The sequence below is a fragment of the Mustelus asterias genome, chromosome 20 (assembly GCF_964213995.1).
Source record: "Mustelus asterias chromosome 20, sMusAst1.hap1.1, whole genome shotgun sequence".
Classification (NCBI taxonomy): Eukaryota; Metazoa; Chordata; class Chondrichthyes; order Carcharhiniformes; family Triakidae; genus Mustelus; species Mustelus asterias.
In genome coordinates this window covers 73,445,443-73,579,874 of record NC_135820.1, presented here as the reverse complement: position 1 = coordinate 73,579,874, position 134,432 = coordinate 73,445,443, and the positions used below count along the sequence as shown (strand labels likewise).

The following is a 134,432-nucleotide window of genomic DNA, read 5'->3' as shown; positions in this document are numbered from 1 at the left end:
GTGGCCGAAGGCTCCCCCGTGTCAACCCCACAGTGCCCCTCAGTCCCGCGACTCCCCACATTAACCCTGCTGCTCCCCTACAACAGCTCAAGGGAGCAAACTTGAAGCAAAGCAAGCTTGAGAGAAGCTGTGAAGATCTGAAGAGGCAGATGAAGGTTGGTGAATCTTTACATAGAAACTAGAAGCAGGAATAGGCTATTCGGCCCTTCGAGCCTGCTCCACCATTCATTTTAATCATGGCTGATCATCAAATTCTATGTCCTGATCCCCCCTTCCCCCCATATCCCTTGATCCCTTTAGCCCCAAGAGCTATATCTAATTTCTTCTTGAAATCAGACAACATTTTGGACTCAACTACATTTTGTAGTAGTGAATTCCACACATTCACCGCCCTCCGGGTGAAGAAATTTCTCCTCACCTCAGTTCTAAAAGGTTTACCCCTTATCCTCAAACTATGACCCCCTAGTTCTGGACTCCATCATCATTGAGAACATTCTGAATCTACTCTCTCTAACCCTGTTAGAAGTTTATAAGTTTCTATGAGATCTCCTCCCACTCTTCTAAACTCCAGTGAATAAAATCCTAACCGACTTAGTCTCTCTTCATAGGACAGACCTGCCATCTCAGGAATCAGCCTGGTAAACCTTCACTGTACTCCCTTGATAGCAAGGACATCCTTCCTCAGATAAAGACACCAAAACTGCACACAATACTCCGAGTGTGGCCTCGACAATGCCCTATACAATTGCAGTAAAATATCCCTATCCCTGTACTCAAATCCTCTCACTATGAAGGCAAACCTACCATTTGTGCTGTACCTGCACACTTACTTTCAGCGACTGATGCACAAGGACACCAAGGTCTCGCTGAATATCCACCTCTCTCAATTTACACCCAGTCAAATAATAATCTGTCTTCCTATCATTGCTACCAAAGTGGATAACCTCACATTTATCTACATTATACTGTATCTGTCGTGCATATGCCCACACACTCCGCCTGTCCAAATCACACTGAAGCATCTCTGCATCCTTCTCACAGCTCACCCTCCTACCCAACTTTGTATCATCTGCAAATTTGGAGATAACACATTTTGTTCCCTCTTTCAAGTCATTAATATATAATGTGAACAGTTGGGGTCCTAGCACAAATCCCTGTGGAACCTCACTAGTCACTGACTGCCAATCAGAAAAAGACCCATTTATGCCAACTCTTTGCTTCCTATCTGTTAACCAGCTTTCTATCCATCTCAAGACATTACCTGCAATCCCATGTGCTTTAACTTTACATAGTAGACTGTTATGTGAGACCTTGTCAAAAGCCTTCTGAAAGTTTGAATAAACCACAACCACTGGTTCTCCTTGGTCTACTCTACCAGTTACATCCTCAAAGAATTCCAATAGATTTGTCAAGCATGATTCCCCTTTTGCAAATCCATGCTGACTTTGTCTGATTATACCACTGCCTTCCAAATGCTGAGTGATGAAATCCTTGATAATGGACTCCAGCAACTTCCCCAGTACCGACGTTAGGCTCACTGGTCTATAGTTCCCTGTTTTCTCTCTACCTCCCTTTTTGAATAGCGGGCTTACATTAACTATCCTCCAATCTGTAGGAACCAGTCCAGAGTCCAAAGAATTTTGGAAGATAACCACCAATGGATCTACTATTTCCAGGGCCATTCCACTGCGGGTCTTTGGAGGAGCGGTGTTCTGCTTGACATGGTCAAACATCATGTGCATGGAAGGTGAAGTTTGAGTGTACATGCAGATGAGGGGATTTAACAAATGGATGTCAAGGATGCTAAGGATAGGTGACTGTCATTGGTTGTGCCACTGTGGCTGGCATACACAAATGTAAATTGGCTACAATTGGGAAAAGCAAATGGCCCAGGAGCTTCAGGGGTTTTCGAACAATGCCTATTCACTATTATGCCAATAAGAGAGCCTGGGTAACCAGGGACATGTTTTCTGACTGGTTCACAACCACTCTGTACCAGAGGCCTGTGAACATTATCGGGTAGCTGGACTTGAAGAAAACTGTAAAATCATGTTGCTCCTGGATAATTGTTAAGCAGATACCCTGACGAACTCTTGGTGAAAACAATGGATGGAATTTTCCTTTTTCTTCTAAGTGCCGGCTCAGGTGAGGAAACTGGCGAGCAGCGCACTGGCTTTTCTCACAATATTGTCCAGCACTTAGGTTTTTCAGACCCTGTCCCATACCATCACACTGATGGAACAGGATCTGAAAAACCGGCAATGTCAGGTTTCCAGAGATCGGGCATTGTTTTTAAAGGGCACCCTGAGGCCCGGTTCAAATAAAAAAGGAACCTCACCACACATGGGGCTCTCATCTACGCACATGCGGAAGCCCCCCTCCCATAGACATAGGGATTCCACTCCCCTCACCACCTCCCCCAACATGGACATGGGGAACCCCCTCCACACATGGGGAATCCCCCTACATACACAGCCACCTTCCCACCCCCACCCAGGCCTGCCCCCTCAGTGCCATGGCGTCAGATGGCAGTATCAGGATGCCAGGGGATGTGCCATGGTGTCAGGTGGCAGTGCCGGGTGGAAGTGCTAGAGTACTGGGTAAGTGCCAGGATGCTGAGTGCAGTGCCCGGGAGAAGTATAAGGGTGGCCAGGGGCAGTGGCAGGATACCAGACGCAGTGCCAGGGTACTGCCTGGGCATGTTCCATACCCACAGGAAGCTGGACATACCTGTGCATCCCCTGGTGGGTTCCCTTTTCACGTTTTTAAAACCTTGTTGTAAATCTCACCGATGGGGAGGCCCCAATGTGAGGGAGACCACTAATGGGTTGAAAATGTATTTAAATGTTGTTCCCGGCCTTCCTAGGTAGAAAGCTCATCACGTCAATGGCAGAAGGCGGGGACAATCAGGCCACGAGATCTCACCACTGAGAATCTCACTTATGGCCTTTCGCTGGATTTTGCACCTACGGCGCCTTTGCCGCGCTCGCAAAATCCCGGCCAGTGTTTTTGCTGTGTGCTCCACTCTCGCAAACCGCCCGCCCACTCTTCCCCCACCCCAATGTAACGTTGTTAATTCAGCCAATTGGCCAAGAGTAAAGAAACCCAACATCTGGATAGTGGATTAAGTGACCCCCACCAGTCATCGGACACAAGTAATCATGCCATCATGGGAAGGAGCTGAGACAGGTGGCAAGGTTTCTGTGCCCTGCGAAAGGCCAGGCATGCCAATCTGAATCGCTGATCCAGTGAGAACCTGGTACTGTAACCTCCCCATAGTTCGAGAAGGAAGTAAAAGGGGCAGCTTATCCACAACACCCACTGAGATGGGACTCAGATGAAAAAGACTGAGGCAATTTGAATATTAAAGGGATATATGATTTAAATACTAAAATAAAAACAAAGTACTGCGGATGCTGGAATCTGAAACAAAAACAGAAAATGCTGGAAAATCTCAGCAGGTCTGTCTGTGGGGAGAGAATGGAGCCAATGTTTCGAGTCTAGATGACCCTTCATCAGAACTATGATTTCAATACTGGGTTGTGGAGATATTTATGCAATGTCACGCAACTTGGCCTTGAGGGCCAATATTGTTAAGAACTATGTAAACATATAATAGATAAGACTTGATTGTCGAGATATTACATGTTACCAGCTTAATACCTGTGGATATCAAAAACCAACCCAATGTCCAAACATGTTAGAGCCTCCCCCAGATGGGCTAGTTAGGATTGGGAAAGCTAAACCTTTACTACATGATGTAACAATGGTATCTCTCAGGGTAATCAACAAAGTTTTGGATTTATTAACAATGTTAGATTCAACATGCCACAGTCATCCTAATACCATTAAATGGGCAGAAGTCCAACTGCAGAGAATCATTGATGATTATACTTACAGAATTACTCCTGAATCACGGATACAAGATAAAAATAGTATATTGGGCAATATCGGTGGATCGTTTGGGAGTGCAAACTCAGTAGTTAATCCAGTACAGCTGTCTGAACTGGCTTTTCTTCCTGGGATGGCACGGAAACTGGAAAGGGACTACACTATGGAACCTATAGAACCGAGTATGCAGACACTGCCTTTGACTCCTAAAAACCTTTAATCACGTAACCGAAGGGATAATTAAGACCACTGAGGCCCAAGTCAAAGGACAGGTGTGTGATAATCTCGCCAGAGATCTGATATATGAGGTTTGGTCTGTCAATGAAAATTTGAGATTTGGAACCACTCTTCGACATTTGTCTCACTGTACAAATTAAACTTTCTTAACATTCACCAAGGAACACATGAATTAGTGGTACCTCAACCAGGAGGTTATCCAGTGAAGAGGGCTGGGTTCACTGAGCCAGGTCGAAAGGATATATGACCCATAAGGAGGGCCAGGCATAAGTGGGACAGAATACTGTTCAGAATCAGAGCACTAAATAGTGTGCGTTTGTCGGACCCTTGGGCCTCTAGGGAACACTAGCAAGACAATCGTTGTTATCTTACCATTGAAGGAGGCATTTTAAGTGGTGCAGGTGGGCCCCACAAAGTGGTGCAGACTCACCCCCGAGCCAAAGATAATCTCTGGAGGTTTACTTTGTAAAAGTAATCTCGGTTTTGTCTGCAAGTGACAGACTCATTGACTATTCCACTCACCTGGAAAAACATCGGGATACTTGTTTGGTGCCTGGTGGGATGACTCATTGTACACTGACGAGACACCAGGGAATGTGGTCCAACAGGCCATGTGAGAAGTAATGAAAATCACTCATGAAATGTCAGACACTCCAAAGAACAGACCCATAAGGGACGTGAACAGGTGAACCTAGCCACCAGACTGCCACTAAATTGAAATGATCAGGAACGCCCCATTGGTGTCATGTATTTGTGGGAACAGCAGGGAACCACCTAACCAATTGGTGGGAAACAACAAGGATGGGGATGACCATAGTGACAGGGATAATGTTCCCATGGCTCCCTGTATAAAAGGGAAAAGTTAGAAGCTGAAAGTTATAACAGAACAGTTTAGGATACCGCTCAACATCTGGACGACTGGCCACCTGAAGGATTCGGAGAGGTATTCTCAACATTGCATTGGCCTATTTGGGTGGTCACCCAATGGCCAAAGGAGGAATTGAAAGGGTTAATAATCACACAGATTTTAAAATCACACAAGCTGCTATGAGAACAAAAAGGTCTTTATAAAAGTCTTCACAGATAAGCAGCATGACCTTCAGCCTGACAGAAATCATTAAATCAAACATCTGGAACTGTAAGAAGGGAGTGATATCCACAGACACGAACTGGGACATCAGTGATAACTTGTAACAATGATGAATTAGATCAGCTAACATAATTAGATCTTCATGCTGATTGGATATTATAATTAAGCAAGTGTGAGGTGATTGTGATTGGTTTAGTATCTGTACCTTATGAATGATGTAACCTTAATAACCGTGAGTGGATAGAGATAACTCTGATATCTTGATTAATATATGTTAATTACTTGTAATCAAATTTGAAACTATAACTGCTTGTATATTCCTGAATTCTGGGCTCTGGCTAGTTACCGGCACTGACCTATGACTTTCCAGGGATCTCACTATAGCTTGCATTAAACAGCTCTTTAAGAGAACTCCGTGACTTGGTCTGGTTACTTGAAGGGTAAAGTTGTGATCAATTAGAAGGCTGACAATAAAGCCCGCAACAGGGGGCATGAAAGGACATGGGTGGAATTGCAAAGCTTGGCAAAGGGGACAGAGGACACATAGGAAGTGAGCAGAAGGTTAGAGCTTGGCATAGGTGGCATGAGAAGACATGGGGTGGGTGGAATTGCAGAGCTTGACATAGGGAATGGTATAGGAAGGAGGGATTCAGATTCCTGGGGCATTGAGTCACCACACTATAAGAAGGATGTGATTACACTGGAGGGTGGATTCACCAGGAGGTTGCCTGGGCTGAAACATTTGAGCTATGGAGAGAGGCTGGATAGGCTTGGATTGTTTCCTTTAGAGCAGAGAAGGCTGATGGGGCACCTGATTGAAGTTTGAAAGATTATGAGGGGTATGGAGAAGGTGGATAGGATGGAGCTGTTGTGCTTATTTGAAGGGTCAATAATGAAGGAGCATGATTTTAAGGTAAGAGGCAGGTGATTTAGAGTGGATTTGAGGAAACATTTTTTCACCCATAGGGTGGTGGGAGTCTAGAATACGCTGCCTGGGAAGATAGTAGAGTTGGGAAACCTCACAACCATTTAGAAAGTACGTGAATGAGTACTTGAAATGTCTTAACATTCAAGGCTATGGGCCAAGTGCTGCAAAGTGGGATTAGTGTAGATTCAGCGTGGTTTTGTCAGTGCACACTTGATCGGCCAAAATACCTCTTCTGTACTGTATGACTCTTTGATTTGGGCCATATCTTAAATACTATATGCACTTTTAGCCATGTCAACACAGGATGTAATTGCACTCAAGAGGGTATAGAGCGAATAAAGGAGGATGCTACCAGGACTCCAAAATTACAGACTGGATAGACTGGGCTTGTTTTCCTTGGAAAGAGGAGGCTGAGGGCAGGTTTGATTGAGATGTACAAAATAGTGAGTGGCCAGGATCGGATGAGAAGAGCCTATTTACTTTAGCAGAGATATTAGTAACTGGGGGCATAGATTTAAAAAGTGATTGATAGAGGAATTGGAGGGGTGATGAGGAAAACATTTTTCACCCAGATACCTGCAGGGCTTTGGACAGGGATTAGGCTTGGTGGCTTGTTTTTTCAGCCGGCATAGACACAATGGGTCAAGTGCGGTAAACTTCTTATGATTTGAGGGAGCATAAGAGGACATAGGGGATGAGTGGAAGGATAGAGCTGGACATGAGGGGACAAAGTGGATGGGGAGAATGAGGTGGCATAGATGGTGCAGGGGAAGCATTTGGATGGTGATTATTTCAGATTTCCAGCATCTGCAGTATTTTGCTTTCGAATTTTTTAAAAAGCTGGTCATTATCGCATTGCTGCCTGATCTGTGTAAATCAGCTGTTACATTTCCTATAAAGGTAACTAACTTCCAAAAAGTACTTAAATTGAACTAAAGTAATGTATATGCTGAAATCTAGAATAAAAGCTAGAAAATACCAGAAACACTCAGCAGGCAACAGGACAACGACCTGAAACGATAACTGTGTTTCTCTCTCTGGAGACACTACCCAACCTACTGAACATTTCCAGCACTTTCTCTTTTTATTTCCGAAAGTGTTTCACTGGCTGTTGTATAGCCATGAAAGATCCACTGAACGTAAATGTGTCAGGGTTCGAAGGGATAAATTTGGGTAGATGTCCGCAGAGTATATAAGCTTAGGCCGATGGGGCAAGTGACCTCTATCTGTGCTGTGGATTTTTATGTAAAACTTGTACGTGGAGCGGTGGCAAGGGTGTGTTTCTGAAACCTCTAAATCGTGTAAGGACTGGCTAAAGTGCCCATTAACAGGTCTGGTCAGAGTATAGTCAGTGGAGGTTTTGGCTCCAATAGGCTGCCTCTCTTTGGTTATGTTTTTCTGGGGAGGGAATATGTGATGTCCACAAATACGCTTGAGGCCTTCTGTAACCAGTATGCACCAGAGGAACTGGAGTTCACAGTGTTAAGACCCAGAAACTCCAAGGTGTTTTATGAAGGTAGCCTAGACCCCAAGTTTTACATCTGATTTTGGCATGGGTGAGTATAAGGCGTTTCACTCCAGGTATGATTCAAGTGACCCACTTTTATCACACAAAGTTTATTTAAGAACACAGTTAAAATGTAACAAAAATAATTAGCATAACTTTTACCAATTACAAGACTTAAGCGTGACACAGTATAACTCTTAACAGCTAGCCATCCCTGTTGTTCCAAGTTAAACACCATCCCACAGACATACACCCTTCTTCAGACTTAGCACAAAAAGCAAGTAGCTTTGAAGCTCACGTGCTGTTGGATCTTCAGCTTTGTAACACCTATGGACAGAAATACAAGCCAGCTGTTTGCAGAGAAGGATATCTTCAAAACAGCCAAACTTCTGAGCGGTAAATGTAATCTCGGACAGTTTCCAAAAACAGCCACACAGACAACAGAAACTCCAACTCCCAAGACAGGGCAAAAGCACACTTGCTTCTCTCCACTTCAAGCTACTACTGAAAAGTGAAACTAAAAACTGGACTTTTCTGTGAAGCACAGCTGTCCCTAATCACATAGCAACACATGTCAATCACCCCAATTAAGCTCCACTCAATCCTAAGGGACCATTAAAACTATGGAACACTGCATTAGCCCAGATTAAAATCAACATGATATCAATTATACTGCCTCAGCAACAATAAAGGACACCGGCTACAAACAACACTGTGCAGACAAATTGCCAAGAACTGTGGAAAAATCCTGCAGATAAACATAATTAAAATACATTTCTTAAAGGCACAGTACCGTCACAATAGAAGTTAAAAAGAATAAAACTATGATCATAAATATGGATTACTAGATTCAGACCAGAATTGAGAGTTTAGGACAATCAAAAAATTTGAACAGAATGGGGTTCTTTTCTCTGGAAAAGATTAGACTGAGGAGTGACTTACTAAAGGTTAATATTATGAAAGGGCTTGGTAGGGTAGAGGTAGAGGACATATTTCCATATGCAGATGAGATCAGAGCTAGTTACCATTACATCCAACACAGATTTCGGGAGAAACTTCTTCATCCGGAGAGTAGCTAGAATGTGGAACTATCGGGAGGAGTTGAGGTGAATAGCATTGATGCATTTAACGAGAAACAGATGAAGGAGAATAAAATGATGTATTGATGGTTTTAGGTGAAGACAGGTGGGGGGATTAGGGTTGCCAACTCTGTTGACATGTTCCTGCAGGCATCATTAAATGACTCCCCACTTCCACCCACCCTGCACATTGTCCCACAATTGGTCGCCTGGCTCGTCTTTATTCACAGTGCACTATAGCCAATCCGAACTCAAACAGACCCTTCATTATTCCACTCTGATGAAGAAATATTAGCTCTGTTCTCCATCCACAGATGCTGTCAGACCTGCTGGGATTTTCAGCATTTTCTGCTTTCCCTTCGTTATACAATTGAATGGTTTTAGATGACCCATCAAAAAACCTTTCTCCCCTATCCCATATTTTTCTATCTAATAAATAGAAAAAAAAGTTTGAAGAATTTTTGTTTGTTTTTAAATTCTTAAAGCTGCTTATGATTTTTCTTTGAATGCGTTGTTAGGCTGCATCAGTGTCATGAGGGTTAGCTTTTAATTCCCGGGAGGCTCCAGGGTAATCCTGCAGGGTTGGCGACACGAGCGAGGCTCAAGTGGAGCACAAACATGGGCATGTTTCTGTTAGGCCAAATGAGCAGATGCACGAGAATGCAGGGGAGACCAAAACCAGTGGTGTAGCTCTGCACATCACAGATACATTTGAGCATATACATAAGCACGAGTGAAAAAGGAATAGAAGCCAATTCTGAGGAAGCGTCATACTCGACTTGAAACAGTAACTTGGTCTGTCTCTCCACAGAGGACCTGCTGAATATTTTCAGCACTTTCTGTTTTTATTTCAGGTTTCCAGCAGCTGCAGTATTTTGCTTTTATACTTATTAAGGTGCTGATGGTGTTAGAGGGTGAGGGTGGGAGGAGGCCTTTGTGGGGCATAAGCACCCGCATGGACCACAAATACAAAAGAAAAATTCTGTTATTTACACTATCATGGACCAGTTGGGTTGAATTATCCGTTTCTGTGCTGTAAATACTTTGAAATTACTTCATTTAGTACATTAGAATGTATTATCATATTAATTGCTGAAAAATTTAGACGAGGTGCGAAGCTTTATCTTGAACTCACCAGGACCGGCTGCAAGACTACCAAAAGCAGAGGGAACAATAATTTACATTGCGTGAGAAGAGAGTGCGGATTGGTAAAGTATTGACCGTACCCAGCCAGCCCGTGCCTGCAAACCACAAAATATGGCATTCAACATTAGGTGTGAATCAGCGATTGAACAGCACTTGCTGAGCAATCCTGATTGTGCTTGTGCTAAGAATTATATTGAAAACCATTTTAACATTGTCAGTCCGGCTCACAGTATAGCTTACTTAATCTCACAAGAAGCCACATGTAGTGGATGAGGTGGAGGGCTGCTGTAGGCTGCAAAGAGACATAGATAGGATGCAAAGCTGGGCTGAAAAATGGCAAATGGAGTTTAACCCTGATAAATGTGAGGTGATTCATTTTGGTAGGACTAACTTAAATGTGGATTACAGGGTCAAAGGTAGGGTCCTGAAGACTGCGGAGGAAGAGAGAGATCTTGGGGTCCATATCCACAGATCTCTAAAGGTCGCCACTCAAGTGGATAGAGCTGTGAAGAAGGCCTATAGTGTGTTAGCTTTTATTAACAGGGGGTTGGAGTTTAAGAGCCGTGGGGTTATGCTGCAACTGTACAGGACCTTGGTGAGACCACATTTGGAATATTGTGCGCAGTTCTGGTCACCTCACTATAAGAAGGATGTGGAAGCGCTGGAAAGAGTGCAGAGGAGATTTACCAGGATGCTGCCTAGTTTGGAGGGCAGGTCTTATGAGGAAAGGTTGAGGGAGCTAGGGCTGTTCTCTCTGGAGCGGAGGAGGCTGAGGGGAGACTTAATAGAGGTTTATAAAATGATGAAGGGGATAGATAGAGTGAACGTTCAAAGACTATTTCCTCGGGTGGATGGAGCTATTACAAGGGGGAATAACTATAGGGTTTGTGGTGGGAGATATAGGAAGGATATCAGAGGTAGGTTCTTTACACAGAGAGTGGTTGGGGTGTAGAATGGACTGCCTGCAGTGATAGTGGAGTCAGACACTTTAGGAACATTTAAGCGGTTATTGGATAGGCACATGGAGCGCACCAGGATGATAGGGAGTGGGATAGCTTGATCTTGGTTTCAGATAAAGCTCGGCACAACATCGTGGGCCGAAGGGCCTGTTCTGTGCTGTACTGTTCTATATTCGCACAGAGGGCCCCGTCCTTTGTCGACAGAAGGGGCATGTCTGCTTATTTTGCCTTTTACAACTAAAAAGAACCTTGTGGCGGAGGGGGGGGCGGTGTTGAGGGTAGAGACTACCATTCCCTGTTTCATTCCCCATGGCAATGCCCTGACCAATTGGAGTGAACCTGCCTGGTTTGAATTTTTTAAAAAGCTTGGCAGTTAACCGTTCCTTGCTGCATCCTCTATGGCAATGCCTCAACAGGTCACCTTGCCAACCAATCAGCCCTCTTTTCATGGAATGACTACAGTGCAGAGCGGAGCTATTTGGCCTACCGAGTCTGCACCAACACTCTCTCCCTGACAAGACTACCTTATCAATGTCCTTTCCCCACCCCATCTCAGATTGTTGTCCCAGTGAGTGCAAAAGGAAAAGCTGCAACATCTTCTTTCAGGCTCTGCCTACCAAACCACTTTCAATAGTTATATCGAAACATTATCAATTATGCAGTTTATAAAAATGGAACAATTACGGTTCTAGCTCTGGCGGAGGGTCATCCTGATTCGAAACATTGGCTCTGTTCTCTCTCCACAGATGATGTCAGACCTGCTGAGATTTTCTGTCTTTTTTTAAAACTCCATCCCTAAAGTTGCAAAGTTAATGCTCAGAATGGACCAGGCAAACCCAAATCCATTCCTTGCTTGCTCCGAAAAACCAAATTCAAAGATCCAACTGAATCCAATTCAAGGTCCCCTGGGGAGAGACAAACAAGATCCAAGCCGACAAGATGAGGCATTGCAACCCATCTTTGGGGCTGGGGGACTTGAGGTTGTTTTCATTAGAGAGAAGGTTAAGAGGTGACTTAATAGAGGCATACAAGATGATCAGAGGATTAGATAGGGTGGATAGTGAGAGCCTTTTTCCTCGGATGGTGATGGCTAACACGAGGGGACATAGCTTTAAATTGAGGGGTGAGAGATATAGGACAGATGTTAGAGGTAGGTTCTTTACTCAGAGAGTAGTAAGGGCGTGGAATGCCCTGCCTGCAGCTGTAGTGGACTCGTCAACATTAAGAGCATTCAAATGTTTATTGGATAAACATATGGATGATATTGGAATAGTGTAGATTTAGATGGGTTTCACTGGTCGGCGCAACATCGAGGGCCGAAGGGCCTGTACTGCGCTGTAATGTTCTATGTTCTATGGTCTTTAACCAAAAGGCTGAAAAGTGGTGGTGTCTTGGTTCTAGTCCACCTGTCAAAGAGTGAATGGATTGGAGGGGACAGGAGGTTGGTGGTGAGGTTTGGACTGAGAGGACGTTTGAGGTGAGGGGAGGTTTGAGGTGAAGATAGGTTGGAGGTAAGGGTAAGTTGGAGGGGAGGTTTGGACCGAGGGGAAGGTTGGTGGTGAGGGTAGATTGGTGGTGAGGGAAGGTTGGTCGTGAGGGGAGGTTTGAGGTGAAGATAGGTTGGGGGGGGGGTTGGTGGTGAGGGGAGGTGTGAGGTGAGGAGAGGTTGGTGGTGAGAGGTGAGGGGGGTGGTTTCAGGTGAATGGAGATTGGTGGTGAGGGGAGGTTGGTGGTGAGGGAAGATTGATAGTGAGGGGATGTTTCAGGTGAGGGAAGGTTGGTAGTGAGGGGAGGTTGGAGGTGAAGATAGGTTGGAGGGGAGGGTTGGTGGTGAGGGGAGGGTTGGTGGTGAGGAGAGATTGGTGGTGAGAGAAGGTTAGCAGTGAAGGGAGGTTTCAGGTGAGTGGAGATTGGTAGTGAGGGGAGGTGTCAGGTGAGTAGAGGAGGTTGGTAGTGAGGGAAGGTTGGTGGTGAGGGGAGGTTTCAGGTGAGGGAAGGTTGGTAGTGAGGGGAGGTTTCAGGCAAGTAGAGGAGGTTGGTAGTGAGGGGAGGTTTCAGGTGAGTAGAAGAGGTTGGTAGTGAAGGGAGGTTTCAGGTGAGTAGAGGAGATTGGTAGTGAAGGGAGGTTTCAGGTGAGTAGAGGAGATTGGAAGTGAGGGGAGGTTTCAGGTGAGGGGAGGTTTCAGGTGGGAGGAGGTTGGTAGTGAGGGGAGGTTTCAGGTGGGAGGAGGTTGGTAGTGAGGGGAGGTTTCAGGTGAGTAGAGGAGGTTGGTAGTGAGGGGAGGTTTGTGGTGAGGGGAGGTTTCAGGTGGGAGGAGGTTGTTAGTGAGGGGAGGTTTCAGGTGAGGGAAGGTTGGTAGTGAGGGGAGGTTTCAGGTGGGAGGAGGTTGGTAGTGAGGGGAGGTTTCAGGCGGGAGGAGGTTGGTAGTGAGGGGAGGTTTCAGGTGGGAGGAGGTTGGTAGTGAGGGGAGGTTTCAGGTGGGAGGAGGTTGGTAGTGAGGGGGGGTTGGTACTGAGGACACAGCCGCCCTCACCTGTTTGAAGGCGCAGTCTCGAACGGCTATCCGTGGCGACGTCATCGCCTCCGCTCTGATTGACGCGCGCACCAGCCAATGGGCGGCGCCCCAGCCCTGATTGACGTACGAGACAGCAAATCGGTCGCGTCCGCACTCTGATTGACGTGCGGGTCAGCCAATGGGTAGTGTGCCCACCCCCTGCCTCGCGGGACAGTCGGTTTCCATGACGTCGGGCGGCCAATCGGGCGGCTCCGGGCCTCGGGTCACGTGAGCGGACGCTGCAAGATGGCGGCGGAGGCGGCAGTGGCGGAGGGGAGTTTGCGGCTGTCCTTGTGAGGCGGGCCTGCGGTGCTCTACTCAGCCCAGCCAGCCGGCGGCGGCGGCAGGAGGAGAAGGAGGGGCCCCTGAGCTTTTACTCCCTCAGTAAGGATTTTCTTATCTCCTTTGTAAGGCCATCTATTAAAATATTTATTTATATATGTGTGTAGGTTTGAGGAGGGGGGTGGCTTAGGCGGCGGCGGGGGGATGGTCTGCTCCCCGGGGCTTTGTCACCGAATGGCGGGGCTGGGGTGAGGGGGAAGGGAGGCAGTCTCCCCGTCCAGCTGCCCTGTGTGCCATCGTGCCTTACCTCCAGAGTTTAAATCGCCCAATAACTTGTGACAGGGCTGATCTTTTATTATTTGAAACTAATTAAAATGAGATTGTGGATGGTCACAAATAAAAGTTTCAGGCTCGGAGAACTTTGCGGAGTCGTGTCCCTCCCCCCCTCCTCTTTTGGAAGGATGGACTCTTTACTCTCTCTGGTGTCAGTGCTGGGTTTGTAAGGACTTGATCCATATCGCATTCCCCCAGGCGCGCCCCCGGGGTATTTTTTATTGTGACAGTTTTACGCAGATAGTTGCTTCAGCTCCTCCCCCAGTTTGTTGGCGAGGTTGGCTTCCAAAGCTCATTTGCTTTGGGGGCTTTGGACCATCGTTTGTACTGTTCAGTAGGACTGATCTTTTGAAATTTGTGGGAGCATACTTTTATCTTGGATGGCGGTACTAATCCAAGTGCTTTGTGACATGCAATAAATAGGAGCAGGATTTGGCCCATTGTGCCTGTTCTGCCATTTGGTAAGATCATGGCTGTGCCCTTAACTCCACTGCCACTTCCATGTAAACCTTAGCTTTGATGTTGATTAAAAAACTGTCACCCTCAGCCGTGAATAATTCAATGACCCACCCTTGACTATTCTCTGGGTAAGAGTATTTCAATGATTAGCGAACGTCAAGAGAAGAAAAATCATCTTCTCTCTTTTTTAAATGGAAGACCACTTTTTTTAAACTGCACCTTCCCCTGTTCTAGATTCCTCCATGAAAGGCAACATCCCCCAGCATCCATCACAGCAAACTCCCTCAAAATCTTATATGTTTCAATACGATTGCTGTTGGTTCTTCTAAATTCCAATGAGTACAGGCCCACATGTGCAACTTTCATAAGACAACTACTTCAGCCTAGGAATCAACCTAGTAAACCTGATCCATATCGCTTCCAGTGCAAGTATAATTCCTCAAGTACGGCCAAAACTGTACATCATACTGTAGGTGCTATGTCACAGCTGTTGCAAGACATCCCTACCTTTATACTCCCAACTCCCTTGCAATGAAGTTGAAAGTTAATTAATGTCCTTTTTATCTCATTGTTCCTGTGAGATGCTGTGAAATTTTATAATTTTAAAAGCATGTTGCAGTGACGAACTGATGGTATCATACAGGTTTATTAACTTTTTAATGTATATTTACACTTTACTGGATCCAAAATTGCCATAGTTGCTGACCTTGCACAGCATGAATTCACATTGTACAAGGTTATTATTTCTGCTTCAGGCGAGCAGCTCGAGGTCAACATGTGTTTATATATTAGCCTTACTTGTGCAATTTAGTATAGTAGGAAAGAGAAAACACATTTTCATAGCATCCCTCATGTCCTCAGGATAACGCAAAATGCTTGATAGCCAAAGAGTGCCTTTTGAAATTTAACCACTGGTTTGCAGATAAATGTGGCAATGTGCAAGGTCCCCTGAATAGCAAATGAGGTAAATAAGGTGGTTTGTTTTGGTGGTGTCATTTTGAGGGATCACTGCTGACTAAGTCGCTGGGAGAGTTCACGAACTGTTTTCAAAAAGTGCCTTGGCATCTTTTATATGCAACTGATCATGTAAACAGGGCTATCAATTCATCCAAAAGACTGAGCGTTTAATTTTATTGATACTGTTTTCCCAAACTGACTGTACTAATTTATCCTTTTTATTCTGGTTCCATTAGTTCTTGAATCATTACTTGCTAATGTAAGATTGTATTTTTTAATTCAGTTGTTGGGGTTGTTGAATCATGTGATGTTTAGCCCATCATCTCTGGGTAGAAACCTGGAATTCTCAACTTTTATTGGATTGTTGTGGAACGTATTTGTTAATAATGCATCCAGGTAGACATAATGCCATATTTAGAAAATACCCTTTACATTAATGTGTAGCGGGATAAATTGTGTTCCTTTAAAGCGGCAATGAATACATGTAACTTTGTTGATGTCCATTGGCCATAATGTTTTGCCTGTTAACAAAACGTAATCAGAGTCTGTGTGAAAATCAGGAAGTGTGTGTGAATGTAAAAAAAGTGCCCAAAAAGTTCTTGTGAATTTATGACTATAGAACTTTTTTTTAAAAAAGAACAAAAACATTGTAGCCATAATAGTTTAGTTTGATCTTTGTGATAGGAGGTGACACATTTCTTCTCCTGTTATCTGTCGAGAACAAGATATTTGATTCTGATTAGAATTTTACCTTATTTGCATCTAGCAGATTGTGGTTCCCCCCAGTTGATGTTTATATTTGCAGCACTGTTACAGACTTGTTTTGCCTCTGGAATTCATTAGTACACTTTTACATAGGTTATTGACTTGACACGGTAGCGTGCTAGGAGTACCAGAGGCTGCCTTACAATTGGCTTCTACCTTTCACCCTGTCTGGCTTTGGTGGGCCTCGACTGTGTTGTGCTCCTGCTAACAAAGTTGTCGGGTCATAGCGCACAAATCTTCGCACCATGTTAAAAGGCAGGCCCAAAGGAAGAAATTGGATGAGAAAAACTTTGGTTTTGTTTGGGCTATGCAACATTGTGAGCAATATAAGGTGATTAGTCAGTTCTTTAAAACGCATTGGACTCTAAAATATATCGGCTTAACTTTTAACAACAAAGCTGACCTTTTGAGACATTCAGATTGCCACACACTCTGAACAAAGCTCAAATGATTCTACGTTATCTGAATGGTGAGATAATGTAGCTACCTTGAGAATAATATCTGTTTTTATATCTGTTCTAATGGCTATAGTATCCGTGGAACAAGTTTGAATTTCAATAATATCACAAAATACAAATGTAAAACCTGAAAGAGTTATGAACATTTTCTAATTACAACATGTATTAAATCCTTAGAATACAGTTTGCTGTGTGTTATGCTTGTGTTATCTGAAGATGCAAATCTCTGGGGCATTCTGTTCTGTTTTGCCCTGGTGGCCAGCGAGGAAAGTCAGCCTCTTAGCTCATATATGTTTTCGTTATAGTTCTGTTGTGGATGTATGTGAAACCAGAATGCCATTAGGCAGCTTTTATTTGATAGCATTTTGCTGTATTATAATTAAAATATAACTCTGTCATTGTTCTGGTGAATCCCCCATTACACACTCATTGATTTTAATATACTTTCTATTATGGGGTTTCCAAAACTGCACGTTGTGGCATAACTGCTCTACATAAATTTATCGTGATTTATTTTATGTTGTGCAGCACTTAGCGAACTAGTTTTATTTATGGCTCTAAGTTCATTTGCACTTTTAGTGAATTATGTATTTGAACTCCAAGGTTGTTGTTGATGATCTTTAATGACTCTTGTTCCTTTACTTTGTAGTTCAATTTTTTTTGTTGCAATCTTCACCTCTTGAAACAGTTTGAGATTGCCGCTAAATTTTGTTCTGGCTCCCCATCCTGTGAGTAGCTATGCCATGCAAAAGAGGAAAGTCATTGGTGTCAGTCTGTGCAGAATGACGGTCAATGTTACCCTCTGCAGTGCCTCAAACATTGGTGTTTGGAGTTCTGTGTGCAAGAGCCTGTGTGGATGTTTGCGAAGGACAACCTTGTTGTGACGCTCCCCACTGATTGTAGAGGCCCACACATGAATAACATTACTAGAAGTAGTGCACCTGTGGGACCATACACAAGCTGAAAGTGAACCCTTTTTAGAAGGGTTGATGAGTGAAAGCATTTTAAAAAATTTACGGAACTGAGAACTGATTGAGCCTTAAGCTCAATTTCAAATTGCAAATCACTCATGCTCAACTGCAGGCTGCGGCCTTATGACAGAATCAGGGCAGAGCCCTCACCCCACCACACAAACACGACTGTACATAACCACACTGACCTCTGTGCGTGGTGTGAATTGTCGTATAGTATAGTTTTATAAGCAAAATGTTTGTGACTGGTGCAATATGCGACTGCAAGATCAAATTTTCAACACTTGAGGCTGAAAGAAAAGAGGAGGATCTGGCTAAATTGAAGTCCAACGTGGGACTGAAGCTCTCCAGTTTGGAACATCATCTCATTGGTGTCTCATCAAAAGCCATGCTGTTCTTCCCATTGTTTCTGAGCTTTTGTATGATGGGTGACAAGGCCTTTGACAAGGTACCGCATGGTAGGTTGTTGCATAAGGTTAAATCTCATGGGATCCAGGGTGAGGTAGCCAATTGGATAAAATATTGGTTTGATGACAGAAGACAGAGGATTGTTTTTCAAACTGGAGGTTTGTGACCAGCGACAGGTGAACCTCAGGGATTGGTGCTGGGTCCACTGTTATTTGTTATTTATTTATATTAATAATTTGGATGAGAATTTAAGAGGCATGGTTAGTTTGCAGATGACACCAAGATTGGTGGCTTAGTGGACGGTGAAGAAATTTATCTAGGACTGCAACGGGATCTTGATTAATTGGACCAATCGACTAATGCATGGCAGAAGGAGTTTTATTTAAATGCAAGGTGATACATTTTGGTAGATTGAACTTAGTCAGTTAATAGGGCATTGGGGAGAGTTATAGAACAAAGAGATCTAGGAGTGCAGTTTCAGAGCTCCTTGAAATGGAGTCGCAGGTGGACAGGGTGGTGAAGACGGCATTCGGCATGTTTGGTTTCATTGGTCAGAACATAGAATACAGGAGTTGGGACGTCTTGTTGAAGTTGGACAAGACATTGATAAGGCCACATTGGAATACTGTGTACAGTTCTGGTCACCCTATTATAGAAAGATATTATTACACTAGAAAGAGTGCAGAAAAGATTTACTAAGGTGCAACCAGGACTTTGGTTTGAGTTATAAGGAGAGGCTGGATATACTGGGACTTTTTTCCCTGGTGAGTAGGAGGCTTTGGGGTGATCTTATAGAGGTCTATAAAATAATGAGGGACATAGATAAGGTAGATAGTCAACATCTTTTCCCAAAGGTCGGGGAGTCTAATACTGGAGGCATAGGTTTAAGGGGAGAGATAGAAAAGGGTCCAGAAGGGAAATTTTTTCTCTCTGTGGTGAGGATCTGGAACGATCTGCTAGAGGTAGTAGTAGAGGCGGGTACAATTTTGTCTTTTAAAAAGCATTTGGACAATTACATGGGTAAGATGGGTATAGAGGGATATGGGCCAAACGCAGGCAATTGGGACTAGCTTAGTAGTTAAAAACTGGGCAGTATGGACAAGTTGGGCCGAAGGGCCTGTTCCCATGCTGTAAACTCCTGACTATAAAGTTGGGGTAGGACCAATTGGTTGTCTTGGTATTTGTGCCCTAAGTGTCGTGTGGACAAAAATGTTTGCGTGCTACTACCTCAAGGAGCCATGAACATAGTTAATTTGTGGACTGTATCAAAATGATCATTTACATGTCATTTATATATTGAATGCAAGTTGTCATCAGTTGACACCTAGCGTTGTTGGAACTTTGTAGCTATGGATTCGGAGCCAAACCACACCGCTTGTTCCCAGACTTATCCTTTAATCTATTGGAAACATCAGTTCTGACTGGAGTTAACAAGCAAATGGAGAATGCTGCAAAATCTCATCAGATCTGACAGCATCGGTAGGGAGAGAGAACTGAGTTAATGTTTTGAGTCCTTTTGTCCCCAAAGCATGGGTTTTTTTGACAGCAAAATGCTCTAAATTTTAGTGTTTAAAAATTAGAAACCATTTGTCATAACAGCAAGATGAGGCCTTTGAGCCTGTTCTGTCAGTTAGTAAGATCATGGCTGACCTGTGACCTAAATCCATTTACCTAGCTTTTCTCCACAGGCTCCAAATTAGAGAGAGAGCTCTGGAGAGCAGACTTTTACGTGAATAGGGGGGCTCAGGAGAACCCCTGGTAGTCAAAGAGCTGGAGAAACCCTGAAGATCTGAGAAGGCAGCTGAAGGTTGACCACTCTGTACTACAAGCCTGTGAACCACTAGTGTTCTGCTTGGCAAGGCCAAAGAGCTGAAATTGTGTTCGTGTATTGGTGTTTGAGTGTACTCTGGAATCCAGGGAACATGAATCTTGGAAGACAAGATTGAAAGCCTGCAAGGTGGGCCATTGATGAAGCCATCCAATTGGAGCAACCTTTGGAGAGAATTCCAAAATGAGATCATCTAAGGTGAAGACAGGAAACCCTTGTAAGGGACGGAGTTTTAGTGAGATTGGTTGACTCTCTGGCGGGGTGGTTGTTGAGAAATCCATGGAATCCATTTTGATCACGTTCATTTATTGTGTGGTGTGTTTGATCACAGATCTTTTTAATTGATGTACTTCATATTTACCCTGAAAGTATAAAATAAATATTGTAAATTATTTTATATTTCTGACCTTGTGTAGTAAAGTTTATTATTTGTTCAAAACTCCTGGAGTCTTATGACTTTCTTCAGTAAGCAAGTATCTTGAATCTCAAACTTTTGTCTACTTTAAACAAGAATCTATGCTGTACTCCCTCCAATATTGATGTGATGTGATTCCCAGAACTAGTCACAGTACTCTGGCTAAAGTCCAACCAGGGCGTTGTATATCTGTCCCATGATTTCTACCATTTATATTGTAGTCCTCGTTCGCTTCTCGGCCTTTTGGCTAAGATCAAGTGTAGTATGGATTGGATGCTGCACTTGGTTGAGGTCATTGGGTTACATTGAAGCTTCATATGTTTCATAGGAAGCAATTTTTAAAAGTGGTATCTCGGCCTTTTGGCTAAGATGCAAATGAGATCAAGTCTTGGAGGAGGGATTGCTTTCCCTCCTCCAATCAGCTTGGCTCATGTAGATCAGGCCCAGGACAGGGTAAATGGTCGCTTGCCCTGTCTTGCCAGCCTGGATCGGAAATGTCTCAACTTGTTGAGACTCTGAATTGGACTTGATTTGATTGAATTGGAAAAGTATATTTTTAATTATATTGTAGTCCTGTAGATATAAAGGCCATAATTCAATTAGCCTTTTTGATTCCTTTCTGTACCTGTTCATGACATTCTAATGATCTGTGTACCTGGACTCCACTTCATTGAATTGGACTGTCCTCCCATCTGAAGACTCGCAACAGATAAGTAGTGACTGTGGATCATTAGCAACACTATAAAGCCAATGCGAGACACCTGGACCCTAAGTCTCCTTGAACTATCACTATGTCTAGCTTTACCCCATTTCAAACGTACCCTGTTCTATCCTTTTCAGGACCAAAGTGGATGACCTCACATTTGCTTTATTGAAATCATTTGCCTCAATTTTGTCCTTTCATTTAATCTATCAATTTAGTCTCTCTATAATTCACTTCCATCTGCAACACTTACAATACCATCTATCTTGATGTCATCAGCATTTAGATATGTGGATTTATATCCCATCATCTAAGCTATTAATAAATACAGTGAATAGTTGAGGCCCTAACAGGGATGCTTGTGGGACACCACTTGTCACTTCCAACCTGTTCGAGAATCTGCCCATTGGCCCTACCCTCCGTCTTTTTCTGTTCAGCCAATTTCCTAACCAGGTCAATAACTTGCCTACAACTTAAATTAACAGTCTTTTATGAGGGACTTCATCAATTGTCTTGTGGAAGTTCATACAAATAATATCCAAAAACACTGTCCTGTCCACTACGTCAAGTACGACTACAAAAAATTTCAAGCTGGTAAGTTTTGTATCATGCACCCTTTAAAATATGTTGTCTCTTGTCTAATCAGCTGAAAATTTTCAAGGTGTTTAGTCACCCTACCTTCATTATGGACTTTAGTAATTTCCTGGCAACAGATATGAAGCTAACTGGCCTCTAATTCCTTAGTTTCCCTGTGTTAACATTCTTAAATAATGGAGTGGCCTGCACAATTTTCCAATACAAGGGAATGATTCGTACATCAAGAGAACTTTGGAGATTTATAGTTTGAGCATCTGCACTGTTTGCGAGTTAAAATGCTGGAAATCATCTGTTTTTGGGGATTAGGCACTTTTTAGTGCGATTATTGTCTTTGCTGTTATTTTGCTTGTATTAATTTTGATGAATCATTTCATTTTATCAAATTAAAAATGGGTTAATTTTGAAAGATTGTTAGGACCTGCATATTTCCATCTTTAATACATAGGGAATGAAAATAAGTATCTGCTTGTGGTCCACATTATTCAACTTATATTCCTGTGACACCACAAATACAGCATCTCGCATGACTGGAATGAGATAGAAACTTCCGGAAGCGTAGTGGGGAACATGCCCGTGTCTACATCAACAGGAACGAAGTGGAAATGGTCGAGAGCTTCAAGTTTTCAGGCGTCCAGAACACCAGCAACCTGTCCTGGTTACTCTACGCTGATGCTATTGTTAAAAGAAGCCCACCAACGCCTTTACTTTCTCAGGAGGCTTAGGAAATTTGGCCTGTCTGCTACAATTCACCAACCTCTACAGATGCACCATAGAAAGCTTGGTTTGGCTTCTGCTCTGTCCACGACCACAAGAAACTACAAAGTGTTGTGAACCAGTCCATCACGCAAGCCAGTCTCCCATCCATCGACTCCATCTACACATCCGCTGCCTCGGAAAGGCAGCCAGCATAATTAAGGTCCCTATGCATCCTGGACATACTCTCTTCCACTTTCTTCCGTCAGAAAAAAGATACAAAAGTCTTAGATCATGTACCAATCGACTCATGACCAGCTTCTTCCCTGCTGCCATCAGACTTTTGAATGGACCTACCTTGCATTAAGCTGATCTTTCCCTACACCCTAGTTATGACTGTAACACTACATTCTGCACTCTCTCCTTCTCTATGTAGGATATGCTTTGTATAGCGCGTAAGAAACAATACTTTTCACTGTATACTAGTACATGTGTCAAATCAAAGTTGTTTAGGTTTGTTTTGTATCTTTAATGTAAATTATTTAGAGTTGATTGTGGACTTTCGGTGTTGAGTTGCGTAAATAGCTGTGCTCCAAATTAATTTCACTTTGAGTCAGCTGTTTTTACCATTGCATTGTACCCTTTTCCAGAATTAATACAAGCAAAATAATAGCACTAAAAAGTGTCTAATCCCCAAAAGCAGATGATTTCCAGCATTTTAACAAACAGTGCAGATGCTCAAACTATAAACATAGAACAGTACAGTACAGCACAGAACGGCCCTTCGGCCCACGATGTTGTGCCGAGCTTTATCTGAAACCAAGATCAAGCTATCCCACTCCCTATCATCCTGGTGTGCTCCATGTGCCCATCCAATAATCGCTTAAATGTTCCTAAAGTGTCTGACTCCACTATCACTGCAGGTAGTCCATTCCACACCCCAACCACTCTCTGCGTAAAGAACCTACCTTGGACATCCTTCCTATATCTCCCACCATGAACCCTATAGTTATGTCCCCTTGTAATAGCTCCATCCACCCGAGGAAATAGTCTTTGAACGTTCACTCTATCTATCCCTTCATCATTTTATAAACCTCTATTAAGTCTCCCCTCAACCTCCTCTGCTCCAGAGAGAACAGCGCTAGCTCCCTCAACCTTTCCTCATAAGACCTACCCTCCAAACCAGGCAGCATCCTGGTAAATCTCCTCTGCACTCTTTCCAGCGCTTCCACATCCTTCTTATAGTGAGGTGACCAGAACTGCACACAATATTCCAAATGTGGTCTCAGCAAGGTCCTGTACAGTTGCAGCATAACCCCACGGCTCTTAAACTCCAACCCCCTGTTAATAAAAGCTAACACACTATAGGCCTTCTTCACAGCTCTATCCACTTGAGTGGCAACCTTCAGAGATCTGTGGATTTTTGTTTTCTGTTGTGCTGCTGTTTCCTTTTCCAGAATATTGCTTGTCACTTCACCTGTATGTATTTAAAATGTTGATCCTGTAAACTTTGTATTAAATATTTATGCATTTTTCCAAGTCCATTATCTCTCATCTGCAGCCAACAGGATTTTGACCTCTCTCTCACTGAGAGAGTGGGGCAGATTGAGCCATAGTAGCTCGCCTCAGGAAGCACTCAAACCGTTGATGTGACTTTGTTCCTCTGATTTTTTTTGTTTTCCTTGCAGGAAAACGTTGTAGATGCTTGTACCATTGCATTGTACCCTTAAAATATTATACCTTTGACAAATGTGGACCCTTGATATGTTTCAGGTTCTACAATGTTACAAAATAAAAATGCTGTTTTAAAGGTATGTTGCCATCGTTCTTGTATGATGCAAATGTGAAACCACTGAATATTTCAGAAAACAGTCACATTGGCAAAATTGCTACTTGTACTTTTGTTGCAAAGGTGATATTGGCACATAGGTTGCGTTTGACTTTTGCATGTACTTAGCACACGGAGGAATGTTACCTCTGTTGTAAGTTATTTCGTTGCCATGGCAATGTTTTTGGAATACACAAGATTTCTCTACAGTTGAGTTATTGCAGTGGTTCCGCCACACTGGTGCGGCGAGAGAGGATGGCAAGTGTGGCGGGAAGATTCAAGGACAGTCAAAGAAACATTTAAACATGGTTTAAACAAGCATTGCTTTATACTTTCTGGATGTCCCATGATATTATAAAGTAGTTGCGTTCTATGTTATGAATCAAGCACTGCTAGGGGTTGTTTTTTTTGTTTTTGAATGTATTTCTTATCGATAAAAAATTTGGTGTGGCGCGAGCCAATTTCTATTCCGAAAGTGCGGCCCAGTGAAAAAAGTTTGGGAACCACTGAGTTATTGAAAGTATCTGCAGAAAATTTGTTGCTGGTTAGGTGGATTGGCCATGTTAAATTTGCCCTCAGTGTACCCGAACAGGTGTCTGAGTGTGGCAACTAGCGGATTTTCACAACTTAATTGCAATGTTAATGTAAGCCTACTTCTGACTTTAAAAGTTAAAGTTTATTTATTACTTTTTTTTTAACATTGTGAACTTCATCTCCATATTTGAAGAAAATCCTTTTACCCAGAATATTTTGTCTCATTACTGTTGTGTGGGCTATAGAATGTGGCTGAAGTATATGAATTACTGTTGGTCTAAGGACAAGTCACCATTCTGAAACCTGTAGCTATTGACTGTCTTGGAAAGATTACCAGATAAAACATGGCGGCTTTTAAGAGTCATTCTGGAAAGCAAAAACTTGAAAACTAATACTTCATAATATGTCCTGGTCAATATTTATTCCTGAACTAACATTACTAAAATGGATTACCTACTCATTATGCTGCTATTTATAGAATATCACTGTGTGCAAATTGGCTGCTAAGTTTCATACATTGCAACAGAGATTATGTGACAAAGTATTTCTTTGGCTCTAAAGTACTTTGAGGAATCTTGAGGTTGTTAAAAAGCACAATATAAATATTCATTTTAAAATTATCTTCTAAAATCAGATGTTGTTTACTTATTTCAAAAACTTGTTTTCTGCCTCAGTTTTCTTACTCCCAAAGGGCATGAGGCATGACTCCTTGTTGTTTTTACTTTTATGTGTGGCGTTAAGGGAGCTCTTTAAAAAAAATGCTATTAAATGTATTCGGCTGCCAAGGCTCTTGACTCCGGAATTCTCTCCCTAAACGTCACCAACTCTTTTTCTTACCCCCTTTCATGAAAGCTCCTTTAAAAACTACTACTTTGACCAATTATTTCTATACGACTTTGTGCCCAGTTTTGCTTTCTAACACTCCAGTAAAGCATCTTGAGATGTTTTATTAAATGAAAGGCGCTATATGAATGCAAGTTATTGCTGATATGACAGTGGTATTTTTGTAATAGCTCTTAGTTTATGACTCACTTATTAAGAATCTGGGTTACAAGAAAAGTTGCTGACGTCAGAACTTTATAACCTTCCATTGACAGATAGCATGGAGCTTGGTTGCCTGCAGTGTGGCATTTATAGGAAATCAAAACTGCTTTGACTCAAACCCAGAGTGAGGGTTTATTGTTTGAATTCACATGATGCAGTCCTTCCCCTATGCCAAGAAAAATCATGATACAAGGTGACAATTGTTAGATACGATTTGTTTGTTACAAGCTCTGTTTATGCTGAAGTTTTTAGAAGTTTCAGGAAGGTGTCAAGTTGAATGAATAGTGATCCTGGAATTTTTTTTACAACAATTTGCATTCGTGTAATGTTGCTCTTGCAAGAGAATGGTCGCCAAGAGAAACAGAGAACCCAAGAGACATATAGAGATCTATAGGGGGTGGAGGCTAATTGAAAAGAAGTGTTAAAGTTGCCGAAGGAAGCAAAGTAGTCTTGGAATCGATGCAAGAGTAAAGACATTGTTGCTTTTTTTTAAAAAAGCCTCTGGATCAGAGAAGGTGGAGGCAAGCTGTAGGATGGAATCAATGGAAACAAGGATATAGATCTGCCAAAGGTTGCTGGTCCAAGTTGGATCAAGACTGCAAACCTTAAAATTGATCACTTGGCTGTGAAATACAGCAAGGGTATAGGTGCCAGTCAGTGCATGACGTTCGTTGTGGGAGAGAACCTGGCCTGAATGATTCTGATTTAACTGGTGTTTGTGTGGATTGGAGAAGAGGTTGATCAGAATATTCAAGACGTTGCTTCTTAGCCTTGGATGCCTGGCTTAAAATCTTTGGCAACAAGAGAACGATGGGAAGGGATGCCTGTTTCAACCTGAACAGGCAGTCAACGAGACTAATGTTTGTAGGTGTTACTCTGAATCGAAGAATTCTTCCATTGTGTCAAAAGAACATTTAGCAATTCCTTGATTTAATGTTGAGACTAAGTCTTAAAATGTAATAACAGCTGTAGAATTAATTGGTAATGGTTGGTTTTCTGGATGGTGCCACTGGGCGATAGTATATAGATGATGAGGGGTCCATGGATGAATACATCAGATTTCACAGATGCCTCTGGCCTATTATATATTACATTGAGACAAATAGGAATTGTTGTGCAGATAGACCATGGTGTGAAACGGTGCAGGAGTATGGAGTAGTTGATGCCTATAGAGAGGTCAAGATGGAGCAAAATGCTGCAAGGACGGACACAAACCATCACAGCAGATTTTGATCAGGACAATCTTGTTACTATATCTGGGTGGTAAGCTGATTTGAGGAAACCACAAAGCGTTGGGTGTGGCAAGCGTGAATTTGATTATTCATTTGCTGAGTGAAAGAGCAAGGTGACAACTTGACAAGCACAGCTCACGTGGGCTTTTGTAAGAGGTTGGGGAGGTTGCTGAAAGGATGTCGATAAATTGATGTAAGCTAACATAAGGCGAGGAATAGGGGCACAGAGTTAAAATATCAGATAGCACAGTTGGACAGCACAGTGGTTAGCACTGCTGCCTCGTAGCACCAGGGACCCGAGTTTGATTCCAGCCTTGGGTGACTGTCTGTGGAGTTCGTACATTCTCCCTGTGTGTGCGTGAGCTTTTTCCGGGTCCTCCCACAGTCGCAAAATATGTAGGTTAGGGGGATTACCCAAGGTGGGTAAACTTGGGGGATAAATGTGGGGTTATGAGGATAGGGCAAGGGTTGGTTAGAGTTGGTACAGACTCTGGGCCAAATGGCCTCCTGCACTGTAGGGGTTCTATGATTCTACGCAGGGAAAATTAGAAATTAAAGGTGAAATGGGGACTTGTTTTTAGCAAACAGTAGCAGACGTGGGTTTTGGGCTGGCTATAATAATCAAGGAGGGGAGGATTTGGGTTTGGCACAGATTGTAGAAGTAAATTGATGCAAGGCTGTGGACAGTGTTGAAAATAAAGATCTTGAGATTGTGACCATTCATATCCACGGTGCGGGTGGAGTTGGGGGAAGAAGATCCAAAGTGGAAGTTGGTTGTAGAGAAGAGGAAATTAGGATTGGTCTTGCCTTTCAGGATGATGCTGAAGAATGTGACTACAGAGATGGATCAGCTGCTTAATGTGCAAAGTTGTTACATATGGTAATTGCATTTCCCCACAATAGGCAGCTGTTTTGGATAAACCGGGACAGTGGAAGTGATGGGGACCGCACTGCTCTGTTTGCATCTCATTAGAGATACACTGCAAGTTCCTGACATTGGATAAAAGCAAATTACTGTGGATGCTGGAATCTCAAACCAAAAGAAGAAATGCTGGAAAATCTCAGCAGGTCTGGCAGCATCTGTAAGGAGAGAAAAGAGCTGACGTTTCGAGTCCAGATGACCCTTTGTCAAAGCTCAAACCCTGCTTTGACAAAGGATCATCTGGATTCGAAACATCAGCTCTTTTCTGTCCTTACAGATGCTGTGGAGATGTACAGATGCTGCCAGACCTGCTAAGATTTTCCAGCATTTCCTCTTTAATTTTCTGACATTGTTGTCTCTTCTCAAAAGCCTTGGTGCACTGAAATAGGCAGATTTAAATGATAAACAAATTCCTGGAGACTTGGAACATAGTGATAGATTGACCAAGACCAGTATTTGTGGAGGTGATCATGGCAATTAAGACTATTTTAATAGCCTTGTGAGTGCTTATGAGTTGGGTATACCGTTGTACTGGACTCTTACAGATAGTCTCGTCTTTTACAAATTGCTGCTGACAAACCTTTATGTATAACTTGTTTTTTTTTTGTTGTGATGCTAGTGTTTAATCCCTCTTATACAACTGATGCATGTGCTGTTTGGGAGTGTGGTTATTTTGAGTTCACTCTTGGGCATTATTCTCTAATTGGAAGCCTGTTTCAAAATTACTTTACCTGATGCTGAAAGGTTGAAGAGAACTGCATGGAGTAACTTGCTGTATAATGTTTTGCTTTGCTAAAGGATGATTTCTGATCTCCACTTAGTTTGCCTCATTGGCACGATCACGATTGGAAGCTCAGCAGAGGTGAGGATTTGAACCCTGTATCCTGTTGCTCTGATTTGGACTCTTACAGATAGGCACATGGGAGCACCCAAGTACTTATTACGGTATAGCTGTACCCTCAGAACTAGGGATTTAATCAGACCTTGATCTTGCTGTGCAGTAATTCTGCTAAGTAATTTTAGAAAACCATTGCGACTCCTGTTTGGCAAATAACTAACTGCCCCACCAGCTTCTCTCCCTGAGCAGAGATTCCTCGAGAAAAGATGTTCCATTCATTTTCAGATTCATGATTTAACACAGTTAGAAAGATGTAGCATTGAGAACGCAGCTGAAAATTTGCTGCTTATTTTAATTGATTCTTCCAGATCTCTCTGGAAGTTACCCAGCACTTAAGTTTGATATTTGTGCAGGAATTCTGTTTGTAATTTGAGCTGTTAGATTGCGTAATTGGGATTCCTGATAAACGATGATGGGTGTAAACACTGTTTTGTTACTTAGTTGCAAGGTCATGATGCCCACAACACAGTCAGAATAACTATTTGCAATTAATAAAAACCTTGGGTTCCTGTGACTCTTCCTCGTTTCATTATCCTGAAAGCATTTGTAAAAATTGATTTGGATGTGGGCTTCACTGGCTAGACCAGCATTTATTGCCCATCCCTCGTTACCCTTGAGAAGGTGGTGATGAGCTATTGCCTTGAACCGCTGCAGTCTGAGGTGTAGGTACGCCCACAGTGCAGTTAGGGAGGGGGTTCCAGCACTTTGACAGCAAAAGAACTGCAATATATTTCCAAGTCAGGATGGTGAGTGGCTTGGAGGGGAACTTTGCAGGTGGTGGTGCCCCCGGGATATCTACTGCTCTTATCCCTCTAGGCGCTGGTGATCGTGGGTTTGAAAGATGCTGCTGAAGGAACCTTGGTGAGTTTTCTGCACCACATCTTGTAGGTGGTAAACGTGACTGCAGTTGTTAATTTGTGGTGGTGTGATTGAATGTTTGTGGAAGGGGTAGCAGTCAAGCAGACTGCTTTTACCCACGTGGTGTCAAACAGTTTTATTGCATTTTTTAATTCCAACATCTGCCGTGGTGGGATTCAAACCTGGGTCCTCAGAGTATTACCCTGGGTCTCTGGATCACTAGTCAAGTGACTGTTATTTAACTGGAAAAACAGGTATTTCATGGATTACCCAAATGTCTACCTTTTTAATCTAACGTCTGTCTGCACAGTAGCTATTGGCAGGCTTATTTGACTGCCTGATCACCCAGAGGTGGTTGAAAGTTGGAACCTCCGCCAGTTATTTTTTTGCTCAGGCTTGGGGGCATGGAAACTCTTTGTACCAGTTCTGTCGCTGTGGAAACTGAAGTTAGCTAACTCAACACAGACGTTTGATCAAAATGATGACCCTGCTGGTCTATAACTAACTCCTGAATTTGCCCATTGAGACTAATTTTTTATTTTGAATTGCAAATTAATGGTTGCATTTTAGTTTTGTAATAAATTGCAGAAGACCCTCTTTTTGGGAGGAATGATAAAGCAGAGTGACTGAGGAGGATTGTGATTATAATGCAGAACCACGTCTATTAGTTCCTAAATGGTCAGTTTTCCCTTCTTAGCGTACTTATTTTTGGCACAGCTGTGCACATAAATTCTGGAACATGTACAATGAAAAAAAATACATTTTGTTCTCCAACTCTTCCATATATAAACAGGCAATGGAAGAGCTTAAGTCCTGGTACTTTGTAGGAGACGGGCTTTTTTTCTTGTATGAGGAGCAGAAGTAATGCCCAACAGTAGGCATTTTACAGGATGCCATTGATTCTGCTGAATAACGCAGCAGAACTTTGTCAGATGATCAGAGTGAGGTTATAAATGGAGCAAAACTCCAGGATGAGTCCAACATGACAATTACTGCTCCTTTCTTATATATTTACATAACCATATGTTTCCTCTGACCCGTCATCAGAGCAGGCCCTCTGATGCAGGGTCATCCAGACTCTCAACATTGGCAAACGTGAGAAACCGTATATTAAATTGCAAGAGTAGGACAAGGAGACAAGTAATAGGTAAATTTAAAACTGAAATTGGGAATTATATAGAATACTGAGTTGACATGTGGTTTGGGCTTCATAATAGAGCGCTACAAGTGAAAGCCTTGGAATCATTTAAATAATTAGTTGGCGTAACTTTGTTATTTCTAGGTGAATGAACTAAGATGGGGCAAATGACCACCCTTCTCTATGGTGTAATGTTGTACTTGTGAATATCCAACTTTAATGCAAGACAGTGCTGTGCCACATGGAATGAAGAATGAACAATTTAAAGAGCATGTAAATTCATCACTTTTTAGAGCCTTTAGAATCCCTAACTGCAGAAGGAGGCAATACAGCCCATCGAACCCGCACCGACAAGAATCTCATCCAGGCCCTATCCCTGTACCCCACATATTTACCCTGCTAATGCCCCTGACACTAAGGGGCAATTTAGCATGGCCAATCAACCTAGCTTGCACATCTTGGTGTGGGAGGAAACCGAAGAACCTGGAGGAAATCCACATAGACACGGGGAGAACATGCAAACTTCTCGCAGACAGTGACCTGGGTTCCTGGTGCTCAACAATCACCAGGCAGGAGTGTTCCCTTCCTGACGGGGGACACTTCAGCAGCCAAGGGCATTCAGCCTCCGATCTTCGGGTAAGCGTTCTCCAAAGACAGAATTGCTGAGCAGAAACTGATAGCCAAGTTCCACATACGTGAGGGCACCTCAACCGGGATTTCAGGTTCATGTCACACTACCTGTAACCATTTGGCCTGAGCTTGCGAAATCTTACTAACTGTCCTGGCTTGAGACAACTCGCATCTCTTCAACCTGTGCTTAACCCTCTCTCCACTCACATTGTCTGCACCTGTAAAGTTTTGATTACCTGTTAAGACTCCCATTCCAACCATTATCTTGCAACCGAGTCTTTGTCTATATATGCCTGTTTGTGAACCCAACTCTCCACTCGCCTGATGAAAGTGCAGCGCTCCGAAAGCTCGTAATACCAAATAAACCTGTTGGACTTTAACCTGGTGTTCAGACTTCTTGCGGTGAGGCAGCAGTGCTAACCATTGTTCCACCATGCCGCCCCTGAAGAATGTTAGAACCTTCATTGCCAGCATCTATTAAGAACATGCAAATGGATATGCAAGTACAGAATGTGTTTACAAATCATAAAAATCGTACGTGGTATTTTTCCAGCAACCGTGATTCAACTTCGAAATGAAAATTCTATTTTTATTCTGGACCCTGAGGGCAAACACCATGCTGGTATTTACTAAGGCTTTACTGAAATGATCCCTTTAATATAGGTCATTCATTTTAGCCATTCATTTATGGAATCCACTGCGCTCTGCTATTTACATTTAAAGCAAAGCCTATTCTCCAGACAGAAAATCTTCAGTATTGCGCATTAGGTTAATCTAAGACTGGAAAGAAAATTGTACTGTATCAGGCAGTACGTTACAGTGATGAATCTGAGACTAGGAAGCTATCAATTAAAGTGGAATGTAGTTTATTTGCATTTTCTGATCGTTATCCTGGCTCACTTTCTCTGGTGGATAACTACTGTAGATCCTGATGTATAAGCCAACTCCATTTTTCTTAGGCACCAGATCTGTCGTGTTTCAGCCTACATTCGGCATGCAAGTTGAATACTTGCATCAGGAGTGGCCTCATGTTTTATTTGCCTTACAAGTCGGCGTGGGATCATACAGACAATGCCAGCCATGTTGCAAAGATCACGAATAGGAGTTAAAGACATGCCCATATAGCAGACTACATTGGCAAATGATGAAAAGAGGGCCCTCTGGCAAAAAGAATTGGGTCTCTTTACAAACCAAAAATTATCACGTTTGCTAACTCGTCAATTCACTCAATGTTGCAGCAAGAGAATTTGGTGTTGGGGAGAAACTGATATGAGATTGGGAGAACGAGGCATCTGCCAAGAAGATGCCCAAGACCAAGTGTCATGAAAACAGGGATGAGCTTACTGGCCTGATCTTGAGAAGCATGTATTGGAATGGATCCTCAAAATCGTCAGAATGGTTACATCATCAATAGAAATGCTTTGTGTATATGCAAATTTAATTGGGCCAAATCAAACCCAGGGCCCAGCAAAGATTTCAGAGCCACGGCACGTTGATGTAGCCATTTTATGGAATGAAAATGTCTAATGTGGCATGTTGGAGGACTTCAAAATACTCTGGGATTTAAAACACACATAATATTAGAACAGAGTGGATTAACTTGGGATAAGAATAACAGACTGCCTTGTATATATTTTGCAGAGGTACTGTCTGCATAGAGACACATAACCACAGAGAATTTAAACATGTATTTTTGAAAGTGCGTTATTAAACAGGCATACATCTTGGCTAATCACAGGGCATCATCTAGTTTGGCGGGGGGGACGACCCAAAGCAGTAGGGATGCAGAAGAGAAGGTTGAGGACAGCACGGAAGTTAGAGAGCACATTAAATAGCAGTGTCAGTAATTCTAGTACTAGACAAGTCGGGCAAAAGCAAAGTAAGTAGTCTCACAACACCAGTTAAAGTCCAACAGGTTTATTTGGTAGCCCGAGCTTTTGGAGCATTGCCCCTTCATCGGGTGAAGGGGCAATGCTCCGAAAGCTCATGCTACCAAATAAACCTGTTGGACTTTAACTGGTGTTGTGAGACGACTAACTGTGCCTACCCCAGTCCAACGCCGGCAACTCCACATCAAGGCAAAAGCAGGGCAGAGAGCAAGGGAAGTCCAGATTAAACTGCATTTATTTCAATGTGAGAGGCCTGATGGGCAAGGCAGATGAACTCGGCATGGATGGATACATGGGTCTGGGATAGTATAGCTATTACTGAAACATGGCTAAGGGATGGACAACACTGGCAGCTCAATGTTCCATGGTACAGATGCTATAGGAAAGATAGAACAGGAGGTAAGAGAGGAGGGGGAGTTGCGTTTTTGATTAGGGAAAATATCACAGCAGTACTGAGGGGGGATATTTCTGAGGGTTTGCCCACTGAGCCTATATGGGTAGAACTGAGAAGGGGGAGATCACTGATAGGATTATATTATGGGCCCCCAAATAGTCAGTGGGAAATTGAGCAAATATGTAAGGAGATTACAGATAGCTCCAAAAAAAATAGGGTGGCAATAGTAGGGGACTTTAACTTTCCCAACCTTGACTGGGACAGCCATAGTATTAGGGGGCTTGGATGGAGAAAGATTTGTTGTGTATTCAGGAGGAATTTCTCATTCAATATGTGGATGGTCCAACTAGAAGAGGGGACCAAAACTTGATTTCCTGTTGGAAAATAAGGAAGGGCAGGTGGCAGAAGTGAGGGATCACTTTGGGACCAGTGACCATAATTCCATTTGTTTTCAGATAGCTATGGAAAACGATAAGTGTGGCCCAAAAGTTAAAATTCTAAACTGAGGAAAGGCCAATTTTGATGGTATTACATAGGAACTTTCAATAGTTGATTGGGAGACTCTGGCAGGCAATGGGACAGCTGGTAAGTGGGAGACTTTCAAAAGTGTGTTAACCAGGATTCAGGGTAAGCACGTTCCTCTTGGAGTGAAGGGCAAGGCTGGTACAAGTAGGGAACCCTGGATGGCTTGGGATATTGAGGTCCTGGTCAAGAAGAAGGAGGAGGCACATGACATGCATAGGTAGCTGGGATCAAGTGGATCCCTTGAATATAGAGGATGTAGGAGTAGAGTTGAGAGAAATTGGGGGGGGGGGGGGGAAAGGGGACACGAGATTGTTTTGGCAGATAAGGTAAAGGAGAATCCAAAGAGCTTCTACAAATACATAAAGGGCAAAAGAGTAAGGAGAGAGTCGGGCCTCTTAAGGATCAACAGGGTCATCTTTGTGCGAATCCACAAGAGATGGGTGAGATCCTTAATGAATATTTCTCATCAGTATTTACTGTTGAGAAAGGCATGGATGTTAGGGAACCTGGAGAAGGAAATAGTGATGTCTTGAGTGTACATATTACAGAGGAGGTGGTGCTGGAAGAATTAAAATGCATCAAAGTAGATAAATCCCTGGGACCTGATGAAATGTATCCCTGGATGCTGTGGGAGGCTAGGGAGAAAATTGTGGGTCCCCAAGCAGAGATATTTGTATCATCATCAGTCACAGGTGAGGTGCCCGAAGATTGGAAGGTGGCAAATGCTGTGCCTTTGTTTAAGAAGGGCTGCAGGGAAAAGCCTGGGAACTACAGGCTGGTGAGCCTAACGTCTGTAGTGCGTAAATTGTGAAAAGGTATTCTGAGAGACCGGATCTTTGGGCATTTCGAGAGGCAAAAGCTAATTTGGGACAGTCAGCGTGGCTTTGTGAGTGGAAAATCATGCCTCACGAATTTGTTTGAGTTTTTTTTTTGAAGGGGTAACCAAGAAGGTAGATGAGGGCAGTGCAGTCAACGTTGTCTACATGGACTTTAGCAAGGCCTTTGACAAGGTCCCACATGGTAGTTTGTTGCATAAGGTTAAATCTCACGGGATCCAGGGTGAGGTAGCCATTTGGATACAAAATTGGCTTGACAAAAGTCAGAGGGTGATTGTAGAGGGTTGTTTTTCAAACTGGAGGCCTGTGACCAGCGGTGTACTTCAGGAATCGGTGCCGGGTCCACTGTTGTTTGTCATTTATATTAGTGATTTGGATGAGAATTTAGGCAGCATGGTTAGTTTACAGATGACACCAAGATTGGTGGCATAGTGGACAGTGAAGAAGGTTATCTAGGATTGCAATGGGATCTTGATTAATTGGGCCATTGGGCTGATGGAGTTTAATTGAGATAAATGCGAGGTGATACATTTTGGTAGATTGAACCAGGGCAGGATTTATTCAGTTAATGGTAGGGCGTTGGGGAGAGTTATAGAACAAAGAGATCTAGGGCTGCAGGTTCATAGCTCCTTGAAAGTGGAGTCACATGTGGACAGGGTGGTGAAGAAGGCACTCGGCATGCTTAGTTTCATTGGTCAGAATATTGAATGCAGGAGCTGAGACGTCTTGTTGTACAAGACATTTGTAATGCCACACTTGGAATACTGTGTACAGTTCTGGTCACCCTATTATGGAAAGGATATTATTAAACTAGAAAGAGTGCAGAAAAGATTTACAAGGATGCTACTGGGACTTGATGGATTGAGTTATAAGGAGAGGTGGCAGATGGAGTTCAATCCAGATAAATGCGAAGTGATGCATTTTGGTAGAACTAACGTAGGGGGGAGCTATACGATAAATGGCAGAACCATAAAGGGTGTAGATACACAGAGGGACCTGGGTGTGTAAGTCCACAGATCCTTGAAGGTGACGTCACAGGTGGAGAAGGTAGTGAAGGAGGCATATGGTATGCTTGCCTTTATAGGATGGGGCATAGAGTATAAAAGTTGGGGTCTGATGTTGCAGTTGTATAGAACGTTGGTTCGGCCGCATTTGGAATACTGCGCCCAGTTCTGGTCGTCACACTACCAGAAGGACGTGGAGGCTTTAGAGAGAGTGCAGAGGAGGTTTACCAGGATGTTGCCTGGTATGGAAGGGCTTAGTTATGAGGAGAGATTGGGTAAACTGGGGTTGTTCTCCCTGGAAAGACAGAGGACGAGGGGTGACCTAATAGAGGTGTATAAAATTATGAAAGGCATAGATAGGGTGAACGGTGGGAAGCTTTTCCCCAGGTCGGTGGTGATGTTCACGAGGGGTCATAGGTTCAAGATGAGGGGGGGGAGGTTTAACATGGATATCAGAAGGATGTATTTTACGCAGAGGGTGGTGGGGGCCTGGAATGCGCTGCCGGGCAAGGTGGTGGAGGCGGACACACTGGAAACGTTTAAGACTTATCTAGATAGCCACATGAACGGAGTGGGAATGGAGGGATACAAAAGAATGGTCTAGTTTGGACAAGGGAGTGGCGCGGGCTTGGAGGGCCGAAGGGCCTGTTCCTGTGCTGTATTGTACTTTGTTCTTTGAGAGGCTGGATAGATTGGGACCTTCCTCCCTGGAGCATAAGAGGCTTAGGGGTGATCTTATAGAGGTCTATAAAATAATGAGGGGCATAGATACGATAGATAGTCAACATCTTTTCCCAAAGATAAGGGAGTGTAAAACTAGAGGGCATAGGTTTAAGGTGAGAGGGGAGAGATACAAAAGGACCCAGAGGGGCAATTTTTTTCAGAGGGTTGTGTGTCTGGAACGAGTTGCCGATATAGTAGTAGAGACGGGTACAATTTTGTCTTTTGAAAAGCATTTAGACAGTTACAGGCTGGTAAAGTGAACCACATTCCTTCTAACAATACACTTAGAGAAGCATAACTCTTATCAGCATGAGTACCAGACAAGTCAGTGAACAAGACATTAATTGACCAAGGACAAGCTAGTAAATCCAGATAGTATACTCTGCCTATTAACTATCAGATAAGTGTTAGGTCAGGTGGCCATGTGAAAGTAAGGCAGAAACTGCTAGAATTTATTGTTCCCATGCAGAGAATTTCTGTAATTGGCCAAGGTATATGACACTTATTAATAATGATTGACCTGTACTAATGATTTCAGACTGGGATGAGCCAGTGGGCATGTAAAATTAGTTTGGGAAATTGTATAATTATGTTGCCGTTGTGGTGTAACTTCAGCGAAGAGTTGGATTGCCCAGCTCTTCTCTTCCAGCGTGCGTTGGTCAATAAAGAAACATCTTTCACCAGGATGCTGTGGTCGTGAGTCTTTGTATTAGCTAAAGTTAAGCTCAATATTTAACCTCTGAAAAAAACCTCTACGTGGCAGAAGATCAAGAATGCTCAGCGACCACTAAAAGATTTCAATGCCAAAAATATCCATTTCCAGCAATTCGTCATCAGAAAGCAACAAAATCACGAGTACCCAGAAGTCACATCAACAGTGTGGATGAAATGCCCATGAATTTGATATACCCAGCAACTGAACTGAGTCATGAAAAGGTTTGAAATGGTTCTAGTGAAAACCACAGGAGATAAGACGACAAGATTCCTGGCGGTACAAGATTGCATGTCTTACAGAACAAAATAATAGTATATGGTGATTATCAAATATACAACCATGCTGAAAATCGAGTGCCTGCAGGATATTTGCATGTCCATGACCTTGATTGGATGAGGATGGAGTGAAATTGTGGACTCAGCCTACTTAAAAGAAGACATCTTTTTTAATGTGGGACATTTTTACATCAAGAGTTGGCTGCAATCAAATTGCAGTTATACTGGGGAGTCTAAAATTCATAGTTCAGTCTTTGAATTTCTTGATGAGGCACATATCCAATGATCATGTTTGTGGAGAGGGCAGCAGAGCAGTGAAGCTGATTGGCTGTTGGCATGAAAATCTGCATCTTTGCCCAAGTCACCTTTCCAGAAAGTGGACCTGAACAAGACACCCTCGGATTTTCAAAGCAACATCTACTGAGAAGTGGGAAGCACAAGATCTGGTGTCCAGGAACGATTAAGCCCGAAACACTACCCTCCCTCCCTCCCTCAAACCAAAAAAAGGGCACTGTGAGGAGGTAAAAGCAAGATGTTGTCTTGTCCTTCTGCAGTATTAGAGGGCACACGGGAAAGAGTTGATTGGTAAGTAGAAAAGTCGTTTAAGTATTTAATTTTATCACTTGTAGTCTGAGGTAATTCCTCTGATTTATAGTTTGTAAAGTTTATATTTGGTAGGAGCAAGAAAGAAGGGCCCTAGAGAATTGGATATAATCTGAAACAAAACATCTTTCAAAATTAAAAGGGGTAAGACATAAGAGCTCCAAGCTGTGGTGTGCTCTTCGTGCTCCATGTGGGAGGCCAGGAACGTTTCCAGTATGTGTGCAGGATATGTCTCCAGCTGCAGCTCCTGGAAGCCTCTGTTTCAGAGCTGGAGTGGCGGCTGGACATACTGCAGCATCCACGAGGCGGAGAGTATCATGGATAACACAGAGAGGTGGTCACATGGCAGGCTCAGACACACGCAGGGAGGGAATGGGTGACCACCAGGCAGAGCAAGAAAGCTAGGCAGGTAGTGCATGGAATCTTCTGTGGCTATTTCACTGCAAAACAGATATACTGTTTTGGATACTGTTGAGGGGAATGCCTTTTCAGGGAAAAACAGCAACAGCCAAGTCCATTGGTTCTGCTGCAGAGGGAAGGAGTAGAAAGTGTGGGAATGCAATAGTTATTCAATTGTAAGGGGAATAGATAGGTGTTTCTGTGGCCACAAACAAGACTCCAGGATGGTATGTTGCCTCTCGGGTGCTAGGGTCAAAGATGCCTCTGAGCGGCTGCAGGACATTCTGAAGGGGAAGGGCGAACCGTCTTTGGCCTTCAAGACATACGTAAACGCAGAATTGCCGAGCAGAAACTGATAGCCAAGTTCCCCACACATAAGGACGGCCTCAACTGGGATCTTGGGTTCATGTCACATCATGTGTAACCCCCATCTGGCCTGGGCTTGCAAAATCTTACTAACTGTCTGAGCTTGACCTCTTTAACCTGTGATTATCCCTCTCTTCACTCGCACTGTCTGTACCTGTAAAGATTTGATTACCTGTAAAGACTCACATTCCAATCATTATCTCGCAATTGTGCCTTTGCCTATATATGCCGTGTTTGTGAAACCTATCTCTCCATTCTCCTGATGAAGGAGCAGTGCTCCAAAAGCTCGTGATTTCGAATAAGCCTGTTGGACTTTAACCTGGTGTTGTGAGACTTCTTACAGGATTAGACAAGGTGGATTCGGAAAGAATGTTCCCAATGGTGGGGGAAGTCCAGAACTAGGGTTCATAGTTTGAGGATAAGGGGTAAAGCTTTTAGAACCGAGGTGAGGAGAAATTTTCTTCACCCAGAGGGTGGTGAATTGTGTGGAATTCACTACCACAAAGTAGTTGAGGCCAAAATGTCTGATTTCAAGCAAGAATTAGATATAGCTGTTGAGGCTAAAGGGATCAAGGGATATGGGAGGGGGGGGAAGAGAAGATCGGGATATTGAATTTGATGGTCCGCCATGATCAAAATGAATGACGAAACAGGCTCGAAGGGCCAAATGGCCTCCTCCTGCTTCTTATTTCTATGAATGGAATAGATAGAACGGTTGGAGGAAAAAAACCTTCACAAAGATGGAATGTGTGTGTTGCTCTTGGTTTTTTGCATCGAACTGTGGGATGCCATTAATGCACAAACTGTCATTAGATCGTCCAAAAATGCTGAATATTTAATTTGGTGAATGTGAAGGGCTAATTCTGAAACGGAAAGCACCAAATCTGATCCAGAGTGAGAGCCTTATGATGTTGCCATAGCCAAAGTGACTCAATGAATTTGGTGAACTCCTATCGGGTGTCAAAGGTGATGAATTAGACAGCTTTTAAAACATGGTGATTGTGGTTGAAGATATCTTTGTGGAATTAATTCATTCATACCTTGATGTAATTTGAATTACTGGTGTGATGCATTTTCACATTTAAAATTGCCGACCACCCACACCACCTAAGGTTCACATTTTATGCACTGTATCAGTGAACCCCTGTTTTGGAAAAAAATTTCGAGGTTTCAGTAAGTCCGCATTCTACAATATGAAGTATGAGTAGCTTCCTTGCGGCTAAAATGCCATGGGACCAGATGCATTCAGGACCTTGTTACTGTACAAGATCTGTTCAGATTCCCACCTATATGCACTTAATCTTTTGAAATATCTATCATTGTATCATAAATGTAAAGTTAACTATGGAAGAAATACATTGGCCTGTCCTGATAGAGTGAGACTAATATATTCAGTAATGGGCCAGTGGAATGTGTTTGTGAATGATGGAGACAACAATGATTGCATTAAAGAAAAGCATCGTGACACTGCTTTCATATTCAGGCAATTGTGTAATGGAGTTTTAGTCTACAACAGAGCACACAAAATTGGGGGGGTGGGGTGGGGGGGGGGGCGCACAGGAAAGGTGTTGTGCACTTAACAGATGAAGCTGCTAATTTTTTCTAAACTACTGAGGTTCTTTTTTTATACCAAGCTGTTGAAAATTGTAATCTACAGGGTTGTAAATTATCATGAGAGGAACCAAATGTATATCAGCAGATAGATCAGTGCTTTAAAGCAGGCTCGGCCTTAAGCTAATATTGCATAAATTGTCTTCTAGTGGTACGTCGATGCACTAGCTTCAGTGTTTACTAAAGGCGAGCCACTGATAAAGTTGACATTTAAATGGGGATGCTTGCCAGTGATCTGAGTATATGTTGCAGTCAAATTTGATGCAAAACCCCAGCAGCTGGGATTTAAAATCTTCACGTCAGCTTCAGAAGTGCACAATGGCCCATAACATCCGGCCCAATTCCCGACTTACGGAAAGTATGCGCTGCTAATGTACTGAAGCCTGGACGCACGTTATGCACATTGAAAGCGCGCCAAGGTTAAACGTCCAGTTCGCCTTTTAAAAGCTGTCATGATTGAAGTGCTGCGCTGAAGGCTCTCCCTAACTTCCTTTGCCCTGATAGGTGAAGTTTACACTTAGTTGCAGACATTTCCTTTCTGCTGTAGCTGCAGCGAGTAGAGGCAGCAGGTATTCTTTGGGTGGATTAACTTATTTTGCAAATGTGTTTAAAAGATGTTTAAAATATATAATGCACAGAAAAGGATTTTTTACAACATTGTCATGACATCCTGTTCCAGTAAAAGTGCATTTGGATATAACAAAGTGGATTTGAAATGCCTTCAGCTAAAGTTCATTTGGGTTTTGCTATGTATTTTAAACAGTATTGTTTATCCCAATTTTAAGAATCTCCCTGATGTAATGTTGATACTTAGCCTCTTAAGATACAGGGTGAAATGAGTTCTACATCTACAGTGGGAAGTATGCAACTTGGCTATTTCAAATGCTTTAGGAAAGTGTATTCCTTAAAATGCCACATGCAAGTCTTCTGCAAGCTGATGTGAGCTATCTCTCGGTATTGCAGAATCCAGTGCAGATTGAAAATCAGGAGTCATGTTCCACCACCACTGGTGCGTCACACTTTTAGCTTGGCTTCTTAAAATCACTGAAGTTCTTTTGAGGCTTTGATGTAGGTGCAGAGATCATGAGAGAAGAGTCAGGCTACATGTAAAATGCACATCTAATATGTCCAAACACTCCCCAATATAATATATAGTGTGTGTGTGTAATGTATGTGTGTATATATATATTTAAATAGTAGTTTCACATTTAAAACCAACAACAAAACCTGTTTCTTCAGAAGGAACTCTTCAAAATGCAGCTAATGAAAATACAACAAAACGTACTCCAACTTATAAATCAAAGAAAGGGTTTAATAAAGAAACATCATTACTCCAAACTTGGGGCCTCGCCCTGGGCCAATCCAAGCTCCCCACAATTCTACATAGTTCCTTTATTTATAGTGAGTCAGCTGACTATTACATCACTCTGTAATTGGTTCCATGGTTTACTGGGTCAGCTGACTCTTACATCTTGTTCCTATTGGTCACATTGCATCCAATACAAAGTTGTCACCGATTACATTCCAACAAAACCTTGTTCATTTATACATAATACTCATCTTCAATCTTTCTCGGCCTTTTGGCTAAGATCAAGTGTAGTATGGTCGGCAGCCCATGGTTGGCCGCACTTGGTTGAGGTCATTAGGTTACACTGAGGCTTCATATGTTTTTTATGAAGCAATTTTTAAAAGCGGCATTTCGGCCTTTTGGCTAAGATGCAAATGAGCTCAAGTCTTGGAGGAGGAACCTCCCCCTTCTCCAATCAGTTTGGCTCATGTAGATCAGGCCCAGGACAGGGTGGTTTGGTCGCTCGCCCTGTCTTGTCAGCCTGGATCTGAAATGTCTCAACTTGTTGAGACTCTGAATTGGATTTGATTTGATTGAATTGGAAAAGTAAAAAAAAATTAAAAATTTCACTTGGAGCCAATGACAATAGAATTAACTGCTTAAAAGAAAGCAGAAAATAAAAATCAATGTAGCTTTATAATGGCAGGGAATCGTTTTGATATGTCTTCACTTGAAAACTGCTGGACCTAAGTAGGTGTTCCCAGTCCGGCCGCGTCATAAAGGGGCATGGCTAGAACCCTGCGCGGCGCTGGGACCTGCGGAAATTGTATTGCTGAAGGCCGATGGCTGCTGCTTCCATCAGGAGTTGGATCACGATTTTTCAACTTCAGTAAGCGCACGAAAAATTCAACCATTTTTAGCGGCCAATGTTTTTCTGCAGCTAGTCGGAGGTTATGGGCCATATTTCTGAGGCATCCATAAAATGTTCAAAATGGCATTTATGTTAGAAGGCTTCAAACTATATGAAAGCAAGTATTAACGTGCAGCATGAAATCTTATTGTATTTTGACACTCCAAATCACAAGCATATCCTCAAGTGATGCATTCTGTTCACTTTGGGAAGTGTAAATTTAGCCTGGGTTCTCCACAGGTCTAGGTGCTTTTGTATCAAAGCGGGCCAATCCTCAAGTCCTCCAACCATAGTCCCAGTGTCCGTTTGTGAACCTGTTCTTCTAGTTTGAAGGCAGATTGGAAGGTGACTAAGTTGTGATTGACAAAATAAGCAGGAGTTAGTGTGCCTCAGTGAAGAGATATACTTTCCTATTCCATCATCAAAAGGCACTGAGGCAAGTTACTGGAATGCACCAGCAACCATCTCAGCAAGTGTCATTGCCTACTAATGGGAGTTGGAAGGGGTCGAGGAAAATGGAATCAAAAAGTTATTTATAAAAATCAAACTATTAAGCTGGATTTGTTATCTTTTCATAGCTGTGCCTTTTCGGTATAGGAGAAATTGCAAATTGTCTGGGGACTGTATTTTTAAAAATTAATTCATGAATGTGGATATTACTGAGGCCAATTCCCATTGACTTCACTTGATACCACACGCAGTCAACTCCTGCCTCTGTGAAGGGCAGTCACACAACTCCTCCAAAATTCAGCCCTTTTGTCCATTCTTGGACCAAGGCTATGATGAGATCTGGAACTAAGTGATCCCAGCAGAACCCAAACTGAGTGTAAGTGAGCAGAATTTGGAATGCATTGCCTGATAGGATGATGGATAAAGATTCATTTACAACCTTCAGAAAGAAATTGGTCAACGCTTAAAGAAAATGGCAGGTATATGTTGTAAGAATGGGGCAAACTGGATTGCTCTTCGAAAGAGTAGGGGCAGATTCATTGGACCAAAATTGTGTCCTCTTGTGCTGTACTGTTGCTTGGATTCTGTCCTATTTTCATTCCTGTAGTCATGTAGTAAATGAGTTGGTCTACTGTTGTTTATTTGGCTTTGTTATTCGGCAGTTCCACATTATCACCAGGAAGGAAAACTGAGTGCTTTGAAGTCTGAAATAAATTAGGATGTCACTTTTTCATGGCACTTAATTTGGGGAACCTCTCCATAAATTAACTGTGGAATAATTAACCACACCTATGAATTCCAGTATGAATCATCAACCTCATTCCACCTTGTATAACAGTGTTATCTTTGGATTTCAATAAAAACATATGCCAAAATGATTCATATCTTGTCCACTTCGTAAATTACTCAGAAATGTAATGATCTGGAGAAATGCCAGTTGGTTTAATCGCATGAAATGAGCCAATTGACAATGTATGCAAAGGACGTCAAATTCTTGAGGGATGAGTAGAAAGCTGCTTAAGCCCTATGTTCTTTACTTGGGACTTTTTTCTCTGGCGTGTAGGATGTTCAGGGGATGATCTTATAGAAGTCTATAAAATAATGAGGGACATAGATTGGCTAGATAGTCAATATCTTTTCCCAAAGGTAGGGGAATCTAAAACTCGAGGGCATAGGTTTAAGGTGAGAGGGGAGAGATACAAAAGGGTCCAGAGGGGCAATTTTTTCTCTGAGTGACTGTGTCTGGAACAAGCTGCCAGAGGTAGTAGTAGAGGCGGGTACATTTTTGTCTTTTAAAAAGCATTTGGACAGTTACATGGGTGAGATGGGTATAGAGGGATATGGGCCAAATGTGGGCAATTGGGACTAGCTTAGGAATTTAAAAGAAAAGGGCGGCATGGACAAGTTGGGTTGAAGGACCTGTTTCCATGCTGTAAACCTCTGACTCTGAGTATAACTTGGCTGCATATAACTTTTCTCCTGTATGTAGTGTCGATCACTTTGGTACAGTGGTATATTAATAAGCTCGTGATAAGCTCAACTTCGGCATTGCTTAACTTTTATAGGGTGAGAAAAGAAATCAGCACCTTGGAAGGTCCATCCCAAGAGAGAAATGTCCAGGAAAGACTGAGTCACTTGGCATCCCTTGGTAGATTGGTATGTATGATAGAACGACTTGGATCAAGTATCGGTAAATATTTCTACAGACAAAATATGTGAAATCTGTTTCCTCGTTCACCATATTTAAGGTGACCTTTTTGTTTGTAAATCCTTTATAAGGCATGCTGTCGATATGGCAGAAATACAAAAAGTTGTGATACAAAAACGTTCCGTATATTAACCTTTTAAATTATTTAGCATTGAGGTGTGTGCATCACTGGCAAGGCTGGTATTGTCCATCCCCAGTTACCATTGAAAAGATGATGGGCCTTCATCATGAACTGCTGCCACCTGTACGGTGAAGGTACACCAAGACTGTTAGGTAGGGAGTTTAACCCAGCAGCAGTGAAGAATAGATAATCTACATCAGTTACTGTTTGATTTGAAGGGAAACTTGGGGATGATGATGTTGTTAGGAAAACAAGAGTTTTAATATTTCCTTTTGCACTGGGAGACCAGCTTGTGGGGGTATGACCGGTTTAATTGAATTGGAACTGGCCTTGGTTAAAATGGCACCTTTCACAACAATCTCTAACACAGAATGACCAACCAACAAGGTTACTGAATACTGCAAAGTAAGTTGCTTCAATAGCAATAACACTTGGGTATTTGTTCAAATAAGAACGTTGACAAATTTGTTCCAATCTGTTGTAGCTTTAAAGCCACAATAACCAGTTGTTGTTCTTAAACCTCAGAAATTGTTTATTCAACCAATTTTCTTCCCAGCCCAATCTACTTGAGAAAATTAATTCTTCGGTAGTTACCGTCGGGTTCAGTCTGGGCACCAGTGCTATTGACCTTGGCTCTTTGATACTGTGTTCTGCTCTGTAACTGATTGCAGTAACCATAAGGAAGAGATTAACTGGTCGTGGGAAAAGACGAGATTAGAGTTCCTTTTTATCAATGTGTTGGGGTTCAGCAGTAGCCTGTTGAAGTGTTGCAGTTCATGTGGATCATCTAGTTTAGGTCCATGTCACTGTCCTGAATGCCTAAACTGGGATTGTTCTCCTTGGAAAGGCGGAGGCTGAGGGGCGACCTGATAGAAGTTTATAAAATGATGAGAGGTATAGATAGTTGGAAGCTTTTTCCCAGGGCAGAAATGACAATTACAAGGGGGCACAAATTCAAGATAAGGGGGGAAAGGTTCAGTGGAGATGTGAGGGGGAAGTTTTTTACACAGAGGGTGGTGGAGGCCTGGAATGCACTGCCAAGTGAGGTGGGTTGAGGCAGTTACGTTAGCCACATTTAAGACTTATCTTGATAGGCATATGAACAAACGGGGAATAGAGGGATATAATCGTTTGGTTAAGATAGGTAAACGTGATCGACACAGGCTTGGAGGGGCAAAGGACCTGTCCTGCGCTGTACTGTTCTTTGTTCTGGCCTGATGGGGTTTGCGAACCTCAATTAATTTTAGCTGATGGAATTTTGTTAATTTTCTATGGCTATGACAAATCCTGACCTCTGGCAGAGTTCTCAGGTTTTGGGGCGAGCGTGGACGGCGAATCCCACTCCTGGTTTGTGATCAGCTATGTTGGATAATGGGAATTGACTGATTTTCCTCCTGCATAATACAAAAGACTTTTAAGTTGCGTGCACCTCCCATCGCCATCAAGAAAATGTTGTAATTTATGGGTAGAATTTCCTTTGCTTTCATTATGGGATATGCATCAGTTGTGGTTGAGAGACTGTGCACAGCAGGTATTTCTGGCCTCAATGGCTGTACTCTAACCGAATTGCTAAAGTGAGTGAAAAGATCATAAGCACGAAACTTTAGTTGATTTTCCCCACCCTTTGACATCCCAAAGCTGAGACTTGCAACTCAATGGGTGTTGATTATTTTTCTTTGTTTCGGCACTCGTGTGCTTTGTGTTGATGCTTCAGTGTATTGCAGTTTGTCCAGTAAAGCGATGGGCGGCCTGGGAGCTACATGCTGCCCATTCTGGTTCTGAATGTGGCCCACGAGACACTTTGTTGACTGTTGCCTACATTCCACTGATTTCCATCTATGTAGTTTCTTTTCTACCAGTCAGACTGAAGTGATACGCACGTAGAAGTGAAGTGAGGTGCATTCTGATTGCACGCAACATTGATTGTGAGAACCATGCACTCACTGCCTCCAAAGCATACATATTTATTTTATCATTTGAAGTTGATTGTTCTATTATTATGAATGGTTAGCATTTTCTACAACTCATTATGAAATATTCGGTGTGTATTAAATGTATTTAATCTCGTTCATCGGATCATGGTTAGTGAATAAGCCCAATTTCAGTCTTGAAGACCTCTGAGAAGAGGGTGGGGGGGAAGGGAGGATGGGGTGATGGTGGGGGGCAACCCGTATGGCCCACTCACTAGCCTAACTTGTCTATCATTGCTCTGACTTCCTCTGAATACATGCACGTAGAGTGGTCTCAGTAGACAGTGATACAAATTATACAGAGCAGACTTGTTCTCGGATAATACTATAATCATACACATGATCTTTTGAAATGCACTTTTAACCTAACACTTTTTTTTTAGGTTTTTCATGCAACCTGAACCATGGCCGCAAATGGTCCAAATCCTGGTTCAGCAAGCAACCACGCAACAAAATCACAACTTGGAATTAAAGGTGGGTTTTGAAGAGCATTTCTTTATTCATTGTGAAGGGGGGTATCATTGTCAAGATGTATACCTACCCCTGCTAGATTAAAGTTTCTGTTTGCATCGTACTATTCCCCTCAGAAATGTGGTCACAATTAACATCTCAACTTGTTGTCAGGAGTTGTAGGTTTGAACACTTAGTCCAGGCTTTGTGTTCATCGATTTTCCGACACTGTTACTTTTCCTCTATAAAACTTACCGGTGAATCGGAGCCTGTACCTTGCCCTCCTATTTGACTCCTACTCAGGACAACTGCTAATTGAAAGCAGATGAGGTGTTCTATTTATCCAGGAGCCAAAATATTCCCTTTATTAGCTATGCTGTTGGCTTACCATGTTGCATTGCATTCCAGAAGCCAATTTGGAACTTCCTGATAATGCTGACAGGGGATTATTATACAGCACAAATAAGAGTCTCTTCTAGCAATTTTCTGACTGGAGTCAACCTACAGAGTCTGTAAATACCCTGGGTCTGACTTATTGCTCTTTTTAATTATTGACATCAAACGGGCTCCTCTCCAGCCTACCCAAGAACTCCAATGAGCTACTAAATGAATGATAAGCACTCACTTGATTTCTTAAGATCCTGCCATCGTCCTGTCTGCTATCATCTATTCAAGCAGCTGATAATATGTTTTAAAATAATTACACTTAATTCGTTTGTCTTATATTATACATATTTCTTAAAGTATGAATGGCTCATCATGACAGCAGATCTCAGGGCAGGAGTAGCTACAAGCTACGGTCCCTCAATGTCAATGGGAATAATATCCTGATTTAATGAGAGCGAAAGATAGAATTAGAGGGTATGCTGGGCACAGCTTGCAAGAAGTCACCATGCTCCGGCGCCACCTTGTTTCAGTTGTTGAAGTTGTTAATGAAGATTTTTTTATTGTAGGTAGCTTTGAAACTGGGTTGGTGCTTCAGGGGCAGGAATTCCAAGCTCCCTCTGTTCGTTCTGTTCACATGGAAAATAAAACTGCTGCTTACATTAAAAATTTAAGGATAAAGAAAACATGCCTAGCCGCACTATAGGGCCATACTCTTTGAATGTGGGCTCCATGGTGGCACAATGGTTAGCACTGCTGCCTCACAGTGCCAGGGACCTGGGTTCAATTCTGGCCTCGGGTCATTGTCTGTGTGGAGTTTGCACATTCTCCCCGTGTCTGTGTGGGTTTCCTCCCACAGTCTAAAGATGTGTGGGTTAGGTTGATTGGCCATGCTAAATTGACCCAGTCGATTAGCAGGATAAATTAGGGTTATGGGAATAGAGTCTGGGTGGGATTGTGGTCAGCACATACTCGATGGGCTGAATGGCCTCCTCTGTACTGTAGGGATTCTATTTCAACCATCCGTGTGAAACACTGTGGTTATTTACAAACTCCTGCACGCTGGCATTACTGCCCTGTAATCCTTTCCATGGACTTGTTGTCTAATGTGGTTGTTTTGCTGGTACCAGCTGTCATGACATACGCTGGCCAGGGCACTTCATCCAATTGATGCATGATTCCGTTACGATTATTAATTTCTTCTACTTGGATGATTTCTTGTGGGATTATAGAGTGATGATTCGTAATTGTCAATTTATGTTTAAAAACAATTGTAAAATTGTCATTGTATTGTAATTCAATAAGAGCACTCTTTTTTTTAAAAAAAAGATTTGTTGTCTCTAAATATGTCTTTCTATATTTGTTGTTAGTAATTTGCGCAAAGCTAAAAGAAAATAAGAAGAACTGGTTTGGGCCCAGCCCCTATGTGGAAGTGGCAGTCGATGGCCAGTCGAAGAAAACAGAGAAGGTTACCAACACGCACAGCCCCAAGTGGAAACAGCATGTCACAGTGTATGTTGGGAAGTTTGTTACGTTGTCACTGTCAATTCAATCAAAGACATTTGTTTAAGGCAGCTAATGCCCCTACATCCAAAAGAGAAAATGCTGGAAAATCTCAGCAGGCCTGGCAGCATCTGCAAGGAGAGAAAAGAGCTGACGTTTCGAGTCCAAATGACCCTTCGTCAAAGCTTTCCCACTTTGACAAAGGGCCACCTGGACTTGAAACGTCGGCTCTTCTCTCTCCTTACAGATGCTGCCAGACCTGCTGAGATTTTCCAGCATTTTCTCTCTTGGTTTCAGATTCCAGCATCTGCAGTAATTTGCCTTTATCGAATGTCTCTACGTGCCTTGAGAACTGCAGAGCAGAAATAAAAATGTGATCACTTTTAATCACTATATATATATTTTTTTCAAACACTCGAAGATATTGACCTTGTATATGATCACACAGTGAGATACTGGGACCTGTTTACCTGAAACTTCTCAATCTCGCGGTGATATATTTTATTTAATACCTATCTATTGCCATTATTCTCTAGTGCTTTTCCCCACCTGGCAACAGTGATTTATTGGGATTTTTCTCACTACTGGCTGGTCTAGTGAACATTTAGGCAGATTGTTTGAAAGTGGGAAATATTGAACCTAGGCTTCCACTACCACTTCAATCATGACATTTAATCACTTTTGGAAAGGATACTGAAGGTTTTAGCATCTTTTTCTTGGGAGTATAGACAGTGCCGATGTTTATTACCTGTCTTCAGCTGCCCTAAATATAAATGATTTTGTTACTGACTTAAAAGGGCATATAGACATTGTGTGGGCTACAGTTCCGTGTGGGCCAGATAAGATGTGAATAGTGGATTTCTTTCCTGGAGGACATCAGTGAATAATTTTAATTTCTAGTACAGCCCAGCAGCTGTACATTTTTTTTTAGTGCTAGTCTACAAATGACCAGATTTAACTAACTTTCACAACTTGTCATGGTGGGACTTTAGCTCACCATCCAAAGATGTGTGGGTTAGGTGGATTGGCTGTGCTAAATTGCCCCTTACTGTCAGGGGGTCTAGCTAGGGTAAATGCATGGGATTATGGGGATAGGGCCTGGGTGGAATTGTGGTTGGTGCAGACTCGATGGGCCGAGTGGCCTTCTGCACTGTAGGATTCTATGATCTCAAGGTTGCTTCCAGTACCTTAACTGTACCCAAGACGGTGAGTGGCAATCTTTTGTTGAAAATTTCCCCTTCCTCGGCTTTGGCCCTGAGTCGAATGGTGTTTCTCTTACCACGCATAGCAATCAACTCAAAGTGAGCATTGTTCTAGTCAGCGTGGCGTAGTGTCACTGCTGATTGGGGTGCAAGGAAAAATGTCTTAAAAATAATAAATTAACTTATTTTCCCCCAATTTTCTCTGCTTTTCTCCCACACCATCTCTTCTAAAAGAATTCCTGCGCTGATTAGCAGCCTGTTGAACTGTGTTCTGAACACTCCTTCCGTGGCCAACAATTACTGCTGTTGCACTTGAACCTGGAACTTCTGGTTCAAAGGCAAGGGCACTACCACTGTGCCACAAGACCTCCTACCATTCTTTTTGTGTGGCGCTGATACTGAGTCATCTCTGCCTGTCACTCTATTTTGTGTAAATCTCTTAGTGCGGTTTGTCATCTTACAAATAATGGCTGAGTGCTATAAAGTGGAGAGATCCCAGCGCTGCATAGTTCATTCTTTGGTTACCAACTGTGGAAGGATTAGGCAAAGATTGTGCCATTTCCCAGTGGAACTGAGGGGAAAGTTGCAATATGTGGTTTCCCCCTTCAGTCCTTGAACACTGGCAGTGGGAGGAACCTGCAAATGAGTTATATTCCCACATTCAGTTGAACTGCCCAAAAGAATTGATGAAAGCAGAAAGCTTAATTTTTTTTTCAAATATCTTGTTTTGTTCATGCACAGGATTGTAACACCATTCAGCATGATCACTTTCAGAGTATGGAGCCATCAGACCCTGAAATCCGATGTCCTCCTCGGCTGTGCCACTCTGGATGTCTGCGAGACATTAAAGTCTAACAATATGAAATGTGAGTTCATTGTACTCTTCAGCGCAGTTATGTAAATGAGGCCGCTCTGCTATCACCAGATACACAGTGACTTAATTACTGCTCCAGCAACCATGCTACTCACTTGGCAGTGTGCTTTCCTAGCCAAGCAACTGGTATGTTGGGGTTCATTTAAATGTTTATGCAATGGGAGGGAATACTTGGAAAGCAAAGAGGCTCCTAGCCTTTCTTTCCTCTTCTAAAATTGCAATGATATTATTGTAATAAAGTAATAATAGCTGTCTGGGAAAGCAGTCATAATGTTTCCCCAGGCTGGCGAGCCGAGAATCTGGTCTCAGAGGAAGGAGCCATTTCGGACTGAGATGAAAAATTGATTCACTCAAAAGATTTATGCATCTTTGGAATTCTCTACCCCCAGCGGTTGAGAGTGCTCAGTCATTGTTTTGAAGTTTATTTATTAGTGTCACAAGTGGAGTTACATTAACATTGCAATGAAGTTACTGTGAAAATCCCCTAGTCGCCACACTCCAACACCTGTTCGGGTACACTGAGGGAGAAGTTAGCACAGCCAATGCACCTAACCAGCACACCTTTCGGATTGTTGGAGGAAACCGGAGCACCCGTAAGAAACCCACGCAGACATGGGGAGAATGTGCAGACCCCGCACAGACAGCGATACATTGAGTGTATTCAAGACAGAGATGGATAGATTTTGAGTGTGAAAGGAATATATAGGGGTGGCGTGGGTCGGTGGAGTTGAGGTCGATCAACCTTGTTGAATGGTGCAGCAAAATTTAATACTCCAGTTCTTTTTCTTGTGTTCTATTTCTAAATGTGAGTAAAGCTTGAGCTTTCTTTTCAAAGCTAACTGAAATTCGTTGCCTGAATACAGCCTTAAAGTTGTTTTTCGTTGTCACTTTTATTTTGTATACCTTTTTATCAGCAGTGGATCTCGGTGATCAGTAATGGTGTTTGTGCATGATAACATTGAAGCATTTTGATGCATTTCTGTTTTCCTGGTACTGAAGACCTGCATAACTTTCATTTGATACAGTTGGTTTTGTGCAGAGAATAAATAATGAATCATAGCACCGTGTCCCTGACACATTTTGCTTTTCCAATCTTCCCTTCCAGTCGATGATGTGGTTATAAAGTTGCCACTCACAAACGAGCGAGATATTGTGGACGGGGCAAGTGAACTTATTGTGTCCTTGGATGGATTAACTGTGGATCCAGAAGTCTTAACAAATGGTGACAGCACAGCTACCACAAGTATGTAAGAAAATTGAGACCAAATGTGCTGTGGATAATATGTTCGAATGAAAATATTGAGTATGCATCAAAGATTGACCCTTTCAAACTACCTTGCTGTGTATACTATTATATTTTGAGAGCTTTGATAAAGTGCTATATAAATGCAAGTATTAAATCATTGTCTCTTGATAGCAACTGGCCTATTAAAGCCATTCTAGGATTTGAATAATTAGTCCCTGCTGTAGTGGAATGGTAAAAAGATAACTTCGAGGTACCCTATCTGAAAAGATCAGCTATAAGTTAATAATTAAGATCAGGACATTTCATTGCATTAAATATTGTCTCCAAGGCCAACCTTATTGTTATTCCCATTATTTTATTTTGCATGTTGCTAGCAATGTGACGCACCAACAAAATGAAAATTGTTCCTGAATTTGTAAAAAAGAAATTCATTTCGTATCATTGACAGCTGCAAAGCTCCAAGTATGTGCATCCCTTCTGTGGAAAGATTCATTCCTTCATTTGTGAAGTGAATGCAGCATAGGCCATAGCTATTATTTGAAATATCCGGTAAGGGAAGAACCAGTAGCAAAGTGGTTATGGCAATACCTAACTTGAATATTATTGAAAAGAAATATTGTTGCTGCAGTGCACTGCTCAAAAAATTCAAGAAGCACTTAAATGAGCACTTGTAACGCCATAATACACAAGGTTACAGACCAAATGCTGGAAAAAAGATTACAATAGGTGCTTGATTTGATTTATTATTGTCACATGTATTAACATACAGTGAAAAGTATTGTTTCTTGTGCACTATACAGACAAAACATACTGTTCATAGAGAAGGCCGATGGCCTTCTTGATGGCCGGCACAGACATGATGGGCTGAAGGGCCTCTTGTGCTGTAAAGCTCTAACTTCCATTGATCTAAAAAGACTTTCAGCTTACCACATAATTGAGCAACGTTGTGCATGAATATTAGTGCCATCCAGGTACGTGGGCCATACATCCTGACAATTGGCTGATTGAATCAAACGTGTTCCTAATATAGCTGTTCATAATAGGGACCGACTACTCAAACAGCCTGTGCTTACACAACTTGTAACAAAATATCTGCTGTTGGCATTATTCACCTGTGTGCGAATAGCTGCACTAAACAAATCTAAAATAATCTATCAAGCTCAGAATGTGGCTCATTTATGCTTGCTAGAAGTGACATACATTCATACATATGGACCCATTCTAGAGTCATAGACATGGAGTTCTGCAGCAAAGAAGGAGACCCTTTGGCCCATCGTGTCTATGCTGGCCATCAAGCACCCACCTTCAAATGCCCTCTAAATCTCCTGCCCCTTACCTTAAATCTATGCCCCTGGTTATTGGCCTCTCTACTAAGGGGAAAGATTTCTTCCTACATACCCTATCTGTGTTCCTCATAATTTTGCCCCCCAGCCGCCTTAATTCTGCAAAGAAAAGGTAAATGTCCAAGCCTGGCAACTTTGTTGTATAGCTCGCAAGTGGGAGAGACGATAGATCCCCGTTACTTTCTTCATGGCAATGCCTCGAGCAGTCGGTCAACTTTCTAACCAATCAGCACCTATGGTGCAAATTGTTGTGATAGTTTGAATAACATTAATGTATGCTTTGATTTCTTTCAGATAGTTCACCAAGTAAGAGTTCCAGGTGTGGCAGCGAGCCATGCGTATTAAACCCATCAAGGTAAAACTCGAATATCAGAGTTCTTCCTTTATTCTCTGTGGAGCTTGGTTCCTCGTTTGGATTTCACAATGTAAAGAAACAGAATTCCTTTCTTCCCACTGCCCCCCCCCCCCCCCCCCCCCCTCCTTCCCTCCTGGCAATTAAAATGTTAAGTTCCCGACTGCTCTGCTTTTAGTATAAGATAGGCCAAGCAGAAAAATGGAATGCTTGGTGCATGTACAAATTCTTCATTTGCTTTGATGGCTCCTTTGCCTATTAGCAGCAGGTGTGTAGCAGGTCGCTAGTGGTGTCCACTTTTATTTCATAATGCGCATGAACTTTAAAACCAACCTTGCAATGGAGGTGTCATTACAATAGTTTTTCCTCATATTGAGAAGCGTATTGTCAATTTTTTCCTCCCAAATTTTTACTGTAATGTGAAAGTTGTTTCTCAAATATAAAAACATCCACCATTTTAATTGTTGGAGGTATCAGTTATTGTGAATGCAAGTGATCCACTATTGAAATCAGATCTTGCAAGAACCACAAATGATGTGAACTAATGTGTTGAAAAGACAATGAACATCCTTGTCTCATTCCCTGCTCATTTTTGAATAACTTCTCATGAGGTCCCAATAAGTGATATGTCTTTTAATTCTGCAGGTAGTTTGGAAAGTCCCCTTTATTTCACTTTAGTTGCTACATCAAATCACTCTTCGAGGTTTTGGCATTGAGGAGGAATTTCTTCAGCCAGAGAGTGGTGAATCTGTGGAACTCTTTGCCACAGAAGGCTGTGGAGGCCCGGTCATTGAGTGTCTTTAAGATGGAGATCGGTTCTTGATTGATAAGGGGATCAGGGGTTATGGGGAAAAGGCTGGAGAATGGGGATGAGAAAAATATCAGCCATGATTGAATGGCAGAGCAGACTTGATGGGCCGAGTGGCCTAATTCTGCTTGTGTCTTAGGGTCTAAAATGCCAGTTAGGTTCAATTTAATTGCACTGATATGCCAGAAATTTTGATCAGAGCTGTATAATCTCTTCTAGTACAAATGGAGACGCCAGTTCTCAAGAAGGCTCAATGGAAACTAGGTCTGCTGACGAGTGTAGTATGAATGGCAAAAGCACACCATCATCTTCTCCAAAATCATCAAAGCCAATGAGACCACCAAGACCTTCACGACCTCCACCTGCCGTTCCATCCAGACCTGTCAGTACATCAGGTAAATTAAAAGAGCTGACCTAACCCTTTTTTTGACATAGGGTCATATATTTTATAAGACATAATGAATTTCAAGACTTTGGGGCGCCCCTAAGCACTTGAAGAACTTTCGAATTCAAGTCCCTCCAACCTATTTGTCTCTCCACCACTCCTCCATTTAAGATGCTGCTTAAAACCTACCTCTTTTACCAAACTTTTGGTCACCTGTACCCTTTTGACTATTTCAATTTATACTTGCTTCTGCTGTTTTGAAGGGTTTTGGGATATAGCAAGGTGCAGTACAAATGTTGTAGTTTTAGACACTTGGGGGGTAGATATATTTTAAAATGTACTTTCATTTAAATTTTATTTGGGGATCTTGGCCGTTGCACTCTTCGACGCCCGCAGCCCTTCCTCCTGGCCTCTGCTGGGTTGGGTTGCACTGTTCTATTGTAATATATGTAACATTTCTTTTGGCCCTCCTCTGTGGGAAGCCTTTATTCTGACTTTGACCATCAAGCCACGAGCAACTGGAAACTGTTCTGAACCCATTCTGTTTAACAACTTTATTATTCAATCAATCATCACTTGAATCTTCCCATTTTCAGTTGCTGTCATTATTATTCCCTGACCAATGTTTGATTATGATTCATGTGCTACTACAGTAGCATTGGGGAGAACTGCTTGCTTGCATTATACCAGTCTACAAAACAGTAAGTAAACATCAGAGCTCAGTTTGAAGTGTTCCAGCTGATCTGTTTCTAAAGTTAATGTTGTACGGAGGTGCAGCCTTTGTCTTCCTGTCTGCTAAAGAAATGTAAACACGTTCTGAAACAGAAGGCAGACACCATTGCTAACCTTTAGTCCTGCTCCGCTTTTGCATGCAAGGTTGGCACTGCTGCCTCACAGCGCTAGGGACCCAGCTTCGATTCCCGTCTGGGGTCACTGTCCGTGCGGAGTTTGCACATTCTCCCCGTGTCTGCGTGGGTTTCCTCCAGGTGCTCCGGTTTCCCCCCTTGGTCTGAAAGACGCACTGGTTAGGTGCATTGGCCTTGCTAAATTATCCTTCAGTGTACCCGAACAGGTGTTGGAGTGTGACGACTAGGGGATTTTCACAGTAACTTCATTGCAGTGTTAATGTAAACTGACTTGTGCCACTAATAAACTTTAGAAGAGGTTATCAACTCTCGTTGCTCGATTTGATACGAAAATTCTGAAGCTCGATTTTTAATTGCTTAATAGAATAATTACATGTTGACATTCATGTTCTTGTATTTTTTAAATGCTAAACTCAATCTTAATTTTAAAACTTACCTATTTTACACTGGTCGCCAAAACAGTGGGAAAGTACCACACAGCATAATTCAAACTTGACATCTTCCTGACATTGCTACCAATCCTAACTTAGATTCAGGATTCTGAGTGGCCTGTGCCACTGTGCCTTTATCATGGTGTATAAAATTATAAACATTGCTGAATTCTGTTTAAATTCTCAGCCAAAGTTTTTGTTAAGCTCTCTTATCCTTGAACAGCAGACTGTTTTATGAAATGGGCACGCTGAAAATTATCTGCTTCAGCAATGTGCATTTATCTAGGGCTTTTGAAACTGGGAAACAACCCAAGGCACTTGTCCAAGTATTTTTCTGGCATAGGTGGGAGGGATTATTGAGGAAGCGTGATCAAAACCTTAATCAAAGAGGTGAATATTAAGAAGGGGCTTAAAGGAGAATATTTATAATGCTGAGGATTAGTGCTTCAGTTCCTGATTGTCATTTCAAACATACCTAATGTAGAACACATGGAGGAAACAAAATCAATCCTTTTGATGTAGTTCATATATTTCACATTTCTTGTGTGGAGTTTCATACCAGCAGTTTTGAACTTTAATGTTAAGTCAACATGACTTAATATCGAGGGATTGAGTTTAGGAGTCGGGAGATAATGATGCAGCTTTATAAGACCCTCGTCAGACCCCACTTGGAGTACTGTGCTCGGTTCTGGTCACCTCATTACAGGTGGGATGTGAAAATGATTGAAAGGGTGCAGAGAAGATTTACGAGGATGTTGCCTGGATTGGTTGGCATGTCTTATGAGGATAGGCTGAGGGAGCTCGGTCTTTTCTCCTTGGAGAGACGAAGGATGAGAGGTGACCTGATAGAGGTGTACAAGATGTTGAGAGGTATAGATCGGGTGGATTCTCGGAGGCTTTTTCCCAGGGCTGAAATGGCTGCTACGAGAGGGCACAGGTTTAAGGTGCTGGGGAGTAGGTACAGAGGAGATGTCAGGGGTAAATTTTTCACTGAGGGTGGTGGGTGAGTGGAATCGGCTGCCGTCAGTGGTGGTGGAGGCAAATTCGATAGGGTTTTTTAAGAGACTTCTGGATGAGTACGTGGGACTTAATAGGATTGAGGGTTATAGGTAAGCCTAGGTAGGTAGGGACATGACCGGTGCAACTTGTGGGCCGAAGGGCCTGTTTGTGCTATATTTTTTCTATGTTCTATGACTGCATCATCCCTCTGTCTCAGCCAACCTTCAAAACTAACTGCTCTGGAATGATTCTAACAAGCAATTCAAGGCCTTTCTTTTTTTTTTGAACCGTGCTCAAAGAAATGCTGTGAAAGTCAGATTAAATGAAAACTCCTATCAGGGAAGCCAGGATGGAAATTAGCAAACAGCAATTGCCATCCTATTGGTGAAACTACCGCCAGCTGCTCAGTTTTCATTAACCAGAAGGTGGAATTCTTGAGCAAGTCACACTAATAAATTCATCTTGGCAATATGTTTCCTTGTCCTTTCACTTTCAAAAAATTTTGTACAATCCAAATGTTGGAACTGTCTTCAAAAATCTGTTAACTCGCTATCTCACATGTAGACTGATCCTTCAGTATGTTTCCAGTATCTAATTATATCTCTGAATTTCAGTATTTGCAGTTTATTTTCCTTTAGGTTGAAATTCAATCCAATTTTTTGGAAGTGCCCTTGTATTAAGTTTGAGCAAGCTTGCTTTAATATGTAGCCATAAGAGTTCTTCAGAAAGGTGAAATAAATACAGTTGAACAGTTGATTAGATTGAAAATATAGGATCTGAGGAAAGCTTTTGAAATTGGGGAAGCAACAGGACAGAGGTGATTAGGCAGGGAGCCATACAAGGTTCAGCGCTGTATCACTGGTGTTGGAGCAGAAAGAGATGCACAGAAAGCAAGAATGAGCCAATGAACGTCTGCGGCAACGTAGAACCGAAATAGATTGCAGAAGCGTTCATTCTGTTTGGGATTTCAACCATGAATGGATAAAGTTTTTTTTATTAGTCACAAGTAAGGCTTACATTAACACTGCAATGAAGTTACTGTGAAATTCTCCTAGTCGCCACACTCCGGTGCCTGTTCGGGTCAATACACCTAACCAGCATGTCTTTCAGAATGTGGGAGGAAACCGGAGCACCCGGAGGAAACCGGGGCAGACACTGGGAGAACGGGCAAACTCCACACAGACAGTGACCCAAGCTGGGAATCGAATCCAGGTCCCTGGCGCTGTGAGGCAGCAGTGCTAGCCACTGCGCCACCATGCCTTTGTCAAATGATTTGCTCATTAGGACACAACTAGCTATGATGTATAGCACTAACTGACACATTTTTGTCACTTACACAAATCTTACTAATTCCCGCTGCTTTTTTTTTTGCCATCAGCCTGTGAAAATGGATATCCAGTTCCCCTGGAGAATGGCCCTCCTTCTATTATTCCAGCTACAACCAGCACTGTGCCTGCAGCAGTAGCAACAAGTGAACCAGATGCAGCACCCAGTAACGATGCAGCACCACCACCTGCATCTATTTCTCCTGGTGACCGGGCGTTAAATACAGTGAGCAAAGGCCCGCTTCCACCTGGGTAAGACTGCTTCTTTAAAGGATGTGTTCTACTTAAAGAATAGACAATCCCTCAGTACAATAGTGGACAATATTATAGTTTGAAGCACTTTCCCTTTTGTCAGGGCAGCTCAGATCAGTTTCTTAACCAAATGAATGCAGTTCAAATATCTGAGCTTCAAATAAATTTCTTGTTGTATCTGTTTCTTAAGAAAATGTACTGAATATATCTTTGTCACAAACCAAGATAACAGTTTGAATGGGTTCTTTATTTTAATTAGCAATACAATTTCATACAAATATATTTAATACAGCCTAAATTTAGTGATCAAAAAGTCTGTGTACCAGTATTCAATCGGGCCATTTCTTTTCTCTCTCCTCCCCCTCCTCGGCTCACCCAGTTCGGTACCTGTACTGATTATTTTAATTTACTCTTAGATTTGGTCCCTCCACTTGGGAAATGTTTTCTGATCCTGAAAGGTAGTAGTTTCTATCTGTACAACACCAACAAACTGAAATAGTGTTAACCGAGAATCAAAGCTGAAATCACTTGCATGCCACAAGAGTTCCGTGCAAATGGAAATTTTGAATTTCATATTGAAAGTTCTGTAAAGGGTAGGAGTTGTGAAGGTTTCTATTCAGCCAAAATTGCTTGGTTGAGTCTGGTCTATTTGTAAAGTTGGTGATGCTTGTGACAGGAGGGCAATATCGTAAGATATAGGAAAAGGAATATTCTGGTTAGATTCAATGACTGAATGCAATTAGGAATAAACCTAGGAATGTTTTGGTCTTGTCCATGTATGTTCCAATGTGATGTGAGAAAAAGTTTTTTCACACAAGTTGCTGGGGTCTGGAATGCACTGCCTGGAAGTGTGGTGGAGGCAGGTTCAGTGGAGGCATTCAAGAGGGCATTAAATGAGTACATAGAGTCATAGAGGTTTACAGCATGGAAACAGGCCCTTCGGCCCAACTTGTCCATGCCGCCCTTTTTTTTTAAACCCCTAAACTAATCCCAATTACCTGCATTTGGCCCATATCCCTCTATACCCATCGTACCCATGTAACTATCTAAATGCTTTTTAAAAGATAAAATTGTACCCGTCTCTACTACTACCTCTGGCAGCTTGTTCCAGACACTCACCACCCTCTGTGTGAAGAAAATGCCCCTCTGGACACTTTTGTATCTCTCCCCTCTCACCTTAAACCTGTGCCCTCTAGTTTTAGACTCCCCTACCTTTGGGGAGTTTACTTGAATAGAAACACCCCAATGTGCAAGGTGTGGGGGAAAAGGTAGGGGAATGGCATGATGCTCCTTTGGAAAGCAGGTGCAGACATGATGGACCAAATGGTCGTCTCCTGCACCATGACAATTCTGTGGTTGTATTTCTCCAGTCTTCCTACATAACTAAAGTCCCTTATCCCTGTTAGCATTCTAGCAAACCTCTGCTGCACATTCTACAAGGAGGACCCATTTTATGTGTGAGTTATACTGTAAATTGCAGAACCCTTAAGAATATTAACATCCAGAGGGACCTGGGCATGTAGTTCCCTAAAAGTGGCAACACAGGTGGCCAAGGTGATTAAGAAGGCATATGGCATGCTTGCCTTCATCAGCTGGGGCATTGAGTACAAGAGTTGGGAAATCATGTTGCAGTGAAAGAAATTTAATTTGTTTGTGTGCTGCTTCTCTGTTCATATAACAAAATATTTTGCTTACTTTCTTTCCATAGCTGGGAGCAGAGGGTGGATCAGCACGGCAGATTGTATTTTGTGGATCACATTGAAAAACGAACAACGTGGGAAAGACCACAGCCATTGCCTCCAGGGTCAGTTGGATAATATGTGGATTTGGAATATTCATAAGTGGCTGTTCTTGAGTAACTAGCTTTTAAATCTATCCGTTTTCTTTACTAGCTGGAAATGAAATGTAAAACGCGGTAGCAATGATGAAAGTAACTTGTTCTTGTCTTCTACAGCAGAGGTTCCCAAATGGTGTGCCGTGGCACACTGATGTGCTGTGAAGGTATACAATTGTACTGTAAAATAAGGTTCAAAATGATCAATTTTAATGTAAACAGAGTATGAGGATAATCTAAACCTAACCTCTATTTTCAGCTTCGTTTGTTGCCTTCTCCAAGTCCCGATGAACATTGGGTCTTGCACGCGTGCACTGGCTGGGAAAGGGCACGTGCACGGTTCTGATTTTTTAATGTTGGTATGCCACACCCGCGCTGTTTGGAGTTTTTATGTTAGTCATATGCATGTGTCTGACCAACAGCACATGTGCAGCCTTGTCCCAGCTGACGGACGCATGCATGGGAGATTCCAGGTTCTTTGGGAACTGGAGATGCCAGCCACGGAACAGGCGACAAAGGCCTCGTGCATCTAGACAGAGAGCGGGAGTGTAAAAAGGGCGCAAGAGCCCTGGGAAGAGTGAGAGTGATGGAGAGAAATCAAAAAAACAGGAGAGAAAACCCAGAGAAGTAAAACAGCAAGTTTCCCAGTTGGGGAAGAAGACCGAGGTAAGAAACAGGAACAAATAAAGTTAAAAGCAGAAACTGACTCCAGTTAGAGAGAGGCCTACAAGGAGAAGACCTTGAGTGAGGTGGGCTTGGGAGAAGCCCTAGTCAGCAAAGAGACCCCAAAAGAAGCCTTGAAGATCCAAGAAGGCCACTGAAGGCTGGTAACTCCATGCTGCAAGGCGTTGGGGTAAGGATGCATCTTCGGAGAAATAATTTTTGGCTTGGCATGGCTGAAAATCTGAAATTGTGCTTGTAACTTGATGCTCGAGAGGGCACTTATTTTGTAGTGTGGTGTGTTTGACCTTAACTTCCACACGGATAAGTTCTGGAAGAGAAGTGAAGAACCGACTCTGATTCAGATGTGGCTGAAAGAGCAGAACCTTGAGGGGGAAAAAAGACGTCTATGTGGACAGCTACTTGGCCATTGGATTTTCGTGGACAGGTGATGCCTCTTGCCCTGTCCCAGAATGTCTAATTTTTAGGGAGGAGCTCTCAAAGACTGCAAAGTAGCAAGCAGCTTGAAGCACAAAACACCATTCACTCTCTAGCATGGTTATACAGTACTTCAAGCCTGAGAGAACAAAATATAAAACAAAATCAACATATAACGGAACATTTGCGCGATTCAGATAATGAGCAGAAGGCAAGTTACCTGGTGGCTCAACTCTTGGCGAAATCAAAGAAGCTGCATACCATTGTTGAAACCCTAATTCTGTCAGCATGTAAACGTATCGTCAGAGTAATGTTCGGAGCTCAACTTGCCCTGAAGATTGATGTCTACAGATATTAGCAGACACTGCCAGCTCTTAGCCAATGTTAGATATGTTGATGGGGCAAATTCTTCTTTTGCAAAGACTTGCCTGGTCATACGACTGGAGAGGAAATCTTTTGTACCACAACTGCTTATCTGGAGGGAAACAGTCTTAACTGGGCCAAGTGCAATAGCACCTACACTGATGGAGCAGCTTGCATGACGGAGAGGATTCATGAGTAGGGTGAAAGAACAGAATACTGCCATCCATGCCAGCCACTGTATCCTGCACCGTGAAGCCCTTCCTCCCAAAACAATGCCATCCGAGTTAACTACAGTGCGAGACCCAACAGCGTGAACTATGTATGGTCATATTCTTTGACATCACACTTGATTACTATTTTGTGAGATGGGAGCTGAGTACCAGGGTTTGCTCATGTACACAGAAATATGATGGCTGCCTTGGGGAAAGGCCCTCGCTGGTGTTTGTGAACTCTAATGCACAGTGTTTTCGACTGTATGACTTGCTATGCACAGGTTTAATATATGATGATTCTTGGTATGCTAACCATATCTCTCAAATATATTTCGCCAGCTGAATGTTAAAATACAAAGGGATAAACAGGAGCATTTTGACTGCCACAGATCAACTTCAAGGCTTTAGTTCAAAACTGGTCCTTTGGCAGGAAAATGTGGCAAGTGGGTCAAATTGAGATGTTCAAGTTGGCATCAGCAAAGTCTGTTGGCAAAACTATGCTATATAGGGGGTGGAACGGGACAGGTTTTTTTCGCAGCAGGAGCCAGGTGTCATCAGGCCACACCCACCAGTAGAACAAAGCGGGGGGTGGGGGGGCGATGGCAGTATCATTAGACTATTAATCCAGAAACTCAGCTAATGTTCTGGGGACCAGGGTTCGAATCCCACCACAGCAGATGGTAGAATTTGAATTCAATAAAAAATATCTGGAATTAAGAATCTACTTTGGACCATGGAACCATTGTCAATTGTTGGAAAAACCTATCTGGTTCACTAATGTTCTTTAGGGAAGGAAATCTGCCGTCCTTACCTGTTCTGGTCTACATGTGACTCCAGAAATATAGCAATGTGGTCGACTCGCAACTGCCCTCGGGCAACAAGGGGTGGGCAATAAATGCTGGCCAGCCAGCGACATCAATGTCCCACAAATGAATAAAAATAAAACGTGATTTTGAGGGCCTTAGAGCTGTCAGAAATCCGCCTGAGTTCTGTGGCAACCTTTGTTGCCTTGGAGTTCATGACCCCAAAATCTCCGGGAGACGTGGCCTACAGTTTGGAAAGCTTCGCCCTGAGCACTGTAGCCTCAACCAGTATCTTTACCTCAACCAGTAAGATACTTGATAACTCGACATAGTTCCAGGATTGAATCTGGGTCCTTGCTCAGCTGTAAGGAGCCATAGGACAATCAGGCCTATCCATTTCTCTTAGCGATATTTACGGTAGAAGGGCAGCACAGTGGCTCGAGGTGCTTCCTCATAGCGCCAAGTACCTGGGTTAGATTCTGATTTTGGGTCTTGTCTGTGCGGAGTCTACACGTCCCCCCCGTGTCTGCGTGGGTTTCCTGCAGGTTCTCTGGTTTCCTCCCACACTCAAGTTGTGTGGGTTAAGTTGATTGGCCATACTAAATTACCCCTTAGTGTCAGAGAGATTAGCAGAGTAAATGCATGGAGTTGTAGAATAGGGCCTGGATGGGATTGTTGTTGGTGTAGGCTTGATGGGCCAGGTGGCCTCCCTCTGTAGGAATTATGTGATGAGTAGCACGCATTTTGTCTAACTAGTCTCAAGAATCTTCTTGCCTTTCATTAATTCAAGGCCACGTAGTCATGTACTAAAAACAAAAAAGTGCTGGAAACACTCTGCAGGGCCGAGCGGCATCTGTGGAGTGAGAAACCAAGTTAACATTTCAAGTTGAGCATGATTCTTCAGAACTGAAGGAGGGTAGAAATGTGATCGCTCTTGTGCCATTGAAAGGGAGGAAGAATAAAGGAAGTTAGTTGGAGAGATTAAATGACAAAGATGTCTTGGAACAAAAAGCAAAGTGGGTACTAATGGTTGTAGTAAAGAGACGAGGCGTTTGTCTGATTTGATTGCATATGCCAGAATAATGAACCACTCTGTCCAAAAGCCAAAACATGAAAAACAAAATTCAGATAGGCACATGGCAAAAAAAAATCAAAATGAAGGACGGAGTTTATGACCCGAAATTGTTGAACTCAATATTGAGTCAGAATCATATGAGAAATTGCTACTTATAATTGCTGATCAAGGTACAGATGTCTCTTGTTGCTTTATTAAAGCGATTTTGATTTCTGCATCTATATTGAATCATTCTGTGAAGGAGGAGGAGGCCATTCAGACCATCATTGTGCTTGTGCTGCACCAGTTTATACCATACACTAATTACTTGTGATATGCATTGGGGAATGTGTTTTAAAGTTGAACTGCTGGGGAGAGTTGAATGTCAACCACAATCTTCAGCCTTTCCTTAAAGTCCAAACCATTCAACGTGAGCCCTCAAGTTCTTTTGTGAAGATAATTCCTTGGAACCTCAAAATAAAACCATTACGTACATTGAACATCATTCCCTCATGTCTTTGTGGCCTTTCTGCTTATTATTCCATTAGGCTGCACAAGAAGCTTATCCTTCCAGGGCAATGTGACTTGAGTGACTGTAATCCTTCGCTGTAAATGATATCAGTTACCTAGACAACTCTTCTTATCTCTTTCTCTAGCTAAAGTACTCGAAGGCATGTGTCTCATCTCTGCAGAGCTAACAACCAACTGCTATTATGCGTCGCTCTCGGGATATACTAACTCTAATTTCACTTCCCATAATACAATGCCTATGTCAAGCATTGTGATGGCCATAATAATGCTACTTCCACTAAAACCTACTTCACAATTTGAAATGTGCCCTTCAACAGAGTTTAGTAACTCATTCCAGCAGAACTATCGCCATTGACCACTTTTTTTCCCCCAATTCTTTCCTCTAGCTGGGAGCGAAGAGTTGATGAGAGGCACAGGATTTACTATGTTGACCACATTACCAGGACGACCACATGGCAGCGGCCCACGGTAGAGTCGGTCAGGAACTTTGAGCAATGGCAGTCGCAGAGAAATCAGCTTCAGGGAGCCATGCAGCAGTTCAACCAGAGATTTATTTATTCGGTAACTAATTTACTGAGCTCCTTTGGGACCTTAAAAGGTGTTAACTGAAAATCTAGTGTGTAGAAAATCAGCATTGTGATTTTAGCACCTCCTGAAGGAATGTGTCCACTTCAATCCAATGTCATTCATTTTTCCTTCCAGCATATCTAACATATATTTTCACTGTTATTTTCATTTAAACCTAGCCAGCATGGGTAGCACAATGGTTAGCACTGCTGCCTCACAGCGCCATGGACCCGGATTCAATTCCTGGCCTCGGGTGACTGTGGAATTTGCATGTTCTCCCCCTATCTGCGTGGGTTTCCTCCCACAGTCCAAAGATGTGCTGGCTATGTGCATTGACTGTGCTAAATTGACTCTAATGTCAGGGGGATTAGCAGCATAAATATGTGAGGTTAAGGGAATGGGGCCTGGGCGGGATTGTGGTTGGTGTAGACTTGATGGGCCGAATGGCCGCCTTCTGCAATTGTGGGACTTTGAGACTAGTTTACCATTTTGCAAGGAAAAAGAGACATGCTCCGAGTTGTCCCCTTGCATGACCTGTGTCTATCTGCCTATTTCTTCTCCTTTGCCTCGCCTTGACCACTAAGACAGTGTTGATTAGTTCTGGCTGATCTGTTAAGACATGTTTGATATAGCTTCCATTTGTCATTCTTACTCAGTGGAGTGTGAGACTGCTTTCTTGGCATGAACCACATTTAAAGACACAAAAATCCTGATTGCTAATGTTTTCATTTTCAGTATCCTGAGCAGGTGGTGCCAGCTGAATTTGACCCACTTGGTCCCTTGCCAACTGGATGGGGTGAGTAAAGTTGAAGCATGGCTGAACAAAATTCTGCACGTTACTTTTTAAATCATTAATGATTTGATTTATTATTGTCACATGTATTAACATAGTGAAAATTATTGTTTCTTGCGTGCTAGGCAGATAAAGCGTACCGTCCATAGAGAAGGAAACGAGAGAGTGCAGAATGTAGTGTTACAGTCATAGCTAGGGCGCTGACTCATTTAGGTTCAAAGCTTGTTGGAGATTATTTATGTTCGTATGAAGCACAGAATGTTACCAACCTTTAATTTGAAAAACTTCATGTTCTTGTAGAAAAGAGAACTGACAGCAACGGTAGAATGTATTTTGTAAACCACTTAACACGTTCCACTCAGTGGGAGGACCCTAGGACAGAAGGGTGAGTAATACATTTAAATTATATGTAATACTAACTAAAGTATACAATGAAATTAATATAGAATGATGGATACCAAAGTGTAAGTACAAAGTGCCATTGAGTTCACAATTTACAAGCGTGGAACGCTGTTGATTCAGAATCACCTGAATCCTGAAATTAGATTTTATCTTGTAATTCTACCCTGGTGTGAAAAAAAAACACTTGGTCAAGTTTTAGGGGGGGAAAGGATACCAAACATGACAACAACTTGTATTTATGTAGCACCTTTAACATGTTAAAATGTCCCAAGGCACTTCACAGGAGCATTTTAAAGCAAAGTATGACACTGAGCCACATAGGGAGATATTTAGTCACCTTTGTCAAAAAGGGTTAGATTTTGAGTGACTCAAAGGAGGAAAGTGAGGGAGAGAGACAGAGAGGTGTAGGGAGGGTATTCCGAACTTAGGGCCCAGGCAACTGTGGCCACCAGTGATGGAGTGATTAAAATCCAGGGATGCACCAAGAGGCCAGAGTTGGAGGAGATATCTCTTAGTGTTGTGGGGCTGGAGGAGATTACAGAGATGGGGAAGGGTGAAGTCATGGGGGGATTTGAAAACCAGGCTTAGAATTTTAAAAGCAAGATGTTGCTTTGCTGAGAACCAATTTAGGTCACTGAACCCAGGGGTGGAGGGTGAATCGGACTTGATGGCGAGATAAGACAGGGGCAGCACTATTTTGGATGACCTAAAGTATGTGGAAGGCAGAATGTGCAAGATGAACTGGCAATAGTCAAATCATAACCAGAAGCATGAATTAGGGTTTCAGAGCAAGATGAGCTGAGAAGGGCAAAGCCAGGTGATGTTATGGAGATGGATTTGGCCAGTCTTAGTGTGGCACAAACATGAGGTCAGGAGCTCAACCTGGGGGTAAAATGTGACACCAAGAAGAAGAATGGACAGGTTTAATCTCAAGACTGCTGCTAGGATGGCATCTGTAGCCAGGGAACAGAGTTTGGAATGGGGACTGATGGCTTCAGTCTTCTGAATATTTAATTAGAGGAAATTTCAGTTCATCCAGTACTGGATGCAGGATAAGCAGTTTGATTTAGCAACAGTGGAAGAGTTGAGAGAGGTGGTGAACTAATGCTGGGTATCATTAATGTACATGTGAAAACTAGGGCCGTGTTTCTAGGTGACATCGCCAAAGAGCAGTGTGATGAGAAATAGGAGCAGACCAAATATGGATCCTTGGGGACACCAGAGGTAATGGTCTCAGAGCAGGAAGAGAAGTCATTGCTAGTGATTCGCTGGCTCTGATAAGATAAGAATTGAACAAGACGAGAACAGTTGCATCCAGCCAGGCAACTATAGAGCGATGTTGGAGGATAATGGCGTGGTCAACTATTGTCAAGGGCTGTAGACAGGCTGGGAAGAATGAGGAAGGAAAGTTACCTTTGTCGCAGTCACATAGGATGCCATTTGTGATTTTGGTTCGGGTACAGAGTACAAAAATTCCAAACAGCATGACATAGTGCTTTGGCATCTCAGTGCCAGTCAGCAATAGCTGCCTAATACCTAACAAGAAGTCATGCCAAAAATTGGACTACATACATGTGGTATGCTTGACCTCACATGGTGACAACAAAAACATGTAGAACATGCAGCAAGGCAGTCAGCATTTATCCAAAACAAACAAGTTAACAATGTGGGCCAGGTTCTTCAACTCTGGGAATGGCTCAACCACAGATTACTGACTGACTTGTCTATTTCTAACGTTTTCTGTTCTGATTTCAGTGATCTGTTTGCAATTCTGGCAGGCACTTTCTTTGAAAGAAATAATTGGTGTAGCCTTCACAATCAGCGATCTAGCCACCTTTCTGAGAAGCAGTCACTTGCCCAATCTGTAAGGAGACTAATTTAGGCTCAGTTTAATCTGCTTTGAAGTAAAAGGAGAGGAAGTGAAGAAGTCAGACACCAAAACAAGCAGTGCAAAGTCATTTCATTTCTCAAGTCTGAGAAGTACAACAGAACTCTATACATGAGCTTCCAGAAATCCTGGATTTGTGCACCGACATTTTAATTGGACACACAAGCAAATTGCAGGAGATGTGCAAAGTAATGATAAAGTTAAAATATGAGAGCTTCTCAAAGCTGCCAGAAGACCCAGGTTTACAATGAAATGGACCAGCTTGGACCTGCCCCTTAACATCCAGACCTTTTTGAAACAGAAAGGTAGCTGGTGCCATATTAGACCTGCAAATGATTTGCTCCATCCAATTGGGTGATGGGTTGGTAGTGACAATAAACCATCATTGGGCATCTCTGCCTTTTGTGTCCATAATTATCTGTGCTGAGAGAGAAATAATCTATAAATTAAATGCTTTCATTAGTTGGATCACTGTAAACCTTTAATCGTTGGATGAGTCTTGAGATGCTATGTTGGTAATGCAGTATATGAAATCCATAGTCGGGTACTTCTCTGAGGTCTGCAAATATTAGGGTTTCAAGGCTATGGTTGAATCTTTGCCTTCTTTACACTTCAGGGTTATGAAATGTCCCCTCAATGCACTGTTCACTTTCCTCCTGATATGTGAAGAAAGAAACAGCATTGATCAAACTAGTGGACTGAAACCACTGAAGTATCATAAATGTGAGGCAATAATTGGAGTCGAAGAGGACAATGAAAATGCACTTATTTACATGATTCACTTAAGCCATTCCCTTAGACCAATGCTGACTTAATATTTCAAATGAAAAGAGAAACTAAATTGGACTTGTACCTTTTGCATTGAAGTTAAATTAAATAGACTAGTTATTCCAGTAAGTGGAGGAGTGTGGATGAGTTAAAACTAACTGATAGGTACCATATATAATAAATGAAAGGTAAGAGGATAATAGTAACACTAGTCTGTTCTATGTGACCTGTGACATTTTTCGAAACTTCAATTTTGATTCCAGCATTTGTGGTTTCAAGTAAAAGCCTTCTGATTTGTTTCCATCTATGAATCATTTGCAGTGGTTATATTGTCTAATGAGCTGGAGGTTTACTATTGTCATGAAAATGTGGAATTTGATGCAATGTCACAGGAGAGAAAGAGAACCTTGTCTCATGGTGGTGTTGCCATGTGTCATTGCTCACCATGCAGTCTTCTGCAGATCATTCTTTTTTTTCTCATTCTTGTAGCACACTCAATGAGAAGCCCTTACCAGATGGGTGGGAGATGCGCTTCACGGTTGATGGCGTTCCATACTTTGTGGATCACAACAGAAGAACAACTACTTACATTGACCCTCGCACAGGAAAGTCAGCGCTGTAAGTCCCTAAAGTTACAAATTTGACTTTGCACATCAGTTTTCTTAATGGGAAAGAAATGTTGACTGTCGAACACTAATTATCAGCAGTGAGTGATGATGGACTGGATAGAATTAAAATACCATCAATTCAGCACATTGTGACTGAGTGAAGGTCTCTTCCAAATGTGACCTTAAATAACAGCTTCATCTGCCAATTCTCACTGACCTTGTGGTTGTATTTGAAAATGAGTGCAAAGAATTGTCCTGCTGTTCTGGGCAACACGGCTCCCACGATAAATGTTCCAGAAAAAAGTCATATTAGCTGGTCATTAATCTTGCTGTTATCTAAGGGACACTGTTAGTGTACGGTTGCTGCCAAGTTAGCTTACATAGGTCTATGCGAGATAAATTTGTTTGAAGCAAGATGACTTGATGGGATAAGGGGTGTTTAAATGCAATCATTCCTAAATTGTGGAAGACCAAGATGCAAAAGTGCTCATAATTGGGTACTTTAGGGGCAAAAGAAAATATAAAATGACAAATGAAACTATGAGCCTGATATGGCAGGGGCTCGGATGAGCGAATTTTATTCTGCATTGCCAACTGATCTGGGAGTTGTCAATACCGACATTATAGTCTTTTCTATAATGAACAAAGTGTAAAGAACGTGTTGGTATATTGTCAAAAGTTGCTTACTTGAATCCTTTAGTTTGCCTACAGTTGTATGCTACAGGTTGTGAGATTTCGATGTGAACTTTTGCCTTGACGTGCTGCTCAAAGCCGATCAGGTGCATGGCTGAGCTAATAGGAAAGGTGTTCAATTTTAGCTATGTTTTTGCATGCTGCTTTCTTTGCAAAAGCTTACTCCCTCCTCTGAACCTCCGACATAAGAGTGATTATAGTTGAATGTTGAAAGCTGTCTCTGCCTTTTACAGGGGCTATGCCTGCAACAGCGTTTCTTTCTACTAGAATTTGGAGTTGTAGGCTCTGCATTTGTGTGCTTTTTAAAATTCATTCGTGGAATGTGGTCATCGTTGGCTAGGCCAGCATTTAAAATAAAAGTTTATTTATCAGTCGCAAATAGGCTTGAAGTTAATGTGAAAATCCCCTAGTCGCCACACTCTGGCGCCTGTTCAGGTACACTGAGGGAGAATTTAGCATGGCCAATGCACCTAACCTGCACATCTTTGGACTGTGGGAGGAAACCGGAGCACCCGGAGGAAACCCACGCCGACAAGGTGAGAACGTGCAACCTCCGCACAGACAGTGACCCAAGCCGGGAATCGAACCCGGGTCCCCAGCGCTGTGAGGCAGCAGTGCCAACCCACTGTGCTACCATGCTGCCCAATTTATTACCCATCTCAATTATCTTGAACCATTGCAGTCCATGTGGTATAGATGCACCCACATGTGGATGGGGTGCCTCAGTCCTACTTTGTCTTTGATGGTGTTGAGCTTCTTGAGTGTCGTTGAAACCGCGCTCATCCAATGGAGAATATTCCATCACACTCATGACTAGCACCTTTGTACTGCATTGCAGTGGAACTAATTTGACAACAGATCCAGTTTTATGTATTGTATGTCTAATTACTCTTAATTAGAGATGGGCAATAAATGCTGGTCTAGCCAGCGACACCCATATCCCATAAATTACTTTTTAAAGTCAGCATCGCACTCTGCTCCTCAACCTGTTGCTTCTGAGTTGAGTCATTTATGTTCACCTGGCTGCTAACCAGAATGAAATTGGGTTTTGTTGTGCAGAGCACGTTTTAAGTGTCAGAGGTGACTGGCAGATGGAGATGGGGGTTAAGCATCAATATGTTTTGAATGTTCTAAACCTTTTATTAAACTGTGAACCTTACAGCTGATGATTTATTTCTCTCCTTCCTCCTCTATACCTGCCCCCATCCTTCTCAACCTCATGTTTTCCAGATCGAATGGTCCAAACATAGCATATGTTCGTGACTTCAGATCCAAAGTTTCTTATTTCAGGTTCTGGTGTCAGGTAAGCAACATTTCATTCAGTACAGCGGTGAGGGTGGGGATTCTACTCGCCTTCAGCAAAAGAATGTCAGAAAATTTGGATAAACGGGATTGTTTGTCCAGGAGTTAGATCTGGAGAATCCCTGTGGAGATTCCAGGTGAGTTTTATTTTGGAAAAAATTATTATTTGACTGATTTTTGTATAATGGAATTATTTTGTTTTCCAGCAACTGGCTGCACCTCAGCACATAAAAATAACCGTAACCAGGAAAACCTTATTTGAGGACTCATTTCAGCAGGTAATTCTTTGGTGGCAGAGGGAAAACTCTAACTAAATAATTAAATCTTAGTGATTGGAAAGATAAGTAAGATAAAGATCTAATTCCAGACGCCTGTCCTCTTCCTTCATCTAGCCCCCATTATATACATGAGTGCCACAAGTTTATTCATCTTCATTTATTTGTATTTCCCTCTGCAGGACGAATGGCAGATGGAGTTTAATTTAGGCAAATGCGAGGTGATGCATTTTGGTAGATTGAACCAGGGCAGGACTTACTCAGTTAATGGTAGGGTGTTGGAGAGAGTTAGAGAACAAAGAGATCTCGGGGTACATGTTCATAGCTCATTGAAAGTGGAGCAGATTGGTGAAGAAGGCATTCGGCATGCTTGGTTTCATCGGTCAGAACATTGAATACAGGAGTTGGGATGTCTTGTTGAAGTTGTTCAAGGCATTAAGGCCACACTTGGAATACTGTGTGCAATTCTGGTCACCCTATTATAGAAAGGGTATTATTAAACTAGAAAGAGTGCAGAAAAGATTTACTCGGATGCTACCGGGGCTTGATGGATTGAGTTATAAGGAGAGGCTGGATCGACTGGGACTTTTTTCTCTGGAGCGTAGGAGGCTGAGGGGTGATCTTATAGAGGTCTATAAAATAATGAGGGGCATAGACAAGGTAGATAGTCAATATCTTTTCCCAAAGGTAGGGGAGTCTAAAACTAGAGGGCATAGGTTTAAGGTGAGAGGGGAGAGATACAAATGTGTCCAGAGGGGCAATTGTTTCACCCAGAGGTTGGTGAGTGTCTGGAACAAGCTGCTAGAGGTAGTAGTAGTAGAGGTGGGTACAATTTTATCTTTTAAAAAGCATTTAGATAGTTACATGGGTACGATGAGTGTAGAGGGATATGGGCCACATGTGGGCAATTGGGATTAGCTAGGGGTTTTTAAAAAAAAGGGCGGCATGGACAAGTTGGGCCGAAGGGCCTGTTTCCATGCTGTAAACCTCTGACTCTGAGGACAGCTGAACCTTAAAATTGTTGATACATATTTCTCCTCTTTCATTAGGTAGAGACCCAAAGGAGGGGGATCTTTGTGTTTTAGAAAGGAGCGAAGGAAAGGCATTAAATGAACCATAGGGAGTGGGGATCAAAACACATTGAGGTGTCCCCCAATTTATAAATACATTTTCATAGAATCCCAGAGAATCCCTAGAATCCCTAGGAAGCCATTCAGCCCAACCACAATCCCACCCAGGCTCTATCCCCGTAACCCCACATGTTAACCCCACTAATTTCCTGACAGGGTCAATTTAGCATGGCCAATCAACCCAACCCAGACATCTTTGGACTGGAATTTAAATTCAGAAAACTTGACTTGAGCTTGCGGATAACGTAACGGCAAGAAATTGCAAAAAAATTTGTTTTTGTGATTTCTTGACCTGTTAATAGCGGGTGCAAGAATTCAGTCCTGATTGTTGCTCAATGCAGTTAAATAATTTTGGAAGCACGCTGGTAAACTACTTTGAGACAGACTCCGACTAACTAAAAATGTTTGCACGTTGGCTTCCACTTTGTGTTGCAGATTATGAGCTTCAACCCTCAGGATTTGCGAAGACGATTGTGGATCATTTTTCCAGGAGAGGAAGGTTTAGATTATGGAGGTGTGGCAAGGCAAGTATCTCCATTAGACACTCGAGCTGGTTCAAATTAACAGTCATGGTGCTCAGTTGATACAGAATGATATAGCGCAGAAGGAGGCCATTCAGCCTTAAGTGCCTGTGCTGGATCTTTGAGAGAGTTTATAGAATTAGGCCACTCACCTCTTTGTCCTTATCCCCACAGTTGTTCCGCTCCCCCCCCCCCCCCTCCCCCATCCACTCCAAGTGTTTAACCCGTTTCTTTTTGGAAGTTGTTATTGAAAGTGCTTCCACCACCCTCGTGCAGTGAATTTCAGATCATCGCAATTCGCTGACTAAAATGTTTGTTCTTTGTGCTTGGCCTCTGATTCTTTTTGTAATCAGCTTAAATCTGGGTAACATTGGTTAGTGACACTTCCACCACTTTCGTATTTACTTTTTCAAACACCTTCATAATTTTGAGCATCTCTATCTAATCCCCCCCCCATAACCTTTTCTGCTCAAAGTAGAACAACAGACATCCTCTCGTCTCTGCACAAATCGAAGTCTTTCATCCCTGACAACATTTTGGTGAATCTCCTCTGCACCCTCTCTAAGGCCTTGACGTGTTTTCTGAAGTGAGATTCCCAGAATTGAACATATTTCTCCAGCTGAGGCCTAACCTGTGTTTTTAAAAAGGTTAAAACTTACTTTTACTTATTGCAAAGGTGTTTACATTTGTACTTGGTTCCCCTATTACTAAAGCCAAGGATCTTGTATGTTTATTTAACAGCGTTATCAATTGGTCCTGCCACCTTCAAACCTTTGTACGCCCCCAGGTATATTTGCTTTTGTAACCCCTCTAAAATTATAATCTAGTTAATTTTGTCATCTTCAATCTTACCTGCTGTGTCTTCCCATTTTACCAGCCTGTGCCCTCATGGCCTTTTATTATCCTCCTCATAGTTTACCATATTTTCAAGTTTTGTCTCCCCTGCAGACTTTGAAAATATACCAGTATACCTGAGTCCAGACCATGAATATACATCAGTGCAATGGTCTCAAACTGACAATTGATTTTGTCTTTGGTTATAGAATCTCAACACCAGCATTAGGTTGACTAATCTGCCGGATTTTCCCCGTCCTTTTTTACATACACAAATGTGATGCATAACTCGACCATTCTCTTCCCTTTTCTAAGGAAGATTGAAGATTGTGACCAGAATAGTTTTCAACCTTGCATCTCATAGGGTGCATCTTATTTAGACCAGATGACTTTCCTATGTTATGTGCTGCCAAACTTTATCTATTTCCATCTGATGCATATACTCTTCTACCACCCGCTTTATTGTGCAGCATCCTCTTTGGTGAAGACAGGTACAGGGTACTCCTTTAGTACCTGAGCCAAGCCCTCTGTCTCCCAGAATTCTTTTTTGGTCCCTAATCAACTCAACCTATAGAATCGTGTTGCCAATCTCAACCAGGCTCCTGCTAGCCAAGGCTACCTGGTAGCTGGCATACTGGTGGAAGAGGCACTAGCTGTGATACAAAAATAAGCATAAAAATGAAATTCATTAATTCTCCCTGCTCCGCAATCTATATAATCAGTAACTCATAGACATATAGACCAGAAAGACTCCTGGTTCAATCCCCGGCCTGTGCTGGGTTAGCTGATCCTAGGTTCAGAAAGTTAAGATCTCACACCATTGCTGTTCTGCAACCCGTGCTACAAGTATGCGCTTTATGCTGGACTTAAATTGGTATTGCTGTGATAAACTACAGTTCCCAGTTAGCCTGTCAACCCTCAATGTCCAGCATCACAGAGGAAGAGTAGCCACTTGGGCATGATACCATAGCATGTCCTGGAACTCTACCTCAGTAAGAAATCAATGCTCTCAGGTAGAAGGTATTAGAAAATTGGTGATGGGAAAAAGAGTAAGCTGTGAGTTATTGAAACTAATGAACCATGATGAGCAAATGTTCCGACCGTACAAATAACCGATCCCAAGTTGAAATATTCTGTCATAAATTAAGGGAATAAAGATGTGTATTCACCCACGGCATAATTTGGAAACCTCGCAGCGAATGCTTCACAGCTGTTGTGGAATATTTATTGAAGCTTAGAGTGCTACGTTGTCTTGGTCAAGCACCAATTCTATTTGTCCAGCACAGATGACTTGGAAATGGTGTGGCTTTAATAATGAGCCAGATTGCATGTTGAGAATGACTGAAGTCTGCTACCGGTGTATCTAATATCCATATTTTTTTAATAGAGAATGGTTCTTTCTACTTTCCCATGAAGTTTTGAACCCCATGTATTGCCTCTTTGAGTATGCTGGGAAGGAAAATTATTGCTTGCAAATAAACCCAGCATCTTACATCAACCCAGACCATCTGAAGTACTTCCGGTTCATAGGTCGGTTCATAGCCATGGTACGTTCCAAGAGTTCCTTGAGCCTTAACATTACTGTTCTTTTTAAGTCGTATATACAGTTTTTTTTTTAAAAACTGGTTAGATGACAATTAAACCCTACATTTTACTTAATCCTGTCATTGATTTAGTTTTGCGTAGTATAGTGTATGACACTCGAGAATCATATTGAAATGGTAACCAAAAACTTAGCCTACCTAACAAGCTTTACAGCGGTTACATGTAGATTGCTATAGGTGGTGATGGCAGAAATGTTAAATAATTACTTAGTTTTGTATTTACCTGGGAGACATACCCGAGGTTGAGAATAGAAATTATACATCTGCATTCAAAATGTTTTTAAAATCATCAGATTCAGAGACTATGTTATTACATCTGCACATTTTGAAATAATCCAGGGAAGGGATAGTAGCAACACGATTACACATTTAATAGCATTTGGTAGGAACTGTGTTGTGTTGGAGTGCTGGTAGATAGTTACTGTAATACCCATCTTTAATATGGGTGCTACACCAGTCAGATTAACATTTGTGGTCGGAAAAATAACGGAATCCCTGCTAAAGGCAAAAATAGAAAGCATTTCGAAACTTGTTGAAGCATCATAAATTGTGCGCAAGGATTTCACAAGTTAATGTCTTGCATATGAAATAGGAGCAGAAGTCGGCTGTTTGGCCTTTCAAGCCTGCTCTGCCATTCAATAAGATCATGGCTAATCTGTTTGTGTACAAAGTTATATTATGGTTCATTTTTTACATTTTCAGTGCTATAGGTGTATTGGTAATGCCACCACCAAGATCTGACTCTTGATATGAGCGTCAGGGCTTTCCTGGTATTTCCAGTGATAACTAAAATACTTAACACTACAGCTGCAGACCAACTTGCATTTGCGAGCCCTTGTTTTATGTTTCTGCCTCATTGTCACCTCACTCCAGTGAACGCTGACTCGAAGTTAATCGCAAATCTCAGCGTGCATGAGTGATGGTCTGTATCTTTCAATACAACGTGAGCTGCCCAAAGGATTCAGTTCTGCTTAATATAATATAAAATACAGAGAACTCACGTGCTCTGTATCAACAGTGAAAGCGGTTTGTGTGTGTGATCATTTCTAGAAATTAGCTATGGTTTTCACTTTGCGTTCCCTCTCCGTGACAGGCTCTGTTTCATGGGAAATTCATTGACACTGGATTTTCACTCCCATTTTACAAACGTATGCTGAGCAAACCCATCATAACCAAAGACCTGGAATCTATTGATCCAGAATTTTACAACTCCCTCATTTGGATAAGGTTCGTATTGTAATATTTTCAGTGTTGATTGCAAACTTTAACTATTAATGACTCTGCAAATAAATAAAAAATAAAGTAGTCATGTAGCATAGTAACGTGCTTCAAGCAGGAGACAGGAATTAGTCCATTTAACTTGGCAAACAAAACATCCCTTCCCCTTTGGGTCACCCCCTTTTATAAAGCTTAATTCCCCTCAGATATGAGGAAGCTGTGTATTTCCATTTTGAAATTACTTCCTATAAAAGTTTACAATCCAACTACCTGAACTGGCATGTAGTTGTCATGTTTTTAAATCTGTGGAACAATCAGCATTTTGGGGGTGACTTATGATCAATGCATACTAGACCCCACTCCTCAGTCTTGTTCCTCTGCAAATTAGCTGCTGGTAGAATTGGCCTCTGGTCCCTTCTCTTTGATGCATTCATTGTGCTGTTGACGGTGATTCTGGCCTTTCAAAGAACAGGAACAGGCCCTTCAGCCCTCCAAACCTGCGCCGATCACGTTATCCTATCTAGACCAACCGCTTATATCCCTCTATTCCCCGTCTGCTCATGTGTATCCAGATAAGTCTTAAATGTCGCTAACGTATCTGCCTCAACCACCTCACTTGGCAGTGTATTCCAGGCCCCACCACCCTCTGTGAAAACACTTCCCCCACACATCTCCACTGAACCTTCCCCCCCCCCCCCCCCTTGTCTTGAACTTGTGCCCCCTTCTAATTGTCATTTCTGCCTTGGGGGCGGGGGGGGGGAGAACTTCCAACTGTTCACGCTATCCATACTACTCATAATTTTATAAACTTTTATCAGGTCGCCCCTTTCCTTGAAGTGTTGTTTCCTTAAACTGGATTTAGGGAAGTACGGTAGGCAGCAGACAGATAGAATACCTCTAAGCTGGGCCGGGGTGTGATGTAGGAGAATAATTGTTCAGGTAGCTTTTGGGGAAACAGTTTGGCCTGTTGAAAATCCAAATCCAGATTAAAAACTTCCTAATTGTGATGTATAAAATGTTTAAAATAAATCAGTGTGCATAATTTTAATGTAAAAATCTAGTATTTTCCAAGGGCACATGACCTCAAACTTTTGTGCTTTCTAAATTCTTCATTGCTGCATGCACCCTGCTGATTTGAATGCACAGTACCTTTATATTCTGTATGACCGTACACGCTATCTGAAAGGGAGAATACCTGAGTGGCCAGAGTGGTACCATCTGAGTTGCTGTGCGCAGTTTATGGGGAACATTGCCTCAAACCCCTTGGAGCTGCGTCATTAGCATTGTTTGCAAAACTGGATTTCCTCCTTTTTGTTGTTTTGTTTTCTCCAGCACAAGTGAAGGAATGTTGGGCGTAAGCACAGCTTATGTTACCATTGATTTCAACCACTGTAGGTTGAAAATTCTGGGCCACTCTAAGATGTCCAAATATCAAAGCTGTTGGTTAACTTTGGTTGCTTTCAGTATTGTACTGCCTGTATGTTGATCAGTACCATATCAGTGGGAGCTTAGGCACAAATTAATAAATTGTCTTACACATTCAAATGAATGAAAAGGCAAAACATAGCAGGCTTATCCTTTTCATATTGAGAAATCTGATTCTATTTCCCTGGAATCCTGGTTCCTTGGAAGGGAACTAGGCCACAAGTGGAGCTGAGCCATAGAAACCCTACAGTGCAGAAAGAGGCCATTTGACCCATTGAGGCTGCACCGACCACAATCCCACCCAGGCCCTACTCCCATATCCCTACATACTTACCCACTAATCCCTCTAACCTATGCATCTGAGGACACTAAGGGGCAATTTTAGCATGGCCAATCAACCTAACCCGCACATCTTTGGAGCCATTTTTAGCAAAGTCTTTCTCGGGAGAAGAACCTAGAAGAATGTGGTCTGGGAATGTATTTTTCAGTTGTCAAGGAAATTCTAGGTGAAATACAAACCCAAGAACTGAAAAACCCGATGGTGTCAGAGTAAAGAAATGTTGAGGTACAATTGTTGGTACAGTAACTGTACTTGACCCATTACACAACTGGCAGGCAAAGCAGTGGTATAGCAGTTGAGTAAGAGGTGTTTTTCTGAGTTTGATGTAGGAGAGCAGTATCTTAACTGTGTTGTAACATGATTGTACAAAATGCTACTTCTGACTGCTAAAAGTGGAAGAATATTATTTTCAGCCCTTGCATTCCTCATTTTGAAAATACATGGATTCACATGGTATCTTATTAACTTAGGATATTAGCCTGCATGGTTCCTTGAGCTTGACTGGCCAGTTTAATGTATTCAGCCAATTATTCAAAGCTGGTAGCTTGTTGAAATGTTTACTACTTGTGATAGGGGAGAAAGCAGAATCTGAATACAATACCAGCCTTGTTTTTTTTCCCTGCTGTCCCTACACTGCAAGCTTGTATTGTCATCTGTTCATCACAGTGCTATGTTGATCACTGACTTGACTGCAGTGTTATTGCACTGGGTGTGATCTGCTCAACACAAACAAAGGAGAGTTAATTTATAAACCTATTTTCTAATTTTACTGCAATATTATATTCATCATCCTACAGTAATGTAACCCTCTTCTAGCCAAGATCAGAAATTTGCATAACCAGTCTCCTCCACCTCCTTCTCTGTGAATGTTCTCAATGTTTAAATTAGCTTCTTGGGTTTGTTTGGTTCACTTCAAGCAATTTGCATTGCAAATAGACTAGACCCGCATTTGGTTTTGCTTTTGTAATTGTTACTTTTATTTTAATGTCTTTCTAGGGAGAACAACCTCGAAGAATGTGGTCTGGAAATGTATTTTTCAGTTGACAAGGAAATCCTAGGTGAAATACAGACCCATGAACTGAAACCTGATGGCAACAATATGCTGGTGACTGAGGAAAGCAAAGAGGAATATATCGGGTAAGGTGAAGTGAATGTCTTCAACTGCGAGCTATAGTTCAGCATTTCATACCTAAATTCATTTTGCCACATTCCAAGTGACTCCATTTTGCTATGCCACACTTACTAAATATCTAAATGATATTTGCTAATACTACAGATACAGTGTAGATTGTAAGAATAAGATACTGATTTCTCTTCTGTTGAAGTTGTCCTGAGAAATGCAACTATTAAATCCATCGATGTTAAGCAAATCCGATTTTTCCTATTCCAACCAATGTAAAAATTGTAGTTGGGTTCTGTAAGAACTTTCTCAGAAAAATAAATTAACACTTTACACCTTGTAAGTTGAAATACAGTATGTTGCAAATTTCCTACATTTGTAAATGAATAAAATTGCAGCAGGTGATCAGGAAGGCAAATGGAATGTTGGCCTTTATCGCGAAGGGGATGGAGTATAAAAGCAGGGAGGTCTTGCTGCAATTGTACATGGTACTGGTGAGGCCGCAACTAGAGTACTGTGTGCAATTTTGGTCCCCTTATTTGCGAAAGGCTGTATTGGCCTTGGAGGGAGTACAGAGAAGTTTAACCAGGTTGATGCCGGAGATGAGGGGGTTAGCTTATGAGGAGAGATTGAGTAGATTGGGCCTGTACTCGTTGGAGTTTAGAAGGCTGAGGGGAGATCTTATAGAGACATATAAGATAATGAAGGGGCTAGGCAGAGTAGAGGCTGAGATATTCTTTCCACTTAGAAAGGAAACAAGAACTAGAGGACACAGCCTCAAAATAAGGGGGAGTCAGTTTAGAACAGAGTTGAGGAGGAACTTCTTCTCTCAGAGGGTAGTGAATCTCTGGAATTCTCTGCCCATTGAAGCAGTGGAGGCTACCTCGTTAAATATGTTTAAGTTACAGGGAGATAGATTTCTGATCAATAAGGGAATTAAGGGTTATGGGGAGCGGGCGGGTAAGTGGAACTAAACCACTATCAGATCAGCCATGATCTTATTGAATGGCGGGGCAGGCTCGAGGGGCTAGATGGCCTACTCCTGCTCCTATTACTTATGTTCTTATGTTCCTACCCCTCATTTGCCAATCCTTCAATTCTGCTTCTCCCACTCCTCATCCCACCCAGTAACCACCGATCGTGCCCGCTGAACCTCCCACTCGCTGCACATCGTGCTCCCCGACCCTCCCAGTCATTGGCCATCCTTCCCATTCGCTGCAACTCTCTCTTTTCTCATCTCCCTCATTGAGCGAGACGAGCAGTGAGTGGAATGAAAAGCAGCTTTCGAGCAAGAGCAGCTTTGAGTTGCCCGGTCATGGAGGAAAGCCCCAAGCTGGAGAAACAGTGAGAGGGAAGGTTGGCTGAGGGCCAGGGGGGAGCCAGCCAAGAAAGGAAGGTAGGGGAGTAAAGTTTGCTCCAAAATGACGCCAATAGGTTTAAACATATAAGAAGTCACACCCGGCACGAAAAAATGTTAAAACAAAACTCCCAATGTTTAATGTGAACACCTGTCCCATTGACTAGCTGACATTAAATTGAAACAACTTAAAATTGGGCAACTCATAATGAGAAAGTAATGTACTGTAAACTTACTGGAAACAGCTAATTGTTCAAAAATTAATTGAATCAAATGGTTTGAACTGCATAGGCTTGTTGCTGAGTGGAGACTATCACGAGGTGTTGAGGAACAGACGCAGGCATTCTTGGAGGGATTTAATGAAGTGCTTCCTCTACATTATCTTCAGTCATTCGATGCCAAAGAATTGGAGGTATTGTAGTTTGTTGAGAGCTTTTAGTTTCATTTGTGTTTAATTTGATGGTGGCACAGTTACCTGTGGTTACCCATCTTTTTTCCATCCTGGTTTGAAGAGGAGAGTTCTGTTGAAGCATGGATCAAGTGAAGGCCATTGACTGGTGATGGGCTGTGATTAACCAGCATCTACTGATGTCACTTTCCATCTTTGATTCAATGTTGACTCTAAAGGCAGTCACTCATTCTAGAATTTCTATTTTCCATAACAGTCTATGTTGAACTCTGATCAGTTGAATTCTTAGAGTTGTGATTTGTTTGTTCACCTGTATTGTATTTATTTCTCAAATGTTTCATGCATTTTAGAAGAGTGCCACGTTATTTTTGTTGCTTTTCAGAATGCTAGATTCTTTTTCTTTCTTCAAATTTAATTTTTTTAAAATCCATTCCCTATGTTTATACCAACATCTGAACCAGCTTGACCTGAACTTCATTTCTGAGCCTTTAGTCTGATGACAGAGTTTGAATTTCTTCACCATGCCATCAGTTTCAAACTTGGCCTTGTCGGATATTCGAATTTGCCTTTCCAAGTCACCCCTATATCATTCCTCAGTGCCAAGAAGATTCATGGGAGGCCGAGTTGGGGATGTTTTGTATCAGTATTTGTGGAGGCCCCCCCCCCGTTTGGAAAGTGGCATGAAGCAGCTCTGCAGACTGTTCATATGAGATAGTCTTCATGCAGATGTAATATCAATGTTTTTGTATGTTGCCTGTATTCTTTCGCTCTGTGGCCTGAGGTATTCTTGACTTTACTCAAATTTTTACAGGTACTACTTTGTGGAATGCAAGAGATAGACTTGAATGATTGGCAGAGAAATGCAATCTATCGTAACTATACCCGTAACAGCAAACAGGTGGTGTGGTTTTGGCAGGTATGTAGAGGGCTCTGTATTCTTCACATGTTGTGCTCAAGTGTTCTTACTACAGAAATTTCTCACTAGCTCTGTAGTTGTTTAGTTATAAATAATTAAGTGCCGTAACTCTGCAGTGTCAGGCAGTATATCAATATACTTTCCCAATGAGGTGTCTTCGCTGGTTCTCTTGTGCTTCAGGAAAGGGATCCTGCCGTCTTCTACCTGGTGCATCCTACATGTGACTCTAGCCCCACATTAGATAATTTAATATCACCTGGGTTACTAAGCTTTGGAAATAAATACTCTGTTTATCCAACCTTAGAGAACGTAAAGAAGCCATTCAAAATGCCTTTGCTGACTTGAAAGAGCTGTTCAATTTGATGCTGCATCCCACTTTCTTCCCATAACCCTGCAAATTAGTCTTCGTCAAGCACTCCGTATTCAAGAGGCAGCTGGATATAGCACTTGGGGCGAATGGGATCAAGGCTACGGGGGAAAAAGCAGGATTGGGCCGTAGGGTTGGATGATCAATCATGATGGCGGAGCAGGCTCGAAGGGCCAAATGGCCTCCCCCTGCTCCTATCTTCTATGTATATGTCCAAGTGCCTTTTGGAAGTTCATAAGGAATCTGATTCCCAGCCCCCTCCCCCGTCCCTTTCAGCTAGTGCGTTCTAGATCATTGTAGCTCTGTGTAAAATAATTGCTCCTAATTTCACTTCTTTTGCCAATTAGTTTAAATCCAGGACTCATAGTTATCAACCTACTTAAGAAAGGATTTTTACTTTCCCTTTTTGCTCTGTCAAAGCCCTCCATTTAAAATTTATTTTATGAGATCTCCCCTCAACTTTCCTTGCTGTAAGGAGAACAATTCCAGTTTCTCCAATCTCTCCACGTAACTCAAATTTCTCTTTTCTGGTTTCATGTCAATAAACCTCAAGTACTCTTAACATCTTCCCTATAATATGATGCCAGAAGTGTACACAATACTCTAATTGAGGCCTAACCAGTGATTTGTCAAGATTTAACATGGTTTCCTTGTTATTGTATTCAATGTGCTTTGAAAAGCCTGACATCCCACGCACTTTCTTAACTGCCTTACCGGTTTAAAGTTTATTTATTTGTCACAAGTAGGCTTACATTCACACTGCAATGAAGTTGCTGTGAAAATCCCCTAGTTGCCACATTCCGGCGCCTGTTCGGGTTACACTGAGGGAGAATTTAGCATGGCCAATTCACCTAACCAACACATCTTTTGGACTGTGGGAGGAAACCGGAGCACCCGGAGGAAACCCACGCTGACACGGGGAGAACATGCAAACTCCACACAAAGTGACCCAAGCCAGGAATCGAACCCGGGTCCCTGGCGCTGTGAGGCAGCAGTGCTAACTACTGTGCCATTCTCAGTTTATCCTCCCATCTTCGAGAATTTGAACGTACAGCCCCAGGTTCCACTGCTCTTACACCTCTCTCAAAATATTACCAGCTAGATTACTTCGGTTGTGTCAACAAAATAACTCAAGCAGGTTAGTCAGACGTGATTTGACATTAATAAATGAGGTCAGACCAAATCCCAAGAATAAATATGAAACTATTAAGGGAATGATGTTCCCTGTTACAAAATTGGATTTGATATACGTGCTGGATAAGTTTTATAAATTTCCAATGGCCTTACATTTTTACAGTTTACTGCAACAGCAAGTAGACTGGTAAAGTAGTATGTGCATTGCACAAATTATGTCTTGTGATTATCTATTTCAACGTAATGACACTGTTCCTTTAGGTTGTGAAAGAAATGGACAATGAGAAGCGAATGCGTTTGCTGCAGTTTGTCACTGGAACATGCCGTTTACCGGTTGGTGGTTTTGCTGATCTCATGGGTAAGTTGTAGTCGAAACCAAACAGCTGAAGATAATAATGAGGAATTTGTTCATTCAAATTGCTTGCTTGTTCTGCAAGCATTCATTGACCATTTTCAGGCATGTTTTCAGTATCTGGTTTTAAAATCTTATTGTGTACTGGGAGTTGAGTGTCCCTGCCAAGTTTAGTAAGTAAGTACACCACATTGATATACCTGTGTTTGATGATGGTTTCGCTGACTGCAATTAACTTCAACACCCAGATTGGAGGGTTGGAGAACCTACCACATTTCCAGCTTCTGGTCGCTGTTAGCAACCCCACGTTGAAAAGAGGTTTCAAGTGAGAATGGAATAGCAAAACAAAATAATCATACAATGGTCAAACTGGTTCATTCATGTCCAAATAGAGAAGAAATCTACCATCTTTACCTGGGCTAGCCTATAAAGTGACCCTAGACCTTTTTATTTTTGATAACCAAACATTCTAAATGTCTTTAACTCTTGAAAAAATGGACAGCATCAAGTTGGAAAATACCATTTGCTTAACTGGAGGGAATCAAATCTAAGGTTAATGTACAAGGCATTATGTGGAGCTGAAATTCAAGCCGCCCTGCAGTACACTTTCTCTGTTTGCTGTTAAATCGAGCAAAGAACTTGCAATGAAACTCTGGATTAGAGGTCAGTACAGATGGAATATGGAAGCTTGGCAAACTTGTGAACTGCAAGACTGCTTTGAACACTGCAGTCCATGTGATGAAGGTTCTGTTTGGTGTGAAGTTCCAGGATTTTGACCCAGCAATGATAAAGGGACCATGTGTTAGGGCAGGGGTTCCACGCAATCAATTAGGACCGTCGTAAAAGGTTCCTCAAATGCCAAAATGAGTGTTAAGGGTTTGATTACTGCTTGAGGTTTCCCCATTATCTGACGTGTGTGACATGTACTGCATCTTTATGCAGTCCAGGTCAATAAAAGTGTTGTATTTTTGCTTGAATTTTCCTTACTCTTAAATTACCTCTTACTGGAACTCAATGCACGGCTTGCAACACCTCCTTTCTATAACTCATCAGTAATACAACTTAAATTCCGGAACCAAGCCTCCAATTTTTGTTAGAGTACCAGATCTGAAACCCCAACGTACATTATGAAGCCAGACTACAACAATTTTCTATTTTGGCATTAGTGTGAGAATAAGATGTGTCAATCTAGGCACAATTCTACCGAGACACCAGGGAGCTTTTATAAAAACAAATTTTATTTAACAACACACTAACTATAACACAGAGAGTGGTGGGTGCCTGGAACTCTCTGCCAGGGGAGATAATGGAAGCAGACACGATAGTGAGTTTTAAGGAGTGTCTGGACAAATACATGATTAGGATGGGAATAGAGGGATGTGGTCCCCGGAAGGGTAGGGTGTTTTAGTTCAGTTGGGCAGCATGGTCAGTGCAGGCTTGGAGGGCCAAAGGGCACGTTCCTGTGCTGTAATTTTCTTTTTTGTTAACAAATTAATTAGCTTAACCTTCCACAATTGAACAATATTTAGACATTCCACGATACAAGTCTTCACTGCTGAACTCTGACTGAGTTCCAATCAAGGAATACATAGAACATAGAACAGTACAGCACAGAACAGGCCCTTCAGCCCACGATGTTGTGCCGAGCTTTATCTGAAACCAAGATCAAGCTATCCCACTCCCTATCATCCTGGTGTGCTCCATGTGCCTATCCAATAACCGCTTAAATGTTCCTAAAGTGTCTGACTCCACTATCACTGCAGGCAGTCCATTCCACACCCCAACCACTCTCTGCGTAAAGAACCTACCACTGATATCCTTCCTATATCTCCCACCACGAACCCTATAGTTATGCCCCCTTGTAATAGCTCCATCCACCCGAGGAAATAGTCTTTGAACTTTCACTCTATCTATCCCCTTCATCATTTTATAAAATATATTTGCCTTATAGTCTTAAACCTTTTCAAAATTGGTTAGCAAAACACAGGCATACTTGCTTGACTTGGGTTAACAGTCCTGGAGCTGTCAGTGAGTTCTTTTCAGAGAAAGGTAGGGCAGTTGATGTCATATACATGGATTTTAGTAAGGCGTTTGATAACGTCCCCCATGCTCGGCTTATGATGAAAGTGAGGAGGTGTGGGATAGAGGGAAAGTTGGCCGATTGGATAGGTAACTGGCTGTCTGATCGAAGACAGAGGGTGGTGGTCGATGGAAAATTTTCGGATTGGAGGCAGGTTGCTAGCGGAGTGCCGCAGGGATCAGTGCTTGGTCCTCTGCTCTTTGTGATTTTTATTAATGACTTAGAGGAGGGGGCTGAAGGGTGGATCAGTAAATTTGCTGATGACACCAAGATTGGTGGAGTAGTGGATGAGGTGGAGGGCTGTTGTAGGCTGCAAAGAGACATAGATAGGATGCAAAGCTGGGCTGAAAAATGGCAAATGGAGTTTAACCCTGATAAATGTGAGGTGATTCATTTTGGTAGGACTAATTTAAATGTGGATTACAGGGTCAAAGGTAGGGTTCTGAAGACTGTGGAGGAACAGAGAGATCTTGGGGTCCATATCCACAGATCTCTAAAGGTTGCCACTCAAGTGGATAGAGCTGTGAAGAAGGCCTATAGTGTGTTAGCTTTTATTAACAGGGGGTTGGAGTTTAAGAGCCGTGGGGTTATGCTGCAACTGTACAGGACCTTGGTAAGACCACATTTGGAATATTGTGTGCAATTCTGGTCACCTCACTATAAGAAGGATGTGGAAGCGCTGGAAAGAGTGCAGAGGAGATTTACCAGGAGGCTGCCTGGTTTGGAGGGTAGGTCTTATGAGGAAAGGTTGAGGGAGCTAGGGCTGTTCTCTCTGGAGCGGAGGAGGCTGAGGGGAGACTTAATAGAGGTTTATAAAATGATGAAGGGGATAGATAAGAGTGAACGTTCAAAGACTATTTCCTCGGGTGGATGGAGCTATTACAAGGGGGCATAACTATAGGGTTCGTGGTGGGAGATACAGGAAGGATATCAGAGGTAGGTTCTTTACGCAGAGAGTGGTTGGGGTGTGGAATGGACTGCCTGCAGTGATAGTGGAGTCAGACACTTTAGGAACATTTAAGCGGTTATTGGATGGGCACATGGAGCACACCAGGATGATAGGGAGTGGGATAGCTTGATCTTGGTTTCAAATAAAGCTCGGCACAACATCGTGGGCCGAAGGGCCTGTTCTGTGCTGTACTGTTCTATGTTCTAAAGAGAGACCACTGCTTTCTTCTGGCAACCCAGGCAGCAACTGATTATATTTTAAAATGAAACAACTACTTTCCTGCATGCTTAGCCCCTCCCAATCAACCTAATCAAAACTCTACTCTGAAACCCCGGGGGAACCTAAGTAAACACAAATGCATTAGCTCTGCTTAAACAAACACTTCATGTCTAAAATGAGTACTTACCTTGTTCTCCCAGCTATTAATTTAAAAGTTTTCCAAGACAAATCGGTACCCTGCAGAACAAATCTGAATTCTAAACATATCTCCATGATATAAATATATTTCTCAGCATCATATGTGATATATATCCAAGTCAGGACAGTGTACAACTTGGAGATGGGGGTGTTAAATGTTTCCTTTGAATTTTCTTTGTACACAGTGTGATACTGCCCCTTCAAGAAATGTTTTTATATTGTGTTTCTTGTAAGAGTTATGTTTAAAGTTCAGCTCTGTTTTATACAGTGCCAACTTCTCCGGGCATCAAGCAGCTCTCACGCTGTGAATGCGGCTAATGATTGATTTTAGCTAGGGATGTGTTTGTGTTTATCTGAATTAATGCATTTTTGTTTATTTGGTTTTTCCCCTGGGGTCTGAGTAATGTTTTATTTGGTTGGTTGAGTCATGTGCTTAAGGGGAGGAGCTAAACTTACAGGGAAAAGCAGGCAGTGGCTGATGTGTTCTGAAAGAAGCAAGAGGTGTCTCTCCCTCGTGCACTCACTCGGAAATAGATGGCACAAACATGATGTAACACCAAGGTTGCAAACAGACTGGCTTAAACTCAGATTGTTGCCAGGGCGAGGGATGGAATTGGGTCGCTAGGGAACAAAATTTGGAGCAGGACCTGAAAATAATGGCTTCTGTCTTCCCAATATTTTATTGTCTTTATTGCTAGCTCCAATAATTTCTTGCTTAATGAAAATTATTGGAACTTGCGACAAAGGTGATGCAATAGTTATGGGGGACAGCAATCTTCCTATAGACTGGACCAATCAAATTGGCAAAGATGGAGAGATGAGTTTGCTGGGCCAAAATCCTGGATCTGTACCAAACAGCATAGTGGGAGTACCTTTGCCACACTGACTGCAGCAGTTCATGGATGTGACTCAGCAACACCACCTTGTGAGCAATTAGGAATGGGTAATAAATGCTGATCTTGCCAGTGACAGCCATGTCCCATGTGCACAGAAATACTGACCGTAAAACTAATTTCCGGGACTTATTCAGATCGTAACCACGGTGAACAGATTTTGCTTTTAAAACGGGCTTTTCCTTCAAAAGTGGCTATTGGTGTTGAATCTCTCATTCAGAAGCAAGTATCAAATTTGTCAGACGTGAAAAGCAGTCGAGTGTCCCAGCAGTGGTGTAAAATGTGCATGCACAGTTTGCTAGTTCTTAAATAGCACAAATTATTCTTAAGTTGTGCCAAAGCAGACACAAACATTAAACTTTTGGCTTCGTGCCCTTCCTCATTTACATGTCTGTGTTTATTACATTGTAACTGCCTCTGGATTAATTTCCACAAGCTTGTCTGTCAATTTCTTTCACTGGGGAAAATGGAGGGATGAGAAATGTTGGCAGCTTTGCTTACATTAGCAGTTTCAAGCAAATGGAGTGTGTGGAATTATAGCTGGTGGCAAAGTGGGCCACCTACAGCTTTCCTCCTTTCATCCTTCTCATTTTCTCACCACCTTACGCTGTCCTCAAGGTCTTCATTTCAGTTGCCATTGGGCAGTTTGATAGAGAATCATAGGATCCCTACGGTGCAGAAAGAGGCCATTCGGCCCATCAAGCCTGCACCAACAACAAATCCCACCCAGGCCCTATCCCTGCAACCCCACGTATTTGCCCTAGCTAATCCCCCTGACACTAAGGGGCAATTTATCATGGCCAATCAACCTAATCCGCACATCTTTGGACTGCGGGAGGAAACCAGAGCACCCGGAGGAAACCCACGCAGACACAGGGAGAATGTGCAAACTCCACACGGGCAGTGACCCAAGCCGGGAATCGAACCCGGGTCCTTGGTGCTGTGAGGCAGCAGCACTAGCCACTGTACCACCGTGCCGGGTGCCAAATACCCCCCAGTCAGTCAATAACCCAAGCGGTTGTTTCTCATCTGAGCCTGAGCAGGATAATCACAGCTGACCATGTACCTTACCTGATGCCCATTATAGGTTGGGATAGCCCTCAACTGCCAAGACGATAAGCCCTTGAATTTTTTCCCTAAATTTCTGTGCCTCTTTCTTCCGTATAAGCCTACCCCTGATTTTGATCACTGGCCTAATGTCTCCTGATGTGATTGTTTCAAGTTTTTCTTTTATAATGCTTGTAAAGCATCTTGTTGGGACATTTTGTTATGTTAAAGGTGCTATATAAATGCATGTTCTTGATAATCACTGAATTGAAAAGTGCTAACTGGTAATTCCTTTGTGATTTGATGTAGGGAGCAATGGCCCACAGAAATTCTGTGTTGAAAAAGTAGGGAAGGAAAACTGGCTGCCAAGAAGCCATACCTGGTGAGTTGAGCATTTTAAGAAAATGTCCCTTTGATATTTTTTGATGGTACAAATACATTTTCTGTGCTTTACGTTTCTCAACCCCTTAACTTTAAATTCAGTGCTGGCAAGGGAAACCATCTTTTCCATATCAGTTTCCCAGGTAAGATAAAACTTTCATGAGTGTGAAATATAACACTCTTTACTCCGACCCACTTAAAATCACTGTCTCACTAGGAGGCAGTGAATGTTTCACGGTCTACACCTCGGAGTGACAGTATCATTCCAACCCAAAGCAATTTCATATTGATTAGAAAACTTCATCCTTAAAGACACTGCCTGATCACTGCACCCAATTGTTTCTTGAATGATTCCAGGCTTTTTTTTTTTTGCCTCGATTTCTCTTCCTGGGCCTCCATTCCACTCTGAGAAAAATTTCTGATCACCTGCCCTAAATTTGCCACTTGCAAGTCCAAGCATGCATTCTCTTGTCGTATCCTCTGTTTATTCATCTGGATTTACTTTTTTGGTACTGTTTAATATCTTGTACAGCTCTGTGATCACTTCTCCATCTCAGCAAGCCAAATGGAATGTTGGCATTCATTGCAGGAGGAATGGAATATTAAAGTAGAGAAGTTTTACTGCAGCTGTACAGGGCCTTGGTGAGACCACATCTGGAATACTGTATGCAGTTTTGGTCTCCTTATTTGGAAAAAATATATATAATTGTGTCAGAAGCAGTTCAGTGAAGGTTTACTTGACTCATCCCTACGATGAGGGTCTTATCTTGTAAAGCCAGGTTGGGCATGTACCCATTGGAGTATAGAAAAATGAGAGATGACTTACTGAAACATATAAGATCCTGAAGGAACTTGATAGGGTGGATATGGGAAGATGCTTCCACTTGTGGGAGAGACTAGAGCAAGGGGGCACGGTTTAAGAATGAGATCTTCCATACAAGATGGAAATTAAGAGATTTTTTTTTCCTTTCAGCAGGTCATTAGTCTGGAATTTTCTTCCCCAGATAGCAGTGGAGGCTGGGATTTATTCAAGGCAGAGTTTGGTGGACAAGTGAATCAAAGGTTATGGGGGGCAGACAGGAAGGTGGAGTTGACACTGCAACCACATCAGCCATGATTTTATTGAAAAGCAGACAGACTCTAAGGGCTGAATGGCCCACTGCTTCTAAATCCTTTGCTCCTATGGAAAAACCATGGAACACATTTTTTTTTTAACACCTGGGCATAAAGACTTCTCCCAAATTCTGACACAAATCATCTTATATTTGGTCTATTTAAGGTGGAACATTTTGTCTCCTATTTAGCAAATGGGAGAAAGGGAAAGGTTTTTTTAGAAAACAAAACCAACTCTTTTATTTTATAAAAAAAAAGCAAAGTGTTGGAAAAATTCAGCCGGTCTGGCAACACCTGTGGGGAGAGAAGCAGAGTTAACGTTTCAAGTCCAGTATAACACTTTCCTGGTTTTTTGTGGTAACTGCAGATAAGTACAAGTACAGAAATTTCTTTGTCTTGTCCTTTTTAACCTCTTTTGGCCTTCCATCTCATTTATGTCAAATTTACTTAGATTATCCCTACTTGGTGTGGGTGTATGGTTCATGTATTGGATGAAGAAATTTATTATTATTTCTAAATTTTTTTCTCCCTGGATTTTGCCTCTGGCATTTTATAATTTTTTTCCCCCTGTGAACCAGATGTCAGGGAAGTTAATTGATCAAGTGCTTTTAGACTATAGGAGAGCAGTTGATGGTTGGCACGCTGGTCTTCCTGCATTTGCTGCAATCCATATTGTAAAGCCACCTGAGAAATGTCAGTGAAGTTAAAGTTTATTTATTAGTCACAAGTAAGGCTTACATTAACACTGCAATGTAGTTACTGCGAAATTCCCCTAGTCGCTACACTCCAGTGCCTGTTTGGGTCAATGCACCTAACCAGCATGTCTTTCAGACTGTGGGAGGAAACTGGAGCGCCCGGAGGAAACCCACGCAGACACGGGGAGAACTCCACACAGACAGTGACTCAAGCCGGGAATTGAACCCGGGTCCCTGGCGCTAACCACTTGTGCCACCTTGCTGCCCCCACATGTCTACGAATGCCTGCTTCATGCCAGCAGCTTGAGTAAATCATTTGGAATTTGGGTTTGTATTGTAGAGCAGAGTTCAACATGCCCACAAAGAGCAATGTCTGACGATGAGAGCTGTGTCTGTCACTTGCTATCCCAAAACGCAATCAACAGTGCAGTGCTGCGCGAGAGCACCTATAGTGAGCTCTGAGAAACTTCCTTGTGCGCACAAATTCATGGTCTCTCGCACATACTCTTCTGTAAGTCCGATTGAGTGGGACAGCAGTGAGGTGGTACTTGAGAAAAATCTCAATAAAAGTGAAGGAGTGGTGCTTATAGCAGAGAGCAGTTGGATCCAAGAATAAAATAACTGTGGCGGGGGGGGAGGGGAATGAAGAGGATTCTTCCACAGAAAACAATGCCAGCTCTTCTGTAATTATAATTGTGGTTGGAGTCACTGGTGGATGAGCACCACAATGAGTAATTGAACTTAATTTCAAGTGATCCTGTTGTGGTTCTGATTTTTTTTTTGAACATCTTTCCTTATAGTTTTAATCGTCTGGATCTGCCGCCATACAAGAGCTTTGAGCAGCTGAAGGAAAAACTGTTATTTGCAATCGAAGAAACTGAAGGATTTGGACAAGAGTAACTACTGTATAATAATCTTGTCAGGAAAGAGTATTGTGCTGTCGTTTAAGGGATTCTGTAAAGGAGGAATGTATTTCATTTCTTGTGCTTTACTTTCCAGTAGACATCTGTTTATCCAGACATGTCAAGACTGTCTGTTTGTGTTAGAAACCCTGTGGGGAATGGCTGAAAAGCTTTTGTCTTGGCTTTGTCACTCTGTATTTACAAGCTGAAGAACCTAATATAATGAGGAAATTGTACATGCTTAAATAGAATTAATGTGCTGTGATAAATAGTTTAAAACTGTAGTGTGTTCATTTGTGTTGTATGTGAAGGAGCAGCCAAGCTGATCCCCCACTTACACATAGGAATACAGCTGGCTACTGTTGATGATTTGGAGATGGTCGGGAGAGGGCTTCCTGGAATTAATAGCATCTTATAATTGACGCTGAAGCAGGGCTGGAAAACTTGTTAACCAACCGGCCGCATGTTTCATTGATGAGCTAAGAAACAAACCCAGATTGTGCATTTCCCTCCTGTTCTGTTACCACCATCCCCCCACCTTTTTGCTTTCCGCTTGTACCACATTCTTTGTGTTCTCATGGCCCGTTACAGCAGTCTCCTCTCTCCCCACCACCCGCCCCTCAAATTCAGTCTTTGCCGAAAGATGTATTCATATTTCATTTTCAGGTTAATTTTAAGTTCACGTCAATTTTAATTTGAGCAAGTGGATTGAAATTCAGGGAGTCCTTACCACGTGACAAATTCCTATTGAAATGTTTTTTTCCAGCACTGTTGATACTTGAAAGATAGGTGCAGGCTACTGTTTGGTGAACAGATGTCTACTCTACCATTGCACCTTTTATTGATTTTTTTTAAAAAAACAGTCTCTTAAAACACCTTGTACCAGTACTGCTCATAATCCCAGATATATTCTTCCTCCTCTGTATAAAAGGTAGCTAGAAAACAGAGGCTTTTGCCCTATATTTTTAAAGGAATGAGATGTGTAGATCAATCATAGCTCTAGTTTTATAGAGCTTGATTGGGAAATATTTTTATGGTATGTGTGCTGACACCTCTGATTCAGGAAGGGCTGATGTATAATAACGTCATCTTTAGTTAGAGGTTGAGTTTGCCCATTTGCTATCTTTTTTGCCAGTGCAGCTTTGCAAATAACTTCTGAGGACGTTTTAAAGTGACACTCCCCCATATCCAGCTGCCGCATTCAGTCTGGGCCACACTTTGTTTCAACTTTGTATCTTGTTAGTTTATGGGTTCGAAAACTTATCAGCAGTATGGAACACTTTGCAAATGAGATGTGTATAAGTTTCTGAAATGGGAAAGGGCAGAATGAACATTCTTTAAAACAATTGTCACATTCAGAAGTAACTTTTCAATGACTGTGTAGGACCAGGACTCACTATAGAGCATCTTCATATTCTCTTTTGCCCATAAATGTTCACTTTATATATCCATTTGTGAAAAAATTTTACTTTCTAAGAGTCTTCCTAACAATCCCTGGATGGTGAGTTTTAAAATGGCCCCACGAAATTTGGGAGAGTCATTTTAGTTGAATTGGTATTCCCCTGTCGCTTTTTAGTCTCTCATCCCTAATCCTAATTTAGAACATCTAATGTTCATCCATTACAATCCACGTTGACATCCAAGCAAAAAATTTAAGTGAATTTCATTGAGAGGAGTTTTGTGTTTCTGTAGAAGAGGACAAGTTTATAACTTTTCTTAGCTGGGAAAGCATGTCCCCAAAATCACCTCCAGCAGATTATTTTTGTATTTCAAGATTCTGTTGATAATCTAATTTGCTTTAGATAATTTCAGTTGGGACCAGCGAGGAAAGGCCTTGGCCAAAGTTATTGTTTCTGATTTGCCATCACGTGTGATTCTGCTGATAAGTGTGTGCATTTTGCGGAGGACAAAATGTAGCTTGGAGAAATTTCGGCAAACACAGTGTAGACCCGCGGGTGCATTGCCAGTTAGAACAGTTGACATCCAGGGGACTTTACCCCAGAATAGGATGATAGTTTGAGGAAAGGTAGAGGTGTGAAGGAATACAGCAGGCAATGATCAGTTTCAGACCCCCCTCTCCTCCCAGACTGTTGGGAGGACTTTGGTACATGTTAATTTGAGAAGTTGATTGTGACTCCCAATTACTTTGTTAAGTTTGTCTACTCTCCCTTTGGAAGATCTGGTCTTTTCCAACTTGAAACAAAAATAAGAAAGGTCTGAGTGCAGTTCAGCTATTTATAACCTCTCGGCCTGAGATGTACGACCAGCACCTGCTTTCAATGCAGAATTTAAATTCCTCCCATCAGCAACTATTCTGTAAATTAGTGTATACCCTTTCTACAATTCAGTGAGCTCAGTGTTCTTTTCCCGCCCCCCACCTGTTCAAAAGGTTGTATATAAAGGTATAGTACTGAATCATACAAACTGGAAGTTGCTATCTGCAACAATTGGTTTCTGCTGACTTTGTTAATCTCGGCATGGGGTGATGGTTATATTTAGCAATTATCTAAGTGCTCTCAGATAAGAAGGGGCAATTGACCCAGGATCCTGCTCTTGATCAGTATTCTGTGAATCATGCTGGAAAGTGAGTGTGGGGGGTGTGTGTGTGTTAAGATCTGTTGGGGACCAAACTTAGTCCTGTTTTGATGCCCTCCATACTTGAATTGTCCCTGAACTCCCACTGTCTAAGCTCCTATGAAATGCAACTGCTTGGGTGAGGACGAGCTGGTCGAAATACTCCAGTAAAAGCCATTACTTTCAGGACAGGGTGAGAGAATATTGAATGAGGGAGGTGAGGAAACTCAGTTGTCTTATTTTAACAAAACCTGTTCTTAAGCTAGGATATATTTGTAATATATTTTCACAATTTATCAATCGTTATAAATTATGTATATAGGATATCAAGGGTAGATAGTTTCGTTTTTTTGTTAAAACCTGCCAATTGTAAGTTGTAACTTCAGTTTGAATTTGTAAGTAATCACGGAGTTTCCAGTTTTAAGCTTGGCGTTAGATCATCCCAGTTGGTCTGTTGATAATGCATGTTCCTGCTGGAATTGGAAAGCCCCAATTAGCTAATCTATGTGGAGTTAAGTCGTTGGCCTCTGACCTCATGGTGAGGAGGGAAACTTCAATCCGGGTTCCGAATTGTTAATCCGTTAAAATCCCACACTTGATAATGCACGTGTGGCCTTCGGATGGGAGCGTGGTCTGAATCTCCTCCACCTGCAGGTATTTACAGGTTTTTTTCAGTCGTATATAAGAATGGCCACTTTGTCAAGAGGCCCGTGGAATTATAACCCTGCGTGAGTTAGCCCCTAGGAGTTGGCACTTTTATTATTTTTAAAACTATACAAATTGTGAGGGGCCTGCTTAAACTTAAAAATTGAAGGGCTGATCAGTTCTGTAGCTGGCCAGAATAGGCTGATTGGCTTGCAGTAAGTGTCTCCCAAGACTAGGCTCTTGCTAATCTGCACCTAAATTATCTTGGTTCGGGTGTCTCTCTCACTCTGGGGAACTCTGGTATCAAACAAGCAGGACTGTGCCTCATTAATTTCTTCATTGCAGTTTGATGACAGTTGAGATTTCAGCACATGACTGCCACCTGACTGACTAGAAAGAAACCAGTTTCTCGTGACGGTGTTTCTTGTGTGTTCTGTTTGGAGCTCCATCTTTGGTGAACCTGTTTTTGAGATGCTAGCCAACTTGATTCGATGTGAGCCCTTTAGAGAGAGAATATTTTTCAGGTTTGGAGATGGAATGCTTTGGATTAACTAAAAATGTTACAGCCTTTTAAAAGACCAGCTTTGTTGCCGTTTAATCCTAACTATCGTATCTCTGTAATTTTGTGCAATATGCATCACAATGGCTAGGGTACAGATAACACAATTGAACATTTAGTTTAATGCTTAAAAAAAAATGTCCCATTAAATGTGAATTTTTTGGAATGCAAGGACTGTACCAAACAACACTACCCACTTTATTTTTCCATCTATGTTTTTGCCACCTGCTTGTTACAAAAGCATTTTCTTCAGCTGAACAGTAGAGAGCAGTCTTGGCTGCAGGTTGCTTTGAAGCCCCTCTGACCAGCAAGATGGTAAAGGGCTTTGTTCCAGTCCATTTGCCACCCTCCCTCCCTCACCATTCCCCTCTGCCTTCTTTAGGGGGGAAAAAAGTGATGCAACACCCATGCCGTTCTGTTCGTTCTTTCTAATGTTCAACCTCAAACTGAATGTGAACTCCGTGATGTAATCGAGGGTGGGTGCAGTCAAATGGCTCATGCCCCAGGGGATTTGAACCCCTAGCTTTTCATTCTAGTTTGAGGTTTAATGCTCGTGTTTAATTTATCAGAACTACGCGTTCCCTCTTTTAGCCTAACCAGGAAACGGCAATAAAAAGCCTTCATTTCCATCAGATAGTTTATTGATGTGTGTTAACCCTGGTGGACTCGACATCCAAATTACTTCAAAATGTTGATGCTTGCCTGCATACTTTGGAATTGTGGAGTAAGGCGTGAGGTTGCTTTTGAAGTGCTGATCATGAAATAGGCTATGTATTGGTTTAAACTTTGTCAGATTAGCGGGATGCAGTATGTTAATTGACCTTGATTTGTCACTAGGGATTCGGACCCATTTGGATCATTTTAAATCTTCTAATCGGACCCCACAAATGTTGTTTTATGAATAGAGCTAAGACTGGTATAATGCAGGAAACTAATTGCCTACGTTTGCACTTCTGTAAAATTGCTTTCCTATAATATGCAGATTAAGCAACATGGAGTGGTTATCTGACACAGTCAGAACATCTGAGTTATAAGTGGAGCTATTTTTCAGTTTTGTCACAGTGGGGGAAGCAGGTTTCTGTCAGCTTAATACAGCGAAAACTATTGAGCATTCCATCAGAATTAATGAAATTGTATTCAGTTTCCAACTGACGCATTGAAACTTAATTTTTTTCCCCATTTTAATGAGTTGGTCTAAATGGGCATCTGATATTGTTTAAGGTGAATGTCCATGCTTTTGACCACCTTACTAGTAGGGCAATGACTTGTCAATGCACGCGATTTTTCCCCCATTAAACTTGCTGGCAGTCTAAAGAGAACGATGATACACCTTTCAATGACTCGGTTGTTACAGGCTGCACGTAACTGAAGACACCAGAGTGCTGTCTGTTCGACTCCTGGTTACGTGACGAGTTTGCTGATCTTAACTGGGTGGCAGAATGAGTTGCTATAATTGGTCTCTGTATCCTGGCCGAGGGAAAAGGAAAATTTCCCCAAGATGCTGGAACTTGAATGTGTATCCATTGAGCCCTGCTGAAAATGTATTTGATGGGGATTGGGTCCCCAACAATGCCCTGTCGGGTGGTGTGTTGGAGGCCTGTGGAACTGCACCTTGCTGGACCTCAAAATCCTCATGAGGAGGAAGGGTGAAACCACAGCAAAGTATTGAATCTGGAGTTTACAGTAAGTGTTTGTGTCAGTTCATGGGGGGAGAGATGAAGGGAAACTACTGAATGTCTACTACTTTGTTCAGGAAATAACTGGAATCTGAAGCCATGGGAGCTGCACTTTGTTTAGAGTTATGAATGATAAACTTATCCACTGTGATATTAAGAGAAAACCAGATTTCATCCTAACTGCGCGATGCTTTGAAATCTGATGGTGATTTGAAATGATTTGAGGGCAACAGAAGAATGAAACCTAGCTAATTATCCAATGGTAATGACTTTCATTTTTAAAAATATTGTTGTTTAACTTTTGAAGCTTGCTAATTTTTCCATTTTCCAGAAGGTGGGAATAGGAAGGAGGCAGCTGATGTCTTCTCTTCCGGACCCCTCTGTGTAATTACCACTTAGGCTGGAATCTCATCCAAAATAATTTGGAAATCCTGTTTTTCTCTCTCGCACACCCTTTGCACCAATTTGTGTAGTCCTTGTTTCAGTCATCAAGCATGAGTGAAACTTTCTGATCCTGTCCTGATGGGCTACCCACAGTACATCCACATCTCCACAAGTTGCTGGTACTATTGTGCTGTTTATCTTCCTCCATCCCTTTTGTTGGTGTGTTAAGTAAAATCCAACATCTGTCACAGTATCAGTGAATACACTGTTTAAGTTGTTGGTGTTAACCCATGGTATTTTGTATCAAATCTTTAGTCACTGCTTTTTCTTCAAAAAAAAAGCTTATTCCTCACTCCTGTCTTGAATTTACCCTGATTTTTATAATTTGGAGGACATACACAGCTACCTCCAAACCCCCACTCTTCGAATTGCCTCCCGTTGAAGCAGACAAATCTCAGTTCTCTTTGCCAGTCATCTTTGGCAATGACTTGCCCACTGCCCTGCATCTTCAGGGAGGCAGCTTAAAGTTAGGAGGCAGGTCAACCTAAAAAAAAAAATCAAAACAAAGACCAAATAAATCAGCAACCCATCCCTATTGGTTTGAGTGCCATTCTGCTTGTCTCCAGCATTTGAAATCTTCCTTTGTGCCCATCTTCGTGACAGGAAAATAAATTCCGTTGCAACTTCATACCTCCATAGTCTGTCGTAACTGTACCACCGGTGGCACAGTGGTTAGCACTGCTGCCTCACAGCGCCAGGGGCCAGAGTTCGATTCCCGGCTTGGGTCACTGTCTGTGTGGAGTTTGCACGTTCTCCCCGTGTCTGCGTGGGTTTCCTCCCGGGTGCTCCGATTTCCTCCCGTAGTCCAAAGATGCGCGGGTTAGGTGGATTGGCCGTAATAAATTGCCCCTTAGATTAGGGGCATTAGGAGGGTTAAATGTGGGGGGTCACGGGGATAGGACCTGGGTGGGTTTGTGGTCAGTGCAGACTCGATGAGCCAAATGGCCTCCTTCTGCACTGTAGGGATTCTATCATGTCACATTAAGCATCCAGAAATCCATTGGATAGTAGCTGTGTAGCATTCTTTCACTCGTGTCCTGCAAGCAAGTTACCCAATGTTATATAAAAAGCACTGATATTAATTTGATTAAAAATAAAATGTATTTGGAATTTTAAGTAAGTAGTGTTAGAAATATTTCCAAGTAAATTCCTTAAAGTTTGATGGATGTAATTTCTGAAGCTGCAACATATTTAAAGAAATCCAGGTAATTTCTTCTCAGAACTTTGGGCTTTCTATATCGTGTCTAATTTCCACTGTATGATATCTAAGGATTGTAAATCATGTTAATATTTCTGTGTTTAATCCTTTTGTAAAGCTGAATTCGATTGTTCCAGAAATGGGTTAAGGCTACTAAGGTAATTCTGGCCTCTTGGCACAAGCTTCTTATCCTGTTTATCTATGTAAAAATAGTTAACATTGTAATAAAAATAAAAAGCTTCTCTTTAAAACAGACAACATGCTGTTTCGTGTGAGAATTTGGGTATTCGTTCTGAGGGCAAACATTTTGGCCCCATTCTAGTGAGGCGCAGAATTTCATTCCCGTCCCTTAACTGCAATAAAATGCAACTTCATTGAATGATCTTTCGAAGAGGGAGATTGGCGAATTTACATTTACAAGTGAGATGTGAAGAGAGATTTGCTTGGTTTATCAGTCGGTCGTTGCTCACAAAGCTCCTTGGTGAGACCCAGCTGGCTCTTCTTATGCAACTAAGTAGGAACTTTCCTATCAAAACATTTTACAGGTAATTAAGAAAGCAAATGGAATTTTGTCCTTCATTGCTGGAGGGATGGAGTTTAAAACAGGTAGGTTATGTTGCAGCTGTATAAGGTGCTGGTGAGGCCACACCTGGAGTACTGTGTACAGTTTTGATCTCACTTGAGAAAGGATATACTGGCACTGGAGGGGGTACAGAGGAGATTCACTAGGTTGAATCCAGAGTTGAGGGGTTTGGCTTATGAGGAGAGACTGAGTAGACTGGGTCTATACTCATTGGAATACAGAAGAATAAGGGGAGATCTTATAGAAACATATTATGAAGGGAATAGATAGGGTAGAAGCAGGGAAGTTGTTTCCACTGGCAGATGAACCTCGAACTAGGGGGCATGGCCTCAAAATAAGGGGGAGCAGATTTAGGACTGAGTTGAGGAGGAACTTCTTCACCCAAAGGGTTGTGAATCTGTGGAATTCCCTGCCCAGTGAAGCAGTTGAGGCTACCTCATTGAATGTTTTTAAGGCAAGGATAGATAAATGTTTGAACAGTAAAGGAATTAAGGGTTATGGTGAGTAAATGGAGCTGGGTCCACGAAAAGATCAGCCATGATCTTATTGAATGGCAGAGCAGGCTTGAGGGACCAGATGGCCCACTCCTGCTCCTAGTTCTTACGTTTAGTCCCAGTTCTTTTCATGCCAATCATAGATCAGAACAAAAAACATAAAACCACCTGTATTAATGACAAATTAACAAATACTTGCATTTATGTAGTGCCTTTAACATTAAATGATATCCTGAGGCCCTTCAGAGTGGCGTATTTAGACAAAAACTGAAAATTTAGCTGAAGGAGATGTTAGGAATGGTGTCAAAAGTTTAACCCTTTAAGGAGGGCCTTAATGGTGGAGAGGTTTAGGGATCTCCAGACCATAGTGCCTGGTTAACTAAAGGCACATACACCTGTCGATGGTCAAGACAGGATAGATGTGCAGAAGGTCAGAGGCAGTGGAATGACGTTCTCAAGGAAGGGTTTGGGGGACTGGAATAGGGTAGAAGTAGGAAAGAGCAAAGTCTTACAAGGATCTAAAACACAAGGGTGAAAACAGTAAATTGGAGGCAAGCTGGAGATACCAGTAAGGGAACTCATTGTACAAAGAAAATTACAGCACAGAAACAGGCCCTTCGGCCCTCCAAGCCTGCACCGACCATGCTGCCTGACTTAACTAAAACCCCCTACGCTTCCGGGGACCATATCCCTCTATTCCCATCTCATTCATGTACTTGTCAAGACGCCCCTTAAAAGTCACTACCCTATCCGCTTTCGCTACCTCCCCCGGCAACGGGTTCCAGGCACCCACCACTCTCTGTGTGAAAAATCTGCCTCGTACATCTCTTCTAAAACTTGCCCCTCGCACCTTAAACCTATGCCCCCTAGTAATTGACTCTTCCACTCTGGGAAAAAGCTTCTGACTATCCACTCTGTCCATGCCTCTCATAATCTTGCAGACTTCCATCAGGTCTCCCCTCAACCTCCGTCGCTCCAGTGAGGACAAACCAAGTTTCTCCAACTTCTCCTCATAGCTAATGCCCTCCATACCAGGCAACATCCTGGTAAACCTTTTCTGTACCCTCTCCAAAGCCTCCACATCCTTCTGGTAGTGTGGTGACCAAAATTGAACACTATATTCCAAGTGTGGCCTCACTAAGGTTCTATAAAGTGTCAACATGACTTGCCTATCAATACTCCTAAGGGTTCTGCCATTTACTGTATATTTCCTATCCGTATTAGACCTTCCAAATGCATTGTGGCAAAGTGAATTGAACTCATCAAGACCAGATGAGGTGCCAATGAAATACTTTGAAATGTAAGCACTATTGTCGAAAACCTGGCAGCCAATTTGCCCATTAAACAGACACTGTTCCAGTGACGGTTTGCCAAAATTTGGTTTGGTCTCGCACCAGATTCATCTGATCTCTACCATAGGGGTCCTCAAACTTTCGAAAAGGAATCCGCAAGAGGCAAGTCAGGTAATGTCAAACACATTCCAAGAGTGCAAGTGGAGAAGAAACTCTAGGGACTGCACGGTGGCATAGTGGGTAGCACTGTTGCTTCACAGTGCCAGGGACCCGGGTTCGATTCCCGGTTTGAGCCACTGTCTGCGCAGTCTGCACATTCTCCTCGTGTCCTCCGGGTGCTCTGGTTTCCTCCCACAGTCCGAAAGACCTGCTGGTTGGGGTGCATTGGCTATGCTAAATTCTCCCTCAGTGTACCCAAACAGGCGCCGGAGTGTGGCGACGAGGGGATTTTTACAGTAACTTCATTGCAGTGTTAATGTAAGCCTACTTGTGACACTAAAACTTTAAAACTTAACCTTCAAGAGACTATTCACTGGGCATCGTAATTAACCATCACAGGCATACTCTGATTGTACCTGGCACACTGAAAATGCCAGGATAGTTATCACTGAACAAAATGAAACTGAAGGACAGAGTGCAAGAAATGCTCTCCAAATCTGTGTCCCAAGAAAACTGGTTGAACATCCTTATACACTACAAGGCCATTAGAGCTTCATTCAAAAGGTACTTTCAAGTCAACTGGTTTATTTGATAATGGGGCACAATTCTAGCGCTGCACTAATACACAGCTTCACAGCAATTCAAATTTTGAGATAACCCTGTCTGGTCGCTAAGGTGTCTAAGCTTTAGCCTCCTATTTCGTTCTTCCTTGTTGCTCACTGAACAAACCCAAAAGTTTACTGTTTTCCTGGCCTCTTTGACCTTGACCTGAACTTCAAACCGCACATCCAAGGTGTTTATTATGAGGCATTTCAAAAGGTTAGTCATGGCACAAATCAATTCCAGCCTCCTGGATTGCCTGGATCCATTGCAGTTCATCTATCGCCGCAACAGGTCCACAGGAGATGCCACCTCCCTGGCCCTGCACTCAACCTTGGAACAATAACAAAGACACCAATGTCAGACTCCTATTTATTGACTACAGCTCAGCCTTCAACACTATTATTCCTACAACGTATCTCCAAGGGCCTGGGCTCTTTTCTGTAGTATGCAAGAAACAATACTTTTCACTGTATACTAATACATGTGACAATAAATCAAATTTATTGAGACCAGCTGAGACTTCTAACATTACTTTCCTTCTGTTTCTGTCTAAACCTTGTCGTTGCTCAACTAAAATCTCATCTAGGCCTTTGTCATGTTCAGATATGATCTTTCCAGCCTGTACCAACTCATCCAAAACTCCACTACTAGTTTCAAAACCTTTCTAAAGCTTCACTGCTCTCCACCTTCACTGACTACCTGCAGAAATATTGTTTTAAAACATAGGACCTGGTTTGCAAATGTTTATAAAGTCTTGTTGCACTCTACCTCGTTGACCTGTTGTGATCTACCTCTTTCCTATATACAACCTCCCATCGGGCATAATGTGTTAAAACTGAATTCCCATCCTAAACTTCTATTTTTGTAGTTTCCTTCCATCTTGAAAAGTTTACTCAGAACTTTTCATGTTGTCAATATTGGGAAGGCTGGTGCCATTGTTTTTGGTCCGTGCTCCAAATTCTGGTCCCAGCTATAAAAACCTGTAAAATTCTCACAATACTTGACAGGGTAGATGCAGGAAGGATATTCCTGATGGTGGGGAGTCCAGAACAAGGGGTCACAGTCTAAGGACATGGGGTAAACTGTTTAGGACTGAGATGAGGAGAAATTTCTTCACCCAGAGAATGGTGAGCCTGTCAAATCCGCTACCACTGAAAGCAGTTGAAGCCAAAACATTGTATGTTTTCAAGAAGGGGTTAGGTATAGCTCTTGGGACTAAAGGGATCAAAGGCTATGGTTGAAAGCGAGAACAGGTTACTAAGTTGGATGATCAGCCATGATCCTGTTGAATGGCGGAACCTGTTCAAAGGGCCGATGGACTCCTGTTCCTCTATTCTATGTTTCTATTGACTCCACCCCTCTCCCTGTCCATCTCGTTTGTGCCATCGGTACACTGCCTATTTCCACCTCTGCAACATTGTGGCACTTGGCTCAGCTTGTCAGCTGCTGAAACTCATCATGCCTGCTGCACCGAAACAACTATTCCCACTCTCGTGGCTGGCTTCCACATTCTGTCCCCATAAACATGAGGTCATCCATGGCTTGATGCTCCTGTGAGGTTTCTTGCGATGTTTTATTACATTAGAGGTGCTGTATATCAACCTTTACAACAAGTTGGTGACATCTGTGGAGAGAGAAGCAAGAGTCAATGTTTCAAGTCTGATGTGACTTCTGAGCTGTTTGACCAGGTACAGGATGCCCTAATTCTTGCTCCAGTATCCGCTATCTCTTTTAAGCAAATTTGGCCATTTACTGTTTTTGGAGGTGACCTATTGGTGAAATTTATTGTAATATAGGTAGTAGAATCATAATCCTTATGGTGCAGAAGAGGCCATTCAGCCCATCAAGTCTGCATCGACTGAGTATCTTATTCAGGCCCCCCCCCCCCCCCCCCCCCCCCATCCCTGTAACCCCACACATTTCTCATGGCTAATCCCCCGAACCTACACATTATTCGGACTGTGGGAGGAAACCGGAGCACCCAGAGAAAACCCACATAAACACAGGGAGAACGTGCAGACTCCGCACAGTCTCCCAAGGTCGGAATCGAATCCGGGTCCCTGGCGCTGAGAGGCAGCAGTGCTAACCACTGTGGCACCATGCTGTCCTAATATCTATTAATCTATACATTTAGTAATACCTATTTGATCAGTAAAGAATGGGAAAATGGCACTAATGTTTTTCTGCTCCTTTCTGCGTCACAACACCAGGTTAAAGTCCAACAGGTTTATGTGGTCGCACGAGCTTTCAGAGCACTGCTCCTTCTTCAGGTGAAGGACGTGATGAAGGGGCAGAGCTCCGAAAGCTCGTGCTACCACATAAACCTGTTGGACTTTAACCTGGTGTGAGACGTCTTACTGTGCCCACCCCAGTCCAACGCTGGCATCTCCACATCATGGCCTCTCTGCCTATTGGAGGATTGGTATGAAATCCCTGCTGCCTGGGAACTGGAGTATCTCTGGGTGTCAATCACAGCTGATTGACAGGGGAGTCCTGGGGGGGGGGGGAGGGGGGGGCAGCTGGCACCCATTCATAAAAGGAATGGCAACAGAACGGGGCGGAGCCTCCCCCTGATTGACATCCCGATTGCACCAATCAGCGCGGGGGAGCGGTAGGGATGATGTCATCGCCAGCTGGAGCGTGGCGCGCAGGCGCGGTGCAGGGCTGTGGTTGATCCAGCTGCGAGAGAGCTGGGACATGGTGAGTGCTGGGCGCACCTTGGGGGAGACAGGGAGTCTGCAAAGAGAAGCAGGGCTGAGGGGGTTTGTGTGGGGGGTAGGAGAAGCAATGCATTGCTTATCAGCTGAACCTTTTTATCGCAGTATAACTCCTGTCTGGGCGTTGCCTTTGCAATTAAATGTCACAAGGACTCAAGAAGGGGCGTGAGAATTGGGCACGGATAAACATGTCCTTAATAATATCCAGTTGGCAGGGATGATTTTAATATTGACCGGAGTCTTTAGGTTAGAGGCACCTAGTTAGCTACTAAAGCTGGTTGAAGCTATTTGCATTTCTGGGATATCAGGAAATTAAAAGCTTGCCCAGAATCAACAGTGATGATGAACCACCATGGGCTGTGGCAGCTACAGTGCTTCATTTCCAGAGCTTTAGGAATGTGTGTGGTGCTGAGCAGTGTTGCCAAGCTGCTGTGCTAATGGCTTGCTGGATAAAACGCAACTGTCAATATAGAATCATAGAAACCCTACAGTGCAGAAAGAGGCCATCTGGCCCATCGAGTCTGCACCGACCACAATCCCACCCAGGCCCTATCCCCATATCCCTACACATTTACCCGCTGATCCCTCTAACCTACACATCTCAGGACACTAAGGGGCAATTTTAGCATGGCCAATCAACCTAACCCGCACATCTTTAGACTGTGGGAGGAAACCGGAGCACCCGGAGGAAACCCACGCAGGCACAGGAAGAATGTGCAAACTCCACACAGACAGTGACCCAAGCCGGGAATCGAACCCAGGTCCCTGAAGCTGTGAAGCAGCAGTGCTAACCACTGTGCTACTGTGCCGTCCCTGATGCTGAGTAGGTGGTTTTACGCTTTGTTTTCCCCCTTTCAGAGAAATGCTTGCCGAGAAAGATTCCTTTTGGTTTAAAGTTTTCCTCAGAAGTGGAGTCCTGTCTGCTCACCTCACTTATGGAAAGGATGTAACAGCACTCGAGGGGATACAGTGGAGATTTACCAGGATGTTGCCAGGGGTGGAAAATTGAAGCTGGCTGTGAGGAAAGATTGGATTGGATTTGATTTGATTTAGATTTATTATTGTCACATGTATTGGGATACAGTGAAAAGTATTGTTTCTTGCGTGCTATACAGACAAAGCATACCGCACATAGAGAAGGAAAGGAGAGAGTGCAGAATGTAGTGTTACAGTCAGAGCTGGGGTGTGGAGAAAGATCAACTTAATGCAAGGTAGGTCCATTCAAAGGTCTGACAGCAGCAGGGAAGAAGCTGTTCTTGAGTCGGTTGGTACGTGACCTCAGTCTTTTGTATCTTTTTCCTGATGGAAGAAGGTGGAAGAGAGAATGTCCGGGGTGCGTGGGGTCCTTGATTATGTTGGCTGCTCTTCCAAGGCAGCGGGAAGTGTTATTCTCCTTGGAGCAGAGGAGGCTGAGAGCAGATTTGGTTGAGATGTGCAAAATTTATGAGAGGTCTGGATGGAGTGGATGGGAAGGGGTTATTTAATTTGCAGAGGGGTCTGTGACTGGTGGTGGTGGTGGGGGGGGGGGCACAGATTTAAAGTGGATAGGTTAGAGGAGAGATTAAGGGGGGAAAAAAATCAACCAGTGGTAGGAGATCTGGAACTCACTGCCTGAAAGTGTAGTAGAAGCAGAAATCCTCAATTCTTTTAAATGATGTCTGGATATCCACCTCAAGCTTTTAAGTTTATTTATTAGTGTCACAAGTAGGCTTACATTAACACTGCAATGAAGCCAATATGAAAATCCCCTAGTCGCCACACTCCAGCGCCTGCGTGGGACGCTACACTGAGGGAGAATTTAGCATGGCCAATCCACCTAACCAGCTTTTGCACTGTGGGAGGAAACCGGAGCCCCCGGAGGAAACCCACGCAGACACGGGGAGAAAGTGCAACCTCCACACAGACAGTGACCCAAGCCGGGAATCGAACCCGGGTCCCTGGCACTGTGAGGCAGCAGTGCTAACCACTGTGCCACCGTGCTGCCCCAGCTCCCTGTAGGGCTATGGACCAAATGCTGGAAAATGGCATTGGACTGGGTGCCTCATTTTTCAGCCGGCGCAATCATGGTGGGGAGAGTGCCCTTTGCTGTAAGCTTTCCACAATTTTTCTGAGAACTCATTCTCCATCAGTCTGATTGTGAGCTGCTGCACAAAGAACAACGCCCAATCCAGCACCATTTTCTCTGACTCTCGATTCCTTGAGTCTACAATGCTATATTCTACAGCTGGGGTTGTTTATTCTTGGAGCTCTAAGCAGCAGAGGAGAGAACAGAGGCTGCGCTTTCTGCTGTCTTTTTTAAATGTCAGGCCACATCAGCACAGGCCAGTGAGACTTGGAATCAGTCTTTCAGCCTGTGTCAGTCCAGGTTATCTCAGCTTTGCACTTGCCCTGAGCACACTCGGAAAGGGAAAGTCAGCTCCTCTGATCATTAATCACAGCTCGTGTGAGAGAGAGAGAGAGACAGGCAGAATGTCAGGTGGAAAGCTATGTCTCTCTTGTGGGGACTATGAATTGAATTCAATTTGAATAGTTTCTTGGGACAAGCAAGGGGATGGATTAAGGACTTGCCCTGTCGGCTGAGATTAGGGTGACTATGATGTCCACTGGGGTGAAATATTGGAATGTTACCACCACTCTTGAATCTACAACCATGCGTGCTGTATGTTCAGACATTTGTTGGATGGAATGGGGAAGGGAATAAACATTTCATTTATCACATTGTCCAGTTATTGATAATAGTGAGGATGTGCTGTGGCAACAAGCACAGGGTGTGGGGTGCTTCCTCCGGGTGCTCCGGATTCCTCCCACAGTCCAAAGATGTGCATGTTAGGTGGTTTGGCCATGATAAATTGTACCTTAGTGTCCCAAGATGTGTAGGTTAGGGGGATTAGTAGGGTTAATATGTGAGGTTACAGGGCCTGGGTAAGGTACTTTGGTGGAGAGTCAGTACATGGGCTGAATGGCTGCCTTCTGCACTGTAGAGATTTTATGTCCCAGTGTGGTGGAGAAAACGTTTACAAGGAGCGGCACACCTCGATGCCCAGCTGATCATATCCAAGCAGCTTACTATAGGAGATGCTGGCAAAGATAGTCTGAGGGCCTGCATCTGACCACCTCGCAACTCCATTCCCCTTCCCTGGCAACTGCCTCAGGCTGAAGCAGACTGCTTGTGATCTCAACCTCTTACTCACGTTGAACCTCTGACTTGATATTCTCACCATCATAAAGGCTGCCTACTTGAAGCTCTGCACCATTGACCCCCCTCTATCCTGTCCTCAGCCCCTGTGCTGCTGAACCCTTCAATTACATTATTGTCCCATCCAGCTAGTTCAATAATCTTCCCCACTGTAAACTTCAACGCCTTCCTGAACTTTGGAAGTTGTCCCACTGGCCTGTAATCCCTGCCCTCCGTGATGCTCTGGCCCCCAATAATTTGAATGTAAAATTCTAATAGTTTTTGGAAAACCATTTGTGAATTCTTGCTCCGTCAAAGGATATGGGAGAAAAGGGGGATCGGGATATTGAATTTGATGATCAGCCATGATCATAATGAATGGCGAAGTCATTCGGGTGGCACAGTGGTTAGCACTGCTGCCTCACGGCGCCGGGCAGCCAGGTTCGATTCCTGGCTTGGGTCACTGTCTGTGTGGAGTTTGCACATTCTCCCCGTGTCTGCGTGGGTTTCTTCCGGGTGCTCCGGTTTCCTCCCACGGTCCAAAGATGTGTGGGTTAGGTGCATTAGCCATGCTAAATTGCCCCTTAGTGTCTTGGGGTGCGTAGGTTAGAGGGATTAGTGCGGTAAATATGTGGGGTTATGAGGATGGGGCCTGGATAGGATTGTTGTCAGTGCAGACTCGATGGGCCGAATGGCCTCCTCCTGCACTGTAGGATTCTATGATTCTAATATTAAGAGCCTCTCGCATCGCTACCTGGCAATGTTAATAATTCTTCTCTTTTCAGGCTGAAGTTGAAGAAACACTGAAGAGAATTCAGAGCCAAAGGGGTGTTGCAGGAATAATTGTTGTCAACGCTGAAGGTAGTTATAATCTTTTATTTGTCTATAATAAAGGACAGAATTTTCATGGTGGTTCTTTGTACCTGTTTCCCTGTTTGTCAGACAGGGTGAAGATTTGACTTTAACTTCATGTTTGCTGCTTTATTTCCCCATGGAATGATGTCATTGTTATTTTTAAGATTGACTTCATCAGGACTGGTAGACTTAGGCATCTGAAATAGCATGTTATCTTATTGAGTTTTTGATGTTAACAAGCTGGATGGGACATGGGTTAGTGATTCGAAGCTTTTTAAGTTTATTTATTAGTGTCACAAGTAGGCTTACATTAACTGCAATGAAGTTACTGTGAAAATCCCCTAGTCGCCACACTCCGGCACCTGTTCGGGTACACTGAGGGAGAATTCAGCACGGCCAATGCACCTGACGTCTTTCGGACTGTGGGAGGAAACCGGAGCACCCGGAGGAAACCCACGCAGACACGGGAAGAATGTGCAAACTCCACACAGACAGTGACCCGAGCCGGGAATTGAACCCGGGTCCCTGGTGCTGTGAGACAGCAGTGCTAACCACTGTGCCACCGTGAAGAATGAGACAATGATGGGAGCTCATGCTCAGCTCTGTGATGCCATGTTGCACCAGTGAAAAAATTAGAAGCACAAATTTGAAGAATAAGGAAAGTGATCAGTACGTGGAGCGCTGGTGTTTATGGCAGAGTCTGCGGATTGCGCATTGGATTTATCAACCATCACAGAATCCATCAAACCGGACTGAATGCAAGTCATCTCCAATCCTAAGGGATTGCCAAAGACCTTGGAGATATTTGCTCCTGTTGAAACCCATAGCTTTCTATACCGGGGCAGCATGGTGGCACAGTGGTTAGCACTGCTGCCTCACAGCGCCAGGGACCTGGGTTCAATTCCCGGCTTGGCTCGCTCTCTGTGTGGAGTCTGCATGTTCTCCCCGTGTTTGCGTGGGTTTTCTCCGGGTGCTCCGGTTTCCTCCCACAGTTCGAAAGATGTGCTGGTTCGATGCATTGGCCGTGCTAAATTCTCCTCAGTGTACCCGAACCGGTGCCGCAGTGTGGCAACTCGGGGATTGTCACAGTAACTTCATTGCAGTGTTAATATAAGCTGACTTGTGACACTAATAAATAAACTTTTTAACTTCTACTAGATAGATGATAGATCAGAATTGCTTTCTCATCTGTATCTATCATGTGACTCAGAAACAGCATGTGATAACTGTGATTGGAAGACCAGACATTGTATTGGTAAATGTATTTCCCCCGGTTTGTTTTAAAATTCCAACATAGACAGTGTGTACTTTAGATCGGTATTTGGTCTCCTTACACAAGAAAAGACATACTTCTCAGGGTGCAACTGATGTTGATCAGATTGATCCCAGGGATGACGGGGTTATCTTGAGGACAGATTGAGTAGAAATGGCCGATAATCTCTGGAGTTTAGAGGAATGAGGAATGATTTAATTAATACCTATAGAATTCTTCAAGGAATTTCCGGGGTAGAGGTTGAGAGGCTGTTTTCCTGGGTTGGAGAGCCTAGAACTAGGGGATGTAGTCTCAGGTTAAGGGATCAATGATTTAAGATTCAGGTGAGGAGAAATCTCTTCATTTAAGAGGGTTGTGTAATCTTTGGAATTCTCACCTTCAGAGGGCATGTGGATATTGGGTATATTCAAGACTGAGATCAGAAGGTTTCTGGGCATCAAGGTACAGGAGAGTTGGGCGGGAATGCAGAGTTGATGTAGGCGTCCTGATGTTGTTGAATGGCAAAGCAGACTCGGGGGACTTTATGGCCTATTCCTGCTCCTGTTTCCTTGTGCTGTGAATCTGGTTTTTTTTCCTTTATAGGGTGAGAGTCATTTTACAGGTTCATTATGATGTAGAACTGGTTCAGAGAGACTGAATGGCTCATGTTCCAAAGAGTGGGTTTCTGCTTCACATCCTCTGGATTGAACTCTTGATTGGTTGCGATCTTTTTAAATACATTGGGGCCGCTTGGTTAATATTTCTGTGACCTCCCTCTATACCTTGGTTGACAAATGCATTGATGCCAGGTGAAGACGGGGTTGACTCAAACTCTGCTCATGTATAAAGACTGACCAGTTGAATGAGGTGACGATGTTGGTGTGTTTTGACTTGTATCACAGGATACACTAGAGAGAAGGGAATAAGAAGGATGGAAATTTGGTTGTGAGGAGAGATCAAAAGGAGATGCTTGGACATGATGGGGTGAAACTAGGAATCTGGATGATGGTTCTAACTGGCTGAGCAGAACTCAACTTTATTCAGAATTTTCAGCATTTCTGACGAGGCAAAAGTCAACATCTCTTAGAATGGTTCCGAGGGGGTTGGAAAGGAATTTTCCAGATTATTTTTGAGGGATGAACACTGGCCAGCACACTCGGAATAACTCCTCTGCTTTCCTTCAAAATAGTGCCGCAGGATCTTTTACATCTACCTTAGAGGGCAGGCAGGGCCGTGGTTTGACATCTCATCTGAAAGACAAGGCGGTACGATGGCACAGTGGTTAGCACTGCCACCTCACAGCGCCAGGGACCCGGGTTCAATTTTGGCCTCGGGTCACTGTGTGGAGGTTTGCATGCTCTCCCTGTGTCTGCGTGGGTTTCCTCCGGGTGCTCCGGTTTCCTCCCACAGTCCGAAAGACGTCCTGGTTAGGTGGATTGGCCATGTTAAATTGCACCTTAGGGTCCCAAGATGTGTGGATTAGGACGATTAGTGGGGTAAATACGTGGGGTTACAGAGATAGAACCTGGGTGGGATGCTTTGTTGAAGAGTCGATGCAGACTCAATGGGCCTCCTTCTGCACTGGAGGGATTCTATGATTCTACAGTGCAGCATTTCCTTCAATACTGCACAGGAGTGTCAGTCTAGATTGTCATGCTCAGGTCCAGGGATGAGATTTGAACCTGGAACCTCATGACTTGGAGGCAAGAGTGTGCTGCCCACTAAACTGCAGCCGGCATTGACCATGTAGCCTGTTCCTGTCCATTGTTGTCACATGATTGAAAGCTGTTCTCTTTCTAAGGTATCCCCATCCGGACAACCATGGATAATGCGACCACAGTCCAATATGCAGGCCTTATCCACCAACTATCCATGAAAGCTCGGAGCACCATCCGGGACATCGATCCTCAGAATGACCTCACCTTCCTCAGAATCCGATGCAAGAAAAATGAAATAATGGTTGCACCTGGTAAATGTGGTTTATCTAATCTGCCCTGTGGCATATTTTATGTTACTATCCTCCAGGTTTAAATCCCACTTGTTTATTCCTTTCAAGCAGTGTTATTAGCTCTGCAGTGACCTGACAGGTGAGTGCACCCACTGACACGGTGCTAAGCAGTGTGGATCCGAGGTTCCTGAGTTTTATTCTTGGTCTATCATTCTTATAAATTCTTTCACAGGATGTGGGCATCTCTGGCAAGATGTGAAGATGACTGCGTTGGACTGGGGTAAGCACAGTGAGAAGTCTCACAACACCAGGTTAAAGTCCAACAGGTTTATTTGCCAGCACAAGCCACAAGCTTTCGGAGCGCTGCTCCTTCATCAGTTGAGTGGGAGTTCTGTTCACAAACAGGGCATATAAAGACACAAACTCAATTTACAAAGTAATGGTTGGAATGCGAGTCTTTACAGGTAATCAAGTCTTAAAGGTACAGACAATGTGAGTGGAGAAAGGGCACAGGTTAAAGAGATATATATTGTCTCCAGCCAGGACAGTTAGTGAGATTTTGCAAGTCCAGGCAAGACGAGGGGGTTACAGATAGTGTGACATGAACCCAAGATTCTGGTTGAGGCCGTCCTCATGTGTGCAGAACTTGGCTATCCGTTTCTGCTCAGCGACTCTGCGCTGTCATGTGTCGTGAAGGCCGCCTTGGAGAACGCTGACCCGAAGATCAGAGGCTGAATGCCCGTGACTGCTGAAGTGTTCCCCAATAGGAAGAGAACACTCCTGCCTGGTGATTGTCGAGCAGTGTTCATTCATCCGTTGTCGTAGCGTCTGCATGGTTTCCCCAATGTACCATGCCTCGGGACATCCTTTCCTGCAGCGTAGCAGGTAGACAACGTTGGCCGAGTTGCAAGAGTGTGTACCGTGTACCTGGTGGATGGTGTTCTCATGTGAGATGATGGCATCCATGTCGATGATCCGGCACGTCTTGCAGAGGTTGCTGTGGCAGGGTTGTGTGGTGTCGTGGTCACTGTTCTCCTGAAAGCTGGGGAGTTTGCTGCGGACAATGGTCTGTTTGAGGTTGTGCGGTTGTTTGAAGGCAAGATGTGGGGATGGCCTTGGCGAGATGTTCGTCTTCATCGATGACATGTTGAAGGCTCCGGAGAAGATGTCTTCTCTGCTCCGGGGAAGTACTGGACGACGAAGGGTACTCTGTCCGCCGTGTCCCATGTTTGTCTTCTGAGGAGGTCGGTGTGGTTTTTCGCTGTGGCACGTTCGAACTGTCGATCGATGAGTCGAGCGCCATATCCTGTTCTTATGAGGGCATCTTTCAGCGTCTGGAGGCGTCTGTTGCGATCCTCCTCATCTGAGCAGATCCTGTGTATACGGAGGACTTGTCCGTAGGGAATGGCTTCTTTAACGTGTTTAGGGTGGAAGCTGGAGAAGTGGAGCATCGTGAGGTTATCCGTGGGCTTGCGGTGCAGTGAAGTGCTGAGGTGACCGTCCTTGATGGAGATGCGTGTGTCCAAGAATGCAACCGATTCCGGAGAGTAGTCCATGGTGAGTCTGATGGAACTTGTTGATGTCATCATATAGTTGTTTCAGTGATTGTTCACCATGAGTCCAAAGGAAGAAAATGTCATCGATGTATCTAGTGTATAGCATCGGTTGAAGGTCCTGTGCGGTGAAGAGGTCTTGTTCGAACCTGTGCATGAAGATGTTGGCATATTGAGGTGCGAATGTGGTCCCCATGGCTGTTCCGTGTGTCTGGATGAAGAACTGGTTGTTGAAGGTGAAGACATTGTTGTCCAGGATGAAGCGGATGAGTTGTAAAATTGCATCTGGAGATTGGCAGTTGTCGTCGTTGAGTACTGAGGCAGTTGCAGCAATGCCATCGTCGTGGGGGGATGCTGGTGTAGAGTGCCGAGACATCCATTGTGACGAGGAGCGCTCCTGGTTCAACTGCTCCATGTGTGCTGAGTTTCTGTAGGAAGTCCGTAGTGTCGCAACAAAAGCTGGGGGTTCTTTGTACAATGGGTTTCATGATGCCCTCAACGTAGCCGGAGAGGTTCTCGCACAGGGTCCCATTGGCAAGGCTAGCATTTATTGCCCATCTCTAATTGCCCTTGAGTGGGTGCTACTAATCCACCTCCTTGAATTGCCGCAATCCATGTGATGTAGGTACACCCGCAGTGCTGTTAGGGAGGGAATTCCAGGATCTTCACCCAGTGACAGTGAAGGAACGGCAATATATTTCTAAGTCAAGATGGTGAGTGGCTTGGAGGGGAACTTGCAAATAATGATCCCAGGTATCTGCTGCCCTTTTCCTTCTAGGTAATAGAGGTCATGGAGAATTGGCACAGTGGTTAGCACTGCTGCTCCACAGCTCCAGAGACCTTGGTTCAATCCCAGCCTTGGATGACTGTTCTCCACATGTTTGCGTGGGTTTCCTCCGGGTGCTCCAGTTTCCTCCCACAGTCCAAAGATGTGCAGGTTGACTGGATTGGCCATGCTAAATTGCCCCTTAGTGTCCCAAGATGTGTGGATTAGATGGATTAGCTATGGGAAATGTGTAGTGTTACTGGGATAGGGCGGGGGCAAGAGTTGGGTAAGATACTCTATCGGAGAGTTGGTGCAGACTTGATGGGGGGAATGGCCTCTTCTGCACAGTAGAGATTCTATTATAAGGAAGCTTGAAGAGTTGTGCGATGGTACACAGCTGTCACGCAGTGGTGGAAGAAGTAAATGCTTAATGTGGTGGATGGGGTGCCAATCAAGTGGGGCTGCTTTGTCCTGGATGGTGTCGAGCTTCCTGAGTGCTGTTGGAGCTGCACCCATCCTGGTGAGTGGAGAGTGTTCCATCACATTCCTGATCTGTACCTTGTAGATGGTGGACAGGCTCTGGGGAGTCAAGAGGTGAATTACCCACTGCGCAATTCCCAACCCCTGACCTGCTCTGGCAGGTACAGTGTTTACATAGCTGGTCCAATGAAGTTTCTTGTCACTGATAATCCCCAGGATGTTGATAGCGGGGGTTCAGCAATGATAAAGCTGTTTTAAAATGTTATCTGACCTCCGCTGCAACAGCAGGAGAAGGGACACCCATCAACCACTGCAATGAATCGGAGATTTAGCTATCTGCCTGAGTTCCTCACTCCTACTCACTATCCGTGTTAGGATCCTGTGCCAGGCACTAAGGTATATTATGAAGCCAGACCGGACCGCAACAATTTTTCTATTTTAGCATTAGTGTAAGGATAGGATGATTCGCTCCAGGAGTGATTCCATTCACATATTAAGGATCTTTTATAGTAAAGCAGACTTTATTTAATTACACAGTTTGAATATAACTCTACCAAATGAACCAGCTTAACCATTAACAATATTTAAAAATGAAAAGGCAACAACATTAATTTCTAACTTATCACTGCTTCAGTTCCAAATAAGCAGTATTCCTCTTGTTGACTTAACTGTCACTTTAAACACAGTTAGCAACCATAAATGTATTGGCAGAGACTGCAAAAATAAAGAGGGACAAAGTGATCAAGAGATTCATTACAGTTGGGAGGGAATTTTAAATTTGTGGTAATATTCTAAGGGAGCTGAGAGGGTGGGTGATGGGGGAAGGTGGCGACCCATAGAACAGGGGTAATGAGAAAGTAGGACTTGCTGTCTTTAATGGAAGGTCGAGGATGCGAGGCCAGTCAGACGAGCATTGGAATATTTGACTTTGTGGGATACGACAGAATGGATGGCAATTTCAGCAGCAAATGAGCTGAGGCAGGGATGGCACACTCTGTTATGAAGGTGAAAGTAATCCATCTTTTTAACAGAGAAGATTTATGTAACATCAGTTTGGAATTGAACAATGTACCATATTGCAAAAAGGTCAGCCTTAAAGAATAGTCAGGGCAAGGAATGGAATCGGTGATGATTAATTGGATTTTATTGTGAGGGGTGAATACCTGGCTCTTGACGATGTTTAGCTGGAATAAATCGAAGTCTGAAAGAAGAGCAGTGAAAGGGTTGAGAAAGGTGGTGAAGAGGCAGAACTGGGTGTCAGTGGTGTAGATGTGAAGTTGACTGTTGCAAAGTTGAGTAGAGTAATTGTAGACTGGTGTTTGTAAAATTGTAACCCCATGCATTTACCCTAGCTAATCCCCCTGACACCAAGGGGCAATCTAGCATGGCCAATCCACCTAACCCGCACATCTTTGGAGTGTGGGAGGAAACCCACGCAGACACGGGGGGAATGTGCAAACTCCACACAGACAGTGACCCAAGCCAGGAATCGAACCCGGGTCCCTGGCGCTGTGAGGCAGCAGTGCTAACCCACTGCGCCGCCGTGCCGCCCACAACCTACATTCCGATTGCATGTTAACAGCGATCCTCGTTGGTAAGAGGGAGGAAGTAACCTGATTTCAACTTCCCTAACTCCGGAAGGAGAGCTTGCTTTTTGTTTTAATTGTTTGTGGAGCTGAACATTCCACTAATTTTTGTCTCTATCTTTTGCCCTTGACAGATAAGGAATATTTACTGATTGTCGTGCAAAACACAAACGAATCATCTTTGTAATGTCAGCATGGAGAAACGTGGGAATAGCTTCAGCGCCGTGGGAACACTCATTTACACGACATTGATCCTTGGTGTTGAATTCTCACTGCGCCCTGCACTGGTCCACAATCGCGGTGGCTGCGCCCTAAATCCTGTGCTTCTGTGATGCTTCTCCTCAAACAAGTGACTGCATTCCACCCCTTCCACAAGTAGTTTAATGGGTCCATTGTTCACTGGCCAGCACTTTGCGCTAGTAACGTGTCGTCAGCTTGCTCATTTACGTAGGACAACCTTTTACCGATCGAGTCTTCGGCAGAGGTTGATCTCTTTTCATTGGAGAGCTGCCCCAATTAAATTTTAAACGGTTTGAGATACTTGCAAAGCGTTTGTGGTAAATTGGAACAAATTCACAACCTAATTTGCAGCATTTTAACACAACCTGGTCTCCCTCTTTAAAACAATTGTGCCTTGAATAGCCACCGGTTTTATTCTCGTATGAAGGTTGGTTTGTAGTTGGGGCTAAAGTATTTGCATTAAGGTTGAAGAAATGCAACTAAACTTCTAAACCAAAGCAAAAGGTCTTTAGGTCAGAAAAACAAGATAACGGATGTGTCCGATTCCCTGGTACTCTGAAATTCAATCTTCCTCTTGCAAGTTTTTTCATTCTTTCCCCAAAGTAAGTATTTGTTGAAAAGGTGCATGACATTGCTGTGTACCTGGCTGCTGGAACTGTTGTGGACTGGTTGCCATGTGGAGGCTGGGGAGAGGGGAAAATGGAGGCCATTGTGAAATATTGTTTTACTGAAAATAAAGCCAATAAAGCTTCCACAAACCTTTGTTCTTTGCCTATTTTGCACAGCAGTCTTCTCAATGTTTCCGCTTGTAGCACCGTATCAGCAGGCATGTTTTTAACTCCAGAAAGAACTTTCTCAGAAGACTAAGGAAATTTGGCATGTCAGCTACGACTCTCACCAACTTTTACAGGTGCACCATAGAAAGCATTCTTTCTGGTTGTATCACAGCTTGGTGTGACTCCTGCTCTGCCCAAGACTGCAAGAACTACAAAAGGTCGTGAATGTAGCCCAATCCATTACGCAAACCAGCCTCCCATCCATTGACACTGTCTACACTTCCCGCTGCCTCGGCAAAGCAGCCAGCATAATTAAGGACTCCATGCACCCCGGACATTCTCGCTTCCACCTTCTTCCATCGGGAAAAAGGTACAAAAGTCTGAGGTCACGTACCAACCGACTCAAGAACAGCTTCTTCCCTGCTGCTGTCAGACTTTTGAATGGACCTACCTCGCATTAAGTTGATCTTTCTCTACACCCTGGCTATGACTGTAACACTACTTTCTGCACACTCTCGTTTCCTTCTCTATGAATGGTATGCTTTGTCTGTATAACGTGCAAGAAACAATACTTTTCACTGTATACTAATACATGTGATAAATCAGATCAAAATGCTAGAAAATCTCAGCAGGTCTGGCAGCATCTGTAAGGAGAGAAAAGAGCTGACGTTTCAAGTCCAGATGACCCTTTGACAAAGGGTCATCTGGACTCAAGCCCCGTCACTCGACAAAGGGGCTTTGACAGGCACAACGTTACAGGGAGAGGGACAAGGCGATGATTTTTGATTTGATTTGATTTATTATTGTCACATGTATTAGTATACAGTGCGCGCTATACAGACAAAGCATACCGATCATAGGGTACACCAGGGAGAAGGAAAGGAGAGGGTGCAGAATATAGTGTTGCAGTTACAGCTAGGGTGTAGAGAAAGATCAGCTTGATATGAGGAAGGTCCAATCAAAATTCTGATGGCAGCAGGGAAGAAGCTATTTTTGACTCAGTTGGTACGTGACCTTAGATTTTTGTATCTTTTTCCTGACGATGGAAGGATTTGCATATAAAAATTTAAATCTGAGGCAGTGTTGAGCTGGTCTCTTTGCAACTCTTCTGTGCCTATTCCCTGTCCGAATTCTCTGTGGATGTGAGAGATGTTAAAGCAATGCACATTGTTGTTCCCATGGATTTCTCAGCAACCCACCCAGAGATCAGTAAATACTGAGTCAACCAATCCCATTGAAACTGCCTCCCACACCAGGGGCTCCAAACTCTTCACTTTCTAAGATCAAGCCTCTGAATTCCCTCAAAGCCTCCTCCAAGTCAGATTGTCTCAATGACTACAGATCTTCCAGGGTTTCAATCTCACATCCCGTGACTCTATTCCCCTGAATTTCCAAGTCTGCACTCCACCCTCTAATTACTGGCACAATTTCAGATCTTTAACAGCTGGCTAACTTCACTGGGTTGGCACTGCCCCTGGATTTTACCAAGTTACACCAAGCTATAAATAGGTCCATGGTTTCTTCTGAGCCCTAGCCCTTTCCACCATGGAGCCAATAGCCTTTTGCCATCTTTTCACTTCCCCAAGACTTCTCCTGAGCCCTAAATGCATGGAGCGATCAAATGGCTTTTGGGAGTTCCCCTGAGCCCCAACTCTATTTAACAGCAATATATTGCAGTCTGGAGCTTGCTAACAGGTATGGCCTTTTCACCTGCTGGTGGGACACACTCTATCCCAGCAAACTCTCAGATCATTCAAACCCTTTCTTACGGTTTCTTATACTCAACCCATCTCCATGACATAGCCTTCCAGGGCTCAGTGAATGCTTTTAAGCTAAATATAGCTCTAACTCCCAAAACTAAACAACTCTCCGGGCTGCATTTCTTTGCAAGTAGTGTAGACACCTCATCTCCAATTCTCCAACTAAGTAAGCCCACCTGCTGTTGTATGATTTGACCTTTCTAGCTGTTTGACTCCTTAAGTGAACATAGCCCCAACCTTTTAAAGTGTAATAGCCTTCAACTGCTTTAGTTGCATTTATCCCATTTCCTACAGTTAAACTTTAACCTTCCACAAACTAAAAATGACCTCTAAATTATTACTATGAACCAGGAACTAGGTATTTATAACACAAGTCATTAATATAGATTGTGAGTAGTTAAGGCCCCAACGCTGATCCCTGTGACACCGCACTAGTTACAATTTACCCTCCTGAAAATGATCCATTTATCCCCAATCTCTGCTTCCTGTTAGCCAACCAATCCTTTGTCTATGCTAACATTTTACCCTCTACACCAAGAGCTCTTAGCTTCTGTGGTAACCTTTGCGCTTCATCAACTGTCTTTTGGAAATCCAGTTGCACCACGTCTACAGGTTCCCCTTTATCTACCTTGTTACATCCTCAAAACACTAATAAATGTAAATAATAGAGAGAAGATTAAGAGGTGACTTAATAGAGGCATACAAGATGATTAGAGGATTAGATAGAGTGGATAGTGAGAGCCTTTTTCCTCGGATAGCGATGGCTAGCACGAGGGGACACAGCTTTAAATTGAGGGGTGAGAGATATAGGACAGATGTCAGAGGTAGGTTCCTTACTCAGAGAGTAGTAAGGGCGTGGAATGCCCTGCCTGCAGCAGTAGTGGACTCGTCAACATTAAGAGCATTCAAATGGTCATTGGATAAACATATAGATGATATTGGAATAGTGTAGGTTAGAGGGGCTTTAGATTGGTTTCACAGGTCGGCGCAACATTGAGGGCCGAAGGGCCTGTACTGCGCTGTAATGTTCTAAATTAGTTAAACATGATTTTCCTCCCACAAAACCATGTTGACTCTACCTGATGGCATTGTGATTTTCTAAGTATCCTGCTACATCTCCTTAATAATGAATTCCAGCAATCTTCCTTTGGCAGATGTTGCACTAATTGTAGTCTGCTGCTTTCCGTCTCCCTCCTTTCCTGAATAAAGGTGTTACATCTGGGTTTTTTCTAATCTGCTGGCACCCTTACAGAATCTAAGGAATTTTGGAAGATGATAACTAATGCCTCTACTATCTCTGTAAACTCAGGATTTCTTAAGCCGGTGGCTGCATTGGGCTACAGGCCAGCTCAGAGCAGTGAGGGGAGTATTTCCATTAGGTTTGTTGGCTCAAAAAACCACACTTAACTGGGTGACTTTCACGATAAGCACAGACACAGCCTCTGACTCCAGTGTGAATTCCATTCCTCTTGCACATTAAGAGCGAGGGCGTTGGCTGGGAGTTTATTTATTTATTAGTGTCACAAGTCGGCTTCCATTAACGCTGCAATTAAGTTACTGTGAAATTCCCCTAGTCGCCACACTCCGGCGCCTGTTCAGGTACACTGAGGGAGAATTTAACACGGCCAATGCACCCTAACTAGCAGGTCTTTCAGACTGTGGGAGGAAACCGGAGCACCCAGAGGAAACCCACGCAGACACGGGGAGAACGTGCAGACTCCGCACAGACAGTGACCCGAGCCGGGAATCGAACCCGGGTCCCTGTTGCTGTGAGGCAGCAGTGCTAAATCCGCAGTTGGTACTGGCCAGTTCTTTTGTTTTAAGAGAATGATATGGACCAGGCATTCGAACATGCTGTAGCTGGGAACGTCAGCCGTGATTCACTGATGAGCAATCTCTCCTCAGAGTCTGGAGGTTGTGGGTTCAAGTCCCACTTCAGGGCCTCAGCACCAAATGAAGGCAGATAGATCTGGTGTAACATTGTGGGAGTGCTGGATTGTTGGCAGGCACTGCCTTGTGAAGGAGATGTTAAAACACGATCCCATCTGCCCTCTTCGCTGGATGTAAATGGCACCATTTTGAAGCACAGCAGGAGAGTTACCTCTGGTGCCCTGGCCAATATTTATCCCTCAATCAATGTCACAAAAGCAGATTGCTTGGCCATTTCCTCATTGCCGCTTGTGGGATCTTGCTGTGCGCAAATTGGTGTTTTACTCACTGCAGCAGTAACTAAGCCTCAGAATTACCTGATTGGCTGAAAAATGCTTTGAGATGTCTGGTGGCCATGAAAGACCCCATTTATAAGCAAGAGATTTCTTCTTTTGGTGCTGAGGGGGTTACAGAGGGGGTGCTGCATGATCTGAGGTGCTGTCTTTCAGGTGAGATATTAAAATGAGACCTTGCCTGCCCTCCCAGGTGGCTGTAAAAGATTCCTCTAGCCTGCTTTGAAGAAGACCCAGTGTAGTTATCCCGGTCGCTTTGGCCAGTATTTACCCCTTAACCAACATCACTGAAAAAAATCTGAAGAAGTGATAATTTATCGCATTGATGTTTGTGAGAACTAATTGTGCGCTAAATGTATTCCCCTCCATCTGCAAGTGGCACAGTGGGTTAGCGCTGCTGCCTCACAGCGCCAGGGACCAGGGTTCCATTCCGGCCTTGGCTCACTGTCTGTGCGGAGTTTGCACATTCTCCCCGTGTCTGTGTGGGTTTCCTCCGGGTGCTCCGGTTTCCTCCCACACTCCAAAGATGTGCAGATTAGGTTGATTGGCCATCCTTAATTTTCCTTTAATGTCAGGGGGATTTGCAGGGAAATATGTGGGGTTATGGGGATAGGGCCTGGGTGGGATTATTGTCGGTGCAGACTCGATGGACCGAATGGCCTCCTTCTGCACTGTAGCATTCGATTCTACGATGCAATGATCATTATTCTTCAAATCACTTTGTGACTGTAAAGCACTTCGGGACATCATGGAGTCATGAACGGTGCTGTATGGTGAGGCGATGGCCTAGTAGTATTATCACTGGGCTATTAATCCAGAAACTCAGCTAATGTTCTGGGGACTCGTGTTCGAATCCCGCCATTGTGGAATTTGATTTTGATTCAAAAATATCTGGAATTAAGAATCTACTGATGATCATGAAAGCATTGACGCATTATCGGAAAACCGATGGTTGGCATGCCTTATGAGGATAGGCTGAGGGAGCTCGGTCTTTTCTCCTTGGAGAGACGAAGGATGAGAGGTGACCTGATAGAGGTGTACAAGATGTTGAGAGGTACAGATCGGGTGGATTCTCGGAGGCTTTTTCCCAGGGCTGAAATGGCTGCTACGAGAGGGCACAGGTTTAAGGTGCTGGGGAGTAGGTGCAGAGGAGATGTCAGGGGTAAGTTTTTCACTCAGAGGGTGGTGGGTGAGTGGAATCGGCTGGCGTCAGTGGTGGTGGAGGCAAACTCGATAGGGTCTTTTAAGAGACTTCTGGATGAGTACATGGGACTTAATAGGATTGAGGGTTATAGGTAAGCCTATATATAAGCCTCGGTAGGTAGGGACATGACCGGTGCAACTTATGGGCCTAAGGGCCTGTTTGTGCTGTATTTTTTCTATGTTCTACCCGATTATTGGAAAAACACATCTGGTTCACTGATGCCTTTTCGGGAAGGAAATCTGCCATCCTTACCTGGTCTGGCCTACATGTAACTCCAGCGCCACAGCACGGAAGAATAAAAAAAAGATGGAAACTCTTACAATTTGTTTGGATTTGAATTCAGCCCAGCTATGGTTCCTTCAACACACTTTGAAATATTGTGCCAACTAAGAACACTAAAAGAAATTCTCTCCGATTTAATAGTCAGTTGGATCCGTATATTCTTGTCCACGATAAACCCCGTTATTAGTTTGCAGTTGTTTAGTTCTGCATTCTGTGTACTGCCAGCAGAGGGAGCATGTGATCTCCAGGTATATGTGCAGAATGTTACACCGAACTGGCTGAGGTTACTCATGAAGGCCCCACCTTCTCAACCTTGCCCCTCGCCTCAGGTTAAATCACCACCAATCAGCTCTCCCCGCTTGAGGGGAGAGCAGCCTATGGTCATCTGGGACTATAGCGACGCAGACGTGACAAGTGGTCACCATTTGAGTGATATCTGGTTTAGCTTTGCTCTCATGGCAACCACTCCAGTCGCAGACTCAATGGACCAAATGGTCTTCTTCTGCACTGTAGGGATTCTATGGTTCTATGAAAACTTTGTCCTCACAAGTAAGTCTGGGTCACTGTCTGTGCAGAGTCTGCATGTTCTCACCGTGTCTGCGTGGGTTTCCTCCGGGTGCTCCGGTTTCCCCTCACAGTCCGAAAAACGTGCTGGTTAGGTGCATTGGCTGAGCTAAATTCTTCCTCAGTGTACCCGAATAGGCGCCAGAGTGTGGCGACTAGGGGATTTTCACAGTAACTTCATTGCGGTGTTAATGTAAGCCTACTTGTGACACTAATAAATAAACTGCATTCATAGAATCATAGAATCCTTATAGTGCAGAAAGAGGCCATTTGGCCCATAGAGTCTGCACCAACAGCAATACTACCCATGCCCTATCCCAGTAACCCCACATATTTACCCCGCTAATCCCTCTAACCTACACAAACCTAAACTTAAGTCCATTGCTGCTGGGAGGTTTCAGTAATTACTTATATATGTACACCATGCAAATTAGTTGGAGAATAGCAGACTGGATTGCGAATCCTATATCGAGATGATAATTGCTCAAAATCAGTTCCACTGGACAGGAGGTATTGTTGGTACGCCTGACTCCCAAAACTCTTGCGTGCTCTACTCATATCTCAGGCAAAACCAGAGGCTCCCAGCTGGACAGTGGGAAAGCTTTAGAGATATCCTCAAAGCATCCATGAAGAGACCAAGCATTCCCAGCGACTCAGGAGAGGTCCTATTCATTCCGAAAGACACCAACGCAATGAGAGACTTCATCAAGAGCAGGCCAAGGCTAAGTCGAGGTGTCAGAGAGAGCGCAGAAACCTTCCAACAGCCATCGCCTCCCCTAAAACTGTACAGGGAGCTAGCCAGGAGTCCAACCTCGAATCTTCTGATCCATAGTCAGATGCATTATCCATTGCGCCACTGGACCACAGTGGATGATTCCTGACTGTTGATCGAATAGCCTGTTTTCACCATCTCCAATAACTTTTATCAGTAATAAACATAGATACTCAGAATGGGAATGAAAAAAAACTCCTGGGGCTTAATCCTCAGTTCCAAAATATTCTAGGAAAAACCCGAAGTGTTGGTAACCACCCCCCCTTCATGTTGGCACCCCCCTTCATGTTGGTAACCCCCCTTTGTGTTGGTAACCCCCCGCTTCATGTTGGTAACCCCCCCGCTTCATGTTGGTAACCCCCCCGCTTCATGTTGGTAACCCCCCCCCCCCCCCCCTTCGTGTTGGCAACCCCTCCCTTCGTGTCGTGTTGTGTCCCCGCATCTTTGTTTGTTGAGCTTCTCTAACTCTGACAGCACAAACATTATGGGTGGGATTTTCCAGTCCCCCCTGCCCGAGAGAATAAAGTCCCACCCGAGGTCAGTGGATGGACAGGACTGAAAACCTTTAGTCCATAATCTTGCGATCTACCCAATCCACATTGGCAGCTCTGTTTGTGAAGGCAATGAAATGTTTTGTGACACACTTGATCAGGAGGTGTCACTCTTTGAACAGTATTTCCCTAAACGGATCCGGCCACCAATTAGTGTGAGTCAGTCTTTCAGTCCCTGGCAGCAGTTAAAGCATTTCCACTCCATCTGACGAAGGAGCAGCTCTCCGAAAGCTTATGGTATTTGCTACCAAATAAACCTGTTGGACTTTAACCTGGTGTTGTGAGACGTCTTACTGTGTTTACCCCAGTCCAACACCGGCATCTCCACATCATGAGCAGTTAAAGGGACAGCACTGCTGCTCAAACTGCAATTGATGGTTTATCTGAGTTCTTAATTATCTCCAGTTTTTGCCTCTTCCCTTCTGACACCTTCCTCCACCACCGGCCGCACCTGGCTGCACCCCCACCCCCGCCCCCACCCTTTCCCCTCTCCCCTCCTACCCCTCCGCTCCCCCCCCCCCGCCCCCGCCCCCCCCCCCCCCCCCCCCCCCCCCCCCGCGCCCCCCTGACCATCTCCAGCCTCCATTTCCTCTCTGGGCTCTCGGCTGCTCCCGTCCCAATCCTTCCCGTTCAAATTCAGCTACCAGCTTTCTCCCAAACCGAAGCATTCCCGGCCAAAGACAAATCCAGATTTCATTCCAGATTTTTATTCAATTCAAATTTCACCATCTGCCGTGCTGGGATTGGAACCCGGATCCCTGGAGCATTAGCATTTCCCAGAGCATCATGCTGTGTCTCTGTATTACTAACCTAGTAAAAATACCACTGTGTCACTGGCCCCCATATTATGGGGGTGGGCTTGTGGGTGGGCAGGAAGGTGGTGGGATGGGTACCCACTCTATTTTGCATGCCTCTGCTCCCTCCCCCCCCCTCATGTTACATCCTCTACCCCCAGGCATATAGAATTTAGCCCATTCAGCCCAGGTTGGCACTGCACGGTGGCACAGTGGTTAGCACTGCTGTCTCACAACACCAGGGACCCAGGTTCGTTTCCCGGCTTGGGTCATTATCCGTGCGGACTCTGCACATTCCCCCCGTGTCTGCGTGGGTTTCCTCCGGATGCTCCAGTTTCTTCCCACAGTCCAAAGATGTGCGGGTTAGGTGGATTGGCCACGATAAATTGCCCCTTAGTGTCAGGGGGACTAGCTACGGTAAATGCATGGGGTTATGGGGATAGGGCCTGGGTGGGATTGTGGTCGGTGCAGACTCGATGGGCCAAATGGCCTCCTTCTGCACTGTAGGATTCTATGATAATGTTCTTCCAACATTGTGAGGTTAAATAGTGCTGAGGAGCTGTTGTAAATTGGAGTGTAAGTGGCTCTGAGCAGTACAGCAGCTTCATATGGCGCACAGATGGCACTCAGGCAGGCATCAGCTGTGATGCAGTTGGCATTCTCACATTGGAGTCAGAAGGTCATGGGTTCAATTCCCAACCCAAAGCCTTGAGCAGAAAATCTCTGAGGAGATGCTGCACAGTTGAAGGGACCGTCTTTGGGATGAGATGTCAAACTGAGGTGCGACTTGTTGTGTCAGGCGACTGTGAACGGTCCAAGTACATTATTCTGAATGCAGAGGGAGTTCCATCAGATTGTTGGTAAATATTTATTCCTTAACGGGCAGCACGGTGGCGCAGTGGTTCGCACTGCTGCCTCACAGCGCCAGGGACCCGGGTTCAATTATGGCCTCGGGTCACTGTCTGTGTGGAGTTTGCGCATTCTCCCCGTGTCTGCGTGGGTTTCCTCCGGGTGGTCCCATTTCTTCCCATACTCCAAAGATGTGTAGGTTAGGTGGATTGGCCATGCTAAATTGCCCCTTAGTGTCCAAAGATATGTAGGTTAGGGGGATTAGTGGGTAAATACGTGGGGCTAAAGGGGTAGAGCCTGGGTGGGATTGTTGTCGGTGCAGGCTCGATGGGCCAAATAGCCTCATTCTGCACTGTGAGGATTCCATGGATAGTTTGTGCCATTCCTTAAGCAATATTTTAAGAAATGAATTTATGGGATGTGGGCTTCACTGGCTGGCCAGCATTTATTGCCCATCCCTAGTTGCCCTTGAGAAGTGGTGGTGAGCTGCCTTCTTGAATCGCTGCAGTCCCTGTGGTGTAGGTACGCCAGCCCATCCTGGAGTTCCAGGGCTTTGGTGCAGCCAGAGTGAAGAAACAGTGATATATTTCCAAGCCAGGATAGTGAGTGACTTGAAGGGGAACCTCCAGTTGGTGGTGTTCCCAGGTGTCTGCTGCCCTTGTGCTCCTAGATGCTGGTGGTTGTGGGTTTGGAAGGTGCTGTCTAAGGGTCTTTGGTGAATTGCTGCAGTGCATCTTACAGATGGTACGCACAGCTGCCACTGTTCATCAGTGGTGGAGGGATTGAATGTTGGTGGAAGGGGTAACAATCAAACGGGCTACTTTGTCCTGGATGATGTCGGGTGTTGTTGGAACTGCAGTTGTCCAGACAAGTGGAGAATATTCCATCACAGTGTGCCTTGTAGATGTTGGGCTTTGGGGCAGGGGTGGTCAGGAGGTGAGTTACTCACCACAGGATTTCTAGCCTTTGACCTGCTCTGATATCCACAGTGTTCATATGGCTGATCCAGCTCAGTTTCTGGTCAATGCTAACCCCCAGGATGTTGATAGTGGGGGTTTCAGCGATGGTAATGCCATTGAATGTCAAGGGGCGATGGTTAGATCCTCACTATGAGCTGATCAGGTCATTATCACATTGTTGTTTTTGGGAGCTTGCTTTGTACATCTTGGGGGCTTCATTTCCAACACTACAACAGGGATCTACACTTCAAACAAACGTCCCTGTATGAAAATGCTTTGGGAAAGCAACTCAAAAACAGCTTCTTCCCTGCTGTTGTCAGACTTCTGAATGGACCTACCTTGCATTAAGTTGATCTTTCTCTACACCCTAGCTATGACTGTAACACTACATTCTGCACTCTCTTGTTTCCTTCTCTATGAACAGTATACTTTGCCTTTTTGGCACGCAAGAAACAATACTTTTCACTGTATGTTAATATATGTGGCAATAATAATTCAAATCAAATCAAAATCCTGTCATTGTTAAATATGATATATAAATACAATTTCTTTCTTTCTTCGTTCTCCGATGCGTTTACTTTTGTCTAACTGTCTTTATATTGTCCTTGTGGCTCTCTGATGATAGCTGAGGTGAAGGAATTTAGTCATGTAGTGAGATTAGGGAAAATTAAGGCAGGGGAGGTTCAAGGGGTTATACATAATTGAGATGTTCAAAATAATAACGGGCTTTGATAAAGATAAATAGGGAGAAACCAGTTCCACTGATCAGTAACCGGAAGACAAAGATTTACCATCATGGAGCACACCAGGATGATAGGGAGTGGGACAGCTTGATCTTGGTTTCAGATAAAGCTCGGCACAACATCGTGGGCCGAAGGGCCTGTTCTGTGCTGTACTGTTCTATGTTCTATGTTAACAAAAAGCCAAAGGGAAAATTTGGGCGGCACGGGGGCACAGTGATCAGCACTGCTGCCTCACAGCGCCAAGGAACCGGGTTCGATTCCAGCCTCGGGTCACTGTCTGTGTGGAGTCTACACATTCTCCCCGTGTTTGCGTGGGTTTCCTCCGGGTGCTTCGGTTTCCTCCCACAGTCCAAAGGTGTGCTGGTTAGGTTGATTGACTATGCCAAATTGCCCCTTAGTGTCAGGGGGATTAGCAGGGTGAATATGTGGGGTTACAGGGATAGGGCCTGGGTGGGATTGTTGTCAGTGCAGGCTCGATGGGCTGAATGGCCTCCTTCTGCACTGTAGGGATTCTATGAAATTTGGAGAAGGTTTTTATGCAGCCAATTATTATGACCTGGAATGTACAGACTGATTGGGTGATGGAGGCAGATTCATTAGTGACCTTAAAAAGGGAATTGGATAAAAAGTTTTTTTTAAATACAGGGCGATGGGGAAAGAGCATTACGGTTGGGGTTAGGGTTAGGGTTAGGGCTGGGGTTAGGGTTGGGGTTGGGGTTAGGGTTGGGGTTAGGGCTGGGGTTAGGGTTAAGGTTAGGGTTAGGGTTGGAGTTAGGGCTGGGGTTAGGGTTAGGGTTGGGGTTAGGGTTGGGGTTGGGGTTGGGGTTGGAGTTAGGGCTGGGGTTAGGGTTAGGGTTAGGGTTGGGGTTGGGGTTAGGATTGGGGACAAATTGGATAGCTTTTTCAAAGAACCAGCTAACAATGGGCTGAATGGCCTCCTTCAGCATTCTGGACATCCTTGAGGGCATTTGGAAAGAAGTTAGTGATCCCAATAAAGACTTTATTTCAGAGTTTCTTGCAGACTGAACGAGTGCGATCTTCTCCAAAAGGGGCCTCTGCTCTGGCACATCGAAGTGTTGAAACATCCATCTGGCAGCGTCTCCTGCCGCTGCTTTCTGACAGGTTTTCCTTAATGTGTGTCAATAGAATCCCCAGCGTGTTCCTCCCAAACACGCCACTGATAAAAGCAGATCGTGTTAAATCCCCAGACACAAAGCAGGTAAAGAGATTCACGCAAGAGAAGATTTAAAAACCTCCGACACACTCGCAATGTGTTTGCGCATCTTCTGTCGGGAATAACTCAAGGTTTTTTTTTGCTTTTATCTCTTTTAAAACCTATGGTTCATACAGTACTGGAGGAGGCCATTCGGCCAATTGGGCTTGTGTTGTCTTTGACAGGGTTCTTGAATAAGTCCTACTTCCTGCTCCTCTCCAGCTTCAGTTTCCTTTTTCCCCATTTTTGGAGGTTATGTCCAATTCTCTTTGGAAAGCTGCCACTGAATCTGCTTCCACCGCCTTTTCAGGCAGTGCCTTCCAGATTACACCAAGTATATGTGTAGTGCAACCCAAAGGACTGTGCGGCACAGTGGCACAGTGGTTAGCACTGCTGCCCCACAGCGCCAGGGACCCGGGTTCAATTCCGGCCTTGGGTCACTGTCTGTGTGGAGTCCGCCTGGGTTTCCTCCGGGTGCTCCGGTTTCCTCCCACATTCCAAAGATGTGCAGGTTAGGTTAATTGGCCATGCTAAATTAATCCTAGTGCCAGGGGGATTAGCAAGGTAAATATATGGGGATAGGGGCTGGGTGGGATTGTTGTTGGTGCAGGTTCATTGGACCGAGTGGCCTCCTTCCGAACTGTAGGGTTTCTATGATTTTCTTCCACTCACCTTACCCGTTAAGGTAAGTCACGCGGATCTCTGGCCTGCATGATATTCTGCACTCCTACACAACCCTTTCCAAAACCATACACTCTTCTGAGGTCTCCACTGTTGCCTGGGATGGATATTTGAGCTATAAGGGGAGACTGGATAGGCTTGGATTATTTTCTTTAGAGCAGAGAAGGCTGAGGGGGGACATGATTGAGGTGTATAAGATTATAAGGAGTACGGACAGGGTGAGCAGGGAGCAGCTGTTCCACTTGGTTGAGGGGTCAATCTTGAGGGGGTGTCGTTTTAGGGTGAGGGGCAGGAGATTCAGAGGGGATTTGAGAAAAAAATTTCATTCAGAGGGTGGTGGGAATCTGGAATGCACTGCCTGGGAAGCTAGTGGAGGCTGGAAACAAGCTTCACAAAATATTTGAACGCGCTTTTTAAATATCATAACATTGAAGGATATGGGACAAGTGCAGGAAAATGGGATTAGCGCACCTTTAGTGGTAGTTATTGTCATACAGACCCGATGGGTCAAAGGACCTTTTTTGCGCTGTACGATTCTATGACTCTATGATTGTGACTATCCTCCTATTCTGGCCACTTATGGGTCTTGGATTTTCATTGCTCCACTCCTGAAGGTCATGTCTCCAACTGCCTGGGCCCTAAACACTTAAATTCCCTCATTAAAGCTCTCTGCCTTTCTCTCGGTCTCTCTACCTCAACCTAGAACAAAGAACAACAAAAATTACAGCACAGGAAGAGGCCATTCGGCCCTCCAAGCCTGCACCGACCATGCTGCCTGTCTGAACTAAAACCCCGGGCACCATATCCCCTTATTCCCATCCTATTCATGCATTTGTCAAGACGGCCCTTAAAAGTCACTATCGTATCTGCTTCCACTACCTCCCCCGGCAGCAAGTTCCAGGCACCCACCACCCTCTGTGTAAAAGAAACTTGCCTTGTACATCTCCTTTAAACCTTGCCCCTCGCACCTTAAACCTATGCCCCTTAGTAATCGACTCTTGCACCTTGGGAAAAAGCTTCTGACTATCTACCTCTTCAGGAAGCTCCTTAAAACCTTTAATAAAGACAGAAAAATGCTGGATAAACTCAGCAGGTCTCTGGCAGCGTCTGTGGAGAGAGAAACACAGTTAACATCTCGAGTCCATATGACCCTTCTTAGGCAGAAGAGTCACACTGGACTTGAAACGTTAACTCTGTTTCTCTCTTCACAGATGCTGCCAGACCTGCTGAATTTTCAGCATTCCCTGTTTTTATTTCAGATTTCCAGCATCCGCAGCACGGAGAACAGTACAGCACAGCAACAAGGCCTTCGGCCCACCGTGTTGTGCCCAACATGAAGCCAAATTAAACTAATCCCTTCTGCCTGCCCCTGCTCCATCTCCCTCTATTCCTCACATATTCATGTGTTTGTCTAAAAGCCCCTTAAACACCCCTATCACACCTGCCTCCACCATCACCCCTGACAGCGCATTACCACTCTCTGCGTAACAAAACTTACCCCTCATATCTCCTTTGAAATTTCACCCCCTCACCTAAAGCATATTTTGCATTTATTTCCTTAAAGCACACCTCTTCAACCGAGCTTTTTTCCAGGTACCTAAAGTGAGTCAGCATCAGCTGTTTTCTGTGAAGCATCTCGCAGAGAGGTTTTACCGCATTAAAGGCACATCAATAGGGCAAATGTTTCCATTGTGCCCATACTGTGGAAAAAAATGAGCTCAGACAGCAGAGGAGTCCCTTCACCTTTCACTTTTACAGATGCACCATAGAAAGCATTCTTTCCGCATGTATCACAGCTTGGTATGGCTCCTGCACTGACCAAGACCGCAATGAACTACAAAAGGTCGTGAACGTAGCCCAATCCATCAGGCAAACCAGCCTCCCATCCATTGACTCTGTCGACACTTCCCGCTGCCTCGGCAAAGCAGCCAGCGTAATCAAGGACCCCACGCACCCAGAACATTCTCTCTTCCAACTTCTTCCTTCGGGAAAAAGATACAAAAGTCTGAGGTCACCTACCAACCCGACTCAAGAACAGCTTCTTCCCTGCTGCTGTCAGACTTTTGAATGGACTTACCTTGCATTAAGTTGATCTTTCTCTACACCCTAGCTATGACTGTAACACTACATTCTGCACTTTCTCATTCCCTTCTCTATGAATGGTATGCTTTGTCTGTATAGCGTGCAAGAAACAATGCTTTTCACTGTATACTAATACATGTGACAATAATAAATCAAATCAAATCAAATTTCATACCTCCTTGAGGGACTGTTTGGCAGTTCGGGAAAAGGCATATAAAAGGCTGTGAAGGTGTG

General features: G+C 43.4%; 2 protein-coding genes and 1 pseudogene across 4 annotated transcripts; all 3 read left to right on the top strand.

Annotated features, from left to right (window-relative positions):
* Positions 1–13,606: 13,606 nt before the first annotated feature.
* itchb (itchy E3 ubiquitin protein ligase b) lies at positions 13,607–94,229 on the top strand. 3 transcript variants are annotated; one of them, XM_078236850.1, is made up of 25 exons: positions 13,614–13,776; positions 44,899–44,989; positions 47,516–47,606; positions 49,337–49,478; positions 51,413–51,537; positions 52,651–52,788; positions 54,429–54,489; positions 55,514–55,689; positions 59,354–59,552; positions 61,261–61,356; positions 65,834–66,008; positions 66,750–66,810; positions 67,108–67,192; positions 70,355–70,483; positions 72,397–72,469; positions 72,675–72,746; positions 74,309–74,397; positions 76,616–76,775; positions 77,926–78,059; positions 80,812–80,952; positions 82,584–82,704; positions 83,513–83,617; positions 85,380–85,476; positions 91,166–91,238; positions 93,846–94,229. In XM_078236850.1, the coding sequence occupies exons 3-25, from the start codon at positions 47,537–47,539 to the stop codon at positions 93,943–93,945; spliced, it is 2,622 nt and encodes an 873-aa protein (XP_078092976.1). In that variant the 5' UTR covers positions 13,614–13,776; positions 44,899–44,989; positions 47,516–47,536; the 3' UTR covers positions 93,946–94,229. The 3 variants fall into 3 exon arrangements, with proteins under 3 accessions (XP_078092978.1, XP_078092976.1, XP_078092977.1); XM_078236851.1 differs by having other exon boundaries at positions 13,676–13,799; XM_078236852.1 differs by lacking the exon at positions 44,899–44,989 and having other exon boundaries at positions 13,607–13,776.
* LOC144508797 (U2 spliceosomal RNA) lies at positions 20,496–20,699 on the top strand (annotated as a pseudogene).
* Positions 94,230–106,815: 12,586 nt separating the features above from the next.
* Positions 106,816–119,508, top strand: LOC144508334 (dynein light chain roadblock-type 2-like). The gene is made up of 4 exons (XM_078236170.1): positions 106,816–106,874; positions 110,852–110,927; positions 113,975–114,142; positions 118,641–119,508. The coding sequence occupies exons 1-4, from the start codon at positions 106,872–106,874 to the stop codon at positions 118,691–118,693; spliced, it is 300 nt and encodes a 99-aa protein (XP_078092296.1). The 5' UTR covers positions 106,816–106,871; the 3' UTR covers positions 118,694–119,508.
* The last annotated feature ends 14,924 nt before the right edge of the window (positions 119,509–134,432 follow it).

Bases quoted from the DNA above. Each gene is read 5' to 3' on its own strand.
- itchb (XM_078236852.1), top strand. From the start codon at position 47,537: ATGGCCGCAAATGGTCCAAATCCTGGTTCAGCAAGCAACCACGCAACA. The intron at 49,479-51,412 runs GTATGTTGGGAA...GTTCATGCACAG, and splicing joins TGGAAACAGCATGTCACAGT to GATTGTAACACCATTCAGCA. The intron at 66,009-66,749 runs GTAACTAATTTA...TTTCATTTTCAG, and splicing joins ACCAGAGATTTATTTATTCG to TATCCTGAGCAGGTGGTGCC.
- LOC144508334 (XM_078236170.1), top strand. The intron at 110,928-113,974 runs GTAGTTATAATC...TCTCTTTCTAAG, and splicing joins AATTGTTGTCAACGCTGAAG to GTATCCCCATCCGGACAACC. The intron at 114,143-118,640 runs GTAAATGTGGTT...TGCCCTTGACAG, and splicing joins TGAAATAATGGTTGCACCTG to ATAAGGAATATTTACTGATT.